We start from the raw sequence: 128649 nt of genomic DNA on the forward strand, positions 1-128649 counted from the left end.
GGGGAAGGGGAAGGGTTTAGACTAGACTTGGGGGGGAGATTGGGGTCAGATGTTTGGAAGAACTGTGAGGGTGGTGAGACCATGGGACGGGCTGCCAGAGGAGCTGGGGATGCCCTGGAATGTTCCAGGCCAGGCTGGACAGGCCCTGAGCTCCCTGGTCTGGCGGGGGCAGCAGAACCAGGTGATGGTTGAGGTGCCTCCAAGGCGCTCTGGAACTCCATGGGGGAGCCAAGCGGACACCCGTTACCTGGGCATGGAATGTTGCCCCCGGTTGCCAGGGGCACTCCTGCTCCCAGGGCTCTGTTGGCACGGAGTCTGTTGAGCCAGTTGGCGGATTCTGTGCTGCGCAGCAGACGCGGAGCATCCGTCTTCTCCATCCCGGGTGGGAACAGAGAGCCATTTGCTGAGACTTGCCAGCCAAACTCTGGACTGACTGTGCAGGTGGGTGCAGACTATGCTTGAAAAGGCTCCTGGTGGGCTGCAGGATGGGCTGCAGGTGGGCTCGAGTGCCAAAGGCATGGGCTTCCCCTCGAACTTTGGACAGGAACTGGAGGCCCGGGAATGGCAGTCTTAGGGCATGGGGGTGTTCAAGAAATCTGGCATTCCAAATAGATAATCTCCCCTCCACTTTTCTGATAGGTTTGGAAGAGCAGTTTTCTGTCACTCCGACAAATCTGCAGTGGGCTACCTGAAGGAACCAAAGGGATTGATCCCATCCCTGACATTCCTTTTTTGGTGTTTGTCCCACTTACTTTACCGGTGGTTTTTGATCACAAAACACCATGAGCTCAGTAAGTACTTTGCTACTCAATGCAAATCTGATTCTTGAAATATTTTCTAGCGTACTTCTAGAAAGGGTTTCAAGAGTTTGTAGCAAATGCATAGGAACAGAACCGTTTGAAATCTTCATGTAACTTGACATTCGGGAATACTGAAGGTTTTGAATTTCTGTGGGTGTTAGAAGTAGTCCAGAAATGCTTACAGCATGTGCAGTAACCTGATAGAATTGGGAACTGGTCTTCTCATTTTCAAGCCATTGGGACAGGCTCTTTTTTGGAGAGGCGGCTTGTCAGGGATCAGGGGTGCTGTCTTTACCCTGCAGTGATGTGCTCAGGTGGGAATGGCCCATAGCACCATTGGATGCATATTCCAGCCTTTGCAGAAGTGTTTCCTGTATCCTTGTGTGCTGTCGGTGGTGTTGCACAAATGAGGGTGGTGTTAATATTGGTGGCACAGGAAATGCTCAGGCTTTGTTCTCCCTCAGCGTCAGCGAAAGCGCCCTGGAGGGGCCGTTGATTCCAGACCAGCTCGGAAACGGAGCAGGCTGCTGCCCTCCAGTGCTGCTGGAACTTCGCAGACAGAGCCAATAGACCTTGAGCAAGGTGCTGCACCTGCTTTTGAGCCTGGTAAGAACAGAAACTGCTGCTGGAGGGTGATGACCTGCTGGCCACGTGCTTTTGCCAGTTGCTAGGCCCTTTACTGGGGAGGAAGGGAAACCTTGGGGTGGAGGGGGTTCCTGGTGTGGCATCCCCAACCAACAAGCCTTCTGACAACTCTTGTGGTTTGTTACTGAGCTCGATCCAATGGCCTCTGGTGGGAGATGAGCTATGTAGCAAAGGTCCTCCAGTGCTGCTCAAACACCTGAAAGGGTGTACTGATGAGCTGGCAGTCACTGCAGCTGCCACACTGGAGGTGGCAAGCTGAGTTTGGGATCTTCCAAGCTGGACAAAGATGAGGAAAAGCTTGTCATCAGCTGTGGCCTGTCCTTCAAGGAAGGGATCTAGAGCATGGTACTTTAAAATTAGTAGTTTTTGTGGTTTGGTTTTTTCTCCTATGTGCTAAACACTCCTCTATGTGAGATGATTTGTCTGTTGATGTGAACCTCCTGTAAACTGTTGTCATCCAATAGAACTTGTGAGGAGCTCAGCTGCTCTTCCTCCTGTGCTGCCCTTTTGAGGACAGGGCTAGCAATGCTCCCTGTGGACTGGTGAGGGCAAAGCTTGAGTGAAATGTTAGTCACATTGCTGAAAAAAAAGAGACCTAGGGCACAGTGGATCCAACACACTCTCTGTTCCACACTGACAGCCCATTTCATTCCTCTGCAATCTCTCACCTTGATTCTAATGTTTTCTTTTCCAACTGGTGAAGAAGTCATCGATCTCACAGGCGAATCTTCTGAGCCTGAAGTCATCATTATCAGTGATGATGAGTCTGCTGTGGTAAGCAGTGACTGGCACACTCCTCTCCAGCTTGCAGTCAGATTAGTTTTCTTGCCTGTCTTCTGAAATCTTCCTAAGTAGCCTGGCCTCAAAGGTTGAAAGATGGCTCTGATTTAGCACTTCAGACACAGTTCCCAGCCTGCCCCAAACACACTGATGAGCACATCAGCGTGCCTGAGAATCACTTGCAGTGAGTGGGTGAACAACCTAAATGAGGTTGTTGCTTCAGTGATTTAAAGGAGAGCACTGGAAGTCTTTGACTTCCCAAGGAAGAAGTGTTTTAGCTGCAGCATCAGTTTAAGGTAGCCCTGCCAGTGAGATGTAAAATGCAGCTGCAGCTGACCGGAGTAGACACGAATTCTGGTTCTTATTCCAAGAAGTCTTTAAAAGGGTCACATTTGTTGGTTTGTTTGTTTGTTTGTTTTTGATTTTCCCCTATTATTTTGAAAGAATATGGTTTCATGCAGCCCACAGTGCAGTGTATCTGCTCAAATTTGGGTTGCCACTGCTGCTGTGCAAAACAGAAACATGCAGCAAACATAGAATGGGAGTTATAACGTGACAGGGTTTTTCCTGAACCTTTGCAAAGAAAGTGCCTCAAATTTTACAACAGAAGTTGCATGACCCTGCTCCACTTGCACCAAACACAAGAGCAGGTTTGGATAGAGGGGGTTTTTTTCTCTTCAGTAGCTGTTCATATAATAAGTAGTGTTCAGGCCATCACAGGTGAACTTGCCAGTTTGAGGGAGAAAGAGGGAAAGAAATGGCTCAAAGCCCAAATCCAGCTGGGGAACTGAACCAGGGGAGCAGGAAGTAGAGTGTTCAGGTGGTTCCTAAGTGCCTCCATTTCTACCCTGTTTCAGGAGAGGGAGCAGAGCCAGCAGCAGCCACATCTTTTCAGAGGATCAGAGGATTCAGCCGAGCCACTGGCAAGGGACGATGAAGAGGAAGCAAGAGAAGATGATGGGTATGTGAGAGAGAAAGTGTCTGTCAAAACTCAAGTTTCAGAGATGTGGTGGAAGGAGGTTTTTGCCAAGCTTTTGGGTTCTGCTTAACTCTGTGCAAATGCTTCAGCCCTGGAATATAGTGGCCTGCCTGGTTTATTTATTAAAATAAACCTAGCAAAATCCAGCAGAAGCATTTCTTCTCTGTTTGTGAAGCCTTAGCGTCTTAGAAGTTGTCCATCTAACATTGAATGTTAGACTGTGGCTTGACTCACTGAAATGCTTGCAGTACCTGAAAATTCTTTCAATGATTGTGTTTCTGGGCTGGGATGTTGCTTAATCAGAATTGGATATGTTTGAAGAACCAACATTTTCTTTCTTGGTGACCCTTGGTGCCCATTGAAATTATTGGCTCCATATTCTTCGTGTTCTGTTCTCTCTAGAGATTCGATCCTATTTGAGTTCGATCTTCCATATTGGTCCGATGAGGACTCAGAGGTGAGGATCCACATGTTCTTATCCTTTCTGCTCTGTGGGAGGGGAGGGGACAGAGGGAGAGCTGCACCACTCAGTTGTCTCAGGTGGGATGGTATGGGCAGCTGGCTGGAAGCACAGCCCTTGCTGGGAAGCTCCAACTTGCACATCCCTCTAAGTCTCTCCTTAGTGGTGTCTGTAGAGGGAGAAGCCCTTGCCAGGATGGCCCTGGCAGATCTGTGTGTTCCTTGTAGTTCTCGCATGGAGTGACAGACTGCACATACTGCAAGTTCTGTTTGCCTGCTGCCAATAGAGCAGCAAACTGGAATTCTTTACTCCTAATGCCTGTTTTGGTTTCCTTTCTTCAGCTGTTCATCCAACATGAAGTGTTTTAGGGCTATGACTGCAGAAGTTGCTCTTTTTGGGGCTGACAAGGGAAAGAAAAGGTTCTAGCTCAAATCCAGTCAGGGAACTGAAATAGGGAAGTAGGACAGAGTTGTTTTGAGCGGTTCCTAATCTATCTCCATCTTTACCCCATTGCAGGAGAGGGAGCAGAACCAGCAGCAATCCCATCTTTCCAGATCAGCAGAGAATTCATCTGGGCCATTGTCAACTGCTGATGAAGAGGAACCAAGAGATAATGATGGGTAAGTGAGAGTAAAATGTCTCTCTAAATTCTAATTTCTGATACATGATAGGAACAGGTTTTTGCCAAGCTTCTGGGTTCTGCTGAAGTCTATGCTGAAACTTCATACTTAGAAAACAGTGGCCAGTCTGGCAGAGAAACAAGTAAAAGAATCCAAAAAACCACATAGCAAAATCGAGCTGAAACTTCTCTTCTCTTCTCTTCTTTCTCTTCTCTTCTCTTCTCTTCTCTTCTCTTCTCTTCTCTTCTCTTCTCTTCTCTTCTCTTCTCTTCTCTTCTCTTCTCTTCTCTTCTCTTCTCTTCTCTTCTCTTCCTCTTTTCATGAAGTCATGGTTGAATATTTCTTACAGAATGGCTTGATACATGCTGAAATGCTTGTTGTACAAAGCAGCTCAGGGAATAAGTGTGGTGTTGGACTGAGATGTGTCTTAAGCAGAACAGATGTTACGTGTTGGTAACTCTCTGTCCCCAGTGAAATTTTTTGCTCCACATTCATATGGCTGCATGTTCTCTCTGGTTCTGTTCCCTCTAGTGCATGGCCAGCAGGTCCTGCTAGTACTCCAGCTAGGGACAGTGAGGACTCAGAGGTGCAGGACAAGGAGCAGAGCCAGCAGTACCCATTTGGTTCCAGAGAGGAAGAGAATTCAGCTGAGCTTGGGGCGAGTGACAATGAAGAGGAACCAAGAGATAACGATGAGTATGTGGCAGATGAAGTCTCTCTCCAAAGTGTCATTTCTGATATGCTGTAGACACAGGTTTTTACCTGACTGTTGGATTCTGCCTGATTCTGTGTGATGGAATCTGATTTGAACTATAGTGGCCTGTCTGGAAGGGAACTAATGGGGAAAAAACTCTAAAACCCAGCAAAATCCAGGAGAAAGCTTTCTTCTCCATTCAGGAAATCATTATGGAATGTTTCTTACATCATGGATTGGGACACCCTGAAATGCTTGTAATACATAAAAGCTCTTGCACTTGATTGTGTTTCCGGGCTGGGATGTTTCTAAATTAGAATAAGGGGTTGTTTCAATTTTTACAATTTTATGATTTGGTAGTCCTCTGTGCACTGTGAAATTAATCTGCATGTTCTTTTAGTTCTGTTGACTCTAGTGAATGGCCAGACCGTTTTGAGAGTCCTCCGACGTGGCAGGATGACATTACAGATGTGAGGATCATGTTCTTATCACATGTTTTCATCCTTTCTGCTCTGTGGGAGGGGAGGGGACAAAGGGGAAGCTGCACAACTCAGTTGTCTCAGGTGGGATGGTATGGGCAGCTGGCTGGAAGCACAGCCCTTGCTGAGAAGCTCCAACTTGCACATTTCTCCAAGTCCTTTCTTGGTGGTGTCCGTAGAGGGACAAGCCTTTGCCAGGTTGGCTCTGGCAGATCTGTGTGTTCCTTGTAGTTCTAGCATTGAGTGACAGACTGCACATACTGCAAATTCTGTTTGCCTGCTGCCAATAGAGCAGCAGGTTTTTGTCCCATATTCCTGTGGTTGGGGTTCCTGTTTCTCAGCAGCTGTTCATCCAACATGAAGTGTTTTAGGGCTAGTGAGGGAAAGAAAAGGTTCTAGCCCAAATCCAGTTAGGGGACTGAAACAGGGAAGCAGGACAGGGTGGCTTTCAAGCAATTCCTAATCTGTCTCCATTTTTACCCCACTGCAGGACTGGGAAGGGAGCCAGCAGTACCCACTTGGTTCCAGATCAGCAGAGAATTCATTCCAACTACTGGAGAGCAACTTTCAACAGGAACCAAGAAATATTGAATTGTATGTGACAGATAAAGTGACTCTCCAAAGTGTAATTTATGATGTACAGTAGATACAGGGTTTTGGCAGTCTTTTTGTTCTACTTGATTCTGTTTGGAGAATTGTGACTTCAAACACAGTGGCCCGTCAGGGAAAGAAGTAACGGAAAAAACCTCTTAAAAACTAGTAAAATCCAGGAGTAACATTTCCTCTCTGTCAGGAAGTCATTATTGAATGTTTCTTACCTTTTGGATTGTGATACACTGAAATGCTTGCAGTACATAAAAGCTCTTGCACTTGATTGTGTTTCTGGGCTGGGATGTTGCTAAATCAGAACAAGAGGTTGTTTTAATTTCTGCAATTCTATGTTTTGGTAAGCCTCTGTGCTCTGTTAAATTGATAGCTTAATGTTCTTCTGGTTCTGCTTCCTCTAGTTATTGGGCAGGAGTTCTTAGTCCTCCAAACTGGGAGGATGACAACGCAGAGGTGAGGATCCACATGTTGTTGTCATTCCTGATTTGTGGGAGGGGAGGAGACAAAGGGGAAGCTGCACAACTCAGTTGTCTCAGGTGGGATGGTATGGGCAGCTGGCTGGAAGCACAGCCCTTGCTGGGAAGCTCCAACTTGCACATCCCTCCAAGTCCCTCCTTAGTGGTGTCTGTAGAGGGAGAAGTCCTTGCCAGGATGGCACTGGCAGATCTGTGTGTTCCCTGTAGTTCTAGCATTGACTGATAGAATTCTTTACTCCCAAATCTCTGTTGTGGTTTCCTTTCTTCAGCCACTGTTCATCTAATGTGAAGTGTTTAGGGTTATCACAGCAGAACTTGCCAGTTTGGGGGAGAAGGAGGCAAAGAAACAGCTGCAGGTCAAACCCAAATATGGAAGAGGAAGAGGGGAGGAGGGAGGTGGGCGTTCAGGTGCTTCCTAAGCTGCCTCTCTTTTTACCCTGTTGTAGCCATGACAGCAGAATCAGCAGCACCCCCATTTTTGTTTTCAGGGCAGCAGCTCTTTGTGCTACTGCTTTGAATGCTCTTACCCAAACTTAGAGGGTGATGAACCACACTTCCTCACCTCCCCTGCTTTAGCTGCTTTCTGAGCAGAGGTTTGCATGTGGGGCAGGGGGGCTCACCAAATCTAACTGTATCTTCTTTTCTCTCCCTTCCCATGTGCATCAATGGAAGTTTCTTCAAGGTAAGCAGATGTTGTACAGTTGGTAACCAACTTTTATCTAAAATGTATTAGTTATTCTTGGTATTTTTTTTCAAAAAACTCGAGCAGCAGGGATTGAAACTGCCTTTAGCAAAAGGCAAAGGACAAGGCCAAAGCCCCAGGCCAGAGTCTTAGAGAAAGGATCCAATGTGTGGGTGATGGCCTCTATCAGTCACAGTGGAAAATCCCTGCAATAAAAGTTGTAGCTGAATACTTATGCAGAAGGAACTTTAATTTGGTAACTCTTTCTGCAATTTTAATGGATTAGTGATTGATTATTGTCACGTGGATACCAGAGTTGCAGAGGTCATCGTTGCCTGTGGCTTCTGAGGGTTAAAAAGCAAACAGCATTTCTTGACCCTTTGGCTGTCACAGACCAGGCCATTAAAAATTGATCTCCCTGTGACTTGGTCAATATGTTGCCCACAAGAATTGGATTTGTTACTGGGGTACACCAGGTCAATATTTTTACACTTGAGAGAGACATTGATTGTTTATTTCCGTGTTGCACAAGTCTGGGTGTTCAGTGGTGTTTGACAAATCAGACACACCCACTACCAAAACTTTTATTATTTATAAATTTGAACAAAGAAAGAAAATGGTATTAATTGGTTGCAAGTGACATGATTATCTTATTAGGCAATATTTTGTCTTCTATTGGTTAATGATTGTTAATGATCTCACTTCTCACTGTAATTAGTCCACTCAGTCCATTGCTCAGTCTCCCTTTTTTTTTTTTGGCTGGTGAGTTTCTTGAGTTGCTGCTCCATGACTTGGTGGTTGCAATCTTCTCCTGCAGGAATAGGTTTTTGCCAGTCAGAGCTGATCTGATCAGGACAGATGGCTTTCTTATTTTCTTCCTTATCTTGGGATTTGTGCCAGATGTCCTTTTGGCTGTGTGTAGGATGAACAGAGCAAATAGTCTGTGTTGATGTGTAGCTGAGTAGTCACAATATCTGGAAGGGTTCAGCCTTCCTCTTTGGGAAAGTAGTTTGTTTAAGATTGTTTTTATCCCAGTTGAAGAGAGTCCATTTTAAATAGGAACCATTACTGACTATTTACATAACTAATTTCAAATATAGCTCTATGCAGGGGGAAAATAATAGATCTAACTTCTGAAAATTAAATTGCAGTGTATGGACAAGGAAGAAGAAATATCCCACTGAGCCGCCAGGAACAGGTGGATGGCTCTGGTAATGGATCAGGAGCTAATGATGCACCTGTGGCTGACTCAGCCCCTGCAGAAGAGGGACCAGAGCAGGAGGGTCCTCAGAGTTCAGAGTACGTATAGCTCGTGCCCCACCAGACACGGAATTTTCTGCCTTTTTTTCTTTTCTGTGTAGGAGGAAGTTATACAGCTGTGCCTGGATTAATTTTGAAGCCTTCCCATTATTCCCATATTTTCCTCCTTCTCCCATGTTGCATGATGATCAAATGATACCATTTGCATTTGGGAGTAAAAGGCAGCCCAAGGCAGGTGGACAGAACACAACTGTACAGAATTTTAGAGATGAGTGCGGGGGTGTGGCAAGAAAGGGGGATTGGTCACAGGACATAGCTCACTATTGCATTTGCTTTCTCTGACAAGCTCTACAACCAGTGTTAGATATGGAAATACTTCCATTGTTATCAATGAGGCTTGGCATCATGGGGCCAGCAGGCTGCAGCCAGGCAAATTCCAGGAGAAATTCCCTGCTGGAACGGTGCCAGCTGGCTGCTGTTCTCCTGGGGCTGGAGCCCTTCTTCCCCCGGGAGACTTGCACACAGGCACTTGTCGAGGTCATGCTTTTATGGCCAGTGCTGGATGGCACAAGCCCTGATTTCTTTGCTTCTGGGATGGACATCTTGCACTTCAACTTGGGGACCTGCACAGTGAAATCCCCATTCTGCAGAGAAACAGGAAAGTCCTGCTCTAGGACCACTCCATCACGATAAGAATGATGCAATGCATTAGACTGATTAAATTAAACCAGGTGTCTGTGTCACTAGGGAAGACAAAGAACATGAGAATTATGGTAGAAGGTTTTCTAAACTGGTTTTCTGGGGTGGGGGAGGAAAACACGGGTTTTAATAAAGCTGGTGTACTTTGAGACTTTTGGAAAGGCAATGAAGGAGAGAACTTGAGTATGGAACTTTGAGGTGTCAGGTCTTAAATATGACCCCTAAAGGGCTTCTGCTATTCTAAACCATAGTGTATTTTGCCAATGAATTTGTACATGTTTAAGTTTTGGTTGTTAAGTCTGTAGGTGAACAAATCCCACCACTAGGTTAATATAAAAAAGGAATAATTTGTTCCTTCAGTCTCAAGCTTCTCAGCTACTGAATGTAACTGCTCTGTTTAGGTCAGGCTGAAAGAGCTCAGTGCTGCAGCATTTAACATTGACCAAAGGCTCTTCCCTGGGCTGGATCTTGCCAGAGCCATGTTACTCTGTAGTTTAGAACTGGCTCCTGGAGTGAATATTCTGGGCTGAATAGTTCCCAGAGGACAGCTGGAAAGTCAAAGTTGCCCTACACAAACTGGCCAGTGCTAGAGACTGCTGTTACTTCAAATCCCAGACCAGGGTGACTGACTGCACCTTTCTCCTAGTGAAAACCAGGACACTCCATCCCTCAGGGCAGGGAGACCCCAAATCCTCATTAAATGCAGCAAACAGAGACTTAAAGGCAGCAGGGTTCTTCAAAGGAAATGTGTCATGGCTAGTCAGTGCAGTTGCATGACTATGTGAGATTATACGTGTCAATAAAGATTTTAGTGTGGTGATATTAACAGCTGCACATTCCTTCTGCTTCTGTTCCCTCTAGTGCACAGCAAGGAGTTGTTATTAGGTGTCCAATTTGCATGGATTTTTACTCAGAGGTAAGGATCCACCTGTTGTCATCCTTTCTGCTTTGTGGGAGGAGGAGCAAGCCAGAAGGGGAGCTGCCCAAGTCAGGTGGCTGATGTGGGATGCTGTGGGCAGCTGGCTGGAAGCACAGCCCTTGCTGTGAAGCTCCACAAGTCACTTCTGGGTGGGGAATGTAGAGGGAGAAGCCCTTGCCAAGATGGCACTGGCACATCTGTGGGTCCCTCATCATTCTGACTCCAGATGCTCTAAAGTGTTGTTTGCCTGGTGCCAATGGAGCAGCCAACTCAAATTCTTTCCTCCCACTACCTGTTGTGTTTTTCTGTCTTCCAGATTATGCAAGATGGACGACAGCTGGTGGCAACCATGTGTGGCCATGTCTTCTGCAGCGAGTGCCTCCCTATTGCCTTGGAGACTATTCCCCTATGCCCAACCTGCAGGGAGCAACTTGATCCAGATCTATACATTCCCCTTTATATATGAGTGCTTCTGCTTCTCAGGACAGATTTAGATGGATCTTGAACAATAGGCAATGTAGAGACTTGTTTCTTCCTGTATATAGTTCTTCCTGTATATAGTTCTTCCTGTATATAGTTTCACTTTTGCTGAGTTCAATTTTAAATAAAGTTTTGATTGTTTTAAATGCAGTCTGTCTGCTCTTCTGTGCTGGACTCTGCTGATAGACAGAGATGCTGTTCCACAGGTGGAAATAAGGCTCTTGGTTTGAGCAGTCAGAAGCTCATTCTTCCCATCACACTGTAATCATTGATTTGGGGGAAATGTGCTAAAGCCATAAGCTTTGTAGTTCTTGTGGCTGGTGTGTGTTGTACGGGGAAAAAGAAACAGGCCCTGCTTGGGGTGTGAGGGATTTGATTTCTCAGGCCAGACTCTGGTGGACCCTTTGGTGAAAAGGTCCTGATTCCATTGCTCAGAAGATGGAAAGAGTAGCAGGTTGTGTACACATCCAAAGAAAGCCATTTTCTTTGAGACGAACTGCTACATAAACAAACTGCTGCATTCAGTGTTGTAAGATTTCACTGGAATTAGAATCTGGAGGCTTTTGAAGGAACGTGCCTTTGAATGTGTGACGTTGGTTCCTGACTTTGAGCTGTTAGCAGTACAGCTGTGTTGTAGCTCCAGTTCCTTCAATTACAGCAGTGTAATCCTAAGTTGCATTGAAGAGAAATGCAATTGTTCAGAGATATAATAACTGGACATAAGAAAGAAAACTACTTCTGTTACATAAAAGTAATAAAAGTAATAAAAGGCAAAGGCAGATCTCTGGTTAACAGTAAATTCATTGTGCCATGAAATAGAAAATTCAGGTATCCGAACTGAACTGAGGTCCTCTGTGCTTTGAAAGTTGGTCATCTGTGTGTATATGTATCCTTAATTTGGGTTTTTCATTTTTGTCTTTTTTGTGTTATTTATCTGCTTCACAGTCATATTTCAAGATGTCTTAGTATTGCCATATTTAGGCACAAATAATAATAATAAACAATGTTCATTGTACCCCCTAATTTTTATGTGCTTGATCTTAAAAAAAAATATGAAAACATTAGTATTAGCCTGAAAAAGTGATCTTTTGATTTTCATTTTTATGAAAATTACTTGAGCTGTCAAAATCACTCAAAGATAATCCTTCAACAGACACATATAAAATGATTTACTTACAGGATGGCCATAAATTCAAGATTGATGTTTTCTGTCTCTCATTATTGCTAGACTTTTAGCTACTTTGTTAGACTTTTAGCAAATATGCTGTCTCTCTGGTCTGGGCTTCTAAAGCTCAAAAACACCCCAATTCTCCTATGCCGTCAGATCAGTGATAGAATGAGCTGTTTGGGGATTGTCCCCTTGGTGGGGTCTGTACCCTCTACTCCTTGGAAGAAGTTTCACAGAAGTCATTCCTATGCTAACTGTATTCTGGAAAACACAACTCTGCCCTTCTCCTCATGGTTTTGTTAAAAACTGCCCTTTTCAACCAAACAGGGCTAGCTCAGCTGTGGTGGTGCTTTGCGCACACACTCACTTTTCTACTTCCACACACAGGTCTTAAATTAAATCTGAAGTATAAGGAGGAATCCTGACACTGAAAACATCAGTGGGGTTCCTGCAATCCTGGGGCAAGATGTGAATTTATGTACCTGTGTATCCTCTGTGAGGATAAAACTAAAGCATGTCACCCTTTATCTTCCTGGATTGCACCAGGCGATCAGCTGGCAGAGGTGTGGGTCAGAATAGGAGAGAAAGTGCTTTGTTTTGCACCTGGAAACCAACTTGTCTGAAAAACTGGAGCTTTCCAAGCCTTGCTGTGGATTGCAGATATAACGTGACATCTAGATCCAGAAGTGTTTGATCAAAAATATTCCAGACTCTTTCCCCACCCATTAAATGAAGACACCTAACACACTGGTTAACTGTGCCAGTTTTGGAACACTCATTAGGATTCAGCTGCAGTGCAAAGACAATGCACTGATTTTAGCTGTTATTAAGCATACATTTCTATTTTCTATAGCTGTGTCTGACATAAAAAAGTAGTTATTTTGCCTCCGTGTGTTGGAAGCAGCAGGAATTAGTGTAGAGTATAGATAGCATACCTGGTAGAGCAAAATGAGGAAAAGGGCTAAAATTAGTACAGCAAGAATTTCAAGTATTCAAGGTTGGGAAGAAACACCACTATGATAATATAGAAATACAGAAAACTACTATGGATCAAATAATCTCACAGCTTTCAGAGGTCTCTTTCCAATGGAGGACATTAATACTTTCTAAGAGAAGAAAATGAGTGACATTTTTCCCACATTACCAAGGGGGAAAAACAAGAGTGAAAAAGCTTCATGTGGCCAAGGTTTGGAACATGTCTTTGCTGGGTACAGGGAGAGCAGCCATCCAAAGTTCACTCCTGTTTTGCTCTGCAGGTTTCAAGCCCAGGAAAACACCTTTCAGGCCTGAAGTCCTGTGAGTGAGACAGAAAACGGGGAAAATTGTAACAGTTGATCATCTTTTTAGAGGCTAATAGTGGGATAATGTTAATTTCTCCCCTATTATTTTAATTGACCTAAGCAATTTATTATAAAGCTACGCTGAGCACCCTTATCTACCTTGAAAATTCAAGTATTTTCTTAAATTCACTTTGAGAAGACTGCAGAGAAGGGTACGTCTTTACTCATGTAATTCCTGACTAAATAAAAGCTACAAGCAAAGAAAATTAAGTTGCTTTCAGTTTTACTCTTTGTACAGAATCTTAATATATTATTGACTTAGAAAACTGGATTTCTTTTAATGATAGTTATAGTAAGCTGAATCTTGCTAAGCACAAGCTACTGAACTGAAACCTTGATAGCCAGGTAGTTTAAGTGCAGGTCTGAGCATGGAAAGTTCAGAGGTTTTCTTCAAGTAACACTAGAGGATAAGTAAATGCATGATACCTAGGTTCCAATTTTGTTTCAAATATGGTAATAAAACCACAGGAACTTAGACTGAGATTGTACATGAGGAGTTTGCTATGACAGACAAATGGTCCAAGGCAAAAGCACTGAAAGTAGTACTTGATTACACTTAAAAGAAAATGTGCTTTTCCTTCTGCTGACAACTCTGCACCAAGACCAAAACCTGTGCTTCAACTCTTCAGTTACCTTTTGCTAATCAATGCTTTTCTGGACCAATACTTTCTAAAAATTATATATATATATATATATATATATATATATATATACACACATTAAAAGGGTTAATTACTAACCCTAAACCAAAATTTTAAAAGAAAATTGCCACAGCTGATGGTGTTGAGCTAAACTAACATCTCTTTAAACCTATTATAAATTCAGCAGAGTGAAGATCAAACTTACTTAACCATAAATGGTTTCTTTAAATGCTCTTTTCATTAGTCAGAATACCTGGCATTGCATGTCACCTAGGAATACAGCTATTTAAAAAGACATTTCTGCTTACTGTCATTGCATCCCCCAAGTAGCTAAAAGTCTAGCAATAAAGAGAGACAGAAAACATCAGTCAAAAATTTATGCCCACCCCATAAGTAAATCATACTAATTACTCTATAAGTAAATCATTTTATGGGTGTTTGTCTAATTATTATCTTTAATCAAGTACATTAGACCACTCACGTAGCTTTCATCAATACCTAAAAATCAAAAGAGGGCTTTATCAGAATAATAGTAACATTTTACCTTTTTTTACAATCAAGCCACATAAAAATTAGGGGGCACAATGAACCTACTAGAAATGTCCTTTGTTTATTACTACCCCTGCCTAAATACAGCAATATTAAGACCACTTGGAATACGGCTGAAGAAGGAGATAATTAACACAATAAAGATAAAAGTGAAAAACCAAAATTAAGGATACATGTCCACACAGAAGACCAATTTCTAACACACAGAGGACCTTTGGCTTGGTCATCTGTTTCCTGTTATAAGGTTACTTTTTCCAGCATTACAAGCTACAAGGAAATATAAAAGAAGATTGTCAAGATAATGGAAAATCATGACTATGCTAGGACAGCATTTAGTTCATCCTATAGCTGGTCTCAATGGGCCAGACAAATGAACAACACAAAAACTATTTAGATATGCACCTTGGACAGCAAGATAGCTCCTTGTTTAGCATGCTGCTAGAACAGTTGTTCACTCATCAGGACCACAGTGTTCAGTCATCTTGTTTAGGCAATTTTAGGCCCTATTAAATCCATACTATTTATATAGAAACCTAGGGCAAAGTAACATACCTAAAAAATACATTACCTAAAAAGTACATGCCACAGTTTAGCAATTTAATCCGTGGTGAATTAGGTAGTCTCTCTTGCTGCAAATCTTGATTTTATGTTTTTTTCATCTGCTTCTCTTCAGTTTTCAATAAGCATCAGTTCATCTGAAGTATAGTTCAGGCTTTACTATCCATAGTAACATAACTCCATCCTTGGACATGAGAAAGATTCTGTTCTCTTGAGAAGAAACCAGAGTCCATTAATGTCACTCGCAACAAGCTCACACCAGTATCACAATTCTCACTAATCCTGTTAGCCACAAAGATGATAAATATTGTGAAATGTCATTAAAATATTCTCAATTTTGGAAGGAAAAAATTTGTCATAAACTTACTTTATATAGTTTAGCTCATCCAAGAAAAAAATGGGATGTCATCATGCATATAAACACAGCACAACTTTTGCAGGTTCTCTCCCTTGCTTCTATAAACCCTTTTGTTCCTGTGAAGCCTATTTCTTGGTGGGGTTGCAGATACAAAATAATTTACTTAAGTCACAAGTAAGCAACACCTGTGGGAAACTGTCATTAACATGAAAACAGGTTCTTTAATCTAATGGAAAAAAAAATCCAACAAATGAAACAGATTGGTATTTGGATTCTTGTGTGACTTTACCTGTTTTTCTTGACCATCTGAAGAACCTAATAAACTCTTGGACATTTGTCCAAATAAGGTTCCTTTTCCACCTCTCTTTTTAAGAAATCCTGGTTTTGCCTGCTAAAAAACACATTTTTATCTTTTATTCCATTACACACATGTTCCCTGTTGCACATCCCAAATCTATTCCTTCTTTTCAGCTTGATCCAAAAAACTATTACAGACTATTGATACAGATATTGTAGAAAATGTGACGCATGTAAGAGCACAGAATTTTGCTTTACTGAAACTTCTGTATTATTGCATAGTATCAGACCATGCCAAATGTCCAACACCTCCATACTTAAAACATTAATATTTCTACCTACTGCATGGAGCAGAACAATGTGAAAACCCTTACTGTAAACAGCATCATAGTTTCCAACAGGTTCCTCACCTTGACGAGCTCTTCCTTCAGCACAAAAAAGGACATAAAGAGACATTTCTGGAGACATCACTCCAGAAAAGTAATGTAACATGACTAACGTTCAGATTGACACACCACTAATTTAGAAACCAAATTTCCATTGGGCAAGTATTGCAGAAAACTCTGGAGACAACTGGTATTGCCATGTATTTTGTATTTGCCATACATTTTTCAAAACTCCAGTTACTCCTGTAACCACAATCAGTTGCAGAAAAAGTATTCTATAATTATTTATGAACTCAGGCTAAAGGTAGGAATTCACTCCTACTTGCTCACTTTTGTGCTTTTTAAATAAGTGGATAGCGTTCATGTGTTCACATTAAAAAAAACCCCAAGTGTTTAGATCTTTAAGATATCTAAGTTTCATGAATAATAAAATATTTTGGCTCCTTTTTTTTGCTCCAATACCTACTGTTTGTAATTCAGTTTGCCATGTCCTGAAGCTACGTTCACAGTTTTCAAACTTCTGATTATTTAAATTGAAACATGGCGGAATTCACAGATGTGTAAAACTCTTAAACATGCAGTAAAAAATCTCATTAGGAGCTATCTTCCATTGTGTTTGTGTCAACAGGTGATTTAAAATTAGGGGAAAAATGGAGCACAGAAGAATGCTTATTTTCATTTTAGAGCAACCTAACTGCAATTATCTTTTGAAACGATTCCACACTGCAACTTTGGTCAAATTTTAAACTGAATATAAAATCCACAAAGATGATGTATGTCAACACATGAACCGTTTTAAAATATTTCTTCTGACAGCAAGTTTCTTACAAATGGGAATCAACACACTTCTATTACCAATGCAACAGTGAATTACCCATTCACTAACATCACGTCCAGCTCGCATTTTCTGGTCAATGGACAATGAGGAGTTTGGTTTCTTTAAATCCAATGTCAAATGCCTGGTTACAGAATCCTGGCATAGTATTTAACATAATTCTGGAGTCTTTATAAAATATGATTGTCAGGTTAGAAAACATTTTTAATAAGCAGATTGAGGCCCAAAGTATTCTGATGAACTTTTATTAAAAATTATCTTCCTACAGTAGTATGGAATTCTTTAGCGAAGCCAGGCCACCAGCACCTGTTGCACAGCATCTTCAGTAATACAATAAATTTGATCTTCTCTGTTCCGCTGGTGATCAGCACTGCTGGCTGATAACTGCTCTGCTTATGAACACAAATGCTGTTTTGACCATGAATGCAATTTCCAAGCAGCCAAGACACAGCTTTACTGAAAAGGAAATCACCTTTCCTTCACCAAAGCCAGTTTTTTTCTAAACTTTTACAGATGGATTTAATTCCATGTGCAGTCATTAGATCCAGAAACTTCTCAGTATGAGAACCAAAAGTTGCTTAATGACACATTACAAGTTGATTTGTGATGCTCTGCATGCAGTTTGCTTTTTAGGACTTTGGGGGCTGCTTCCCTTTCCCAAGGCAATGTGTTCAAGATGCGGGATGTCTGCTTCCCAGTGCTGCCTCTATCTGCTGGATGTCATTATGCACTGAAGATTTATGTTCAGCTTCAAATCTAATGCAAGCTTCACACTCTAAGTAGGGATGCCCACAAACATATTGTTCTTTGGAGAACAACTTTCTGGCTCCATAGATATAACTTGGACAGAGTAGTTATGTTCTTCTGCAGCCCATGCCCGATCCAGATCCACAAGTCCCATACACTGCTTTCCTAAAATGAGAGCAAAAGAGAGCACAGAAATTCGAAATGTGAAAACATTATCAGAAACATGCACGTAAATATTTAATGTTAGGAAAACACATCAGTAAGCCATCTAAAAAGTAAGTTCCAAATGTACTTTAGAAAACATCTTAATCTGGTTTACGTTCCAAATCACATCTCTGACTTGTAACCCTCATTTTAAGCAAAGACCCTGAGGAGATTATTAACTGTTTATATATGGAGAAAGGCACAACTATTTAAAAGTATTCTCAAGACTTACAGAAAAAAACATGCTTTAATGTAAATGGGAAGAAGAAAAATGCCTGGTTTATCCCTTAGCTCTCTGAATTGCCAAACTTCTACTCCCTTTATTACCAGAACTGTTTTTCTCCTGTACTTTCACCTAAAATCTGAAAATCTCTGGTTACTGAACATAAACAGTAGACTAAAATACCAAAAAGTGATCCAGTGTAGTAGATTTGAGATATATTACTGTAACTACTTATAAACAAACATACTATATTGGTAATGAAAAATAAGCTTCTGATTTATATGTAGAAAAAACTAGGAAGGATGGAGGGGTTTTTTTTCTGCTTTGAAGTTTTTTATTATGATGCAGCCATGACAAGATGATGGGATCATTTGTCTTATTTAATCATTGTAATTGATTATTATGTTCTGAAATACTGAATTGACCTGTCAGACTGTATTTTCAGCAGCTTGAAACTCTATTGCAAGAAAAATTTAATGCTACCTTGAAATGTTTTATCACTAAAAGTTACAGTCTCAAGTCAACAGGGCACAATTCTGCTTCACTCTCAAGCACAATGATCCTACCTCTTCCCCCATTCCTGATATTGATGATTTTGGAAAAAGAAAAACATTTCTATATCAAGAAGAGAAAGAACAGCAAGAGGTGAAATGTAATGAAACTTAAATTTTTCAACTGTTATCTGAATATATTTACTTAATGCCCCATTCGTAAATGTCCTCCTTCTTTCTTTATGTAGCAAGTTAAAACCATTACTGGGATGGTTTACACAACAGCTGCAGAAATTCATACCAATTAGCCTGCGTTCAGGTGGAAGCTGAACAGCTGTCTGATCTGCAAATCTGCAAAGGATCATGTGCTCCTATAAAAAAAGACCAAAAAAAAGAAGATTAATCAAGAAAAATCTGATTAAATGCTTAGAAGTATCAGAAATGCTACCACGTTGAAGACAATATTTCTAAAATAATCTGTGCGGAAATCTCAATTTTTATACTGCAAATATGCATATAAGTCAAGTGTTTATAATCATTGTCTCATTTCTCCTCATGAGTATTTGTTTCTTACTAAACTTTCTAATTCTTTGCAGCCATTGAACGGGATGCAGTGTATACAAGACAGCATTCTTCAAAGACATCCTGCAGACTAATTTTGCCTTCAATAACTGATGAGCAACACAGCCATCTTTTAGCATAGTCATAATAGGGCAGCCTCCCTGCATCAATAAGCAGCCAAGACAAAATTCTTTAACAGTTGATTTGAACATTTCTCCCAAGCAGTGATTTTGAATCCCAAGATAGACTGGTGGGTCAAATTTCCTCTGCCCTGCCAAATCCATTCAGATTCTGAACGCAAAACATAAGTGGCTGTGAATAGGAAAGTTTCCTCCATCAAAAGGAGCACAGTTTACTTTCAAACTACTCCTGTTCCATTAAAATTTTCTGCAGAGACTTCTACAGAAGAATTTCTCCCTGCCCAGTCAGCCAGGGGGATGGTGCAGGGGAGGGTGCACTTGGCTCCCAGCTTAGAGCAGGAGCAGAGCCCATCCTCCCTTGCCTTCAATGCCCACAGCCCCATTGTGCCAGCACAATGGCTCCTCAAAGACCAGCCAAGCCAAGGAAGGCAGGTTAGCCTGCTGGTGAGAGCATGAGCCTTGCTGATGTGGCAGTGGAATTACTGCTCTGATGACAGCCGTGCTTTGTGGGACAGCTGCAATGCTCACTACAGGGCAGAGTAAATCAGAACCATTTTAGAATCGCACAACATTCCCAAGTCTCCCACAATATCATGGTAAGAAAACAGAAATGGGCAACAACACAGAGTGCTCTCCTAAGCAAAGCTTCCAGAGCTATAGTTCTGAAACAAGGACATGTGTCTTTCACCAGAAAGAATTTTTTTATTCTTGCCTGATATAAAATTATGATTTTAAAGATTTAGTTCTTGTAACAGGTGGAGAGAGTAACTTCACTGAGGGATACTTCAGGTTCTTTCAATATTCTGAAGTAAGGATACTAACTCCAGCTTTTTTTAGAAGGCCATAAACATTCAAGTCTTTACTCCACAAAAAGCCTTCGTATTAAATCAAGATGGTAATTCCCTCAGTACACTCTATCCAATTCATGAATAGACACCTGACTGCAAAAAAAAAAAAAAATCCCATATATTATAAATTAAATATTATCACTGCTTGGTACTCAAATATTACTCATTTAAATATATTTATAATATCTTGATGCAAGGATATCTGCTCCCTAGTACAGCTCATTGACATGAAGGTTTCCAGTTCACAGCTTCATAAAAAATATGGAAGTAAATAAGAACATGTCATAACACATTTAGGCCTTAAACATGCTACACTCAGTCAGTTCAGTTCTAATGTGGCTATTCTTGTAGTACAAAAGAATTGAAAATATTGAACCCAGACATGACTACTGAAGAACAGAGAAGAAGGGGTGCCATGGACAATGTGGCCACTGTTAGAAGAGAAGCAGCAGTGACAGGCAGCTTGGAGAGAAAAAGAGAATTTAGAGGAGAGAGAGAAGATCCATGTTAGCACAGAACTCCTCACCAGCCTTCAGGCACCCAATACAACTTGGCTCTCTGCAACAGCAAGTTTCCAGCTCTTTGGACCAGACCAGAGCCAAGGTAAGTCTTGTCACTTAACCTGAAAATCTGGACTGACACCAATTCTTGGCTTCTTAGAGAGTGATCCAAAAAGATCAACTAGAGCCTGGTATGACTATATTGTTTCACCCTGACACAGTGATTGTCATATTCCCTCTTGGCTGAAATAAGAAAAGCCTTTCTAAAATAATGATTAAAAACTTCCCAAAGCATGCATAAACATTAGAACACCCACATGTTCAATTTCTATTAAATTTCCAAAGTTGTATTTGCAAATTTATACAGTCCTACTTTCCAATTCTCCTTGTGTCTTGACAAGAGTCTCAAAATGTATCATAGTAGAAATCTACAGCTATCATAACCTTATTCCTTGCAACTATAAACAAATGAATTACAACATCATGTTCTCATCAAAAAAGTTTTGGAAATGCCAGACTTCTGGATGTCTTTTTAGATCTCACTAAAATGCAAGATAAGAGAAATTAATTTAAAATGGGAACCGGAGTGGGTGACATAGACAATGTCTGGCTAACACATGGCAACTTTGGCTGCTAGCCAATAACCTGTAAGAATTTATTAATATGAAATATAAAAACACATACAGCTAGCTGCATAGCAGCAGTTATTTATAACTAGGATTATTTGAGGCACCAACCATCCTAGACCAATTGTACAGAATGTTACATTACTAAGAGCAGCAATATTTTCTAGCCTTATCTTTGACTCCTGTGCCCTTCTGCAACACAAATAATAAAATTCCAGAGCTTCTATAATATTGACAAAACCCCGTGATTTAAATCTCCATGGATTAACAGATTAGGAAAAAAAATCACTGAGTTGCGATGAGATTATACACACTATCCTAATCTAGGCATCCTTGACTTTATAATTGACACCATCTCTCCCTGTACTGTCACCAGGTTTAATAGTGATAGTTAATAATTTTTTTCCTGAACTTCAACCTGAATTCTTTGTGATTGTATCTTAAAGATGTTGAAAGGAACACTAAACTTGGAAAAAAAATAATAGCAGTTTCAAATCCATCATGTGGCTTTTGACATCTCAGTCAGTAGGCATTTACTACCAGATAACTGAACTTCCCTTTTAAGATGACTGGAGATTTTCTGAATTTTTAAAACCTCCTCTAATTTAGGCATTAGAAAGGATAATACCTATTTTCCTGCCACATACATTATCTTACCACTGCCTACTGTCCCCAAAAGCATTTGAATATTAGGAATATTCTCCTTCATTTCCATATTTCTGTTACGAAGAATTGTTCTGCACCTCCAAAAATCACTTCTATATTGTAAAAACCAAGAGTCCTGTCTAGGATTTGAGCTGTTAATTTAATAAATTTTAGTAAATTTAGTTTTTCTGTATAACCTTGCTTCTCTCAAAAGGAAACAAGTTGTTTCCATGCCACATTAAGTGCCTCTTTCGTTGCTCATTACTAACTAGTTTAAACTCACACGACAAAGCTTAACTTAAACCTAAACAAAAGCAGTTTTCGGCTATCCACCTTTCTGCTCTTGTCCTTTTCCACTCTCCCATTAGCCCTCACTCTGTCAGATCTGAATGCTTAAGTGATGATTTCTCCCACATTTCTCTCAGATTATCTCCACAGACCCCAGCTGCTCAGTCAAAACACACTTTAATATCTTAAAAATAATTTTGAACAACATCTTAAAAACTGTATAAAATATAAATACTGTACTAAATTCTTGCTGATTTGTTCAAGCTCTTCCTACTTACTATGTCCAATGTTTTTGATGTAAATTAGAGGGAGGAATCTAATGTTTATTACAACAGTTGTATGTAACACCTAAACAAATTGTTATCCTGTAATTTTTAACTGATACACATTGAAGTACCTTATGAATGGCTCACTTATATATTATGACAAAAAAGAGGGGTTTTTTGTGGAGAAACTATTAATTTTATTGAATAAAAAAAACCTTTAAAATGGATGGCGGAGAGAAAACACAATGATACCTGCATTAATAATGGACATTGCACTTAACACATGTCCCTCCTCACAATTAGAAGATAACCACCTATATTTCATTTGATAAGAAGATCTGGTGAAATGCAAGAAACTGCCCATAAATATCTTCCTTCTGTCCTTTTACATACCTTGTAGGACAAAATTTCTTTGAACTGATGACTGAAAAAAAATAAATAGATTAATAAATTAAATTAACATCTAAAAACAGCAAAGGCGGAAAATAGAAGCAATCATTAAATATTTGAACACATTTTAAAGACAACAGTAATATCTGTATTATATAGAAAGGCATTAAAAAATACCAAAACCAACCACAGTTCCAGTTCACTAGGAAAGTGTATTTAGCGGTGGGTTTTTTCCCTAGTATTAATAAAAATTCTCTCTTTAAATCATTATAAAGGCATATAACAAGTACATACTGTGATTTTCTCATTGTCATACACACACTTTACATATATTTAATAATACACAAATATATTTTGTTTGTATCCCAAAGCTAAAGGGTCTTTACAATGGCACTGAGCACAGATCACAGCCAGTATGGGGATATGACCAGGCTATCATGTTTTATGATCACATAACATAAGGAAGAAAAGAAAAAGCAAACTCTAAAATGTAGGTCAAGATCAGGTTGATAGTTTTTTCAAATACTTATGAGTTCAGATTCAAAATTTTAGCAAATACAAACATTCTTGCAGCATCTACAGCAACAAAAGTTTTCTAAGTGATCAGTTGCAGTCTTTGTGGTCTAAAAATGTAGCTGGTCAAAAGTTAAGCAATAATCAGCCAATTTCAAAACAAATCTACTGAGAAAAACTATATGCCTCCTAATTTTAGAAGGCTTGGAATTTTATTAGCTCTTCATTAGAAGATATATTTGTTTTATTGTGTCACAAGAGAAAACAAAAGGGACACACACAAAGAGATGGAAGTATCAAATTGACTAAGAAAGAACAGTTAAATGCAAAGGTTATCAAAATGACAAGTTATCAATAATTATTTTCTATGCACTTCTGTGCCAGAATACTTTGATATTATAGAAAAGTATGAAAAATATCTCATATGAATGCATAATATATTTTTAGATTTGTTGATTCCTTTTAAGACTGCATGTTTCAGATTCTTATTTTAGCAAATATATACTTAAGTCACTGATGTAATTCCTAGTAGAATTAAACCTAATTCATCTTGGACATCCAAAATGCAAAGCTCAGTTTTATGAACAAAGAAAAAAAAACCAGGAAACCAAAACACAACCCTTTTCCTCCACCTAGTTCTGACTCAGAAGGCTGTTTAACCTTCTGAGGTTAACCTTAAACTTCTGCCACTTTATGCTTATCTTTTACATTTTATTTATATCAAAGGCATTAAAATTCTTAAGCATAAGACATATTAGTATCTCCCACAAGGCAGATTTGAAGACAAAATATGTACACAATCCATTGAAAAAGTATTAAAAATATGAACTGAAACACAGGAGAGCTTATCTACTTGGGAATAAATCAAAGGCGTCCCACAAGCAGTAAACTGTGGTATAAAGCAGACCCATTTCTTTAAACTGACTGCTTACATCTTCCTCCAACATTAAAATGTCAATTCCCCTTCTTGGAGTAATTTTCATGAGTTTTCTATTAACTTTGTGATTTTAACATAGAAGGTCTGCATATTAGATACTGTATCTACTATGTTGATGGTACAAAGTCTTCTCAACCATGAACAGAAAAATCCAGAGAAAAATAATCCAGGAATTACCAATTTGTCTGTGAGGATGGGTTGACAAACAGGAGGAAACAGTTTCATCGTAAGTGGAAATCAGCTTAGCCTAGTCACTCACAATGACCCTCAAATGATTAATTCTATACTCTTTTAGGATTTTATTCCCTCACTTAAGTTGATATTTTAGGGCTTATCTTGCAAGCTTTAGTTTACCTTCGTGGATATTTGAACTTGACTGTATTTTGAATGAAGCCGTAGCAGCAGGGGGAGATGACAAAGGCTGCCCGTGCCCTGAGGCAGTGCTCAATCACCATGTCTGTGGCCACCCCGCAGGCGTGCAGGGCCACCTACAGCAGGGAAAACAACAACCAAGGAAACGAGAAAATTCATCATTGGAACATTCTAAATACAATCCAGCTTTTTTTTGGTTGATCGAATTAATTAAATGCACACGGAAGTTTTTTTGCAATTAAAGCTGTTACACCAACAGCCTGGTCCTTAATTCTCCAGTTTTTCATTCCTCTCCCTCATATACCTATGCTGAGGAAAATTTAGGGTTTATATCATTAACAATGAATCAACATTGAAGAAGGGTCACTCACTAAAAGCATTCAAAAGGCATGTGTGCTTCATTGTGATATCAAATAAATTAAAAACAAATCTCCAGAAAAATAGCAGTTGTGGAATACATAGTAACAGAAATACTAAGTGGTGATTTGTCAAAAGTTTTTGTCAAGCAAAAAGGATTTAGAAATACAAAGAACTATGTCAAAACTGGATTTTAACTAAGCAGTACGAGAAGAAACAGATATAGCCGAAGGTCACATTTAAAGGAAAAAAATATGCATAAATTTAGATAATTTGATTTTCAAGTCCTTAGTAAAACCTATAGGAGGAGGCATCAAATACAACTTGCTCTCCTTTATTTTCCCCCTCTTCCTTATTCTTTTATTTATTTTTCTTAGTGAGGGACTCTAACTAAAACTAAAGTAACATTTGATCACAACTACCTGCGAGCATTGACGTGTTTGGGCAACACACAGGTTGCACCCAAATTCTTCCTGCTCTCCTACAGAAAAGAAAGTTACTGCAGTACTCAATACACTGCAAGGGAACAGGCAGCTCTCTCCTATCTATACCTGGGACGCCAAATGCATCACTGAAGTGGGGCATTACCTTCTCTGCCTCCTCCCATGTGCTCAGTACCTCAAAGAGCAAGCCTTGTGCAGACTTAAATAAGGACGTCTTTGAGGCACATTTTTGATTTTATGCAGCAGTGTGGATTTTTAAAACTACATTGTTTGCTTTGCTTTTTGTTCACTGTACATTCAGAGAAGAGGTTTAAGACTGCACAGCTCAGATTTCAAGGTTCAAAGCTGTTTTTCAAGGTAGAGCAACTGGAAGATAAAATTTTGCTCTCAGATATAGATTAAAACAAAGTCTTTTTTGTTTCCAGTCTGCTTGCTGTAAGCTCAGCTGAGGAGACCATTAATCATCAACTGAACTGTAATTGCATACAGATGGAAACAAATATTCTTGTCTCAGGCAGAATATTAAAAAATTAACACGAAAATAATTTCACAATGAAATTTTCTGCTCATATGAATTTAACAACAACAACAACAACAAACTAGTTTAACATCACAGGTATCAGACTATCATGGAATGTAATTATAGTTACTTCCTCATCTATCCAAGTAGAAAACAAAGCTCTCTGCTTTGGTTGCAGAAAAAAGAGACCTTAAAAGAGTATCAGATAAACCAGTAGCTTTGCTGAGCCTGTATGACCTGTTACACCAACTGATTTCCTCTTTGGCTTTCTGAGAACCCATTTAGTTAAAAAAAATCCCAAATAAAATTAAAGACAAAGCTTTCTCAGGATACCCTATATATTGAACTCACTATCTGAAACAAAATAAAATGTGAAGACTAATGCAGATATTTGGAAATGAAAGCCCCCAGAAAAGAAGAATTTCCAAGTGAATTCTTCTGACATATACTTCAGTATCTCCCTTGTCACAAAACTTGAAGAGAGAATATAATACTTTTTTTATTAAATAATGACTCCACAGGGTTAGCATTATATTAATCTTTAAAATAGGCCCCCAGAAATTAAGACAGGAATTCCAATGACCACAAAATTGGACACTTATTTAATAAAACAACTATCAAACATTTTGTACACACAATTCAGTGTATTATTTATGAGATCCTGATATTTTGAAATAGGTCTCTAGTTCATGTGCTGAGATTTATATGACAATGTAGCACAGAAATTAAAACTAGAGAACTGGAAATTTACACTTGGAAGGACTGGGCTAAAACCATTTATTCTCTCCTCTTTCTCCTGTACTAAATTTCTTTTCCTTTCTTAAATAAACCAACCTAACAGTTAAACAGAACTGTTCATGTACCATAAGCTTTCAACATTACCCATCCTCAGCTACAGTCAAAACAGGCTTTTAGATGATTTAAAGAACAGTCAGCCTTGCATGGAAAGCTTGCACCTTGCCACAGAGGTTCATTAACAGCTCTTGTGCTATTAACAGCACAAAAAAAAAAACTAGATGACAGGAATATTTACAGAGCTACAAAATACTATTTATGCCTTATTCTTCACTAGGGCTGCAAAATTCTAGCCAGGACACTAATCTCATTTACTTTCACGGTCTGTAAGGACAGACATAATTTTATTCTTTCATGTATATCAGTTGTTTTAAGAATAATTAATCAGACACTGAAGTTTTGAAGTGGAAAAGTTATAATCACTTACCCCAATGTTAAAAGTCCCATTAAAATAGTCCAAATTTGCTTGTATGAACCAAATGTTGTTTAAACCTAGTTCATCACTTCTGTCTTTAGCACGGATCAGAGACAACTCCTTATTTTCTATGAGTATCACCTAGATTTCACACATAGGAGAAGGTAAGGCAAAATAACATTGAGAAAACAAAGTACAGCATTACCAAGCAGAAAACTTTGTTGAGAACACCTCTGAATCACTTGTGGCAGAGTCTGAGATCTACAAAACATTCCTGGAAGCCCAGGAACAATTGAAGGCATTTAATACTTGCCAATGTTAATCAACTTGAAAATATTTTATATTTTCCTACAACTTTTGTCTTCTCTGGAAAGCGCCACACACATTTGGGGATTATGCTAAAGAATTTGTATGTTTCAAAGCTAAGTCCTCTGTATGAGACAACTGTGACTCCTATGTGTCCTCTCCACATACACATATTTTTAAGATGATTACCAGAAATCTTTTTATTGAGACTTTACCTGACACGATGGCATCATATAAGCAAGAACAATTCCAACATGGCCCTGTGAAAACAAAAACAAACAACAGAAACTGAGTCACTTTTCAGTGTTCCCTGTTGTTCACTCATTACATGATGAGCATTCCTGTACCCATGAGAGAACTTTTGAAAGCAGCTAAAATTTCAACATTTGCACTTCTGATTTGCTTTGTGACAGCAACAACCTAGAACTGCAAAGATGAAAGAAACTGCACCACATAAATATACCTTACCCCTCCACTGCAAAAATCCACAATCAAATCTCCAGGTTTCGCAAGCTTTGTCACTGCTGCTACCAAATTATTCAGCTGCTGCTGCTTCCTGAGAGCCCGGTCTCTAGACATCTTTCCTGGGGATGACAGAGAAAATGATCAGCAGTTCTCAACACTGACAATTTTATATGGGTAACTGCAAAGCATTGCAAATGTAATTTATAGCTGAGATTAAAAATGACTAGAACACTTGGGCATCTTAATCCACTTCAAGATAAATTCATATTTAACATATTAAATATTTAGTATTTCTCCAAAATTAACTTTCTAGTTGTTGCTGTTAATGCATCCTTAAGAACAAACTCAATGTAAAGCAATCAAACTTATGTAAGCTCTGGCCTAATTCTCCTCCAATCCTGTGATTCATGCCCAGAGACACAGTTCAAACACATTCATAGTAAGGTTGTCAAAATAAATCCTCATTTACTCTATCTATATAACTATCCTTAAGCATTTTGGTTTTAAAACTTGTTCTCTTTCTACTGTAAATTTTTACTTTTCACACTAACCGGCCCTATTTATTTAAATGACTGCATGTGCAAGGAGTTACTTCTCAAAGTGACTATTTCTACATAGCAAAGACTGGCTTTCCATCACATCTGTAACAACCAGAACTGGAAAAACCATTAATTTCTTTCAAATGTGCTTGGTAAAGTCCAACACAGAGTTGCTTCAGACATAATGAATTTGTTGAGTCAGCACTTATATATCTGTAAGGCTGTGTTTTGTCTCAATGGGGCTGAGTGCTGACAGACCTATTAAAGGCTCCTTTTGCTTGTTCAGAAGGCAGAGTTTGACATAGATATTGACAGCTCATCTTCACAATCAGAAAAAAGTACTGAAACAACTCTTTAATATAAAGTACAACTGCTGAAAACACCATCAAACTTTCATACAGTGCAAAATTAGCAAATAGATTCTAGGGTCCCTAAAAATCTAAAAGTAAAATATTAACAGGTTTCATCAGCAAAAACAGATCCACTACTTAGTACTCAATTAGTCAACCTTATGAGTATTAAATGAATAAGAAAAAGAATTTTTAAAGACTTAGCCTACAGGCTTCAAAAACTCCAGCAATTAACCCTTCATGGTCACCAACCAACAAGGTTCACACTCCTTTACTGTGCAGGCAATAAGTAGTAAATACTCCCTTGAAAGATGGATAAAATCAAGCTTGAATCAACAGGTCTGTTGCCTGCTCTACCTCTGTATTTTGAGCTTGGTAGACAGAATTACAGAAATGTGGCCTGCAGAGAATGTTTCTTAGCATGGCTAACTAGTCCATCACAGCAAACAGGCAATAAATTCAACTAAAACTTCTGCATCTAAAAATACTACAGTTTACTTTGCATTTCACAAGCTCTGTAATAGTAAACAATGTAAATTGCTGTATTCAAGAAAAATAAGAAAAGTAGTTTGAAATTTAGCCCTACAAGGCAAAACCTTGAAGAACTTGACATTTTTATACAAAACGTTGAAAGGCCTCCATGAAATGATTTGCTCCTTTCATGAGAACCCAACTAACAGACTGCCATACAGTCCCAGAAAAATTAATTTTCAATAAACAATCACAACAAAAATATTTTATTTGGCTTCACAAATCCAACATTAGTGTTAATTCAGCCTGTGTCAAGCAGATCTTTCAAGTTTCTGTGGCATTCAGAGGTCTTGCACTTTGGCACAAATAAATATTAACTTTTCAGAAAGCAAAGCCCCCTTCTTTTCTGTATTACCTTGGTCAGCATTCAAGTTCATATAATCCTTTAGTCTTCAAATAATCCTTTCATATTTCTCAAGTTAAACTTGAAAAGTCACTAAAGTACCCTTAAAAAACCCAAACCCCATATATTACCTCTAAGAATTAAAACCTATTCAAGTTTCAAGTCCTATCACAGTACATCTGAACACGCAGCTACCGACACGTACGTAAAACACACAGTATGTGCATTCTCCTATTACATACAGTAGGATTGCATGCTTCTATTGTTTTAGCACAAGTATCTCTTTACATAAGTCTTGGCTAACTAATTTAAATGATGAGTCTACTTTTCATGGAAATTCAGGGGAAGCGTATTCATTGCTATACTCTTTAAGTACAGCAAAAAAGGCTCAGTGAGTACAAATCAACAGACACAGTTTTACTATTTTATACTAAGCTGAACAAGTTTTTCCAAAACCCATGCACTTTTTAAAATGGTAGTTCCTTATGATAATTCAGGATATTCTAATTATTTCCTTACACACACAGTATCTTCTGCTAAACTCTTTTAGCAGGTAGGGGGGTGTTATTTGCTTCTTTGTTGTGGGGGTTGCTGTACTTTTGTGTTACAGGCTGGTGCTTTGTGTTTACACCAAGTATTATTCACATTAATATAGTGGTACAGTGGTTCCCATGCAACCACTGGAAAAAGCAGAATTCAAAAAAATGAAAGGAATCCACCTCAGCTGATATTTATTTACAAAGAAATACTCTCAACAGTCAAAAATAATACCACCTTCTTCTGACAAACTCTGCTAAATCTTGCAATAAAGACAATTAGCTAAGCCAATAACCCTGCTGAGGTCCATTGGTCACCTTGGTTACTTGAACAATGTTCTTCAACTTTAGCTACTTTTATTAAATCTGTGTGGGCCAGCTGAAAGTTGAAGATCTGCCCTCCCCTTCTCCAGCCTGGGACCATCCTCCAGTTATTCCTTTTCATTGCACTGCCCTTTCTCCCTTCCTCTCCCTCCCAAGCAGCAACCTGTTAGCTTTCAGCAGCATCTGTTTCCTACTTGTTGCATGACCACACCAGAGGAGAGAGAGGATGTATCAGGAGATGGGCCAGACTGTCTCATCATCATCTCCAACTATGCCCTGGTGAAGACCCAGCGGAATCACAGTCTGAAATACACACTACATCACAAAAGGCAAAGAGGCATGCAGGAGGCAAATGCGTCTCAATTCTCCTTTATCTTTTATAATAGCAGAGGGAGGCAACTTTGATTGGGCAAAAAGATTATACTGTTTTTGAGCACTACTTAAATTCAATACAGCAAATAGTGTGTCTGTGGCTTATTTACTTGGGCATAACTCAAAGCAGGGGACCCAGCGAGCATGGCTGTTGAGAGAGAAGCCAGACCACATCCTGTATTGGGACTTGAATGCCTCCTCACTGATATAAATCTGTCCATTTAAAAGCTAAGAGTTACAATCTTATGGTTTCAGCTTTGGGAATAAAGCAGACTTTCACTCCAGAGTAGCTATAAAACTATTAACACCACAAAATGTCTCTAATCAATTCCATAATACAATCTAGATTGTAGAATGACACTGACCTTGGCTCTCCACTTGTCAGGCTCAGCATAAATTGTTTTCCTTATGTTCAACTCCCTTAAAGTTCTGAAATAACTCAGTCTGGCCATTTGAGTGATACTAGACTAAAAAGTATCTGTCAATGGCAGTCTGCCTCTGAGTTACGAAGAATATACTTCTTTACTATGTTTGTTAAGCCTTAAGGGTCAATCATTGAGCTCTGACCTGAATGCAGAATTCAAAGGCTGGCCTCTAATAGAGCAGGTTTTAAAAACCAGTCGAATTTGATCATTAAAGTATTTCTGATAATGTAGGATACCAAACCTGCTGGAATTTACAAAGAAAACATCAAATGATAAAAAAGTTTCACTGCTTTTACATTTTCCACACCATCGGAACCCTTTGAAACCTAATGCAACTGACTTAAAAACAGGTGAATTTTCAAAAATCACTCTCATTGAAAAATAGAACAGCTTCATGAAATTTTAAAGTAGGTATTTAAACAGCATTTTCATTATGTTGAGATATTTCAGTGTTATCCTACCTTCAGCAATGTAATAGTCTAATTCACATTTTGGAAGGCCAGGGAAAAGAATCATCAGAAAGGAAAAAAAAAACCCACTCTGAAGCATCATGAAGTATCAACTATCCTAGCAGCCTAAGCTCTATGCTGGACCTTTTTCTTATTTAGAGTAAACTACAGCAAACTTTAATTTTTTCCTTTTCATTCTCTTGATCTTGTTGCTCTACCAAGACTTTAGTCCCAAGGTATATCCAACAGGAACTTGTAGGTGGGAAAGTATATACTTTCTGGCTCTGCAGAGAAATCTCACAGTTACAATGTGCTATGAAGACAGAGGTGCCAGAGACCTCTGAATACCACCAGGAGAACTAAATCCTCATGCCTTTTCAAAAGGCACATCTACAAGGTGCAGCAGAAAGATGCAGTTAATACAGGATGATGTGGCAACTGTGCTTGCTTTCTGAGCAGTTTAAGCCCTGTTACTGCAGGGGTAAACAAAAATTCCTTTCTCTCCCATTCCCTTGTCTGTATTACTACTTCTAGGAATGCCCAGGTTCCCTGTGGGGTGCTACACCACTCCATATGGTGTGGGCCTCTCACTGCTTGTTGAGCTATGTCCCAGTGCTGCACTCCACATATACACAACATATGTACAGTTCAGCTTCCTCATTGGCCTTCTCCAGGCACTGTGACACTGGCCAAGAAAGTCAAAAAGCTTTTAGCACCAAACAGAATGGTTTTGTACTTACAAAGAGAGACTGCAATAATTCTTGTAGGTTTTTTAATGCACACGGTCATGAGTGAAGCATTCCTAAAGTTACTCCTGTGCACATATTGTAAAAACGGCCTTAGCATTCATTGGGCTGGGGCAAAACAAACAAACAAAACCTCTTAAACATTACAAATGAACTAGCCTATAAACCAGCCCTCTGGAGAACGTACAGCATGCACTTTGAGTCAACAGGTAAGGCCAGAAATGAAAATCCCAGAGGCAACATCATTTTTTATTACATAAAGTTTTTTATGATGAAATGTGATGATGTTTTAGCTACAGTCAAGGGAGTAGACGAGAATGCTAAGATGCATGATTTAAAATATGTTGGGCAATAATCAAAAGGACAGTAAAGACAACTGCACTCTATGAGAGCATTTTATGGGGTTTTTTTAGATAGGAGTCCCTCCTGATGTTACTAACCAATCTGCTCTTTATTAAGGCAAGCTGTGCAAAATAGTTTTATCACTTCAGGCACAAAAAACCCCTACATCTCACATACACTATCTTGGTGTGTCTAAAAAGGTCAGACAGCTATGGAAACTGACCCCTGACAGCCTAAGCAGGGACTTGGTCTCTTTCTTTTTTAAGGTATTTTAAGCAAGGAAAGAGTAAGGCACCTTTAAAAGCCATAAAGACATACAGATAGTAAAAAGAAATCAAAATTAATGCTGAGGTCCCCCTGAATGTCCTGTTGAACCTGTGGAGGTCCCCAGTGTTCTACTTTAAAAATATTTGTTGTTTGGTTTTTCCCAATTGCTTATCTTCAAAACTTCTAAATATTCAGCAAAAAGAAAACTAGAAAACAAACACTTAACATAATGTTAACACATTAATCTACTATTTATACTATTTTAAACTATTTTGTACTAGATTATGAAGCCTCTATATGTACTTAAATTAATGAGTACTATCCACACTAGTATGTATTTGCCAGCCATCCTCTTCCAGGTTTTTCACATTATAATATTGCCAACAGCAATCCTCACAAAAATCATGTGTCAGCACCTTTCCCAAAACATTAGATTAGTTCCAAAGCTCCTACACATTTAAGCTGACTGACAACATCTGTTTACCCTTCTTCTCATTCTGAAGCCTTTGAGATTCATACTTTCAAACTATTCTTCTAGAATCCCAAAGATTAGGGTATTATTTTGTTTCAAAATATCATGACAATTATGGGCAGAAGAAAAAGACTGCAATCACCCTTCTTTCACTTCTTTGCACATGTAATTCATACATTGCCTCTCTTCCACTCTTCTTTCTTCACCTTTCTGCCTTACCTTCCCTCTTTTAGGGTCAAGATTCCATCAAGTCAGATATTTTGCCTGTCTCTTATGCTCCTTAAGTGCCCTAAAGCACGTCTCACTTACAGTAACGTGTTTAAGATGTGAGGAAGAAAGCACAGCAATACAAAACTTAAAAAGTGAAAGATGATATAAAACATTTGGGGAAGAATAAAGGAAAGGGAAAAGCAACCTCTGCTGTACTAAATGTGGGAAAAGGTCTCTAACCCCAAAAGGAGTGCTGTTCTACCTTCACACAATATTATACCAAATGTCAACAACATCCAGGCTTGGGAGGCAGGGGTTGCTCACTTTCTGCAAAATATCTTTAAATGAAGATGTCACTGGCTGACAAGGAAACCAGAATCAAATGTTTTGTTTACTTCTCACAAGCCTAATATACTGATTAACAGCTACTGTTCTGCTGAGAAAGGGGAATTGAAGTCAGTTCTCACCGGAGACTAAGAGTGCTTGTCCTTGTGAAAACAGGAGAGCTCCTTCCCCAGCAGGAACCAGAGGCTGCTGCAGAGGTCAGAGCAAGGGCCAGAAGCCCCTGCCATTCACACTCACAGCTGGCCAGCAGCAGCTTGCCTGCAGGGGACCAGCTCTCAGCAGTTAAGAGGCAGCAGGAACAGAAATTTCCCTTTCTGAGCTCCTTATGCTGAATTGTTTATAACTGACTGTTAAGGAAAAAGTAAGGACTGAATTGCAAAGAATTAAAGGGAAGTCTGAAAGAACTCTTCTACTATATTATATATACACCAACTCATTAATTCCCATCACCACCTCTAATTTAAAAAAAAACAAACAACTTATTAGCCATATTAATAATTTGGATGATTCCTGTCTTTGATTTGCTTGTCAGTAAGAGTGAGAGCACCTGAAATAATAAACAAGAAACAAAAAAGCTGCTTGGAAGAAAGACATGTCTCATTTGGCTCTTATGTGTCAAGCAATTGGACAACTGGCTGCAGGACAAACAGGACTTTCAGCTTAACTTTACATATTATGCCTGTTTACTTTACAAAGATGAATGGCTGGAGGAATTCGTCCAGAACATCCTGATGAAAAGGAATTTCATCCTTGAAATTTCATCCTGAATTTCAGTCATTATAAAAATTAAATCCCACACTGCAAAGGTCTGATGACCTTCCAATATGCAAATAGCATAATTCCACAATGGCTGTATATAACTTCCAAACAAAGGCATCCAAGCTGCACGTGGAAAGGCCAAGGTTACACATTTCTCCATTCTCTGAATTCTGTCTGACCTACACACTGCAATTACCACAGCATTTTATAGCTTGATCCTGTATAAATCTGGAGTTTATGAAAACTTTAGGAAATTCAATCAAATTTGCTGTATGAAATGAGTGTCTTTGGTATTCATGTGGTTTATGTTAGCTAAAAAGGGCTGAAAAAACATTCAAGAGTTCAGAGGAAATATAAGAATTACAGAACTCCATCATAAGGTTTCAATTCAGTAGTAATAACTGCTTGACCACTCAACCTTTTTCCTCTCATTTCTTTTTCTTCTAATAATTTTTGAAGCAAAGTTGGGGCAGAGGGGAATCCAAATGAACTGCAGTTTAGACAGCAAGCACAACCTTTTCCTTTGAATACACAGCTAAGTAGGATATTTTCTATACAATTTAAGTGAGTCACCAGCTTTGGATAAGTGTTCTTTTAATCTCTGATGTCAAACATCAGTATCTGCCTGTGCCAGGTTACCAGTTTACCACTGTAAATGCTGATGATCAACATTAAAGTTTGTTTCACCTCCAGACTTGCACATTGTAATAAATAAACTCTTGCCATTAGTAGTTTGTATGACAGATTTTAGAAAAGCAAACAAACAAAACCACCACTAACAAAACATTTCAATCAGCACTTCTCTTTCTACAGTCTTCTCCCTCCAGTGTTTTCTCAGCCTCTGAAGGCACAATGAGTAAGCCACAAGTTGCTGAGATGGCAGTGCCTCATGTGCCTTCAGAGGCTGAGAAAGTCCCATAATTAAGTGCCTGTTACAGAATGCCTACCGTGCAACTTTGCAGGTAGCACGCCACAGCCAACTACAGTTACTAAATTGTCCTTTAGCGTGTCTATGGTGCTCTTAGTAACCAGTTTGGGTTGAAATCAACATGTATCTCAGCATTCTCAGCGTGGAGAAGTTCTGTAACTATGTAGAAAGAACCAGACCACTTGCTAATCAAGACTGGCATTTACTGCTAGGGAAAAAAACCCAGGCTTTGTAACAAATGTATTCCTAAAGAAAGCCAGTCTTGGTAACCCCACCAGCTTTAAAGTTGTAACAGATATTTATCCACACTAACAGAATCAGGGCATTTTGCTGAGCGCTTCTGCTCAAAGTGCTCCTTTTCATTGTCAGGAATCCACCCATTCAAAGCCTGCCAAGTTAGGTAAGCACAAACTGACTATAATCACCACAAACAAATTATGATGCAGTGGAAGACAAAACAATGAAATAAACAGAATAAATATCCACTCCTTTCCTTTTAATATATAAAAATAACGGTGTGGTCATCTGGATCATATTACATAGCAATAATCACCCATTTCCAACTAATGCTACTTTATTGCACACTTTATGTCAGAAAGATTGTGAAGTTAAACAGTTCTGACATTAATAAAAATTCTTCATGACAAGTCGAAAATACGCAACATGTAATATTTTACAAGTTTAGAAGAGGAAAACTAAATAAAATTTCAATGTGTTTTAATACATTTCTGAAGCACTACACTAAAAAAAGGGGGAAATGCTTCTCAAATAACACAGAACTGTCAGTTTATGCTACACAATATGTCACAAATACATTCCTAAAAGGTTTTCAGAGCATGTATAAAATACCAATTAAAAGACAAGTTGATTATATAAATTCAAAAGCTGACTAACGATGGAAATTTTTATTCTGGCTAATCCAATGCAAGATAACCTCAGAAACACTGATGAAAAGCTAGTAGTGCACATAGTTCTCCATTACCCACATACATGCTTGACAAAAGAGCAGAAGAAGGTGTTCTGTTATTATACGGAATAAAAGTACCCAAGAGAAAATATTGTCACAGGTTAACTCATTTTCCTGAAATCCAAAGCAGAGGCAAAAGTGAGTTTCCAAGACAACAAATACACAAAACTGGCACTTGTTGACTAGTGGTTCTAATAATAAAAGGTTCCTTTTTCTTGTGTCTTAAGCAGCTTTGTGCCAGGTGGCCTTTTGTGCTATTTTTACATAGTTTATGAAAGCAAAAAATCAAGAAAATCCATAAATCCCTTCAACCACCTTTGAAACAGAGACCTGGATTTAAATTGGAAAAAAAAAAAAAAAGTTAAATAAACTGTGGGCACCAGCCCAGTACTGCACTCCAGTTCCCCAGGCTCTACAAGTAGGAGCATTAGGACACAAAGTCATTACTTCATTTGGCCCTTCCACAGCAAGTGACTCGGAGCAGCTGGCTGTGGGCAAAGAGCAGCACTTTCTGCTTGACACATCACTTCTGTTTATTCTACAAACTACCAGCATACTTAAAGGCCACCTAACTAAACAGAACGGTCATCCATAAACTTATCTCCCACACAAAAACTCTGCACTAATTAGTTTAGAGAAGAAAATGTACAAGAGTATCCTCTTCCTTTTCATGTCCTCATTTTTGTTACTTTATAATACGTGAACAAAATTAGACCAACAGTTTTGAGGGGATAGAGGGAGACAGAAAAGCTGTGCAGCATGAACCAAAGTCAAACAGCTTGCTGTATTTCTGTAAATTGAAGCCAACAGAAATGAAAAATTATGAACTCTTTTCCAACAGAAATTAATCAGCTCCATCAACTAAACAAAGACTCAAACAAAAGAAATATCTGCCTTCAGAAACTTAAAAAGAAAATATATCTCCCACTAACTGCCAGAAGGCATGTTCATGAAACATCTGCCTTAATGAAAAAATACACGACTAAACATAGACTTATAAACCTAAGATATTCAAACAACAGACAATGATTTGTAGCGTGTTGTGTAGCAAATAGGCTTTGACACAAACTTTATGTGCCAGTATAATGTCAAAGGAGCCAAAAGCTGGAAAACAAACAAAAAGACCCAGCACAGAAAAGTCATCACAGCAATGTTTTCTTGGATAAGACCTCTGGAGGCTCTACTGCCCTTCTAGTGCAAAAACCATCTCAGAACTATTTTTCCTTCACTATCACCAAACGTGCATAAAGAGTTGTGGTACTGTAGGTCATACAGACACATTTACTCTGCCATCATCTATTAATGCTGATGCAGAAATTGATCTAATAGGTCGCCAAGTATCTGCAGCTACAGACCCTGCCATCACTTAATAAATTGCAAGAGGGGATGTCTAGCATTGAAACAAATTAATAGTTTGGAGACTTCATAGCAGTACCTGTTGAAGACATGCCACAGCAGTGCATCTGCTAGGCAGTGCCTCAGCTAGCAGTTCTTAAACATAAAATCTGTTCTAATATATATAAGCACACATTTCTGATAAATGACTATAGGAATGCTTTGCATCATTTATAAATGAGGACATTCTAAAATCACTACATAAGGAGGACAATAAAATCTCTGTATTGCAGGGATTGTTTGGTTTATTTAAACAAATTTGGCCTGCCATGTGTACACACACAAATTAGGCTTAAGCAAATATATATGAAGCTCAGACAGCAACAGAGTCACCTTCTTCAGGGTGAGGGTAATAGTTAGCATGTTCTGTTACCCTGCTCCCCTAAGCCTTGCTATTCACAAACCCCAACACAGAAGAATCTGCAAGATTCCTACTGCATCCCATTCGCTGTACAATTACACACAGACAGCCAGCATTCTTTCTCTGGACTAGAACAGTGCGGGGAATGGAGAAGAAGGAAATATCCCTGTAACACTGGTCTCAAGGAAATCAAAGCTCCCCAAGCAGGTGAAAGGAACTGAGAAACACAGGGATCATTTCACCTTTTCATGGACACCACTTTTGAGAGCAGGGCACATCCACACTCCTGTTGGGAGCTCTGAGACAGATGTTCAGCAGATGCTCGAGCTCCTATTTACCCAGAGAGCAAAGGAAGCATTTGGAGAAGAGTAAGCTAATGGGGTATGGATGTTGTGTGCAAATCTTCCTCAAGCCAAAGGCACAAATCTGTTCTGACAGTGACTAATACAGCACAGCAAAAAGCCTAACCCAGAGTGAGAAGGGTCATCAGTCAAATCAATAGCATTCTACAAATAAAATCCTTAAAACGAGTGTTTCTGCTTTAAGAGTGGGATTATTTTGAGGCAATTTGATGGGATTATTTTATTTAGATTAAACCACTTTTAGAGTAAACCAAGCTGAGAACCCAAAGCCAGAACAAGCATGTCTATACTAAAAATTATATTGGAATTACATGGAAAAGTGTTTATTACAATGGGAGAAAAAAAGACTATATGGGACTACAGAAGTATCCTTAACTGAGTTTTCAGTTCTTTTAAGAGGTATTTTTAATTCAAAAAGCCATGGAAACCAGATCTGCAAAATAGTAATCACAACCTTCATTATATACTTGCATAATGCAAATATTGGCAGAAAAATGTAAGATAGTCTACAGGCACTGAAATTTGAGGATGGAAGAGAATCAATGGTTTTCCATTCAATTCCCCCCTTAAGTACAAAGGAATTCAAGATCCTTTGATAAATCAAAGTCTGTAAAGCCCATTTCTTCTCTTACTGCAGCTTTATACAAAAATATTGTAACAAAGCATGCTTTTAATTTTACTCATGCAGCAGCCACTGGATGTCTTACAAATGGACAACAGACCACATTCTATCAGATTTGATTTCTCCGCCAAGTTGTTTTGAGTTAATAACTAAAATATTACAGTACTAGGGATTTTCTTTTAATTAATTAATTAATTGATACTGAAAATACTTCAGAAAAATTAATTGAGCACTACGCTTTGTCCCTCTGTCAAACAACAGAATAAATGAAATATAAATCCTTGCAGTAGGGAGCACTCACCTATGCATCATATTTGTGATACAAAACTGAAAGAAATAACTAGTCTTAATGCATATTTCTTCGGCATTGTGTATAGTGCATAGTAGCAAATAGGAGTCACCTTAATGAACAAAAAAAAATTAAAAAGTTGTGATTCTACTGAAGCTCTTGTTGCTCAGTTTTAACATGACCTCAGCAGGACTATTTGTACTCTGAAACAAAGTACACATATGGTTGCAGCGAGGAAGAGTACAAGCCACTGCAAAAATTAAATTTGCTAAATAAAAAAAAAGGTCAAAATGAAGTTTCCTTGTATGTGTTTAGCTAGCTTAAGAAACAGATGGGTTTTGAGCAACTATTTCCACATTTACTAAAATTATCAACAACTTTTTCTAAAAAAACTCTACATTCATAAAGAGTCTTGAACTAGATATTAAATACTATCTAATTATTCAAAAGTAATTTATCCTGCAGGACTTTCTGGAAAAAATGTACCATAAAATCTGCTCATTTTTCTGACAGCACAATCATGAACATTTTAGTGTGTCCACCTAAACCTGAATGTGACCCAAACTCGTGCAACGTGCAATCTACAAGCAACTACCATGTTTTGCAGAAGTTACTCCTGTGATTTTCAGCCCCACTGTTCGTCATTGCAACAACCTACCAACCTTATATTTATATTAAATTTCTGACCTTGTGGCTCAAATTGGAGTTCAACATTGATAATCTCTGCCATATGTCTCTACAAGTGAGAATCAGCTGTGACTATGATCTTGACGCCACAGTTAAAAACATACAGGGGTGCAAAATGCGTGAAAAAAAAAAGGGGGGGAACTGGGGGACACAAACATAGAAAAAACAAACTAACCTTTGTTTACAAAACAATTAAGATCCAAAATGTCAAGAAAGCTTGACTGAAGGTATGATTTGTTTTCTGCATTATGTCTTACCTAAAATCATCCAAGTAAGTTACAGAGAGCTTATAATGCCAATATACATCAAGAGATCTCAAGTGGGCCAAAGCATCCGGTAACAAGCACAAGCAGAGGAATGTCAAATACGTGCTGCAGATAAGATGGAAAGTAATCCATTTGGCAGATGTTTTTGAGTAGCATAAAATAGAGGATTAAGAAGCATTCTGTCTCAGTTTAGGTTGGGTGTTTTTGGGCTGGGTTGTTTTGTTTTTAGAGAAGCAGATTATTTTAATAAAGAAATCATTTCCAGTCTTTCAAAAATGATGACAGCATACTGAAGAAATAATGGCAGTGCTTCACAAAAACTGTACAGTAATAGACTGTGCTCAAAAAATACATTATAGAACACAAGGACACTAATGATTTTGAAAGATGGCTATATATCCATTTATGTTGGCTTTCATAATCATATTCCTCGATATTCAGCATTAGCACACATAGAAAAGCTATACTTCATGGGTAAAGACCCAAATTAGGTACAAGAATAAATTCAGAAGCTGTTCAAGAGCAAACATCTTTTCTTAATCTTTTATTCTAAAAGTTACATACAAAAAAAACAAAAAAAAAAAAAACCAAAAAACCTCCTGGTTTTTTCACACTACTTGCTTACAGTTTTGTATTTCCATTACAAGAAAAATGAAGCACATCCATAATTCTAATTATTTTAAAGGATGTCATAAATATCCTACAATATCATTTTATAATATACTTGTGTGCTACTACTACTGAAGCAAAAAAATGAAGGTTCTTCTTATGGCAAAGCATTGATTCAACATCACTCTGGGAACTCAAATAACACCTCTAATTTCACCTCCCTTGCCCCAACTTTCTTTCAAGAAACATTTAACTTGTTCTGAAACAACTTTTATTTAGGCACCATGGTCTCTATTGCACTGTTGTAAAGCCAAGCCAGGTTTCAGGTGTCCTTTCAGGACTAGCACAGCAGTACTCAGGCACAAGTTCCAAACTGTACTAGTTTGCCACAGTTACATCAGCATGCCAATGTCTAATTCAGATCAGATTTCTACTGCAAAGAGAGCTGACAAGAAGACCATTGCTTCTGTTGTGAAGCTGAGGTGCTACGGGAATATAAACAACAGGAAAGTCCCTGGCCTTTGAACTCTGCAGACCGATAGATGACTACTATGATAAAGAAGCTCAAACTTAGATTTGTAGCAGTAATATGATACTTGTTAAAAGTAAACCCAGTAATTCTACCTGTTACTGTTGAAAAGGTCTAAAGAATATAAGTTTAAAAAGTCCAAATCATCAAATTAAAATATTATAAATACTAGAAATTTATCCATATTAATGCTGAATTTGTCATTAAACTCCACAAAATTTACCTTGTACAGAAAGTCTGATAATCTAGTTCATTTTTTCAAGTTACTATTTTTAAACAAAGATTAAACTACATCCTTTTCCCTGTAGGAGAGGGAAGTTGAGCTACAAGCACCAAATCCCTAATTACATTATTGAAAGATGCATTTTGAGACTAGGCAACATATATACATGTAGCTTCTGTTGACAATACAGAAACATAAGATTTAGATAGATAGATACATAAAATTTCAAGCAAAACATATTAATTACTACCGTAAGACACAATAAAAATATGAAGCACGATTCAAGATATTATATCTATAAATTGACTTATTTCTTGCACAAAACTAGCAAATATTGTGCAAGTAAAAGCACTGTGTTGTTTGCTAAAGACACTGGTTAATTAAATTAAATTCTTCTGAACTTGTACTAAAACTCATGATCCCATCCAGGATGCAGCATGAAATGCTAGCTCATGGCAATCCATGATATGCACCAACATTTCTCCCTGTCTCAAGCTATGAAGGACAGGGAAAGAAAACCAGTTTCCATATGCAGCCTTGAATGTTACATATCCTGCCTATAAGCATTTACAACCTGAGGTGAGGTTCAGTGCAGCCTTAAAGGTATTGAGTACAAAATTTAGGACACCAAGGAGTGTTTGTATGAACCAGTGGAGTTTAAGAGTCCATTTTTACTTTTGTCCAGCATACTCTGGCTCCTAACAAAGAGAATTCTGCAGAAAATGTGCAATGCAACCACAAGCCAAGGTTAAAATTTTGTCCAGTTGAGCTTCATGGAAGCACTCAGAACAGTTTATAGGGCTAAGAAGTATCTTAGACTTCGAGTTAGGTGGATGTTCTTTTCTTACTTCTTGTCACTAAAAGCACAAGAACACATGGAAGATCTGCAAGGGGGATATTCAAGAACATTTAAGCAGATTTAAGAGCCCTTCACCAATCAGATAAATCAGAAAATTCCAGGGAAGGTGTGCTGAGGGAATGACTACAGGAATGATATCTCAGCTGGTCTACTCACACTACCACACGAGCCATTTAAACACCAACACAAAGACCAACAACGTCATGACAGACTTAAAAAACTTTTAAAGCACAAACTGAAATACAAGCACCAGATCTTTCTCCATTACCTCTGGATGCTTGGATCAATATTCTGCACTAGGAAGGGGCAAATTTTATTGCTTCACATTAGGTTTCACTCATCTTAATACTGAGATTATTCTCCAATTCTTCTACGCTTACAAAATGATTCTACAAACAGATGAACTTCCTACTTGCCTTTGCTCTTCAATACTTTAAAAGCTTCTAAAGGATGTGAACTCTTTTTGATATTGCTATGGTAAGATGCCAGAAATTTGACATGAGACATGAGCCAAAAAATTAACTTTTCAGAAGCATTTCCAAACCATCTGGAGAAGAGGCATTTAGAGTGCAAAATAATTAATACCACCTTCAATAAAACACCAAACATACAGTAGCCTGGACTTTCCTTTGTGTAATTAAAAGTTTTGAAAGCATCAAACTACTCAGAACAGATTATGAATCATTCAAATTAATTTTACCTCTCTTTTTTTAGCACTATTAAGTTTGGGATTTTTCTTTTAAACACAGCAGTACTGACTTCCTTGAAATTGCTGATTAGAACTTTCAATGAACAACTGTGCATACAAACTTGCCTTCAGGAAAAGCCAAAATCAAACCCGTGACCTTATCCAATGTAAAACTGTATCCAAATCAAGTAATGCATTCATGGTTCTTAACACGAATATCCAAAACCAATGAAAGTGCAGATGGAAACCATAAGTAACTCCAAGAGACAAAAAAATCCTCCTTAAATCACACTTTGTCACAGCTGATTTATGGTTTGGAAACAAATTCCATACCTCAACTCTGCAACACAGCAAGATTGGGAGAGGGAAAAAGAAAGTTTATGCAGCCCCTCTCACAGTGTTCACCTTTGAGCACAAACATTATATTCAAGGTATGTTTTATGTGCACAAGCCTATTGTGCTGCTGGGCTGAAATATCCTGTGATTCATCAACTCCTTATAAAATGTCAATGAAGAGCTCTCAGAAATTCACTAACACTGCACAAACCTTGACAATACCTCGGTAATGATTCTGATGTTACAATGAGGCAGTTCTATACTTGCAATGTACAAAATCTTGATGTTGGAAAATAAGTTGTTCAAAACATGTTTGCCTACGTTTCTGAAGGAAAATGTTTAGTTTAATAACCACAAAATAAACCTGCATTTTATTTATGATAATTTATGAATGCACATAAAATCTGGGCAACCAACTCTGGAAACTACCAGTAGCCTTAGAAATAACTACTTAACGACATTAAATACTAAGTAGGAGAGATTAATAGAGTCAATAATCAGGTAAATCAAAACTGCAAATTAAGAACACAGCTTAAATTATCTATTCACAAATAATCTACAAATAATCTAATGGGTTCCCCAAAGATCATTACCAAAAAAAAAATTAAATCATCTATGAAGTATTTCAACTTCCAGCAAGTCCTACTTTCCCCACAACAAAAGAAAGAACAAATAATGTTTTTAAAGGACTTAGCACCAGAACAAAATAAAATATGAGTGTCAAGAAGCTTGAGTGAGAACATCATATAAATTCTTTTGATGTGTTTGCACTATTTTGTTACTGAGGAAGAGAAGGAGACACATTTAGGCTCAGTTCCATTTGCTTTCTAGGTTGTAGTCTTTTTTTGTGCATAAGCACAGAGACTATACCTTCCTTCTCATACTTAGTCAATCTGATCTCCTCTGTGTAATTTCCCAGTGCCTTTATTTTTGAAAGCAAGTTTATATCAAGAAGAGAACTCATAAGATGTTCAATTAAGAGAAAGAATCTTTTTTGCCTTGTTTCTGGGGTTTATTTTCAATATTTTGTTCCTGTGCAATGTTTAGGCCAAACAGCTCTTCACATTCAGACTTTTCTTCCCTTCTGACTTTCACTTCCACTTTCCTACCATCCTAATAAGGATGGTCACATATTCTTATGTGCTCAGAGTCTTGCTACAAAATCAAAAATTAGTGAGTTACTGGTTAGTTCCTTTACATCCTTTCATTCGTCTATTTTTTCTTCTAACATATTCAATAAGTTATTTCCCTTATCTTTGAATTCCAGCCATAACCTACCCTACAATGCTACCATGTTTTTTAATTCCAAAACATTGGCCCTTGAAATTGCAGTATTTATTGATCAATTAAAAAAATAAATCTCTTGCCCAGATCTCTGTATGTTGTTACTTCTAACCAGAAAAAAAAATTCCAGAAACTTCCAATAAGCTCCTCATTTCCTTACAAATATCTTCCCAAAATTACTCCTTTTCCCCAAAGAATATAAAACTCCAGCAGAAGTTGAGCTGATCAACTTTCCCTCTCCTTCACTCCCTGCCCAGTTACCCCTTTTCTTAGACTTCAAAACATTCAAGGCAGAAGGACTTACTCTGCTATGCATTTATACAGCCTCAGCAATTATTGCTTTCAGTTGTACTCCAACAAAATGAACGTGTCAATGATTAAATTATCAACTCTAATTCAAAGAGGGGGGGAAAAATGTTTTAAATCAATTTTTAGGACAGGTGGTCCCAGATTTTGGGACTATAGATTACTGAACTGAAAACTGCCACATAAAAAGCTTCTTTCCCTAGGAGGACTCCTTAGTCCAGGGCACAGTTCCATCCACCCAGGCACAGCTCCATATCCAAAGAGACTGTGCTGCCCTCCTGTGGTCTGTGAAGGTTTTAAGCTCCAGAAGTCACACACAGAGCCAAGAAAAACTCTGATTCTACTCTTGAAAGATAGATTGTAGAGCTAAACATTACACTTTGAAGAAAAGTAAAAAAGCCAAAGTGCTGTTGCAGGGGTATCAAAGGTCTCCTGATGCCTCTGCCTGAAAAGACCCCTTAGGCCTTTTAGAGGAAACACAAAACAGTCATGTTAAAACTCAGCTGTCCCTCAGTTAAAATGTGTAGAGAACAGCAATGTAAGTGACCTACAAAAAATACTGCAAAGACAGGTAAATACCCTCTAAGTTTAAATCCTTGTGTTGACTATGTTACATAGGTAAGTGAATTATGATTCCCCACAGTCTGGGATATGGCAAATGGGTAACAGAAGAGCTAAAGGACACAAGCTGTACACTCTGTCATTGATGTAACTGGGATTTAAGTCTAATGACAAAACTTACAGAACAGTCTTCAAATAAGTGGCGAAGACATCTTACAGCAAGAAATACCAGAATACTGAAGCAGATCAAATATCCCTTTTAAAGTCAAGATTAGTGCTACCGAAAATCAATTTAAATTTTACAGTAACTAGAAATACTAAGATATTAGTATGTTATGGAAAAAGATTATGAAGAGTAATGTCAACAATTTAATATTTTATTCAATAGCATATCAAGACTATTTGGAGATAGAAAACTCTACTAAAATTATATCAGGAGTAAAAGAAAGAACAAATAGTTTAAAGGAAACAAAGGGCAGAGTTACTTAGCAAATTGCTTAATATTTATTAAAGATTTATGATTAAGATATGAAAAATTAATTTAACAATCTCATTAGAAAATATCTGCTAGGCAGCCATGAGTTAATGTTTTTGGGGTTTATGCCTTCCATGTGCCTAAGAATGTCAGAGACAAAAGAGAAAAAAAAAATCTCACAGTCTAACAAATAAAACTACCTTTTCTGTATAGGGCAGATCACACTCAAATTCTATGCAGGTAAAGTCAGTTTAGGCCACTGACTGCCAAGTGCAGACATTTTGTCAAAGCTCATTGTGGGTTAATCAAGAACATGTTTCAACCATCAGAAATAAGTCAACTGTGAATATACAAAAAACCCCATTATGAGTTGTCTTCAGTGCTCAAGCCATAAATCTGTAAAACATTTCAACTTGCAAACTGCAGTATTTAATTTTAATTCTTTAGTATGTTCAGTAAACAAGCACAAACCACAACAGGACTAAAAAAAGAGAACACTGAACTTTTATGTACAGTACTCTACAAAACAAATCTCTCCAAAGACTAATAAACCCCCAATTAGCAAGGACTTGTGAACTGTAACAATCACACCTCCACGAATTAGACCTCATCAAAACCTGAACTTTTGTGGTAGGGAATATTCAATATGAAGTATTAAGGCTTCAGAAATTCTCTGAGTGCTTACACTTTCTCCACAAAGCAAGGCACTGAAACAAAGGTAACAATTTCAGCCATATGAAAGTCCATCAATCACACTCATCACACGACAGGGTTTTACAGAGCACGCCAAACACCAAGGAGAATGTGTCCTCACTGAATCAAAATGCAGCTGTTACAACTTGGTATCATTCTTTCTAGTATGATTTTCAATAAGATACACCAGCAACTGTTGTTTTTCCTTTGCAGATTTTGAATATTTCAGAGGCTGTAGGCATGTCATTTAGATCAAAACACCACTTAAGAAAATGCAACAGACTTAAAGCAAACATAAAGATACTGAACCTGTATTCCTCATAATGCATATGCATTGATATCAGGAGGCATGGAAACCAGCAACGTTTTCAAAGAGTATTCATTTTAGTAAATTGTGCCTAAAAATCATTACTACATACTGACTGAACTTTAACATATAATAGCTTTGCCTCCTGTCTCCAAGTAGGCATTATAAAAACATTAAATAATTATTTCCCTTCCCTTGTTTTGCTTGGTAACCCATGACAATCACAAAAGAAAAAGGGAGGAAGAGCACAGTAACAGTAGGAATAATGTACATTGTCATACATGAGTTACCTGGTTTGGTGGCATGCTTAAGTTATTATTTCCAGTTAAACCTGAGGAAATTTTGGCTAAAAGTTAGTAATTGAATTCAAACTTCCATGTAAATTGTCCTCAGGCCAACTAGGCAACGTTATATCCCTGAACAGTCAAAAGATCCCAAGAGGCCACATATGAAATACAAAATTTTGCAAGAATACCCTTTTTAAGGCAAGACAGTAGAAGAAGATATACCAATATTGCCTCTATTACAAAAATGAGCACTTCTCCTTTCTCTTTGTTACTGAAAATTATTTATATCTCAAGTATGTATCAAGAATACGAGGCAACCTGGCTGTATTGCCATCACAGGTTTTCCAGATATTGAACTGCAAAATATAATGCACACAAAAATGTGGTTTAAACTTGTTTAAATGAGTGCAGCAAAACTGTAACTTTAAGGAGAACTTAATGAGAAGCAGCTTCAGTTGAGTTTCCCCTGGATTGTTACACCCATGTGGCTTGCAGGCAAAGAGGTCTCTGATATGGAAAAATCAGCTGAAGAAGAAGGATGAGTTCCTGCTTCAGGATGCCTGAGACACTGAAATAGGCTAAAATACTACTAAAAAAATCTTCAAAGTCTTTCAAAAAGTTCTGAGAGGCTTGAAAGGGAAATAGAGAACTTTAAAGTGTTTCTTTTAACTCTTTTTGTTTTACAGAATACATGACTGTCTGGATTTAATTTTAAAAACACAGTTGCTTTTAAAGTAAAATATGCAATTTGCATCTCTTGAGCAAAAGTTTTCATAAAATGTCAGATTCCCTAAAGTATCTTTGATTTTTAAGCATAATGTATTCTCAACTTAGAAAGCATCTTTCAAGTCAAAATATTCAAAAGGTCATACCAATATAAAAAGGAGAACAAAATAAGAGTGACCTAGCCTCACAAAAAATCCTAGAAACAACCTGGATATTGAATTAATTTTGACAATTTCTAATCTAATAACTCTGCATCTAATATATCATTTATTCCACAATTATAATATTATTCAGTTCTATGAGCAATTACAAACAACTTTAACAAGGACACAAAGTCACAAACTTTTATATTGCTTAGAAGATAATTACATCATTAAGTGCTGTTCCTTTCATTAAAACTAATTTGTTTATCATGTGGGTTAGAAATTTTTCAAAATTTTCTTCTTTCTCTATTGAGAGGCCACACTACATTAAAGTATCCTTTACTTAATAACAGTTCTGGAAGTTAAAGGTAACACCAATCCTTCAGGATTGTTGTTTGGTAGCCACCAAGACTATTTAATCAAAATATCAATTAATTCCACAGAACTGGAACATTATGCTCAGTGTTATTTTTCTAGCCTGTGTTATTCAAAGGTACTTAAATTTCAAAGATGTTTCTAAATTACAAATGTAAACATTGTTTTACTCTGTAAGTAAATACCATCTCATGCATACTGCAACTGAAATGATGGTTCATTTCAGATGAAATACCACAAATAAAGCTCTTCTTTTAAGTTCTTTAACTTCCTGCGTAACAAGTATTTCAACTCATGAGAAAAGTAGTAAGGGTTTCTAAGACTGTAGGTCAGTTAGCTCTCATTCTTGAATTTCAGTTGTATAAAAAAAGTCAAAAAATAAAAAGCTGGTTTAAAGAAAAAAATAATTCCTGTTCTAAAAAAACAAAAAAAACCCCAACTCTTTTTTTGTTTGTTTCACAGTGAACACAATGTTTGATGAAAAAATGTGACAGTACCAAAGGCTTCTATCTCCATATATCCTCAGAGTAACAAAGCAGCAACTAGGGTTATCACTGTCCAACCCCACATTCAGGCACTTTCCCCCTCCCTTTAATGCGCTTTGGATGAGCCTAAAGGAAGCATCTCTAATCATATCCAGCCAAACTGATCTTAATATCCACAAAGCCTTTGCAGCAAATAGGAAATGAACCTGAAGACCATGAATCCATTCACACGCACAGGACCAGGAACACAAGCAAAGACTGACTGAAGTTTCAAAAAGGAATAGAATCCCCTCTCCAATGCTGCCAAATAAAACCCTGAGAAGACTTTGCATTTCTTTGCTGGTCACAAATTAAATAAACTCTCCTCTTTCCTAAACCTCACATATAATCAGTAGTAGCACAGTATTTCCATTTCAACAAGCTCCTCTTCCCAAAATTTTCAGCCTCTGCCTCCCTAGGGAAAAAATGAAAACATTTCTTATGATGACTTACATCAGTACAGGGAAATATTCACATGACGTATCACATTTTCCTTCTGTCTCACATTGTGACCACCTACACTTTTATATTCTGACCTGCCACCCTCTTTTTACCGTCTGTACATACCAACAACTATAGTAACTTTATTCCTGTGGAAGGTATTTATGGGTGCCTTTACCTCTATGGAAAACAAGCACGGAGCTTGGTTAGGATTTTTGGGTTGTGTCAATTGCTGACTGAAATCAAGGTAAATCTTTTGTTCCCAGTTTGCTCATCAGCTGCTGATGACTCAAGGGAAGTTACGTCACCATGTGTCACAAATAGACTGAATTTTAATGCAGATTTGAAATTGTTTACCTGTCTTAGTTCTGAAACATACTGAAAAGTGGCCTATTTTCTTATGAAACAGTTAAGTCGCTTCACCAGAAGAAGACCCTGTTAAATACACACACAGACATACAAACCCTCACCTTCCCCAGGACTGACTGCAGAGGGAAGACTAGTCCAGTCTAGGGTCCAGCTGGGGCATGGATGAGGAGAAAACTTTGCTTCAATTCCATTTTCCTGCATGAAAGGAGGAAAAAATAAATTAAGACCCTTTACAAGATGTTATCAAAATTCTCACTAAATTTAATGGCATCAGATCAAACTGCAACACTGTCAGTCTAAGTGAAACTGAACAGGCAGATGACTCTACATTATACAACATTCAAATTATGTATTTCTCTGATTCTCACAAAAAAGCCCTGCTATTATTTTAGGAAATGCTGTCAGCTTCCGTGCAAAAATATTGAATTATGGAACATGATGGACAGCTTTCTTTAACAAAACTCATTAGGGTTCCCAGATGTTCAAAGCTTTAATCAAACAGCAAAAAAAAAAACCCAAGAAACACAACCAATTGAAAAGGTTGGCTAATGAAGCAATGAAGCCAAACATAAAAGCAACAGTTTTTTGTCATTCTTTATATAAATATCTTTAAAAGAGAAATACAATATTGCTGTTCAAACAAAAAGTTACTTTGATTATTCAAAATTATTGATAGGGCTCCAGCAGTCCTATCTTTGCCCAATTCCTGAATCAATCAACTATCAGAAGAGAAGAAAAAAGCAGAATCATTTCTAAGCCAATGTGTATCAGATTTAAGAAAAACAAAGGGTATTAAACTGTTCAAGGCTGTCAAAATTAGCTTGTACAATTCTAATAAATTCTACCTACTCCAAATCAAGCAAATATGGCTGTAAAAATAACTCATTACAAAGCTTAAATTACCATTAACTTAGTCATGGTTGGCCTTGGACCACCTATAAAGTGACTGTCTTCATTATCCTCCTCCAACTCATCAGGACCTGAAGCGGAGTCCTGTAGCCTTTCCTTGGGAGCAGACATCAACTCTGGAAGCTGGAGAAGCTCCATGTTGCATTTGCCAGCAGCTTTCTTTACTCCAGGTACTTCTTGAACTCTTCGATACCAACTGGATATCAGTGGCAAGTCTACCAGACTTTTGCCTTGTTTCTTGCTGGAAACCTAGGATAATAAAAGGAGAAGGTTAGTGGCTACTCTAAGTTTCTTGCCACAAGCCACCAAAAGGCAGGAACTACAGGAGTGAGCTCAGGTCCATGCTGAGCACATGCACTCACAGCATGATGGCAATACAAAAATCAGCTGGTTCAGAGCTCCAGGTGGAATTGCCAGTTGGCCATTTAGACTTTATCTGCAATTCCCATTTGCTTAATAGGATGAAAAGGTTTACATGACCAATTTTAATCATAATTTCAGTCAGTAACATGAAAACTCCATATAAATAATACTCTTAATTCTGTGCTATTTCCTAACATAGGAATGATTTGTTTTGGTTCCTCATTAGACAAAAAAACCCAATGCAGTAATTTGCAATGAATACTGAACTCTAAGCATGCCATTAGGGTACCTGAATGGTCTTTCCCACAAGTATCCCTTAAAAGCACATCCACCAACAGCTGTTTTGCTGGGAACTACAAGCCTGAAATACCTTTGACTACATGGTAACAGACATACATTACCCCATGCCTTTACTCAAGTCTTTGCACTAAATCTCTGGGGTTTTTTTTAAATCAGTACTGAACTTTTTTTTTTATCATGTATTACTTTTTAGAATCTTAAGTTCATCTTTTTATACAATATCAGTAAATAGTATATTTCTTTTCTGAATTAAATATATGTGATTATGAGTTAATGTGGCCTCCAATAGAAACTAGCATTTTAAGTGTAAAAAATGAAATAAAAACATTTCTTAAGTAAGACTATGTTGCACATATTAAAAAGATATATACCCAAACCACTTTTTAAGATGAAGTCCAGCTATTTTTAAAAAGTATGCATTTGATGAAATTAAATAACCTTTGTTTAGATTCCCAAATGTTCTGGAACAATGGAGATCATCCTCTTACAGGAGAGATTGTGAAGTCTCTTTAGAGACACTCAAAATCTGACTGGACATGATCCTGAGCAACTGGCTTTAGCTAACCCTGCTCTGAGCAGTGTGGTTAGACAAGATGAGCTCCAGATGTGACTTCCAACCTCAATTATTCAAACTTCAACTATTCTGTGATGCTGTGCCTGCTTTAAACAGAAAATTAAAAACCACGATTACAGGAACAGGCAGAAAAAGCCATGCAAAACCAACATTCTTCCCTGGATCTGCCTGCAGTGTGGAAATAGAAATTGGTAAAGAACACTTGAAATGACACGTAATTGCCAACAGCTCTCCCGCATGCTGTGTTTGTAATATGCTTAGGGTAATCACAAGTAATTAGCAATAGCTAAAGGAGCAAAAGAAGGATGAACTGTGTAACTTTAGTATCTAATTTAATATCCTAACAGTAACACAGGCAAACCCACATAAATTCAGTTAAGGAAGAAGTCTTTTGGAAAACAATTCTAAGAGGCACTGTTACACTTGTTATCAAGTGTTCTAATTTGTATTTTAAAAAAGTGAATAGTGTTTTTTCCCAGATGAGGAACTGAGCTCTTGTTATACTTCTATTAATTTTCAACAGTTACAACTAATAGAAAGTATAACAAAGGTAACCTCAGAATGATAATAGCAATGAAATGAGGTAATGAAAAACAACCCTTCAGCTTCATTATCTTACTTTTGGTAATTATAATTCAAATCAGCTAGTCAGGTCTCCTCACATTTATAGGATGATGTTTTCCAGACACACAATCACTTAAGACTTCATTATTACTGACACCCTTAATTCAAAGTAGAACTGCAACTACAGTGATTTTTTTTAAACACATTCCAGGAAGTCCAGTTATACAAATAACAACACTTTAAAACAGAATTAAACTCTGGGACTTCCATCAACAAGAGCAGTTTCAACTCACTGCCTGCAAGAAGCTGTCAGGTGCAAATTTTTCAATTTTGAGGACAATTGTAGGCATCAAGGTATAATTGCTTAGAAAATGATTGTTCACCTGAGAACAGAAATAAACAAATATTATCCCAGAGCTCTTGTCAATTGGGTGATAATGAAAATGAAAGTTCGGTTTTCAGAGCAATTCTTGGTGTGAGTTAACACAAGCTACTGTAAAATACCTAGTTCATGAGCTGCAGAACACCAGGGCTCAAAGGTAACATATAAAAAAATCAATAAATACGAATTTTTCAGCTGCTCACAGTACATCCACAGAATGATTCCAACGAGATTGTTGAAAACAATTAGGTATCTGATGCAAAAATCTTCTCATGACTAGCACCAGTAAATCAAATATTACTCTAAAAAGTTGCGCTCTTATTTAAAAAGGTTTTGGAAAAACAAAGGTTGAAATACATTAAAGTTTTTTAAATAGTAAGAAAGCATTTTTCTTAATACATTTGGTTAGTATCATACATACAGAAGTTGCTGTTCACCTCCAATGACGTGATTTGCAAAACAAACAAAGCAGATGTGAATTAAGATGCATTTCTGTAAAATAACTCATCATCTCAATTCAAAGGCAACATATTACATCCATATAGAAATCCACTGAGTAACATGATATTGGCTAAAGAAGTTATAATATTAATATTTGATAGTCATTATCTCAATTTTCAACATTGTTATCCTCAATCTGACTAACAGCATCTTCTCCAGGAATTCCATTTGTTTTCAAACACCATAAGGGAAATTTGGCAAACCAACTTGCAAAATGCAAATGTTCCTGGAACAGACATCAGCTTAGCAATAAATATCATAGAATAACTGCAGGAATACTGGAAAGAGGCAAACTCATAGTATAATTTTACTGTGATGGGAAATAAGGACACAGTTGTAATTCCTTAAATCTCTCCTTTGCATCTATCCTCATAAAACTAAGTACACAAATTGTGCTGAGCAAGACTCTTGCATAGTCTTGCCACAGAAGATTTTCCCACTGTAGAACTACTTTTTAAGTTGAGTTCAACCCACTTGTACTAGTATTTTTCATTTATTATTTTCTGGGTAAATTGGTGCCAAAATATTTCACTGTAATATTTTAACAGTTAACAGTGTTTACTAATAATTGGTATACTCTGTATCTAGAAGTAACTTTAGTGACCTCACCAATCCCTGTTTTTGGTGTTTGTACAAAAACAAGACAAATATTTGACTTCAGATTAAGGTCACATTGTAAACACCACAATATGTCTAAAATTAATGTATTTTACAATCTTCAGGCTCTTAAAAAACACACACGTACACTAGTCGGTATTTACAGAATTTGTCAGCTTACCAAGAACTGATGGATGCATGGCAAAAGCACTAGATCTGCCACAGTAAAATAAAGCCCTTCTGCAAAAACATGGTCCAAGAGCGGAAGGTCAGAGGTTTTTGTTCTCCTGATGTGAGGGGCCTCCCTGTTGACTGCATCTGGCGTTTCCTGGGCAAGTAGCTTAGAGAAAGCTACACTCAGTTCCAAACTTGAGGGTGGATGTTCATGGACGTCCCCTGGTTTTAATTCCACTGTTGCTTCTTCACCAAGCACAGGCACTGCAGCCTTGGCACCTGCCTTCTGTTGTTGAAGTTTCTGCCTTCGAATTTTGTCATCATTATGTACTCGGACAGGTTCTCCAAGCTTCCTTTCAAACAGTAAAATGTCAGGAGGAATAGCCTGGCAGTGCTCAGGAGAGGCTGTCAAAAATCTTTCAACAGCCAGAGGTATGCTGATCTCACAGAGCCTGGTCCACTGGCTAACCTGCCAAATAAATTTACATAATTAATGTCTCTACAGAAAGATAAATGAAACCCACAGTAAGTTTTGGCTACTTTGGTTACTCAAGGACTTCAAGCAAAGGAATTCCAGTTTTAAATACATTCTTTGTTAATCTTAGAAACTCAGATATTTCTGTATTGCTTTTACAGCAGCAGAATTAGGAAGATAAATCTTATATATAACAGAATGGTAATCCAATACAGCATGCTTTTATTTCCTTATTATTGACATAAAATTAGGGTGGCTGGGTAAGTCATAAGAAACAAAGCTGTGAACTGAGTTGAAGGCACAGTAATCAGTGGCAACCATGGAAATAGCAATCATGGCAGGGTGGAGTTCAGCTTCCTGAGAGGCAGAAGGAAGGCAAGTCTAGATGGATGAGCTGCCAGGTGAGTAAACTGCTCCATGATAAACGGGCTGACATCTCAACTCAAAGGGTAGTGTTGGTTAATAGTTCACACTCTACCTGAAGGCCAGTTAGGAGTGGAAATCTTTAAGGGTCTATGCTTAGGCCTATGGCATTTCATCATCTTTACCTAGAGGGGGGAGATGGAATACAGTCCCATCAAGGATGACAGGGAATTGAGAAGAGCAGACAACAAATTCCCAACAAACTCCAAGGTAGAGCTGCTATTCACATGAGCCTGCACAGACTACAGAATGAGCTGAGAGAACAGATGTGAAATTCAGAATATTCCACACCTAGGATGGACTTATCCTCTGGAATGGTACAGGCTGACCACTTGGCCACTCTGCTGAAAAGACACTGGACAACCTGATGAGGATAAGCTAAACAAAAGCCCCCTTGACAGTGAAGGCCAACAATATACAGCACTCTTGAAATCAAAATTAGCAAGAAATCAGGTGTTTCTTAGATTACTTCAAACTTTATAACTCATTTATACTGCTAGATGTGAAACATAGATCTGACCGACTTTTAACATTAAGGTTCTTTTTGTGCTGCTAAAAAGTAGTATCTTCAAAAATAATTATTTTTCATCTTTGTGCCAAAATACAAGTTACTTTTCCACAAAAGAAATTGCATTTTCTAAGTAAATTATGTTTTTTACTAAAATAACTTATTTGACATCAATATCAAGAGTCTGCTTCAGAGCATTTAATGCTTATTAAAAAACCAATGTATCTAAGAGAGAGACACTCACTTCAGCACAGGCTTTTAAGCAGGTCTTCTTAAAGCCCAAGAGTTCTAAAACATCCTTTTTAGATGGATCTGCCTCAAATGTTTTCTGTATTATATGTCTTAAGACCACAGAGAGCCCAGCTCGGCAGAATTTGTCATCTTTCACAAAAACAGCAGGTAAACTGCAGCTCTGCACAACCACTGGAAGCTGACACCTGGAGATTAAATGGACCTCAAGATCACCAGCGAGGTTTTTTGTCACACATTGATCACCCACATCTTCGCCAGTCGGCACTAAAAAAACTTTAAATAATTTGCAGTCACAGTAGGATAGCAGAAACAGTGAGATAGATGTGTGAAGAGGAAAGATACTATCTCTGTACTGATGAGAAAAGGCCAAATATAAATGTTCTTCAGCAACATTATCTTTCATCTTCTTCCTGAGATGAAGCTCCTGAAATAGAAATCAGAGTACAACATTCATAAAAGAATACAGGATTAAAAAAAAAAAAAAAACAAACCACTGATTCTTCCACTATCTGCTACAACCAATTTTAAAATAAGACACTACCAAAGACATCCTGCCTGAATAATTGGCAGGCCCCTTTTTGAGAGAAAAGAATGATGTCACATCTACACTGTCTCTTCACATACAAGATCATGAATAGGAAAATGATCTCTGCGATTTTTTTTTTTTTTTTACATTTTAGCATATCTCTGACATCAAACAAAACCTAAAGAAAGTGTTTCATTTTCAATTTTTAAGTGCATAAACATTTTAGAGCCAAGCTTTTTTTTAACATTAAAATCTCCCACAATATTAACCATGCATTATTAAAGAAAAAAAAAAAAGTTCCTGACCACATATCTACAACAGTCAGTTCCCTAATACAAACATCTGTCTTTTTGTAACTGCTAAAAGGTGTTTATAGCAGGTATTTAGGCAGTGGGAAATAATATTGGTTTCTGTATTAAAAATTAATCTAGAGTTGGGTGATAATATAATAACTGAAGGACTCATAAGCAAATAAACATTCATTTCATGATACTACATGAACACCTCAAACACACAACTACTTTAAAGCATTCAAATTCAACAGCAGCAGAGCTGAAATTAATATCTCCTCAGTATATTAAAAACTCAAATTAATTTTCCTTACAGTGGGTTAAAAGCTACATTTTTCCTACTACAATGTTCCACAGGAGTTTAACATAAGGCACTGATGCAGTAATTTTTCTGCTCCATCACTCAGCAGAATTGCCCATTACCTTAGAGATGACAGGTGGCATTGAAAAGCCTTAGACACTAGATGGCCCTCTTACAACGAGTGTCACAGACCACAGCTCGAGCGCAGTGAGGAAAGGAAATTTAAATGTTGCTAAGAAAGGCCAGAATAGGGTTTTATATACATATATATAAAGCATGAGTGACACTGGAACAGCATCAGTCTTTCATGTAACTGTCTAGATTAATAAGATCTTTGCAAAATTACACGAAAATGATGCAAGTATTTTTTAAAAAAAGTTTTCATTTGATATATCTTGATTATTCAATCTATTTTTTTCCATGTAGACACATACATCATACTTATTACTTTATATTAACTACCACAGGGCCAAATCAATTGCCCAGAAAGAGGAAGAATAGAATCAAGTCCACTTGACATTGAGAACATACTAATGTCTGTTACAGTGAAACATTTTTAAACCACTAAATGACAAGAACAATGGTTCTACTATGAGTACTGTTGCTTTTCTTTAATTAATACACTGAGGAACAGGGCAGTACACAATACAGTATTTACTTTACCACAAGGTATTTTATTTGGGTAAATCTCGACAGCGTGGAAGTTGAGAGAGACTCTATATCCCAAGTACAACTCTGTGGTAGAAATCATAAAGGCACTGCCAGAAAGGTAAATCAAGAAGTTATCATAGTCACACCCATAGCTTCTAGCATTTAAACTCCTACTCTCAACTACAGTAACTCTTTCAATATTAAGTACTCTTATATGCATTTAGGTTATTATTTTTGTTTTCCATGGGAACACAAAGAGCTCACAAGTCCATTTTTTGCTGGGCATGCAAACCACTCAGACATACACATTCACCTCATCACTCATTTTTTTCTTCTAGTTAAAGCTCCTGGACTCAGTTACTTCCATGCTATGCAAAACTGCTAAATATTTTGGTAAACTCTGACAAGTTTTCTATTTCCAAAGTACATTATTCTATAGTTTCCATCTATTAATCACCCATTCTTACAATTTATTTTTTAAAACTTTGTACAAGTAATTTTAACAAAATGAGCTTCTGTAATGACTGCAACTTGTTACATGGGTCATTAGAGTATCAAAGCATTGTCTGCATTTATTTGAATTGTTAGTTATTGCAAAAATTGCTATATACCTCCACCACACCAGTAACTGAACATCTCACAGAATTCTCTCTCAAAGAGCCTTGCAAAGTGGAAGTTTCCTGTGCTCCTGTTACACATGTGAAAAAGGAAAAGAACAAAGAGAATTTTTAGTTCAGTGTCACAGTGGAAGTCTGTCCTAGGACAAGCCAAAAATTTGGACGTTTTTCCTTAAGGGCTTTGTTCAGTTGGTTGTGGGATTTGGGGGTTTTTTAAGGTCAGTCTGTGACAATGAAAACTACAGCCAGGCTAATTCTATTCTCTAATCTCTCACAGAAGAGAAACTAAAATAATCTGTCCAGGAGTTCTGTCTATAAGTGACTTTACCTCTGTTTCCTTATTGATTCCTGTGAGAAGAAAGGCCCTCTTGAACCATCCCTTCAACTGAGCTGTACACCCTTACACTGCCACACCCCACCCCTCTCCCATATTTTACTTTTGAGAACTCCTCCTAACACTTTGTCTCTAAACACTGACATTATAAAGTCACTTCCTATATTTTTTGTTTCCAATACAGGTGTTTTTTCCACACTGTTTTGGCTCTGCAGAGTCTCTATTCCTTGTGGATTTATGCACAGATTTTCAATTCAAAGACAACAGCCTACCTGGCTGTCCATTCTCACTTAAGTATTTTCACATAACTACTACCCATCCATTAAATGTGTTTATTAATCCCTTGGCAGCTTCCTGAGACAAAAGCCAACGCAGACATACACAATAAAATCAAATGAGCAATACAGAACTAACCAAACCTAATAAGACATTGCACTGTTTGCTCACAGTATTTTTACCAGCACTTTTTTCTCTAATTAGACCATAAATTCTGTGGGAAGAGATGGATTTTTATTCTACTGGTCGTATTTACAGTAGCCACTGTTTGAAAGAGAGAAAATGAAAAGCAATGATCAATACAGGATTTGCACCGTAACTTAAAAGAAAAATAATGTTGTCTATCTTTGGTATAAAAGACACCTACTTAAAAATTATAAATATTATGTAAGTGTAACTTTCACTAGCTGTGCTGTTTTTTACCATTTTGTCTTCCCTTTCAACATGCACTAAACAATAGTTAAATCAGCTTCACTCAGCTGCCCCGTTAACAACATAATACAGAAAATCACTGCTTTAAAAAACAATTGTTTCCCCATAAAAATTAAAGACAAATAAATAAGCACATAAACATCCTCTTCCTTTTAGTCCTTTTAGAAGAAGATTCCATTCATTTGTAGATTACTACACGGTAAAACGGAACTTTTGTTCTGAGAAACATTTAATATAATGACATTTAAAAACGTGGCAAATATTTAACTTAGTGCAAAGTGTTATTAAGGCACACAGCTTGGAGCCTGGAGTTGTATTCCTATCCAAGAAGATCCATTTAGTGGATGCGTTCAGGGCCAGCCCTGCACCCTCAGGGAGCCCCGAGGGGAGCACAGAAGGGCTCCAGGCCTGAGATTTGGGCGGGTCTAGGAATAAAGTGAAAGTTGTGGAGGGTTCTGGAGAGCCGGGGGGGGCGGGCCCCGGGACAGAGCCGGGCACAGGGCGGCAGCTGCAGGGAGCGACACCCCCGCACCACAACTCCCTCACAGACCCGTTCCCTAAAGCCTCTGCTCCCAGCTGTTCCAGAGGGAGCTGCCAAACCAGCCCCGGGACACTGCCGCCGCCACCTTCCCTTTATCCCGCCCTTTCTCCCGCTCCTTTTCCTTACCCCGGCCCGGTCGCTTCCGCCCCGGTCCCTCCCCTTCCTGCACCGCCCGGAACTGCGGCCGCGGCCCGCGCTGCCCGGGGGGACGGAGGTGCCGGCGGACCCGCCTGGGCGCCTTCCTCCTCCTCCTCCTCCTCCTCCTCCTCCTCCTCCTCCTCCTCCTCGGTCTCGTCTCCGGTGAGACACCGGCGGGTGGTTCTGTGGGGCCTGGAACAGGGGGCTTGGGAGGAGGAAGAGAGGGTCGGGAAGAGGAAATTTGGGGTAGGAAGAGGGCGATTGGGAGCAGGCAGAGAGCGATAGGGAGGATCAAGGAAGAGGGGAGCTGAGAGAGGGAGGAGGGGGTTTGGCAACAGGAAGAGAGGATTTGGGGGTTGGGAGGAAAAGAGAGGTTTGGGAGGAGGGAAAGGGGTTTGGGCGAGAGGGAAAGAGGGGTTTGGGAGGAGGAGGGGGGGAAGAGGGATTTAGGAGGAGGCAAAGGGGGTTTGGGAGGCGGGGAGGGAGATTGGGAGAGGGCAAAGGGGTCTGGGAGAGAGAAAAAGAATTTGAGGGGGGAAAAGGGGGGTTCGGGAGCGGGAAGAGGCGTTTGGGACGAGAAAAGGGGATTGGGAGAGGACAGTAAGGGTAGGTTCGGTGGGAGAAATAGGGTGTTGGGCAGGAGGGAGGAGGAGGGGACCCCTCAGGCAGGCTTGGCCGCTCTTACCCTCGGGCCGGGAGGGCTTTGGGTCTCCTGGGCACACGGAGCAAACCATCAGTGCGGGGCTGTAATGCTCGTAGGAGAGTGGTGTTCTGTTCTTTTGAGCCTTCTGAAGTGTTGCTTTCAGATGAGAGGCCTCTCTTTCGTTCGTAAAAAGGAATCCCAGGGATAAATTTGCAGCAAGGAGGTGGCAGAGGGTCACACAGAGGGCTTTGGCGGAGCTGTTTCAGAAATCTGTTTTTAACTAAAGTTTGCTTCTCTCTCTCTCTGAGGAATTTCCAGGAGGATGTACAGGGATTTGTACAGGTGATAAGTTTTAGTGTAGACATAGAATAAGGCAAGGGTGAGAACAGTAGTGGAGGTGTACTCAATTTACCAGTGACTTAAGCCAATGAGCAACATCTTCAGGTCCATTTTCTGCAGAATGTTGAAGCTCAGTGGTAGCAGGGCTCAGCAAACCTCAGTTGTGCAGGTACAATTATCACAAAAAATCCTGAGTTGAAAGGCACTCACAAGGATTGTGCCATTTGTCAGGAAAAGGATTTACAAGGAAAATGTGTCACCACTGCTGCATGGAACAAGTGTGTTAGTGAGAGCAGACACAGATAAGGGTCAAATAGTCCATGTCTGCTTTGCCACAGACTTGACCTGTAAGGTCTCCCAAGGCCTTTTGCCACAAGGCAGAGCTTAAGAGGAGGAACTACAAGTTGTGGAAGAGGATTGAAGCAGGATTGTTTCCCTGAAAGCTCCATGGGCCCTTGCATTCAAGGATGCCAACAGCTGACAGGGTCTTCACAAAGCTGCTTTCTGTCATCTTTTAAAGGCCATGAGACTGGGGGAGATGCCAAACACTGGAGAAAAGCAAATCTTATGCTCATCTTCATAAAGGGCAAGAAGGACAAGCAAGAGAAGTACAGATTGGTCAGCCTCATTCCTTCCTCCTGTGGAAGGTCTGTGGAGGAAGCCATTTATTGCATAAGAAGGAGCAGGTAGAAACTGGGAAGAGCCTGATCTACCAAGGATAAATTATGTCTCATTGATTGGCTTGTCCTCTGTGACTAAATAGCTAGATCTGAAGATGGAGGGAGTGTTGGATACTATCTGCTGTGGGCTTAGGGGGATATAAGGGAAGCTTTAATTTACCTGAGGATATTATTGGAAAGATAGAGACTTCATACTCAGATGCACAGTGGGAGAATGAGAGACAGCACAAGTTAAAACCTCCAATTCAAAGCAAGGAAATGAGGACAATGAGCCATCGGGACAGGTTGTCCAGAAGGAATTTTGCATTCCTGTGTTTGGAGATTTTCAGGATCCAGCTGGAAAAGTCCTGAGCAAGCTGGTCTGAATTCAGCGTTGACTTTGCATTGAACAGGAGGTGGCCCAGGGTGACCATGTGGGATCCCTTCCACAGGGAATGATACTGTGATTCTGAAATAATTCACTGTTTCTAAGGAGAAAACAGCAAATATGGGGAATTAGTGTAGTTTATAAAACGTTGGATAAACTGGTTACAGTGATATTGATTGGAATACCAATTTAAAAGTACATTATAAAATGTTGTAGAATAGAATGTAAAATTAAGGATGCCAGTACTAGTAACTCCACAGCAGGAGATCTTAGACGTGTCTTAAAAGATTCTTTGAAGAAGATGACAAGGAAATTAGAACTGATTAATACAATTGTTCTCATTGATACAGTTATCCAGACTGCTGAAGTGTGTGAGTTTTGAAATGTCCCTTGTGGAAAGTAACTGAGAAATTATGCTGTCATAAATCAAGTGCTGATTAAGATACTATAGCAAAACCTGAAAGTAGAAGTTCATTTTTTTCTGCTTTTAAGATTTTGTTTGATCTACTTTTTTAAGACTTTCATCAGGTCTGAAAGTGACCTGGAAGAAGCATTATTGGTAAATAAGCAAAATCTGCCACTCTCATTGTTAATAGATGTAGTCAGGAAGAGAATAAATTCTGAGGAACAAAGGGATCCAAAGGGACAGCGAAAAGTGAATTGATTTTACGGTGGTAAGTTAAAAACAGTGCAGTGAGTGTGTTGGAAGGAATTAAAAGATGTTGATTCATGTGACTGTGTTTTAAGGTAACTACTACAGGTAGCTGAAAAGAATATGTGAGTGAAAGGCCTTTTAATCATCAGTGGCAGTAAAAAATAAAGATATTGATGAGTCTATAAAAGGATGGCATAATAGCAGAAGTCTATAATAGCATTGCAATATAAATAGAAGATGTGTACTTTCTTGGAAAAACATCTTTAGTAGGACAACTGCCTCAGAAAATAATAACAATAGAAGCTCAGAAACAGATGGTTGAAAATATGACCATATCTGAAAATGTAATGGAAGTAGATCCATTTAGCTACAAGTTTTGAGGAATATGGTAATACGTGGGCAGGCATGCAAAATAGTAGATGGCGAATGAAAAAGAGAAGAGGGTTCCTACACCCTATAAATCTAATAAGTCTTAAATTGGAAGACCAGGTATTCTGTAGAGTGCACAGTTGAGGTTGATTGTATTTGACAGAAGACAATAGTATACTCAAGAAATGAAAGAATCCAAAACTTCTTGGATGTTTTAAGAATAACAACTTACTGATTAGCATCTGTGTTTCCCCATGGATTTAAACCACTTAGAATAGTCCACCTTGGGAGGCAGCAGAGACCTAAGTTGAGAAAGGTGCTGGTAGGGTTAGGCTGATGGGTGAATGCTGGATTGCAAGAGGGTGTGCTTGCTTCGTGCAAAACCTGTTCTGCTCAGGATTCAAGGGTTTTAGCACAGCCCTCTGATCTCACATCTGCATTATCAGTCTAATACAGAAAAGATAGTGTCAAACAGCATTTGAATTATTTCATATGCAAAGATTCCACTTCAAGAAAGTCAAGGAGGTCTGTCTTGCAGAGTAGCCTATGGCATCATCATTGAAACACTCTGCTGTCCTTGTCTCAAGGCTATCACATTGTTGTATGCTGACCTGTCTGCCAGAGGAGCAGTCTGTGCAGAAAAACATGAATGAATGAATGTGGATCTTAGGTTTATACACTTATAAATTATATTTGCCACATCAAACCACTGTTTGATACTTAAAAACGTATCAAATGTATTTGAGCTGCAAATATCTGGAAAGGGCCACTACCAAAAGCAATAATTTGCCTTTTGGACCAGGACAGACTTTGTTAGTAGCCTGTTTGACAGCAGTGTTATTATGGTCCTAAAAGGAGAGCATAATTATCAATTTGCTTCTTTTAGATGATGCTACTTTTAAGACAATTATTGATGTGTTCATCTTTCCATTGAATGTACTTCCCTTCTCTAACTCACTAATAGATTTTTTAAAATTTGAAAATACAGGCCTAAACTTGAACTGTTCACTAAGCCCAGTTTCCTATATTCTCATGAGAAATTTCTTGTGATATAACTGTAGTAGCCTGGGACATTTTAATTGTCCTCAAGAACAGAGAAAGACTTGCTGCAATTACATAGCAAACAAAAGAATAAATATGGAGAACCCTTTTGAAATTTGGTGTTTTAACAGTTCCTCTCAAAATATGTCTTTATAAAGCTAGAGCTAGAAACAAATCTGGGAAGTGTTACCTTCAGAGAGAGGAAAATTGAATTCTGATTGTATTTATTCTCTAAATATTAGAGAATGGCTGTGAATGACTGCTGAGGCTGCCTGTACACAAGTATATATTCCTAGTAGAACTCCTCTCTCTCTGAGAGAAGTCAAAGGATTTTTTTTTTAGCAGGGAGTTCGACCAAATTTCTGAAATGAATGTTTCGATTCTGCTGTTCCCATTGAACAGAGGGTTTAGCAGAGTCCTGGTTAAGGAGTATGTGGTACTGACACTTGGAAGGCATGTTCACAGAACAAAGAAATGCAGGATGTAATCTGCCCACAGATCTCAAGAGCAGCCTGAACATTTATCAGAGGTAGATGCATAAAGAAAAGAGGGTACGTGCTTTCTGTGCTCCCTGAATTCACTTTCTGTAATCATCAGAGACCGAATTGCCAGGACGGGGCCTGAGCTGCAGTCTGTGCTTGATCAGTGATACAGCTGAGTAGCTGGTGTGTAGCACTTCCTGGCAGAAGTTCTGTGGCCACCAGAAAATGATTTGTCAAGTACCAAAGATTAAGGAAGAGAGAAGAGGCTCTTGAAGAGGTTTCTTAACTCTCTGCTGGGTCCATTGATAAAATCCCTATGAAGTTCTGTACGTTGAACTCCTTGATGATTTCAGTCAAGCCATTCTCTGGTGTCTTGTGAAAGCTCAGCATGAGATAAAGGTTCCTGGAGACTTGTAGGCAAGTGTTGAGGGAGCAGCCTGCCAGTGCTGGTGTTTTGGCCAGAGACGTAAAAGTTCACTGCCATGAATATCAAAAGGAATTCATCAGACAAAACCTTGGAAGCTTCAGCTGAAAAAGCTGTCCAGACAGTGCTTTTAATGAAAGAACTGATGACAGGCTTTTCAAGAATGTCTTCTAGATTATTGTAGGTGAAATCCCAAACCCACAAACATCCTGTTGTATTTTAAATGAGATTTAAAGGGGTTATTAACAATAACACTTCTTATAGAAAAGATAGGGAACTTCCCGTGTTATTTCTTAAATTATTGTCATTTACTGATTTAAGTTAGATATCTATCTTTGTAGGAACAATTTCTGGTGTAAATGCTGTTCCTTAGAATTTTTTAAGGAAATTAACAGAGTACTCCAGAGTGCAGCAACGTATTGGTATGAGGCAAACAGTTTTTCAAACTCATTGTAACCTTTTCCACAGTTTATTCCATTTCCATGGACACTGTGGCATCTCACAGCTCTGGATAGTCATTATCTGACATTACACTTGGACTGTCACATGAATATGTGGCTAAGTCACAATCTGAGCTATAAATTTTTTCACTGTTTCAGCTAAATTTAAAAATACATTTTTCAGCTGTTTTAAATGTATATAAAATAATACACAAGCTGTTTATATCTTATATGTTACAATAAGCTGTTCTTTTCAGAAGTTTCAGACGCTAATTTTTCTATAAGTAAGATTTTTCCTACTTGCTCTTAAATGATCAATGAGTTACAAATCACTGTATGTGCAAAAAGTGTTAAGGAGAAGGGTGGTAATGGCTTTTCTTGAAGTTAATATTTATTTTGCATACTTTTCAATATTTTTATGTATGAAATATCAAGAATATGAAATATTTTTTTCATTTCCGTAAGTATGATGAGTTTCATTTCTGAATATCATATATGCCAAAGAATGAATTTGACATTTCAGATGTCCAGCTGCAGTTCTGCAGCACTAAAGTTCACAGTCACCTTCTAATGATAGTTAATTCACATATCATCCTTGCTGTGGTTTAATATAATTTCATTTTAAAAAGAAAAGAAATCTTCTATTTGCCACATACTGTTTGAGTTATGCTCCATGTGAATAAAGTTGTCATTGTTTTTCTTTTCTTTTAACTCCTGTTGAAGGCATAACTATGGCTGCTACAGTGAACTTGGAGCTGGATCCCATTTTTCTGAAGGCGCTGGGCTTTTTGCACTCCAAGAGTAAGGACTCTGCTGAAAAGTTGAAAGCACTTCTTGATGAGTCGTTGGCCAGAGGAACTGACTCGAGCTATCGTCCCTCTCAGAAGGTACTGGTGTTGGGGAGCATGGCTCCTTTTTGTGTGCCTTAATAAAGCTCCTGCTAGTCCTGGTTCCTCTTTTACACCTGAAAAGGTAGAAGAGAGTCAGAAGTTGAGGAAGAAGGAAAAGTAATTATGGAGTGTTCATATTAATCATTCCCCTTTCCGTACAATTAATGGAATTTAATGGGAAAAAAAATCTCTTCACTTTGTTGATGCACCAAGACTTAGAAGAGATATTCAGCATTATGTCAGACGTGCTGTGTAAGGTGCACCCAGACTAACATATTTCTGCAGTTACATTTCAGAGCTAAAAGGCCTTTAAAATATAGATTAGCTTTGCCACAGATAAATAAGAAGCAAAATAAGCTATTTACCAGTAAAGCTGTATGTCTTTCCTTGAAATTCTGTTGATGAAGTCATACGAGAAAAACACCAAATGGTTCAAAGCAGAAATGATTTTCAGGCTGAAACCATTGCTGTCCAATGGACAAACATTACTTTTCATCTACTGAAAATCACTGAACACCTGCTAGAGAGAATATTTGACTCTGAGATGAGCGTATGGAAATAGCCAAGCGAGGACATCCTTGTGCTGCTGTGTATTGCCATATGGATAATGAGGTCTTGTTCTCCCCTAGGATGCCTGCAAGTCAGCCTGCTGTGTTCTAATGATGGTCTGTATGCTGATACATTTTCAATATTTCATTTCTACGTGGTTCCAAATAACTAAAAGGCATTAGTACTGCTCAGCATACATCATACTTTACTGTGTGGTCTAACTCCTTTCTGTTCATCTTGTTGACTCCCTGAAACCTAACACAGGTCTCAAAACTCTCAGGTGTCCTTTATGTCAGAGCTCAAGAAGTGATGTGTGGTTTAAAGAGGAAGCAGGGAGCAGAGTAACAGTGCAAAGAGGTTTGGGAAGCCAATTCTAATAACAGCTTGGCTGGCAGTCGCCTGCCCTCAGCTGAAACTGAGGCTGAGGCCAGAGGAAGAAATCTTTCATTCTCCTCTTTTCAGTGTATCTCCAATATCAGCAGGACTGCAAAGGTCAGAAATGAAAGAAAGTACAAGAATTCCTTTCCTTGCATTCGCAGGCTGCAGAGTTAATTTGTGGTTGACCGTGAAATCCAAGAAGAGAGTAGGGAGCACAGGATTACCACAGCCAAGTCAAGAAACTTTGGAGGGCTGAAGCTCAGGCCTTATGACCTGTCCCAGTACACAGCAGAGAATTGCTCCCATCTTACCAGCTGGGAGGGGGTACCTTGCTGGTGCCCATCAGCGTGACTGGTCACTTATTTACAGGCTCTTCTGGTTATTATTCATTTGCTGACACTGATGTGTCATTAATGAGAACCATTGATTTCTGTTGAGATCTAAATGTATTAATCTGATAGATGAATATGGACTGAGATTAAGAGGAGGTCAATATTTCTCTCCATGAAGGAATGAAGTATTGATGTCTGGTTACATCGGTTGTCAGCTTATGTTTTTAGCTTATATTGAATTTTGTCCTCAGAACTCTCTGAAAATTTGTGTTCATTACCTCTTCTAATTTTAAAAGCAGAAATGTTTCCCTTTTAATTAATGTTCCAAAGAGGATCTGTCTTTGGAAAAGGAGCACCTTTTCCTCAGGAAGGTGAGTGGTAAGGGAAAATTTTACTAATTTGCTGCAATTTAAACACTATTTTGTTGATGTGATATGAAAATATTTTAAGAAATGTTTTTCTAAAAAGGGTATATGTAGATGATCAGTGTTGTATGGCATATTGTTTGCCTGTCCTGTTCTCACTAATTGCAGATTAGGTAGGAGCTCAATTGAAGAATTTGCTTTCAATTTTTCTTTCTGTTTCCAGGAAGTAGAACAACCAAAAGTATCTGTCACCAAACCCATTAAGCAAGAATCTAAAGCTTCATCCAGTTTGCCTTCTGGCAACAACAATGGCAAGCCCACTGCATCAGAAAAGGTGAAAAAAGAGACAGAAAAGAGGTCTGCAGATAAAGTAAGTTGTTTTTGTTTTCTAATTAAATAACTTGGTTGATAAACTTAAAGACGTTTTAGACAAAAGCTCCCCTTTTCAACTCATTTTATGGTGCCTAGCCTATGAGGTGCATTAGCCAGTCATGTTGCCATTCAGGCAATCTAATAATTGTCATCTTGTAAATATTCTGTGATTGTTTTCCATGCTCATTGTATGGAGGCTGGACTTAAGGGGTGCCTTCCAAACCATTTTGTGTTTTATATACTAAGAAATTATCTCGTAAGAGATTACTAAAATGTAACAAGTTGAAATGTGATATTCCCAAAGCTTTTTCCAAGGATTTCGAGGTGAAGTACAAAAAGGGAAGTTGAGCTTCTAGTTCATAAATATTTTGAAGAAAATATGTAATTAAAGAAAATACTTTGTGTATATGCTGTATAAAGTACACCTTCTTGTATTGCTAATCTAGCTGTTCATTTTAACTATTTTTAATAATCTGTTATCTTGTTGCATTTTCACATTCTGTCTGTCTGTTTAATAGACAAAAGGGGATCCTGCTGAAGGAGCTGATGCACCAAAGAAGCCCAGAGTAGAGAAGCAAGAGGCTCGTTCCTCTCCTATTACAGTTCAGACAAGCAAGGATTTATCCATGCCAGATTTATCTAGCTTTGAGGAAACCAGTGCTGATGACTTTGCCATGGAAATGGGATTAGCCTGTGTTGTTTGCAGGTAAGTCAACGTTGCTTTATTCCAGCTAGGTTTAGTTACTTTTTTTTTTTTAATTGTGTACCATTGAGTTAATGCTTCTTCTAGTTTTCATTCCAGAAATCACTTAATCACTTAATATCGAAAATTAATAGTACATTTAAAGCTCCTTCATGAATAAGAATAGTTTCTTGAAAATGAAACCTTTAGAGAGTGAACCAGCTTTTCTTCTGCAGGAAAGGACAAGTGAAAAATAAAAATAGATATGATGTAAAACCTATCATGTCAACTACAGTTTTCAATTATTGGAAAATAAAATATTAATGCCTACTGATAAGCATTTTTTAAAAAATCAGTTCTCATCTGAAAGCATTTTTAGGTAGTGTTAGTATGAGATCTGTATGAGTTGGTCTTCTTTTCCTAATCATTTGACATTAGTCTACACATAGCCATGTTTTGTCAGCAAATATATCTTGCAGTGAAGACAGGTTGTTTTAACATTCCAGTAAGGGCTCTAAAACTGGACTTTATTGACATGGTAATAGCAGTACATTTAGTGTTAACAGGTGTATAAAATATATTTGAATGACTACCCTAGGATCAAATCACTCACATCAGGATTTTGTTTCACAGATAATTTATATCTCTGTTGGGCTCCCACTGCTGCCAAAAGGAACAGTTTGGCTCTCCCAGTTGTACCTCCTTCCCTGGACTGGTTAGGGGGGTGTATTGCCAGTACAATTTGTGATTAGCTGAATCAGCCCCTGGATCAGCTCTCCACATGGGTTTTTCAGTAGGTTTGGGTTTCAGTCAGCTTAGTAAGAGTAAATGCTTATGCTGGCACATGTGTGGATGCAGGAATGTAGAGCCAGGACAGAGAAGAGGGACAAGCCTTTTGGCAGCAGTATATATTTTAGCTCAGCTTGAGTCACTTGGGAAACGGTGCCTTATAATTTTATTTCTTCATCATTTCCATGGTCTTTCCTGTGGTGGAGATGGGGAAGTGTCTGTCAGTGCGCAGAGGATAAATTTCTGTAGTTACAGCTGATTATACTGGTGACCAGTTGGGGACTGAGGGGATTTCATGTTATTCCTATGTGTTAGCTCAAATATTTAGTTTCTTATTATAGACATTGAAAAAGGAAGAACTATATAAAGACCTGAAGTATAAAAATTTACTTTTGTTCCTGCAAATTCTGTTTTTTGCTGTCTCCTAAAAGAGGCAAAGCCCCATTCAGTGATATGTTAAAATGCTACTAAAAATAGTAAGGTATTAGTTTATTTGGCAGGAGGGGATAATGAAGTTTTGTTTAGACAGTCTTGACCTGCTGTGGATGATTAATTCTATGTCTTACCTGGCAAAGAAAAACATAATGAGAAGTGCCTGCAAAGTAAAGAAACTGAAGAAAGAAAATGCAACTCCTGTGGCTAGTGTAGCCAAGACTTTGAAAAGCAGATCCATTAACTGTTCCACAGTCCATGTTTAACCTGGCTGCTGAAGGCTTTACTTCTACCAGTTCATGGTCACCAACTCCAGTGTTCTTGCAAAAGATATACCTCCCCTGGGTAACTAAAATACCTCTGGTGCCAGACAGAGAGAGAAGCACTGCCAGGGAAGGAGCAATTCATTAGAGAGGCAAGAGTTATCCCAACATTCTGTGTTGTTTTCATTTTACATGGAACCTGCTGAAACTGATGTCACATGGTTGTCTGTATCCAGCTCATGCTGGACTGGATGTTTTTCTGAGGACTTGTGCTTTAAAGTTCTGAATCCAGCACATTGGTCAGACAGTATTCCTCTACTTATTGCTTGCTTTCAAAAGGTACACCCTTTGGTGTACAGTATCTTGAGCCAAAAAATAACATTCCTGTATGTTCTAATAACATCTTCTAATAACTCAATTATTCAAACAGTTGTGACTGAAAGCATGTCAAATTGCAGAGTAGGCAGAGTTCATAGCAAAAGAGTTTATATTAATATTGCTTAAGAAGACAAGCTACCAAAAACCCAGCTCTGGGTTCACAAATGCAAAAAAGTGCTTTTGAATATTAACTATATCCTTTTTACAGATGTAAAAAACTAAAGCAGAGGCATGAAATGTTTCTTCAAGATTTGCCAAGTGTCAAATGTATTTTCGTATTGATTTAGAGTAATTAATGTTGATGCCTATGGTGGTTTTCTTCTTGTTCTTTTGTATCAACTTAGTTCTTCTTTTTTACTAAGTTAGGGAAAAAGAGGGAGGGAGTATTAAAATAACTTCATCCTCTCCAATACCTGTAGGCCTTAGAAAAAACAGGACAACTCACCAGTTATGGAGGCTCCTCACTCGCTCCTCAGTTGTACAAAAAGGAAATACTACATGCAGTTTGTAGATGACAGTGAAGTTTTCCTCCCAAAAAAATATTTTTAAAAGACTGGTTTGGAAATAACAACCTAAGTTTCTATGAATACTTGGTTGGTTTTGGAAGGTAAAAAAAATCATTCAGTTTGTTTCTTAGTTATCTTATAATTTAAAAGTAAGTGGTTTAACTTGTTTCTGAGCATGAAGAGTTCATGGGTTTCTAATGAGTCAGGGATTGTTTTTTGTCATTTTAAAATAGTGTGAGTCACCCTCCTTGAGACTATTTGTTCTGATCCAGTTTATTCAGGAATAAAAACTAAAGAAAATATCTTTTAAATATCCTGAATGTAAAATAATGGACCCTAGAATTTCAGAAAGGTTTCCCCTTTTGTTTTTAAGTAGGCTGTTCGAAAAAGAAATTTTTCTTAGAAAATATTCCAGTACTTATATGGACAATACCTTCAGACTTTGTTTTTCTGTTATATAAAGAAATAAGGGATTACCTTTCCCCACGTATCTACAAATAGAGTTTCCATGGTTACCTGGGTACCTGCTCCTCGGGGATATGAGCAAAAGCAGCTTAGCAATTAAATAGCTTGATTTGTCATCTAAAAGAAGGGATCGTTAGGAAAATGGTATTTGGGTAATTCACAGGCAGACTCCCAGCCACGTATATATCACTAATGTGTCATTTATACAGCGTGATTACTTTCAGCAAGGCCCACGCAAAATGAAGCCCTCATCACCAGCTTGCATGTTTGCTTCAAGGCAGGACTGCACAATTAATCCTTTCTATTCCATCTCTCCGTGATTCTGGTATTATCTCAAATTCCACGTGTCTGTTTATGTGGCAGGGACCAAAGGGATGGCTAATAAAACATCTTCAAAGCAGCCTAGAGCTTGGGTGATGATGCTTTTAAATCCTGCAGCAGAAAGCACTCCTACATGCTTGTCATTGAGAAATTATTTGTTCTTGAACTGTATTGCTCTGCACCTGACAGCAAAATTACCCAAATGGAGACCAGGCCCTCAAATGCTATTATAATGAGAAAGTCATAATTGGCATACTGTGATGTATCCATAAAATGCCCAGGTGAACCAAACCAGGCAGGAATTACATTTCTGATCTAAAAATCAAACAGAGAAATCAAGACTGTCATATACACACATATAATAGAATGGAATTCTTCAAATTTCTTGAAATAAATTATCTTTTAAAAATACCAAATTTCTAAAATATTAGTTAGGAAAAACTGATACAGGGGAAAAAAGGAATACATTTGATTTGCCACAGGTAGAAAATATATGTGAAAGGAAAAATATTTTTATTTTTTATCTTAAGCCTTGCAAAATTTTCAACAATTGGATAATCCTCTAAGTGCTTTCTCCCATAATCTGTTCTTAACTATTTGCTCTACAGGCAAATGACAGTTACTTTTGTGAATCAGCTAGTGGAGTGTCAGGAGTGCCATAATCTCTACCACCAGGATTGCCATAAACCTCAGGTGACAGACAAAGAAGTGAATGATCCTCGACTTGTCTGGTATTGTGCCCGCTGTACCAGGCAGATGAAGAGAATGGTAGGAGTCAGTTTTTTGTCTTGTGTGAGCACTATTTGAATACAGCAGGCTATTTCTACTGTGTGAGAATATTCCCTGGGTTAGACAAGTCTTAGGAAGCATGTTGGAGAACCATTTTTCTCAGCAGTGCTTCCCTTGCTGCAGCTGTGGTTTTCAATGTAGCATCTCAAAGAGTATTCTGTAATGCACTTCTTAAACAAAGCTTTTTAAAAATCAGAGGGTGAGTGAAGAAGAGTGAAATAGGATTGTTCCCTGCTTGGCAAGCAGAAGTTAAAACTTTTTTTAAAATTTCAGGTGATACTCATCTTTTAGTAATAGCCCTGCAGTTTAAGTTTTCTTTTCAGCTTTGGATATGAACGGTTCTTTTCCTGTAGGACAAGACTAAAAATGTCAATCTGATGTGTTGAGTATTCTCAGGGTCAAAAATAAGCTGAGGGTAGCACATTCCAAAAAGGATTAAAAAAAAAAAAGCCTTTATTTTGATTTTTCTGCATGACCAAACAGTATCCTACCAGAATCTCACTCATCTCATTATGAGAAAGAAATGTAAGACAGCACTTTTGGGTTCATGCAACATTAGTGACTTTAGTTCTGATGGTTTTAAGATCATACCCAGAATACAGGAAAATACAGCAGAAAATGTGTTTTAAAACTGTTCTGCGATAACTTAGCAAGTGTTATCTGTTGAAATGGCTCCACAAAGAAAAAAGGAAAGAAGGCAAAGTAAGATCCCGGCCTAGGATGTACCAGCATAGGCTGAAATACATGATTATTCTGATGCTCATCAGGCCTTTAAACTCAGAGGAGTGTTTGCTCGAGGTCAGTTCCTGCACAGAGTAGCCAATTTAGCCATTGTCTTCAATGTGATCTTTCCTTTTTTTGTTTTGGCATTAATTGTGCCATTTTGTCTGCCACTTCTTAGCAGGCTCTTGCAGGCTACATCCCATTACTGCTGGACTATGTCCTTGTCTTCCACAGGTTCACCTGTCCTTGCCTTTTTCCTGTGAAGGCCCGGTGCTTTCCTGCTCACCAAGTGTCAACACTCTTTCCACTCTGAAACAGCAAGTTCTATTCAGGATGCTTTTTGGCTGGACCCTGCCCCCAGTACCATACCCAGCACATCTCCACAGCCCCTATTGCCTCATTTCTCAGGGACCATTAAACCTGAAATTATAAAGGCTAGATTGCAGTCTTAAAATGCTCCTGCTTTTTGTTAACAGTCAAAACAATCCATGTTACGTAGCCTGGGACTAATTCAGGGGTTTTTTTTCCTACCAATTGTACAGGCTCAGAAGACACAAAAACCACCTCAAAAACCAGCTCCTGCAGTGGTTTCAGTTGCACCAGCTTTGAAGGATCCATTGGTCAAGAAACCAGAAATCAAGTTAAAACCTGAGACCCCACCAGCTTTTCTGGCATTCAAGAGAACAGAAGTCAAGGTAATGTAATGTGAATTTACCAGAGAAAGAGTTTGTTTCACTGCACAGGGGTTTTTTTCAATCAGACCAATTTTTTCACATAAGAAACATAATTGAAAATAGTCTCCTACACCATGTGGACTGAGTAATACCACAGCATAGTGGGTTTGCATGAACACTGAAAGAATGGGGAAAAAACCTCACTTCACATGTGGCTGCCCCATCCCTGGATGTGTTCACAGCCAGGATGGATGGGGCTTTGAACAACCTGGTCTAGTGGAAGGCATCCCCGCCTATGGCATGGAGTTGGAACTAGGTGATCTTAAAGTCCTTTCCACAACCTGAGCCATTCTATGAATCATAGAAAATGCATTATTTGCTCTCTCTAGTCAAGTAACTTATGTGTATTTTGACACTTAAAAGGCTTTTTCTCATGGCAGCAGTGGCCTTGGATTTAATGATCTTGAAGATCTTTTCTAGCCTAGATGGTTCTGTGATTTCATTGTAGGGGAAGTGTTGCTGGCTCTGTGAGATTTAATTTAGGAGCTTCTTAAATATAATCTGATCTAGGAGGGGGCATCCCTGCCCATGCTAGGAGGGTTGGAACAAGATGATCTTTAAGGTCCCTTCCTGCCCAAGCCATTCTGTGATTCTCTTCAGTGATTCTGTGTTGCCTCATGTTTCTGTTTTTCCAAGTTAAGGTATTGTCAAAAGGTCAAATTGGTCAAAGGTGGTAAACCAGAAGCAGTGTAATAAATAACAGAGTAGTCTAATAAACCATGACCCTTTCTTAGGAAAACACAGCTTTAACTGAAAATCAGAGCAATTATTCATGTGCTCAAAGTTATGTTTGCCATTGCTCTGCCTGCACACCAACCATCATGGATACTAGGATGGGTATTGCACTGGCACTTATACTTGCAAATTACTTTTTTCACCTCACCAGAGTTATTTATGTGCCTAAACAGGCTGTAAGACCTGGGGCCTGATTTTTTCCATCAAGTTTACTGTTTAGAAGCTGTCTGGGTATACTATAAAAGGAGTATTACTTGAATAGAGAGGTTTAGTTTTTGTTTTGACTCTGCCATTTGATGTAACTCTTATTTAAATCAACATATAGCCTGGGGGTTATAGGGTTTAAGGTGTGGGAACTCAGTTAGTATGGATAGCATAGTGCTTTGCAGCCAAAAAGAACCTATGTTTGCAGAAAGTTTGTCTTTTGCAGTACCTGAATGGGAAGAGACTATAGGATAGTGCTCTTTTTTTAAAAAATTCTATCCATGGTACAAGCTGCTAAGAACCAAGAAGAAAGGAAACAGTTTAGATACTTCTGCTTTGACAATAAGACTGTAATAAATGCAATACTTAATTGCTCAGTGTCTGATTTTTGTCTGAGCATCTGTCAGCTTGTTAAAAAGTGACACCTGGGAACAACAGTAAGCAAATAAAAAGAAGGCAAGCCACCACCTTTTATATACTTCACAAATTTGGGGTTTTATTGTTTATGGAGGGATCACAGTGCTGTGTGGTAGTCTGCTAAGTGTACAGAAGAAAGGAGAGAAAAGATATTTGTTCTGTGTGCCTAGGAGATTAAAAGTAGGCTGCACCTGGCATCCTTTCCTGTTCTCGTTAGTACTTTTCAACTGTGGTGACCAATGATGAAATATTGTCCACTGGGTGTTCCTGGGAAAAGAACTGAAACAGAGGCTCAGCGTGTTCCTGCTGTGATGTGTTACACAAATAGATGCTGCTATAATAAGAATGCTTATTTATTTTAGACCTCAGCAGCAGTTTCGGGGAACTCTGCCAGTACAAGCGTTTCCTCTTCAGCAACGAGTGGCCTTACAGGATGGGCTGCTTTTGCAGCCAAAACCTCCTCTGCCAACCCGTCAACTGCCAAACTGGGATCGACAGCACAGAGTGCCAGCGGGAAACCTGCAGCTTCTCCAAATAACCAGAAACCCGTGGGTTTGTCAGGCCTGGCGACTTCAAAAACAGGACTGGGGGCCAAAATAGCTTCTGCCAACAACAGCACAAACCCCGTTCAGCTGAAGCCTCCCCCGCCGCTGACCCTGGGGAAGACGACGCTGAGCCGCTCGGTCAGCAGCGACAACGTGAGCAAGGCCGGGCTGCCCAGCCCCAGCAGCGCCAGCCCCGGCACCGGCGGCCCGGCCGGCAGCGGTAATGGCAGCGGCTCCGCAGGGAGCGGCGCGGGCGGCTCCAGCAAAGCCGCGGCTGACACCGGCAACCAGCCGGCATCCCTCAAGGGCCCCACCTCGCAGGAGTCCCAGCTCAACGCCATGAAAAGGCTACAAATGGTCAAGAAGAAGGCTGCTCAAAAGAAGCTCAAGAAGTAGTCTGGCGGTTTACTGATGGTGTCGATTGCATTCTGTGAGAACAGTGGTGTCGGTGTTTTTCTTAAAGAAAATCCCCCGGGTACTGGACTGAAACAGGTTAAATCAGGGAAGCCCAAACCCTACATTATACAGAAGGTCAAACTTTAATAATTCTGGTGTTCCTTCTGCCTTTGCAAATCTGTGAATTGAATGTGTTAGAGGAATTCATTATTACAGGCTCCTGGTTTTGTAGCTCAAAGCACTGAAACTTGAAATTGCAAAAGTTGGGTATTTTTTAATATTAAACCCTGCACATTTCTGTAGATACTTAATAAATTGAAACTGTCATTCTTAAATGTTAATAATAAAAAGATTATTAATCTGGGAAGTCATTGCCACTTTTCTTTCACCCTGTATTCCAATACTTAAAATGCTTCAGATGTTCAAAGCTGTCTATACTGTGGAGATTTTATTACCTCAAATTACAAAGCTTGTTAGGGGAAAAAATACATTTTTTTTTATTTCAAAATTTAACTATTCAACAACAGTGTATTTAAATTGAGATTTTTGATTTACCAGTTCATAAATTGGCCTGTTTTGGATTCATACAATGAGAGCTTCAACTGAAAAGAGCAGGAGAGTCAAAACTCTCTTCAAGTTTTCTTAAAATGTAGAGGACTTCTCTGTATTTGAGAAGTATCAGGTACTCCATCTCTCCACTCACCCCTGAGCTGTTCTTCACAGTTTGTGCTCCCTGTCTTCATCCCAGCTGCTCCAGGTTGTGTTCAGCTGAGAACTGGCTCAAGGTGGGCACTGGAAAATGACTCTCTGTGACCAGCACATGGCAATTTCTCTCCATTCCTTCTGTGATGAGGGGAGCATCTCTAAACATGAAAACATCTTGGACTGTATTGGGTTTGCATGGCCAGTTTTATTTTCTCCTTATCATACTCTGATTTGATGGGTAATAAGTCACCTAAATCTTCCCAAAGCTGAGTCTTGTCCATGATGGTGATTGGTGAGTGATCTCTCACTCCCCTTATCTTGACCTATGACCCTTCTGTCTTATTTTCTATCCCCCCCATCCAGCTGAGGAGGGGAGTGAGTGACAGAGTAGCTGGGGTGGGCACCTGACATCTGTTCGTGGTCAACCCACGACACAGACTGGCATAGGTAGGTGAAAGCTACTGTTTTTCTTTGCCATCCTGTATTTTAAGTGTATGTAAAGCTTGTTATGTGGCAGCTATTTCCCATACCTCATTTCCTTTCTCCACAATTAAGATTTAGGCTAAAGTTCCTTAAACAGCCAAAGAAATAGTTTCATTTACTCAAGATTACCTCAGCTGCCTGGAAAATTTGCATATTTTTTCAGCTATTATTTCCCGTGGAGGGGAAAAAAAAGAAAAGTTTTATCTTTGTAGTGCCTGCAGCTTCCAGGCCTGTGTAAAAATAACAGCATGAGGAGGAGGAATCCAGAACTTTTACTGCTTTTTGATCAGCCCATCCTTCTTCCTTTCCAGCACAGAGGGTTTTTAATGGTGGTATAGTAGGAAAAGACGCTGGCACAGTTTCCGTTAGCAAACAGAAGGCATCTTTTCTTCCAAAGTGTTAATCAGAAGACTGTTGCCTACACTAAGAAGTAGTGTGAAGACAGATTCTTTAAATGGCCGAGTGCTCTTATGTGAAGTGTTCATTCCAGTGGTAAAACCTGCTCCCAGAGGAGTGTTCAAGGTGCTCACTGCCTCTGTCTTGCCTGTGAACATACTTGTGAGAGTGCAAGAGCTTACATCTCAACTGTGCTGATTACTTTAGGTACCACCAATGGGGTGAACGCTGGCAGAAAAAGAATTATCCTTGTTTTTAAATTGTAGCTAGTGCCATTTAGAATACTCCTGAGTCCTGATTCAAGTGTGCCCTGATGTCTTTGCATCTCTAACTCTGGCATGGACTGACTGTAGGGTCCCTCCATTCAGAATGAAATAAGTGATGCTGTGCTTTTTGTGCATGCCCCTCTTTTTCCTCTAATAAGGCCAAGTCTGGCTGCACTCTTTGATAGCACTGCATTAGCAAAATCTGCAGTACAGGTACAGTTTGCATCAGCAAAAGACTTTCTTCCACTCTAACTTTCCCAGCCTCCTAAATGAAATACAAAGTCTTCTGTTGGTATAAAAATGTCAGTTAGGATTGTGGTTCTTTGATGTATTATATCATAAAGGATTTATAGCACAGACCAGGTCTTTTAAATCAAGTGTTTAGCTTGAATATGTTAGATAGGCACTGCTGAAGAATGGAGAAGATTGAAGGGAACAGTTGCTTTCTGCTTTGATGTTATAGTTAGGATGGAATTAACAACTGTATTTTCAAGAAAGGAGTCTGTTCTACAGGCTTGTTTGACTGAAGTCATGTGTCAGGTTGAGGAATGTAGTGTAGGGCAGGAAGAAGGAATGCCCGACTGACGTGTGAGAAGCATGTCTCCTATTTAGTAAAAATAACAAAAAAAGTCCAGTGATTTTTCTATCACCAAACCAAATTGCTCTGTGATTTACTATAAAAATAGCTACCTGACTTTTCTTAAATGTTTTAGAAATTGGTGTGGTAGTATTTTACTTCCACTTAACTATGATGGTTTTTTTATAGATGCCCAACTTCTGGTATCCTCAGTAAGGTGAAATGATAGGTTACTCTGGTTCCATGAGTGCTCCCTCTGGCTGGACATGGGGATGCTGGTGATACCTGCATCTAAAAAGAAAGGTCTAACACAAGGCTCTGTGATTTACAAACTTTTATCTACTACAGTGCACAGTGGTCACAATCTCAGGAGTAGAACAGAGCTATGGTAACATCTGGAACCTTGAAGTGTATTTTTAAACTTGCTTAGAACTTTTGATAGAACTTTTCAAGCACTAATGTATTGATCAATAAGATAGGATGCATCCTAGAAATGCAGCATTTTATCTGAGGCAACTATTTCCTCTGCTAACTTTGCAGGCAGATCTTAGATCGCATATAAAGCTCTTTGCTTCTGGAAAACATCATGTTTTAAAAAAATAAATAAGAAGAAACATCTTTACAAAAATAGATTTTTATTATTACAATAATTTAAAGATTTATTTTTTTCACTATTTCTCAACAAACAATATTGTAATAGGAATTATCAGTAACAGATCTGTGGGAAAAAGGATTATCATGGCTATGTTTCCTAGTGCAGGTGCTAGATTCACTTCATCTATCTTCATTTTTAAAAGCTATCTTAAAATGACAGCAAAAGTATACTTTAGTGTTTGAAGGAGGTAATTACTCAGTGAAGCTTCCAAAGATGAAAAGTCAGAAGGAATAATTCTTAAATCTGTGTTTGCATTGAAAAGCTGAACCCCTGCTCAAAGATAACAAGCACCATCCAGCCAAAGGGAAGATGGTGAAGCACAGAGGTGCCAGAGGTCAGAGCCTAGGACTCTGCTGTGTACTGGCTTGGACATTTTCTGAGTTCCAAGTTATCAATGGCAACACATTAAAATATTCCCTAAATGGAGAAACACTTCAGTTTGAGTGGACCCAATCTTGGAAGTACTTGTATATGTTTATTGTCACAACAGCTCAAGTAAAACACACATTTGAACAAATGCAAGATCAATCCAATAAACTGCAGCCTGTCCTTGCTTCAATCAAAATAAATTAGTTTTGTCATTAATGAGAATAAAGATCTTAGGATGCTGTAACCTTTCCCACATTAAAAATTCCAGTGGCAAATCATTGCATATTCTTACAAATTTCTGGAGCCCTAACAGAGTTCAGTTTCTAGTATGTAAAGCACTGTCTTAACAAAAATGTGACTGAGCAAGTCTAATATGAATTGTTGTAAATCTCCTTAATTTGGAAGACTTTAGATTCAAGGAGCAGCTCTTAATTTTCTGCAATTGCTGTTGCATTAATTTGTTTTAAACAAAAATGAAAGTTTGTGATATATTCGTAATATCAAATGATAATGGTTAACAATTTGAATTTCTGAAATGGAGTAAGCCAATCCACCTGGGTTCCTAATTACATACTTTCACTGGATTCCAAGTTATGAGGCTATAATAAAGTCATATAAATTATATATAAATTATCCCACAATATAAAAATTATTATGGGTCTTAATCCTACACTTTGATTTCATTTGGCCTACTAGGAGTTCCCAGGTCGCCCAGAAATTCAATGAAATGTAGGTGGTCAGCTCCAGTATATTCATCCTTCATTCCTTGTTACTTCAGGATCAGGATACCTAGCGAATATTTTGGAGAGCAGCATTTGAGTACACTTTGAGACACCTTCACAGAGTCTGATTTTTCACGGGGAATGTACCTAACACTCAAAATCGGAGCTCTCCCTGTGACTCAAGCTGAGTTCTCAGTGCTAAAACTTCAGAAATCTTTTTTTCCTGACTCTTTCCCTTGATTAATTTTGCTGTCTGAAATACAAAACTTCATCATGGTGCTTATGTGACTGCACTAAGCCTTTTAAGTACAATTCAGTAATTTCTAAAACTGTCAACTATTGCAAAGTATAGATCATCTCCAAATAAAATATTCTAAATTATAAGACAGAGCTGAAAACCTTCTTGTGTGTATCTTCCTCATAATCTCAAAATATAAAAACAAAAGCAGTAAAAGGGTGAGTCTTTCAGTCCATTCTTCCAAGTTGATACTCCCTCTGCACTTTATTTTCTTCATTTAACTAAAGGTGAAGCTTTCCATAAAAGCAGCTAAATCCAGTCATAAAATGGTTGAGAACCCTTTTTGCTTGCTGTGGGGACAGCAAGATTTAAGTGCCTGAGGTCATGTACAATAAGGCAGAATAATGCTCACGGGATAGCAGTAGTTCACAGAGATTCCCACACCAGATTCTGGATATCTATCTCTGAGAACTCTAAAAGTTTCTCTATCATATGATTTAATCCAGCACAAATTTCAGGTTTAATCTCTGTGATCCCCTACATTTAGTCTCTGAGCAAGACTGACAACTTTTTCTACCCTTTTCTGAAAATAATCTGAAAATTGAAGACATTAAAGAAAACAAAACCAGGTTCATTAGCATAGCAGAAACCATTGTGCGTAGCAACTGCCCTAACTTTTCTTATCCTTTCTTTGCTGACAGGCTATTTTCTATTACATTTCGCTAAGCATTTTGAATTATTTCATCTTCAAACCCTGCTCTTCAAAGTATGGGAAGTAGAAATTCAGACAAAAGCTTTAGAACAATTTCTGCATACCCTCGATCAGCAACACTACGTGCCCCTCACCCTTGATTTTAACAGTGTTGTCATTTTAGTCATCAGAACAAGCAGTTATGCAATACAGAAAATACCTGACAGGATTTTACTTACACTATTTGCAGCAGGCATAATCACTTTTTTGTTTCCTTTTTGCACCAGGTCTTTGCAAATCACTTGGCATTGATGTGGTGAAATACCTTGTGACGAGCACTTGGATATCAATGAGAATCACAAGGAGGTGTTTTCTGTTTGCTGTCACCATTCAGTCTATCTTAAGTGCAAGGCACCAGCCTGACCTAGGAATCACTGCAGTCAGTGAACCTAAAGACACTTATTCACTAGATATTATGATCTCTACATCTGACTTAAGGAATCAGAGAGGCACTAAATATTCATTGAGAGGCACCACTTGACTTTTCTTTTTTTCCTTTTTTTTTAGCAGTACATTTCCCAAGACAAGACTAATAATACAGGTTTCATTTCACTACACAGATCTTGCACTAAAACAGTTCGTGTGAAGACATATGTGGATTTCAAACCTGGGGCACTTCCATATTGCTACAAACTGTTTCTACCATATGAAGCAGTTATGTAATTAATTGAAAATTATAAGTTCTCTATGTCACAATCCCTGTTTCTAGTGTCCCCTCTTTTCCTTCCTCCATTTCCATATTTATCTAAACATACCTTCACCCCTGAGACTAGTCACTGGTATTAACCACACCTGGTATGTTTTAAGTTGAAATGTTTCCTTAAAAATTAAGCCATTTTTCTTTTCCCAATCCAATAATCTCCACTGAGAAAAAAGTTCTTCACAAAAGCAGCTGAGGATAAAAACAGACAATCAAAAAAGCTCAGGTTTTAAGATGTGTCTGTGTTCACTGAGATAACAGTTCAGAAACAACTCAGCCTACAGTATCCCTGATGACTAAATTTGTCCTTTTTCAAGGCTAATTCTCTTCATCTTGAATATTATTTGCTAAATATCATGGAAGAAAAATGTAATTTCATCTGTGATTTGTACTTGTAGGTTGAGTCTTGATGTACGACGCTTTGACAAAAGAGAAAATTATGGGGTAATAGAAAAGCAAGCTCTTCAGCATGTTAATCAGAATCATTCTTCCTGTTAAATGTTTCCTCCCTCAGGTCTTGACAAGGTGATGGCTTTTGGAGAATGGAGTTTCTCAGTATCATCTGTGTGCTGGATACCATGGCTTCTGTCAATCACTTGTGAGCTTGCTTTTCTTGCAGCAAACCTAACAGATGATTATTCTGTCTGCTTCAGAGAGTCTGCTCAACAGGCCCTTCCCCTCCTAAGCATATGTCATCTTCCCTAGATAATTGGATGGTACATATCCCTTCTGACCTTTTGCTTCAGCTAGCCACCATTCCTTATTGCCACTCAGATCAGAAAAGCGAAGTATCCTCACCCTCTGGTACTCCTGAAGGCTGAGTTCTTCATCACTTCTAGCTTGAAATGCATAAACAGCATAGAAGATCTGAAAAAGGAAAGCCACATAAACAAAAATCAGAATTGAAAAGTGTAGCCACACATTACTATGTATCTGTGTATCAGCAGGAGTTCTGTATACAGAAAACATGTAATAACATGTACAAACCAACATGGCCTGCAATTTATAGACAGGGACAAAATAAAAAGTAAAACTGAAGCATCTGGGGAGTTCTGCATGACAAACAAATCAAGCTCCAAGACCTCATCACCTTACAACTCTGGTAAGGTTTTCAGCTCACACCAAGTGGCCATGGATTGGATGAAGAATTTTTCAGCAAGGTTTCCTCGTGGAGAATTACCTTTCCTAAAGCTCCTGTACTCAAATGTGGCACATGGGTCACTTCTGTGCCTTGCTGATCAGCATTCTTGTAACAGCTTTCTATCAACAGTATGCTGAAAAATCCCCCCAACTGAGCTATTTTGCAAGTTCCTGCTCCATATGAGAATCTTGAGCCATACACAGGGTGGGATAATGCAAGTGTGTTTTCTGTGACACAGGACTGTAATTCACAGTTGAACTGATTCTCTTTTCCTACCTCACAGCTATTTAAGAGCAGAGAATAACAAATTCCTATGTCACAACGACAGGTTGGTGCAACTCTTTTCTGGTGTGAAAGGAAACCATTTAAATTACTAACAGTATAATTTTAGATTTTAAATAGGAACAACAAGACAGGCACAGTGTGTATCATACTTACATGCTGATCATCCATACCCTGAAGAGTACCAGTCCCTGAACCATTAATTGCAGGATTTTCACAGAAGTGAAAAGGTGAGCTGCTGTCACTCTTCTTGTACCCTGGACTTGTGCTGCTGTCAGCAGGGGGCCGTGAAGAGACAAAGAGGCTGATGTCATCAAAATCATCATCACCAAAGCCATTTTCTGCTACATCCTTCTGCACTTTGGCTGGATTGTAAGGCCTCAGGAAGGAGGAATACACGTACCCTGTGAGGACTAGAAACCAGAATAAAAAGACAGAAAATAAATAAACAGCAAAACACTGCTAAAATAATTTCAAAACCAACCATTTTACGCAGCTGTCAGTATGACAGAGGCAAACAGATGGGGCCAGAATGAAAAGAAATCACTATCCCAATGGGAAGCTGTTATTGGGATATTTGTGCAGAGAACATACTTCCTGTGTCAACAAGCCATCTGCTTGTGCTTCCAAAGGGGTCCTTTTGCTCCACAACAGCCACCAGCTCTCCTTCATGCAAGTCAATATCGAATTCCTGCGCGGCGTTGCACTTGCGCTTAGCCTGGTACAGCGACTCAGTGCTGTAGGTGGACAACAGCTTGGACCTGTGTTCCTCTGTTTGGCGTGGGGACTCCAGCTGAAAACAAACAAATTATCATCCTCAGTAGGGCTGGGGCCATTTCCAGATAAAAATCTCTGTATGCTGCATGTGGCAACTTACACAGTGTTTTAACACACAGACCAAGGAGTTTCTTACATGGGGACCAAACCTCTTCTGCGTGTGCAGGAAAAACCTGTCCCACTGCTATATTAACAGGTGAGCAATAAAGGGCAGATTTTAAAGAAATGTAAGAATTTCACTAATTAAAGACCTCTTAGTCTGTCCTCTGCTCTCAAAGAGGTGGTGTTCTGCATGTGAACTGTCTCCTGCTTAATTGCTTTTCTGTAGCCATGACCTTTGTATTCCTATGTAATATCACAAAAAAGCATAATCCAAAAATGGGCTGAGGTGTGCTATGACCACATAACAACTTGTATGATAAGGCATTAGGCAAAAAAACTGGCTGCTTTTTGTGTGAAATTACCTCTCTAAATGAAGGCAAGATACCACTAACTGCTGGAAGCATATTCATTTCAGGGTTTGGTTAGAGGGCAGGGAGGGGGGTGCTGCACATCAATGGGATCTTAAAACACCACAGAAGCAAGAGCACCTGTGCCTTCACTGATGCTGAAAGGAATTCTACAACTGCCCCTGCTTCTCCTGTAAACCTGCACCCAGGTCCTTATTTTACTGTAAACTAAACTCCTAAAACCTCCAGAAATATCTGATGAGATTGGGAACACAGATTTTTCTGGTGGATTTTCTGAATCTTCTGCCATGAGTGTGTATGTTTGTGCATATATGTGTAAACACCAGTGCACATAACCACAGCTGAGCACAAGAAAAAAATCTCCTGAATTAGAAGACTAAGATGCACTTGGTGTAAATAAGAGTATTTAATAAAAGAAGTTACCAAAGTTTACATACACCTTAGCCTTATCATATGCTTAAAATCCTAAGGGCAATCAGAGGTAATTTCAAGTGGATTTTCAAAATATTAACATGAAAATTCTTCAGAAGTTACTGGTCAATGAAAATTTTACTCCAACAACCTGATTCAGAGTCACAGTGATGAGACAAAGCCCAAACCTTTAGGTAGCATAAAGATGGATTTGTTTCAAAAGTGATTGGAGGAGGATGCTTCATACACAATCTGGATGTATGGTACTCACCGGAGAAGGAACAGGTTTCTTTCTTTCCAAGCTCAATTTTCTCTCAATAAAGGTTACGCTGCTGTTTTCTTTTACAAAATTCAGCTTGTGAACCTCCTCTATCAATTGATTCTGCACTTCACAGATGCTTGAGGAGGACAGCTGCAAACACAAATGTGGGTTAGATCTCATGTACAAAATGGTTGGGAGATTGGAGAGAGCAGATTTAATTTAATTGGCTGAATGCTAGGAGTCAGGAAATCTGACAAGTTATGCCTATTTTCTGCAGAGCCCGTAAGCAGTGCACTCTCTACGTATGAGATGTAAAGAGAAGAAAGGTCTTTGCTTAAAGAAAGTTTCTAATATATGCCATTACATTTAAAAGACATAGCAATTGAAGCTAAATCATTAAAAATATTCTAAATGGTGATAAAAATGAAGAGCCTTGCATTTATGCTACTGAGCCACCTGCTTTCAGATGCAAATGGGCATCTCAGCAGCTATCAGAGTGGCCAATGTGCTGCAAGGCTTGGAGTAGTTTACCCCACAGCTGTGTGTTTGTGCAACTGAGAGCTGCCAACAGGTTAAAAATTGTTGGGTAACTGAGTCTCTCTCTGTGCCACTGGATAAGTGCTTTTCATCTATGCCTAATACCAAATGCATTTGCTGATGTAAACAGGAAAAAAAGGAAAATAAGGTCATTTTGTAGCCAGACCCTCACAGAAAACATTGCCCAGTACAACAGCTTTCAAGACTTATGAAAATATCAAATTACAGGGATAAAATTTCTTCATGTGGAAAAAGCCTTCATTTTCCCATTAAACACCATAGCTCTATGTTTTGATCCTGACCTTGTTTGCTTAATTTTTCAGCTGCCCCTTACTATAATGTGCTCTGTTCCAGCCTTGATGGAAAGGAATACTCCAGAATTGCCTTACTAAAGTGTGTTTCCCAAGCAGCCTTGCTTCTGTTCAGGTGAGTGGATTTGTATGTGTGGAAGGCATTGTTGCAGCTGTCTTTCTCAGGGGGTTCAAGTCCTCCAGGCAAGGCTATTTATTACTTCCGAGAGATATCTGCAGGAGTTTCTGCATCATATTTGGGCTTTAAAGCAATTTGATTTTCATAAAAGTTATTTCATCGGATCTCCTAATTTGTTTCTCTTTTGCCGTCGTCTGTGAATCTGCAGGTCTAGCAGCAAAGGAGGTGTTCATGTACTTTATTATAATTTCCTGTGTCTTCTGAGCTACTCAGGATACATGCTAAGAAATGCTAGCAGTTGCCTTCTTTTTGCTTTCCCGTAATATTTTTGCCACTACTATCACTGCAACAGCGGGAACAGTTCCATTAGGATCATTCTCCATGAAAAGCCCAGGTCTGACGAAAGTTCAGAACTTAATTTTCTCAAAATCCACTCCTGAGTGACCTTACTGTGGCTTTCAGTATGTAAAGGGGGCCTACAGGAAAGCTGGAGAGGGACAGTTTACAAGGGCATGTAGTGACAGTTTACAAGGGCATCAGGACAAAGGGGAATGGCTTTAAACTGAACAACAGCAGGTTTACATTAGTTTACTGTGACCCTGGTGAGGCACTGGAATAGCTTCTGCAAGGAAACTGTGGGTTCCTTATCCTTGGAAGCTTTAAGGTTGGGTTGGATGGGGCTTTAAGCAACCTCATCTAGTGGAAGGTATCCCTGTTAATGGCAGGGGAAGTGGAACTAGATGGTCTTTAAGGTCCCTTCCAACCAAACTATTTTGATTCTATGAACTTAACCTTTACTGAGCTTGCAAAGGAAAAAAAAAAATAAATCTGACTGTGCTCAGCAGAACAAACACAATCACAAAATCACTACCTCAGTTAGCTTTGTAGATATGTGTCCTACATAATTTTGGCCAAAACATATAGAATAAAAAAGACAAATTAAAGCACAGCTACACCTGTTTCTAATGTACTTACTGGAACAGGCACCACAACAGCAGAGTTTGATTGAAGTGCTGCAAACATAATATTCCTGAGGAGGGTGATGAAGCAATGTAGACAGTTCGACACAATCATTTTGGCTGCACTGTTGAATAACTGAAGTTCTTCCACTAGCTGTGCATTTAGAGCTTCATATTCTTTCTTTGAAAGGTCCAGCTCTTCTCCAGCTGACCTCTGAAGGCAGCTGTTGTAGTCCAACAACTTGTCATAGCGCTTCTGGATGAGCTTCTGAGGGCCTGGAAACAGGGCTTGCAGTGCTGAGAGAGGAGTCAAGACAAGCTTGTCCAGCTGAGCCATCTGGAAAGTATAAACCAGACCTACTCATTACTTTATTCATACAGTCCTTCAGATGACATAAGGGGTTGAGCCTGATGACAGCCCATCAAGCAATCTGTTAATTACTCTTCACAAAGCATTGCTGCCAGAGGCAGTTTGAAGCAGGGTCCAGCACGACTTAGAATCTCCTTCATAACGGGAGAAGTATCAGTTTTTCAGCTTACAGTGTCTGCTAATGGCAGTGGTCCCTTGGAGCATGCAGCTTCTGCCCCTAGGGAGCTGCCACAGGGGAAAACAGCAAGGATTGGTCAAGTGGTCAAATAAAACTGGGATTTCCTTAGCTGGAAGGCCCACACCAATATACAGTCTAAAGCCAATGAGGTCTATTAAGTTATGAGGTTATTAAGTGGCAGTCTTGAATCCTCTCAAAGCTGCCTTTTTTTTTTTTTTTTTTTTTTTTTTTTCCTCTCTCCTGGAAACAGCTGTAACTCAATTCCTGTTTAAGCAAACACAAACAATCACTTGATTTGATTAAATTAGGTTATGCTTGTTGGTTTTATATCTAGCAATCAACAAAATTAGACACCTGGTAAAAAAGCAGTCTTCCTCAGACTTTTCCATTAGTCTCTAATTGTCTCAAGGGATTAATATTGCATGAAATAAAATTTATTTTTGTAAGTCATTTGTTCAAATACAGCACAGGCTTGTAGTGAGTGAAATTCATCATCATATTAAAGCTCTCGGACATTCTGTGTGAATTAAATTGTGGAATTGGATGTGAGAATAAAAAAGCAGCTGCCTCTGCATTCTCAAAAACATACCAGAGTTGAGGAGAGATCCATTTTAGCCCCAGAGTTGCTCTACAAGGCCAAGATGATGTACACTGGCTAAATTGCTCCTATTCTATTTCCACCTGAAGAACTGGGCTGTGTTTAGTGAACCGATTTTTGATGCATTAAGAAAACAATTCTTCCAAACTGTTGGACTTGATTTCTGAAAAAGAGGCTACTGGGAATTTCTGCCTGAAAATTTTCCAAAAAATCTAATGAGAGAGGAAGGTATACATTATTGACAAATGCACAAAGGGAAAAAACCCTAAACTATTAACCTGAGCCCATTGCTGAGATTTCCCTTGATAATAACCTTCCAGGAAAATATGTAAGGAACACTATGGGTTGTTCAGTGAGAACATCCACTCAGTGTGCAATGTCAAGCCCAGGGTCTTTTAAAAAAACTGTATGCCTAGGATAGGGAATCCTTGTAATCTTGTACATCCAAGTCACAGAAATAAACAGATATTAATTATAAATTAGCAATTGTTAGTAAAAATGTCCACAGTTAAAATAAATAAAATTGTTGGTTTTGTTAGTTGTTGTTTTTTTTAAATTACATAGACCTTCAGAGCACCTAGGTCATGAAACAATAGCTGTTAAATTTTTTTTCCTAAAAAGTTTTCTGTTTCATCTATTGTGGAATTACTTCTACTTTTCTTTTATGTTTCTGAATATGGGGACAGCTTCCATATTGGACACACTCACCACTGCAATGATAGAGAGGTGTTATTTTGTACTTTATGCAATCATTCATTTTAAAGACATTGAAAATACAGTTTTGATTACTGAGATTAATTTTTGAGGTACTTTTCACATGTGAGAATTTCAAAGGAAAGGAAATACATCATCTTACTTCCCTGTCATTATCCTGGACATTGTGGTCTGTCAAAGAGCCTTCTGTTTCTTGGCAGACTCTGTTTTCAGTGTTTTGGAAAGGACTGAATGACTATATTTGAGTCAGCATTAAACTAGGAAAGTGTACGAAAACCTCCACCTCTGTACTTTTCCAGCTTGAGCAGCTGTTTGAAGAAGCAGCCTGTCCCATTTTGAAGAGACATTTAAGTATCTTATTAGAGCCAGGCATAAGAGTTAATTTTAATTCTCAAAGCAGAAGACTAGTTGAAAAACTATTACTATTTTTTAAATTCCTGTTTTAATTACTATGGACTATATTTGGATTTTTCATGGTTTCCCTATATGAAGGATTTGACAACACTATGTTAATATCTGGACTTGATCCAAGAGACCTTTTTCCAGTTAATAAATCTGAGATTTTTACAGATCTGTGATTCCAGGAGCTAACAGTACATAAGCACAGTATCAATCACAAAAGTCACTCAAACTGCAAGTGCTGATAACGAAACTAGCAAGGCAACAATCTGGTGCTCTTTTCTGAAGTTTAGGTGAAACAAAATACAGGATTGTTCAGGTGATACAAATTTAACACAAAGATTTTAATAACAACCCAGGAATTTAACTTGACAGGTTTTCTTTAGCTCTTCTAAGGAAAACACAATGCATTTATATTGTATTTTATCTTACAGAAATTCTTACAGAATTTTCAGTTCTTACAAAAAATCAACCAAAACCCCAACTTATCTTTCCTAAGAGAGATTCCTAAGATGTTGGTTTTTTTCCTCTCTCTTTTCTATCCTAGTCTTCCTCACATACAGCTGTTTTCTCAGACGTACAGATAACTGTGTGACATTGGACATTGCATTAACTTACAAAATCTTCACATGGATTCTCAGTGTCGGTCCGTTCTTCTGAAGAGTCATTGACTTTGTCATCTTCATCTTGCAGGATTTCCTGAAGCCCAATTATATTCTGAGCAGCCAGATGTATAGAATCCTAAATGAAAAGATTGTAGGAAGATTAAGCCATTACAATCTGTTTTAATATGCTACATTCATTCATGCAGCTACTGCAATAATACTGGTGGAATCAGAAATGTTTTCCATGTCTGACACCTGTGCAGCTGCTGTGCAGTTTCCAGTCATTGTGAGGTTGTTTACTGTGATAATGTTTTCCTGTGCTTTGTCTATTTTCAATGTAAACTACTTAAGAATCAAGTTGTTAATGTTCAACTGAAAGAACTATGCCCTAAACTAATGAAGATCTCACTGGAACTCAGATACTCCTCAGCAAAAAGACAGCTTACCATACATCCTCAAAAGTCTCTTTTAGGGGACTAAACAGGGCTACAGTGGTGTATTTCAGTTACTCAGAATTTAAATCTTAATGAAGTGTGTATCTGTTTGGATAAGGAGCTGTCAGCATCATTCCAGGCAACAGCCCTCCTTGGCTGAGCTCCCTGGCCTTTCCCTGTTTGCAGAACCAAAACAAGGTGTGTTTGTGATAAGCTTCGGCCAGCTGATCTTGCCTATCTCTCAAACAATGTCCCTGCCTGGTTAGGGCACACTTACACTTTTCCAGGCCTCATGCCATCTACAAAGCTGGCAAGTAGTTCATGGGAGGGGCAGGCTGATAAATCACAAGCCACCGTTCATCTGTGGAGAGGAGGAATGAAGCAAAGATATTTTAGGGAATTTGAGCACCCTGTCCATGTAATGCTAGCCCTCAACACAACCTAAACATGGGAAAAGGGAAGGAGTCCTTCCATCCAGAATATATATTTCAGGATGTTTTAATTCATGTGGCTGCAGCTCAGTTCTTCAATCTTTAATGAGAAGCAGCTGGGGGTGACAGCTTCACACAGAGACTGAAAGTGCCACTGCCACCAGACAGCATCCTCTTCTCTGTACCTGTGGGTTTCCATGGAACCTGCTTCTGTCAGGGGAAAAATGCAAAAGTGTGGGCTTCAAAACTTCTTTGTCATGGAATCTGTAATGCAGTGGTAGCACAGCTTATTTCTTTAACATTCTGATGTAGACAGCCCTGCTTATAAATAATTTGGTATTGCTCAACCAGTGGCAGAAATGTGTGTCAAACTGGTTGTGGACAGGGTTTGTGACCACAGATTGCAAAAAGGCCTGTACCCACCTGGAGATGTTGCGAGCAGAGCGAAATGTTCTTCACACACAATTTCACAGTCTTCTCTAGACTTTGAAACAACTTCTCTTCCTTATTAAAAGTTTGATCTTTCACCTAAAGTGGACATTTGCACCGTCATTTTGGCAGCCCAAAAGAGCCTGGCTAATGAAAGAAACAACCAGAGCGCTGCTAGAAAAATCCCTGAACTCCTCCCTTTGAAAACAGATCAACCCCTAATTCTCCCAAGCTCCAGCTGTAAAAAGCCAAAAACTACTGGGCAACGCGGCAGAGAATTTCATTTTTAATCCTTGTGGAAGCAGGGAGTTGCTTTAGTGTGCTGACAAAATGCTTCACTTCCCTGCCTGCTGTTGTCCTGCTTGAGGGAAGGACTGGGGAAAAAGCAGGATATTTTCGGGGGCTCTCCCGCAGACCGGCTGTAGATGGAGCTGTTAATCCAGAGCCGTGCCTGCCTTCCCTCTGGAAACGCTGCTAGCCGGGAATGGCCTCGGGAAACTTCTTTATGCCGGCTGGGAACACCCTGAAAACGCGGTAATTTCTGCCCCCCCCCCCGTCTTTTCCTGCAGAGGTTTCAGAAATCTCGAGTAACGTCTTAGTGGTTTTGCCGTGAGAGTCTCAGCGTGTTTCAAGAGGTGAGTGGGGAACTTTCTCAGTCTAATTAAGCAGGAGAGATGGCTGAATCTCTAACAGATGCATTCTGATACTAAAATGATTCTCAGATGTTTTAAGCTTAATTAGAAACAAACCCAAGAAAACATAAACCAGAAGTTTTTAAAGAAAAAAAAAGGAAAAGAAAAATCACATATCCTCCTTATCAAATTTAATTCCCTTTTTCTCTGATTTTATAGCCTTGCTGGTGTCTTACATTCTGAATACAAAAATTTCCACTGTATAAATAAATTAACAGAAAAAAATATATGTGTGTGGTTTGAATCAGAGAACGAGGGGAAACACTGATAAAAAACAAACCAAGAAAAAATGGCATGCATCTTGTAAAGTCACATCTAGAAAGATAAGTGACCTTGTATAATCAGCCATCTCACACAGTGAGATGCACTGGATATAATTTTCAAGGTCATTTTTAATTTATTTTCTTTGAGATTTCGATTTAGGCTTTCCTGAAAATGTTTATCCTGCTAGGTTTTGAATTACAACTTTGAAATTATGAAGGAGCATTTTACTTTTGGTGGCCCAACACCCATCAGACTCATCACACAGCTCTTTGTAGTTTTGATGGTTCCAGGTCTTTGCACATGTAGAGGCAAACCCTGTGGCCATTCCTAATTAGAGGTATCACTTATCTTCCTTGGTGGATTCCAAACCTTAATGCTACAACATGAGCAAGATGGACTGAATGCGTTCTCAGCCCCAAACAGTAATTATTGCCAGGGTATCTGCAAAATGCTGACTTCAGGCTGAGGTTCACAAAACCACCGTTCACTTCCTCTCTGCTGAAGACCAGAAGTTTGAGAAACTTGTGTAAAAAAGGAAAAGGTGGAGAACACATTACATTATTTTCTATTTCAATCACAAAGATCTTTCCTGTCTTCTGTGACAGTCAGAAAATGACTTTATAAATTAGACAGGAAAAAAAAGCAGCACCACAAACTCCATTTCCAACACGTTTTGAAAAACATCCCATGCAAAAGCAGAACTGAAGCTGTCAATGCAAATCTGCAGTTGGATGAGTAAGTACCTGAGGTTCTCCCCTCGTCAGTATTTTCAGATGGCTGGTGACCCTCTTGGATTTCTTGCTAATGGAGTGAATATTCAGTCGGGAAAACTTTTCTTTAAGGGTTCCATCATCATCATTCTTCCTATACTTCAGCACTGCAGACAGAGAATTTCATTATATCAGTAGTCTATATTCACAGGACTTTTCACGGGGACAGGCACACATATATGAAACCATTTGAGAGCAGATACTTTGATGTAATTTGCTGTAATCTTGTGTGAAAATGCTCAAGAGGATGAAAACCCCATTATCAACTCTAACCTTGGCAAGAGTGAAGTTAGGGCTTCGACCTGGCAAGTCTAAAAAAATATTGCTACTACTGCATCTTAATTATTATCAGTGTTTGCAACTGCATTACAGACACTATAAAATGAATTCTTTCCTTGTTTTCATACTGGAGTTAACCAGTCAGGTAAGATAGTTGGCTGAGGACAAGGGATATTAAGGCATTGTTACCCTCTTGAAACTCAATGTGTTACACAACTTGGGTAGCACCAGCCAAAATTGATGTAGTGAAATTTCTGGAGCTAAAACATGTCTTGTAATGGCCAGCCCAAATCTACAAAGAAAGCACTTACTGTGCTCTTTTCTTACCTAAGTCTTTCCTCCTTTTAAGTTCATTGATGTTCATACTAATGTTTTTCATAGCAAGAAGGGCATCTTGTAGTGCCTCATGGTCAGGGTGAGAAGCAGGAGTTGAGTTCAAGAGCTCATGGAGTAACAAGGGATATTTCATCAGCCGTTGCACTGGTTTGATCAACAGGGATCCCAGGTCCATTAGATTTGGCTTTCCTCTGTAATTTACACCAAAATAATTGTCACAAAATTAGAAATTCCTTGAATTGCAATTACCACTCAAGTCAAAAAATAAGGTATATCTTTGAGGCAACAGGGGTGTTGTAAACAAAACCCTCTTGTTGCCCCCTCAATGAGAAATACACCCCAGGTCTCTGAATTTTCTGTTCTCAGAACTTAGCTTAGACATTAGCTCTGAAACTGTCCCACCGAGTTTAAAGGTGCATGTGGTATAACTCACACATCACAACACCCAGGAAGGGACATGTAGGTGGAAGAACAAATAACAGGAAGTTTGAGAAATGCATGTGAGCAGGGCTGTTACATCCTGCTCTGGGCCCTCAGGCTTGAAATTGCAACATCTCCATGCTGTGAGTAATTGGATGCTTGATCACAGTGCACCCCTTCTCACAACATGCCTGACTTGGCACAGTGACCCTTAAGCTTTACTGCCTTTCACCTGTGGTTTTTCTCTGCTGGCTGCCAGTCAGTCAATTCTAATGATGCCTCAACTTCCAAAGGGCCCTAAATCTGGCCTGGGGAAATGCTGAGCATACAGGATATTTATACAGGCTTGATCCAACCTGCGGGAAGACTCCTTTGCATACAGGCAAAGCAGGCAACTGGCCAGGGTGGTAGAAGGACAAGAGTACGACAGTCTCAGCTTCCAGCATGGGCACAGGCATGCTCTGTGGCTCTGGGCTCAATCCCCACTGGCTGGGCAGGGGGAGCAGAGCAGCATCCCCAGGCATTCAAGTGGCTCAGGCCATGAAGGCCCTCTGATCTCTTGGGCCCCAGCCAGCTGAACTCAGCTCCAGCCCTGCTCCAGACAAAAGCCTTTGCTTACACTCTCCAGGCTGGAATGAGAGGGGCTGTGCAGTTTGTGGGCTGTCACAACAGCTTCGAAGGAAATAGGAAAGGACTGAACCACATGTGCCTTCATCACCTTCCCTGTGGCTGGTAGAAACATGGTGTCTTCCCAGAATGGGTAACACCAGGTGGCCAAGACCAGGGCCAGCCACTGCTGAGGTTTCAGCAGCAGAGCAGACATGTCCACAGCCTCCCCTCATGACAGCATCCTCCTCAGCAAACCAGGCACAGCTCCAGCACCAGCTACCTGCCACCTCCCCAGTGAAACTAAACACGAGCTGCTGCTAACAGTGTGGAAGGCAGTAAAGCAGAGCAAGCTTTCCATTTGCATGCCCAAAAAGGCTCTTTTGGAGCAGAAAAGGTTTTCTGACATTAACTATGCAAGAGTTAAGGGTAGACAAAGAAGGATTTCTGCATATGGAAAGATGAAATAACACAATGTAGAAGGAAAGTACAAAAAATAGGGAACAGCCACATGGTTTTGCAGGCTGACATCTATTGTTTTGTGCAAAGGAAAGCGTAAAAGAAAAAAAAATCACCTTCATTCCTACTTTTATATGTGTAAAAAGTACAAGAGCCAATCCTTACTTGCTGACTAATTAACTAACAATTTGAATGCCTTTGAGAAGAGACATCTGCATATTTAAAATGTCTCTTTCAAACAGGCATTATCTGTAAAAAAAGTTCTGCATGAAAAAAAATTAGCAGTAGATGCCTTTTAAGGCGTCTTCATGTCCTGAAACCTTCTCATCATTTCAATCCCCCTCATTTCCCCTGTATCTTACATTAAATAGAGAGCTGTTTTTCCTTCTTTCAGCTTCTGGCAGCAATGAAAAAAAAATCTTAAATTGTTATTGTTTTCTCTGAAAAGCCCTATGAACGCAAATCTATAAAAGCTTCCTCATGAATGGAAAAATCTTCAAGTGTCTTCTCTTTATGTAGTTGCACTTTGGGCAGCTGCCCAAGTGATAAACAGCCCTCTGTTTGGTATCTGCATGACACAGTCTTGCAATATGGTGTGAGAGATAGCAGGTTTGTTATAAGATAATGACTCCCTGGGGCAGTAAATGCCACAAAGTTCGACTCATCTAATTCTCCCCAGCAAGATTAGCTGAGATAGCCACTCTCCCTAGACCAGTCCCATTTGCAATGCACCCTGTTAGGACCCAGGGTTGCCGGGCAGGACATGGGGTCTTGCCACAGACTCAAGCAGGAGAGTAATGCCTTGTGACATCTATTGTGCAGAAAATTAAGTTGATAATTCATTTGTGATGCTACTTCAGCTTTCTCCCCATGTTATTTTGAATTTAGCAAGTATTCTAAGTCACATGTAACTCTACTAATCTCACAGCAAATTATTACCGTAGCACTGCAGTAAATGCAGCTGGCAAACTGCAGTGAGCTTCACAGCACAGCCTTCCTCCTGCCTCCCCACAAAACAAAGTCACTGATACAGACACATTGCCACTTGTTTAAAAAGCCCGTGGTGGTGAGCTACACAAGGGCAGGTGAGGCAGGATTTAGCTTCATTTGCTCTCACTACAAAGCAGCTTTGTCCAGGGGCACACATGACAGCCAGTATGGTACAGCCGGGCTGAGGCTGAGGCACTGCAGCTACCAGTTCTGAAATGGTGTGCAGGAATCAGGCTGCAGCAGGACTCAGAATCTTGGGCTTCATGGTCTACTATGCATGGCTTTATTTTAGTACGAGACATGCAGGGCAAATAATTCACTGTGCCATAAGCCTCTCAAGCAAACCCAAGGAATTCACTGAGGCTGCACAGTTGTTAAGCCAAGCAGAATTTAACCTATTGAGCTGCTAGCAAAGGGCAGCACTGTCTGGTATTTATGTAATTGTTTTCTTGATCATGCTTGAATGAAAAGCAGTCTGGGAGCAGCAACATCACAGACCATTTGGGGGGAGTTATGCTGTATTTTCCAGTTCAACAGTAATCAGATTTTTGGGTGCAGTCCTGCCCAAGAGCTGTTACAACTCTGCAACCTCTGATTTGCAGGTGATGGGACTTTTTGAATGCCCTGCTAGTGAGGTAGCCAAGCTTAGGGAGGGTCCCACAGCTAAACCTGCTCATTGCACTCTACACAGCTTTGTAAGAGTCCTTTTAAACTCAAAGTGAGTTGTGGGAACTGGGAACTGTTTGAAGGAGAAAACCAGACATTCATATCTATAAGGATTCACAAGGCAGAACAGCCAATCTTGTGTGTTTCTTTACGTGTTGCTGTCTCACATGATCATATTGTAACCCTCTGGATTTTTTTTATCTCTTAGAGTCCTACTCCTTGTGGGACAGGAGTCCACAGGAATATCGCTTATCAAAACAAAATGCAGAAAAACTATATCCTATCAAAGACAAAAGCTTGAAATCCCCAAAAATAGAGTTTCAACATGCAAGTTTTTCAAAGTGTATTTTATGCAGATCATAGTTATAACATGTAATTGATTGACTGATTAACAAATTCTCTGACTTTACAGGTCTGTTCCTGTCCTGTCAGTATAGACCACACTTGCTCCTCCTTTCTCCTAACATTTTGTCTGGGGTTGTAATCTTTCTCTTCAGTTCAGACCACCCCTCCTCTGACCTCTCACTGCAGGTAACTACAGGCAGTGCTGCATTTCAATGAGCCCAACCTGCTGGATGTCCAGAAACTGCAGCTGTGATAAATTCTCCTTTACAGCTTTTCAAAGATGTCACATTTGGCAGAGAAGTCCCTTAACCACAACTCATCAGTGGCTGGGCGAGTTTTCTGGCTAAGTTGCAATGAGCTTGTTCTTTTCTAATATTCTTTCAGCCACTGGTGGGGGAAGATCCTAAGGTGGGCTTCTCATATAGGGCTACTGAAAGGGTTGTCAGCTTAGAAATAGCTTTACCTGAAGGCCTGCCTGAATTGTAGCAGGAAAATGGATTTCAAAGACTGATACTGTTGACAAACACTCTTGCAAACCTCAGAGCATTCTGCATATGTCCTGGAAAATTCTCCAGGTTATACTGACACAAAAGGCTCGTGTTCGTAAAATTTCCACCTGTACAGCTTTAAACATACTAAAGATAAATTAAGTATATTATAAAGATTATTTTACATGTAAAAAAGGAATAGTACTTACTCTTCTTCATATCTCTTTCTGCAAAAGAGAGAAAAACAAAACAGGCATTAGATTCCTCCTAAAAGGATTTATACCGATCAGAAGATTCTCAGATACACTTTGGTGACACAGAGTAGCCATGACTGGCAGTTAACTTAGGTTTATGGCTGCTATGTGTCAGCAGAACTGCACAAAACAGCCAGAGGGTGATGGTGAATCTGACCCTATAACTTTCTGAATGGACAGCCCCAAATGAGGAAGGATTGTTAGAAACCTGGCTTTGGCTGCGAGACCCAGCCTTGTTTTCGCACTGTTAGAGAAGGAAGTTTGGATCACCCTGCTAACAGTTGTAAGTAACATCAAGCCAGTAATACAAAAAGTAAAATTAAACATCATTCTTACACTTCACATACATTTCTCTTTAAACAGGAGTGTATTTTTAAAAGAAAAAGAATATATTTCAGCCTTTTAGGGTGTAGAGTCAATGAAGTTGTGAAGCTTCTTGTAGACTACACACCAACTGAAAACTCTCTGGAGCAGGATGGTGTTGATACATATACTGAAAGCATAAGGGACTTAAAATTGTAGTTTGCAAACATGTGCAGAGAATGTTTTGTTATGGTATGAATACATTCAAATGCAAGAGAACCAAATGTCTCCATCTCTGCATCAGGCTTTCCTAACATCACATCCTCAGCCACAGTTTTTTGACTGCCTGCACTCCTACCTCCTGGCCCTCCAGTGCCTAGTTGAGCATCTGGAAGCTGCTGCTTTCATTGCTTCTGCACTGTCAGCATTTTGTGTGCTTAGGACGTCCCTCTGCCGCTGTAATAGTTGACCGAGCTACTTCAGGCTGAAAGCTGAGCAGGTAGTTGCCAGCATCCTTTCATTTTTACCAGCTGCATTTCTTTGGCTAGGCTAGCAAACAACATCCCCAGTTTGCATAATCGCTGCTGAAACACAGGACTCTACAGAAATTGGGTTTGCAAATGTCTCCAATGCAGACACCTACATTTTGGGATGGATTTTTTCCTCTTCAGTCAAAAGGAATAGGAATCTCAACATAGCTAATTAAATCTGATTTGTCTATACAGATGTGCAGAGTGCCACTCTCAAATTGCTCCTGATATAGAACTTGCTTTTCACGTCAGATACTACTCAGCAGCAGAACAGAAGCCCCTACTAATGTCAGCTCATTTAAGATTTTTTTTTAAGTGGAACAATATTCTTTCCAAGGGAAAAAAATAATATTTAACAAGTAGACATTTTTCCAAGATAGTCGTCACCAGCCCCCACATTTGTTATGTCTCATAATGGAAAACAGCCTAGAATTTATTTGGTAACAATCCTGCATAGTTTTCTTCCTAGGGCAAATATTCTCCAATAGGTAGTAACTGTTTTAGATGACCACAGTTCTGAATCTCAGCATGCACTTTCAGGTCTTAACAGTTGAATTGACTGCAATCTTTAGGCACTGGGAAAAATCACAACATAATATACACACACCAGTGCTTTTATTGTTGGTTCCTGTTTAAAGGCTAATCAGGAAAGTATAAGACAAAACAAGGCTTCATTGTAAGGAAGTCCTTGTCACTTCCTGCTAGCAAAGGCTACACTGGCTTAGCACAAAATATCCTTTCTCTTCACAAAACCCAGCTGTGATTTTGGAACAGGAGCACTTCTTGCTGGCTCTGGAATTCAAGTGGCAACATCCACCCTAGGATGTACATGGATGTAATTTTTTATCTTTATTTCCTTCCACGTCCTCTTACCTCAGCAGCACAGATAAATGAATGACAGTAGTGGCTTCTCTTGATTAGTCAGGAAAGATTATTGTAGGCATCAGCACTAAAATACCCACTTAGGGGAAATACCTGGCCATCCATAAGCCTGAAGGCCTGAGTTTATATGAAACTTTCTTTCAACTTCCAGGATAGCTAAAACTTGAGAATCCTGCACATATACTTTGTTATATATTTAATATCCAGACATGTTGCACAAGATAAGCTTCATTTTCAACATAACTTGTCTTCAAAGCAAACATTTCTCTTTTAATGTTAATATTTTCCTTCACCACTCTTTCCAGATTTCACCTGGACATAATACCCATCTCCTAAGTATTAACAGATTTCTGCAGACCAATCACAAATCAGGGTGTCATTGAAATATCTGTTGCTGATGTAGACTCCTTTATCTGTGACAACTTTACATCTCTCCTACAAGTGTGCAGCATGGCCTTTCCTGGAGTTGGAGCCAGACCTCTGGTCTGAATCTGTGGCATGTTCCCTCCTGACAGCTTTGTGTGATGCTTTTGGTAAAGTGAGGGGCAAGGGTACTCATGGGTGGGAAGAGAAGCGCTCTCCATGGAGCAGAAGGGATGGTCCCTGCCACTAGCTGCAGAAGGAAGCTGCGTTGGAAGACAGATGGATCTATTATTTGGCAACATCCCCAGTTCTCTATGCATTTTCCTAAGGGGCTGGCTCTGGAACCAATGGCACAAAGCACCTCCCTCTGGTGGGAACTGGCAGCTTGCTCCACCACAGTTTCCCCTCAAATACCCCTATCATGAGCAGTTGGGAATTACACAGCAGCTCTGGGTCCTGGGGCCTTGTAGCAGCAGCCCAGAACTGCCAGTGCACTTGAGTAGCTCCATAACAGGCTATTCCAATTCAAGGAGCAGACTTGCTGAAGACAGGGGGCAGTAAGTTTCCTGAGCTGGGAGCTGGAAAGGGTGTTCCCAATAGCCCATGATATGATGCAGCTTTTTTTTTTTTTTTTTTTTTTTTTTTTTTTTTTTTTTTTTTTTTTCTGCGCCAGTATGGGGCACTGAAACTAAGGAAAGAGCAACCTTTCTTGTGCTATTTTTGGCCATCTTAGAGAGAAAGAAATCTAATCATGGCCCCTGGCTTGTCATCTTTTCATGAAAGCAGCATAAGCCAGAGCTCCCAGCAAGCCATATAAAACTCCAGATTTACAGGGGACCTTTCATCTACATCCATTTAAAATGTTCCCTGCCAGGCAACTGACTATGGACGGAAATCATCATTTGAAAAGATCTTACTTTAAGGACTGTACACAGTCTCTTAAATGCTGCTTCAGTTCTTCATCTTTTTCATAGTATTCCAGCATGGTGTGTGCATCATCATGGTGATAGCAATAGATTTTATATGTGTCTTCTAGTGGGTCTTTAATCTGCAAGAACACTTCCCCTGTTAAGGAGAAAAACAAAGCATGTCAAGTCAGACAACAGCATCTCGGAAGGAGTTTTATTATTCCACCACATTAGCCGTGAGCTAAAAAGGCTGGCTTCCACTTTACTTCCCTTAGAAATGATCTTGCATGTTTATGTGCATTATTTATTACATGTATTTCTCAGCTGCTCATCTTTGTCATAGCCAGGCACCATTATATCAGCGTTAATGCACGAAAATTCCCTCGGGGAAAAGCATGAAATCTCTATACCTCACACCCCTTCAAACACCACCTCCCAGATTCACTGCCCCAGATTAATGCCCCTTCATTGGAAAACTCACAGGAGAGCTTAACTAATAAAGGGAGACTATTTTTGTGTCATGGGCTGGCAGGAGGGATGAATGTAAGCTTGTTAATTTTCCTTTTGACTTTTTTTTCATGAATATGAACTTAAATGGGTAATAACAGGAATAATGACTCTATCTTCTATTAGACATTTCAATTTTATCTGTTTTGCAAAACCCTGAAATGGCAATTGTTATGACTGAGAATAGAGAATTTTCTCCACACGACAGAAGAAAAACCTCCATCCCTCCCCTAATTAAATAAAACCACCACTGATTACAACCATTTTTATACAATATCTAGGTTTATATACAACTAAAGAGGGAGAACTTCCGTTTCCACTCTTCCACACCACCATTTTCCCATAAAGAACAGCTGGGGATTTTAGAGGCACTAAAGTAGTGCTACACTCATTTCCCATTTACTCTGAGCCTAATTCTCTCAGCCTAAAACTCTTGTGTCTGTTTCTGTGTATGTAAGAAATCTGAGCAGGGAAGGCATGCTTCATCTCTGCTGCTGAGATATTAGTTCAGTTCCTACACCCTTATGCAGCAGCCCCCTGATCAGCATCCTTGGAAATGCATATAATAAACAACAGCAATGCTGAAAACTCCTGTCGGGCATTTACTGAAAATTATATCTATGTAGCAACCAGTCCAAATAGATGCTTATAAACATTCCTGTTGAGTTATAGCAATGATTATTAAAGTTAAAAACTGAACACTGCTTTAATTGGGAGCTCTCCATTCGCAGAGCAAGTGCTGAGCTGTCAGGCATCCTGCATGTTTCATCCTGACCAGAGTGTGCTGTTCCATAATACATTGCATTGAACTGCTCCATCTTAAAGTGAAAAATGATTCAGTTACCACAGTAACACAGCCCTGGGTTTTCTCCCCTAGCAGAGAAGGTTAACTGGGCTGTCTAATGCATGTTGGTTTCAGGGTGAGAATAAGGGAAAAAACAATGAGGAACTAAGACCACCACAATACATTTTAGTTACTGTAAGGGAGCAGTCAGAAAAGCACCGTCATCCTAGAGTTAAATGCTCTTTAGCTGTCTTCTCTGCCTTGTGCTTACTGCTAATGCTGATGGCTAACAATGCACATTACATCCTAGCTTTCCCATGAACTATATACAGGTCTTTATTAGCCAACAACGTAAAGGGAAACCTTAACAAGCCTTAACCTTGATCCCGTATGCTTGGTGCCCGATTCTAGAGATCATGAGCTCTCACAATTTTCACTAACCTTCATGATCATGAGCTCTCATAATTTTCCTTAACTAACTAACAAGAGCTCCAAGTGCTTAGCATGATCTGTACCATGTTAAGCTCTCAAGTGAGGTCATGTTTTCAGGAGGAAAAATGCAATGTAGCCTTACAGCTAAATTCAGTGTATTCTACGGGCTGAAAATTAGCTTTTCCAGGAGGAAAGAGTTGGATAAGTTTTGTTTACTGAAGTATTGTGCTACAGTGACAGATACTTCATTGATGCTCAATGATGAGAAAAAATATGTGCTGATTTCATGAAGATGGCCTTTTAACAGCAGATGGATTTCTAAAATCTAAAGCCCTTCTTGGTTCTGAGCTGTAGGGACCAAATCAGATGAGTTTTGGGCATATCATTGTGGGAGCTTACTTTATGGATCAAAACCATATTGCATTTGGCACAGCTTCAAAAATACACTGAGAGATACAAATCTCCCTGATACTTCTTCTGGAGTATGGTGGTCATCAATCTCAAAGAGAAATTCCTAGGAGGAAGGCTTGAGTAATAAAATAATTTCTCCCTGTTGCTCTCAGTGGTGCTTCCAGTGTGGACAGCAGTAAGAGAGGGAGGAAGGAGTCTAACATCTACATCTAAGTCTTCATATTCCTCCAGATACAGAGGAATATGAAGAATATGTATCCAGAACAGAGAGGAGGAAAAAAATCAGGAAAGAGCTACAAAAGGTATTTAACCTGTTTTAGCTTAGATTAGGAGATGGGTTCTGAAACCAATCACTCATTAGTCCTCATCTTCCATGCCTTGGCTGTGTGGTGGAGCAGTGACACAGTGACACAAAACTGGATCCTTCTGAGGATGATAATTACCAGAAGACACACTCCAAGGGCACATTTTATGCAGTTCAACCGTAAGGGGCATCTCAATCCACAGGCACAGGCTACAGCCAGGCTGAAGTAAGACCTCTTAAAATATGTAGTATGGATACCATCTCCTTAGCAGAAACTCTCACTCTGCAAGTCTGCTCCTATTGGACATTACCACTTGTCAATGTGGACATAGCATGAAGTGTGGAGAACATAGACTAAAATAAGACAAATATGAGCAACCATATTATTTTGCTTTAAAAGCAGTGAATTGTCATTACTTTTGAACCTCACCATGACTAGGTTGCCTTCCAAAGTAAGATACTTCAATGCAAGATTTTTAAATAAACTAAACATGACAGAATATGAAGAGTGTACTTTTTTTATAGACTGGCTTGAACAACTTTTACACCGAAGATCCTGAAAACAAAATTTTTACTTGGATGTACTTTCAGAGGACAATAAACCTACTAACTTACAGGTTACAGTGATGCAATTATTCTCCCTTTTTTTGTCTCAGCCTTTGGAAGAATGTCTCACATCTCACTTGACAACCTTTTTCCTGTCATAAGTTAGCCAACACGGTGATCAATGATCCCATGCATTTTCATGGTTCTTTGTCTGATTCTGGAGTAATACACCTTAATAGATGGATGAAATTGTTTGTCTTTACTTCTGAATGTGGCAGGGAACTAATAGAATGATTCTCTTGGCTGTGAGAAAAGCACTTCCTGCTAGAATAGAACATTGCTTATTAAGAGTATGACTCATCATGATGCACTTTTACTGAAATACTGCCAAACAACACAGACGTATCAAACTACGTTAAGCTGTTGCCTTGGCAAACCAGATTGAGATGTGCTAGGATTAATACTTTTCCCAAGCTTCTTATGCTTTAATATCCTGTTTCTTAGTAAAGTGGCAACCAGTATTTTTTACCTGATTATTTGAGATAAGAGGGGGACTTTTTATAAGGTGTTACCTATGGTATGTGGTCAGGTTAGGAGAGAAAGAACCTCTCTTGAGCTCTGAATCATAGTTGGAAGTTTTTTAAACTGAACTGTTTAAGTTTTTTAAACTAAACTCTCTGACTTTGCGCTGAAGCAAATTCAGAATTCTCACCTGACCCCTTAAGGTGGCTCACCCTAAGGTGCCTTGGCACTGACAAAGCAGTCATGGGAGAGCTGATGTGTGCTGGTAGTTTCTTAAATCTCTCCAGCTGTGCCAGAATGTCACATGAATCAGAGCTTTAATGTTCATGACCTGACCTGCAGAACTTGTGATTGTTGTGACATATCCAGGGCCAACCTGTTTGCTGAAAATACCCATGATCCCTACAGATATTCCCACACAGAATCCCACAAACTTCAGATTCATTACATCTTCCTCTACTGTCCATGTCCCTGTCAAGCACATTTAACCACCTCTTACATGAACTGGATCACCAGTAGATACATGTTTAGAGTGTTTGGGGTGGGTGGGGGATTTTACATGCTTGTTATTCCAAACATCTTTCCTGCTTTTCCTGAATGGCACAACTCTGAGTATGCAAAGTAAAAGTTAGAGTCAGCATAAGTGGATTCAGACACGCAACACCAAACTAGATGAAACAGATCTTAACAGTAAGTTGTATAACTCAGTGCAACAGCTTTTACTCATTCTAAACCAAATTTCTCCTTCCTTCCTCCCCCTCAGCATCCAGATGGATGGAAAAAAAGCATCATAATCATACAAGTACAGTACAGCAACTGGACAGGTTTCACATGTCATTTTTCCTGTGTCATTTTGGACAGCTTCTAGCATGCCAGCCTCTGAGAGGGGTACTAGTCAAGTCTGATGAGAGTAGAGGACAGGAGAGTGTTATGTTTATTCCTTCACTTAGAGCTTTGTAGAACTCAAGAGGACAGTAAACATACCGATTATTTGCATGGGTGGTTCCACATCTGTTGTGGCTTCTTCCAACAATGACAGCAGTTTGGCTGATAGTTGATGGACCAATTCAATGTTGCTAAACAAGCCATCCACGTCAAAGCGAGCAATCTAATGGAATACAAATATTAAGCAGCTACTGACAGAGGATAAAGAAGGACGTTGTGTATTACACAGCTTCTCTTGTTATACCCTGAGTGTTAACACTCCAGGAAGCATCACTTCTGCAAAACCTCATATAAACATCCTCCTTGTGACTTCAAGGACACGTACACCATTATCACATTAGAATAATATCGCTGATGCAGTTGACAAAGTGTATGTTATCAAGTGTTTTTAACCTTATTTTGAACTAACCCTAATCTGAAACTGTTTGCCTAGGAAGGAAATAAATATTATCATCTGAATAAAGAAAAGATCCTTAGCTGGCTTTGAAATGTTTGTTTACTTTCCCACTGGGGAAAACAATAGTTGACAGTGGGTTTGATTCCCTGATTACTACTCATTATCAGAGGCCACTACATAAACTGAGAGCTTGGCACTGTGGTGCCAGCTACCAGGTACAAAGATGCCTAGATATTTGGTGCCATTTTAAGTTAGTTGTCCTATAAATCCAAAGTCAAGATCATATAACTTCCACTAAAACAAACACAATTACAATTCCAGATATTAATACAACCTAAAGAACTTCTTACAGAGCCCGGGCACACTACATGGACTTGAGTGAATTGTATCAATTTCTACCAACAGAAAATTTGGTTCTGTTGTCCATGAATTTGGTTCTGTTCTGTGACCCTACTCATTTCAGAGGAAGTGAAAGATTTCCAGGACACATACTTTTCATTGCACAGCAGGGCAATAGTTACTATTCGGGGACCATTGGAGATAACCAGTGGTAATGTGCTCATACTGAGAACAAAGACAAGACCAACTCCATTACCCATATCAACACTCTCTGAACCTACCTCTCCATTTGGAAGAGAATTGCTGATTTACATAGCAGCTTACCAGATGCCAGGAGGATCAAATTGCATGCTATTGTAACAAAATCAGAAATATGCTTTCAGTACTGATGCAGTTAATTTCTTTATAAGCATTATAGGGGCTAAAACATATTTTATCCACTTGGAAATATGAAACAGATTCATTGCTAGACCAATTTTCTAAACACATTACAAACTTTCAATATGGTAGTTTATTGGAGAGCTAGCATTAGAAACATATAACATTCCTAAAAGCCTTTCAAAAATGCAGAGGTTATTAAATTAAGACAGTTATAATCTCTAAATTACTTTTCCTGTATGCATCTAGCACAGGACTTCTGACCTCCTCCCCAGCATGTCTACATAGTATTTGGAAATACGTTGTGCATGGGCACTTCCACCATCAACACAGTGACAAAGGACAGAATCAAAAAGAATGTTTTCAGTTGGGTGAAAAAGAGTGATGGAATATGGCACATTTGTCAAAAAATCCCAATGAGTTCAGCCAGGGAGTACTCTTGCTCAGTGCTGGCCAGGCTGGGGAGGAAGTCAAGTGGAGTCTACTTCTAAGTGGATGAATGAGTGAGGGAGGAAGAAGTCAAGAACTCAAAGTTATGTCAGCAGATGTCAGCTTTTCTGAAAATGGATTGGAACAAATTCTGACAGAGTTTTAGGAAAGCAAAAAGGTCCCACAGGAGTTTTAACAGGACAGGTTGAGGGCCACTGCCAATGTCACCTAAAGACACTTCAGCCTCTGCACCTGTATTTTGTCACCAGTTAAATACAAAACTCTACATAAAGAATATGTGGGGTTAAGGTCTGTTTAAAATTATTTTTATTCTATTTTTGCAGCAGATGTCATTTGTGCAGCCTCTGTGAATGCTATGTTTCAGGCCTCACAAACACAAATCTTTCTCTGGACAATCTCCTCTATTCCCAGAACCATTTTTCTACAAATTGAAATACTCTTGAGGAAAAGGTGCTCTTTGAAGTCTCAGCTGAAAAAGAAAATAGGCATCATCAGCCTAATAAGATCTTTCCCATGAAAGGTAGTTCATGAGCTTTCTTTCTTAAATGTACCTCTTTTGTGTGGAATACAAATTTCCCAAGCCCTCACTAGCCTGTCAAGCATGGTATTTATCCACCACAGCTGTCTGAAAGGATGGATAAACTTATCTTAACAATTGAATTTAACCATGATGCAGAGGTTCATGCCATTCCAGTCTCTATTGTGGAAAAAATTTTGTTTTGGAGGTACCAGTAAACATCTGCCATGGCACGTAACAAGGGGTATAACTACAGAGCAGAAAGGAGAGCTGGAAGCTGCTACAGCAGCCCACAGGCAGGGATGTAATATCCTAACTGACCTCTGGACAAGTACCTCAATGCAGGCTTTACCCAAGTGCAGCACAAGTGGTCAGGAGCATATCTGACCTTCCACTCTCCTCCCCAGAGCCCTGACACAACAAGTTCCAGAGCACTGGCTCCAGACCCACTCCCAGCACCACATCACTCTTGTGCTGACACTTGTGCTTGCATGGAGATTGTCCGCAAGCAGAACATGGCTGAGTTGACACCTTGGCATCACCACCTCCTCCTCCGCACCCAGCACTCACCTGTTTGTTTCTCAGGGGCTGAATCACTTCCTTGATGCAGAGATCCAGGTCGCTGATATAGTCCTTCTCTGTCTGCAAGAGTTCTGCAATGACTTTCACCCTCCTGGCCATCATGCGCCTGCTGACTTCATCATCCTCCTTCAGCGGGGTGTCAGGAGTTGAGGACACCAGCTGTGGAGCCATTTTTTCTGTTTAAAAGAGGGAGACATTTGTGAGGAGTGTCATAATTCCACATGCTTGCCCAGCTTGCCCTGCATGACTGGGGGTGGTGGACAAATGGCCATGGCAAGCAGAAAAAGAAGCATAAGAAATGGCAAACCCAAATCAGGCTGAGTGTCATTCCATCTCCTCCTTCTAAAAGTGAACATGGGTATGCCAAAGCAACTCATCCATTTGGCATTAAGGGGATAACCCATCATTGGCTCCCCTGGCTTAGATGTTATGTATCAGGCAAAAATTTGCTATGGAGCATGAGAGAGTCTGATTCTTGTCACACTGAAATTCAAGGATAGCTGATGCCCTTCTACTCTTTTGAGAACACAGTCGTGGTCTAACATCTATTATGATTTGGAGGATGGAAAAAATGTGCTCCTGTGAAAGAAAAAGGCTGTTTACCATAAAAAACCTTCACAATAATAACCTTTGTTCTGTACAATGTAACGTTGAGTCAATTCATGGGAAATTGAGGACTGCAAGTACTGGATGACAAACTTTCAAGTGAAGACAATGTTACTAACAATGACGATGAATCCTTCAACTCTGTTGAAAAATAATTTTTTGAAAGAGACAAAGGAATTCAAGGAGAATATGGGAAAACCTTTAGTGATCAATAACAACGGTTTCTTGGGACATTGGGAGATCACTGGGATTAGAACATTCCTCTCTGTTTTTCAGTACTTAACACCTAGGATATCTGATTTGTTTCAAATACATGAAAATGCAAGTGACCCTTCTACAGATGGGTAATTTATGTACATTACAGGACCTGCACACAACCTACTTATCTGTAATGATGGTCTTTCCACTTGCTGGTCTGTAAGCCAGCCTGCAGAGATCCACGTCAGCTGTAAAAAGGCCACTGAATTTTATCTGTGCACACTGGAAGTTTATATTTTTCATTAAGAAACACACACACACACAAAACCCAAAAACAAAACAACAAAAAAATAGTCAAAGATTTCAGAGGCTATTCTGGTGTTTTTCTGCTAGCCACAAGATGGTGCAGGGTACCAACAAAGATGGACATATCATTAGCGTGCCCAAGTCTGCATCACTTAGGCTGAGCTTTGATAGCACCGGCTTTTATTGCTCAGCAGCTAAGGATGGGAATCTCTGCTGAAAATCAGACTGCTATACCTTCATGTCAGCTTCTTGTAGGGACTGTACTGAATGAGGTAATAACAAGCAGTATCAGGTGCTTTGCTCACTGATTATATTGCAGTTATTTGAATTGATTGTTAAGGGTAAGGTCATGAGCACTCCAGTGAGCATTGAACAGTGCAGCTCATCCATACAATACCAGCCAAGACTGTAGAGGATAACCCACAACTGGACTTGTGGGAGCCAAGCAGCATTCAGAACAAAGAGCTTTGAGCCATCTTCTGACAAGAGGTGTAAAATACAATAAATCCAATGTATCATCTTTGCCCACCCCTTCTACAATTATGCTGACCACTGATATTCAGAAAGGACAGGTTTGTTATTAATGATTCTCCCACCAGGTTCTCAAGTGAGACTGATGTGACCACAGATAGTTTTAAGTAGCTGCCTTTGGGACTGCAGCTCTGTCTCTATACCATTAGTTTTAAACAGTGAGGACAAAGAACTTAAACAGACCTGGGTGGGGGGATGGAAGGCAGAGGAGTAGAGGAGCTGTTTTCTCAAACTTCTTTGTATTTAGATACACTTTTCAGCTTGGAGGTTTTAGCCTTGACATCTGTGTATAACACAGGCATGAACATTTTGTCCTCAAGTTTGTACAGAGACATTAAAACAGAAACATGAAGAAGATGTCTCCCCTCTGCAAGGCCTTGGCTATCAAAAGAATTTTAGGCTTAACCTTGCCCTGGTGAGTTTGTGTTGGTGTGAGTGCATGAACTGCACAAGAGTTTGCACTGCTGCAGAGCTCATCCACCAAAGGTGCTGTGTGCTGGATATTACAGATCCTGCCCTTTAGTGAGGAGGTCAAAACTGGTACCAGTATCACTTCAGAGCTCCCTTGGAGAAATTTCCTGCTAGGGTTGCAGAATGGGACCACCTTGCCTCTGCTGACATGCTAAACCAGCAGGTACTTCTTCCTCTAAAAACTTACAGTATGTAATCACATTTATAAATTCACAAGGAACCACATGAACAATCCATTTCTATTCTAGTTTTGCACCAAAATCAGAATTTTTCTTGAGATTGGGTGTGAAAATGTTTGCATGCATGCAACTCTGTGCAAAGAGATCAGGGCAACTTCTGAAAAAGCACAGAGAGAAAGATCTCAGAAGTGTAGTTTTGTCTCAGATGCAGATGATATGATATCAGAAGGAATTTTAAGGTAAACACAAGATGCTGTACAAAAGAACTTTCTAATCTTTTATACTGGTGGCAGGGGAGGCCATTATATGAGCAAAATAAAGCCACTGTATTTCACTTCAGGCTGGAAGTCACAATCCCTCGAGAGGCTGTTCTTTCAGTTTGTGTCATTAGAAAGCCCTGATCAAATTTGATTCTTGAATTATGTCAGGGCTCATCTATTATCATTATTGCATGATAGATAATAATGCCAGGAAAGAAAAACTATTCTCAACAGGAAGAAATAATCACAAGAAATACCAGTTAGATGATGTTTCCTTACAGAAAACATTTTTTTAATAAACGTTTCCTTTTGTTAAGTGTAATATAATTTTCCATTTTCACTCAGTATGTTCACTTTTTCATTTCAGGCATATCTGTCTCTATAGAATGCTACAGCAAGATCTTGAAGTGATGATTACAGCCAAAATGTATGATTTCATGTTCAGCTGATTGCTTTTGACCAGTTTGAGAACATTAGTAGTTTACTGAAATCCTTGTGGAGTAAGTGCAAGCTTAATGAATGCACAAACAGTGAGTGCATATCTGGAATACAATCAGACTCATTTCTACCTGGTAATGTGCACCAGCCCTGGAACAGTTGAAGAGAGGATTAGCAGGGAAAGACATCCCTGAGGATTAACTGCTGCAGTAAGAATCTGACTCATTTGTCCTCAGAGATACCAGGTATAGAAAAATGAAAAAATAGTCTGAATAGTTTTTCAAACCATTGCATCTTAAGCCCAGTTTACAAAAAACTAACTGGTACTTTTACTAGACATAAGAATAAAAGGTAGAAGGCAACATTTGTAATTAATACTTTTGCGATGACAGCTATCTGCAGGAGTTGCCTTTCTGGAGGTCATTCCTTTGGAGATGGCTTGGGTTTTTCAACTGTGTACTGAAGTACATGGCTCTAGTTGCAAGAAACAAGAAGTTCATTATGTGATGACAAGGAAAAAGCCACATGTCTTACAAAAACAGTTTTTTGCAAGCGTGAAGTCTAAAGATGTCCCCCAGATGGAGACATTCCACAATGTGGTGAGAGCATGGAGGAACAGAGCTTGCAATGTGCAAATGCAGCAGCTCTCTGCTAGGCCCAGGGGAGGTACTGGGGGACTGTTTCAATCTGCTTAAAGGGAGGAGAGGCATTTTTACCTCAATACACAGTTGCAGAAAGGAACCAGGTTCTAGACATACCTGAAAGCAAGATTAAAACACAAACGAGGTTAAATGTTGGGATCCAACGCGATAATGCGATTTTATTTTTCATAAAAGAGGAAAGAAAGAGAGAAAAACCAGAAAAGTAGGAAAATGCCAGAATAATTACAAGAAGCACAGGAAAGGGGTTACCACCACCATGAGTCCAGCGCTGGCTTATAGAGTGCGATGGGGAAGATCCATGGGGGTGCAAGGGGTCTTTCTCCGGTGAAAGCTCTCCGAGAGGAGTCCAGTGACCCAGCGAGGGAGCAGGGCCACAGCAGCAGGACCAGAGTGGGACAGGAAGCATGGGCAGCCTCATTGGAGCAGCCAGGACAGCGAAGGACAGCACAGACAGCAAAAATTCCAGCACTGTCTAGATTTTCGCAGCGACAGCTTAGGCATTTGCTTTTAGAGAGTTTTGAGAGTGGGAAAACGTCAGATCCACTTCCTAAAGCTCATTGGCTGGCTCCTTGGTGTATCAAAAAGTTTGCCGCTTGCTCGCTTAATGTATCAAAAGTTTGCTGCTTCCTCCTCTGGTGTATCAAAAGTCTGCTGCTGCTTAATGTATCAACTACATGCGCTATTAATAACTTTCAACAGGATGGCTCATTTTCTAAAATAAAGCAGTTTCTAAAGTTTTTGTTAAAGGTAACTTCATACTTCAATTTTCAAACCTTAAACATTCCTCTTATTTTACTCGTTCATAAATCTCCCTGGTTTTCATGCCTAGAGAGTGAGCAGCTCCAAGAGGTCTGTTCTACCCGTCCTTTCTCCCAGGTATGATGCTCTGGATGTTACGTTTGCTCTTGGTGTGGGGACCCATCCGGTGCTTCCCATGTGGAACCAATGGTACTAGCACAGAATATACTAGCACAAATACAGTGATACTGGTCCATGGAATGAGTTACAGATCTTTTTGTTACCTAGGCAGCCTTTGAAAGGTGCCAAAGGAACGTGAGTTCTGCACTCGCACTATGCAGATACGAGGATTTTGCCTGGCACAAGGGACTGGTGAAGGCATAAGTTATCAAGGTATAACAAACAAGGTACAGAATTACTGTGTTTTCACACGTGAAACATGAGTCTCATATCACCCTGGATAAATTATTCCTCTGTGAAAGCAAGTCCTCAGATAGCCTGTACCCTCAGATAACCCAGCTATTACACACGGGAATGTACACCGGCTTTTATCCGCTGGATTTGGGAATGAAACGCAGGCAGCCAAGCCCAGAGACTGCTGCTGTGGCAGCTCTCCTCTCCTCTCCCTCCTCATGCTGTCGCTCTGGCTCTGTTCTCTACACCCCTGCATCCACCGCAAGTGCTGGGAAGGCTGCATGGCCCTGAGACTGGGATCCATGGAAGTGAGGGAGCCTGAAACAGGACAAGCAGTGGGGAAGGATGGAGTGTGATAACACACAAGAGTTTTATTCCAGATGCCACTCCTCTTGTGAGGGACGACATGGGGTGTCCTTACAGTTGCCACTGGAGTTCTTACAGTGCAACAATATGGTGCAAACATGGTGTGAATTAGACCACTGAAGACCAAGTTGGACATGGAAATAGAAAAGTGTTGGGAGGGGCTTGAGGAAAACCTTTTCTCTTTCTTTTGCTGAGAGGCTCATAACAGCAGCATTGTTCAGGAGCGGGTTTGCCGTGCACAAGCTGTGAGCAACATATGCAAAAAGCCCCTTTGCTGAACATAGGAGGAAAACACTGCAGGACCAGAATGACCTTGCACCCATATTCCTGGGCAACAGGTTTGCTTATAAAATCTGTATCAGAGACTTCCGTGCAATTAGGTCATTGGATCTTTGATCATTTTTCTGTTCCATAAGGTACAGAGAATATTTACATTCAACACACAGGTTCTTTCTTGACAGCAGACCGCTCTAATTATGTGTGTGCTGACAGGACTACAGAGAGCTCCCATGTGACCGCGGTGGAAGGGAAGAAAGCTTATCATCAGGTGACAGAAGAATGCCCTTATTGTTAGCACCAATACTTACAAATAAACCTTTCCAGTGTGTCACATACCGGTATAAATGCACCACTCCCGTGGCACTGAGCTAATATGTTAATAAAGCAGGAACTGGGGAAGGGCTGTACCTGAACCGCTTCCTTCAGGGCACAAGCATCTCAAGATTTGGCATGGATTACCTGTATGAACTGTGGGCTGCGTGGCCCACAATGCAAAGTATCCCAATTAATAAAATGTTTGCTAATATGCTCAGAGGAGGATTGGTAACCCCCCTTGTGCCCCAGTCTTCCCTTCGGCTGCGGTTTCCACTTCTGCTGTGCTAGCTCCTCAAAGTCCTCAGCCCCACAGCAGGGCTTGGTTGTGCTAAGTGCTGTGCTAAGTGCTGTGCAAACACTGCAGCACGAAATGGATTCTGCTCTGAAAAGACGAGCTCACTTCCCAGCCTGACAGACACTGCAGTAAGTTCAAGGAATAACTCCAGCTTTATTGCAGCACAGGTTAGCAGAATTAGATCCCCTGAGCCTAAATTTGCATGGGAGAAAATAGAAGTATTTGTTAGATCGTGACTTCTCATCACAGGGCACAGGGGGGGAAATTTTCATCAAGCCATCTTCTGCACTTCAGGAAATAATCTGAAATTTTACTCCTTACTGTACTTAGGCAAACCAGTCACTCCACGGATCAATACATTCTGCAGTGAAATATGATATTATCTGCATTGTAGTCCATAGAAAGTTAGTCAGTACAGCACAAAACAAATAAGGAACTGGGGAGTGGCACACTGGATCTTTACACCTGGTGGGAGGTGCAAGAAGCTGAGAGCATGAGCAGTCTATGCATGACGGAGTGGTGCGCTCTGCAAGTAGGGATGATGATGGGATGGAGAAAGGTGCCCAGCTAGAGATGGAGGGGGATGAGTTGCCTCTGACTGGGCTGTTGTATACCAATGGATAGTAGATTTCCAAGAATTTGTACAATTTTGTTGGTTTCTGCATCATAACTACATTAGACAGAGAAAACACATGGCATTCAGGGTCCAGACATGAGCTCTGAGGCAGTGTATTGTGGTAGCTGTGTGATTTAAATCACTGTCTAATACAGGTATGTCCTTGATGTATTTTCAGTTGAAGTGTGTGCAAATCATTTACTGGGGCAGTTGACCCATTCACAGCCAAAGTTGTAAGGGATTTAATATGGAATAATTTGTAAGATAAGGTGCTTTTTTTTGAGGCATGAATTGTCTCGCTGAGCACTGCAAATGTGATCTCTGATTTCTTCAGAAAACCCACCACTTTCTATATCTCATTTTTCACAGCAAGCACACGTTTGGCATACAATTATTAACAAAAAACAGCAATCTGCCCAAAATCTATCAGAGAGTGAACTGTGCTTTAACTGTCTTTTCATGGTGTGCCCTTTTTAGTTAATAGCAACTATCTCCATGACATACTGTATGTTAATCTGCCCTGATCTTGCAAACATTTATGTGCCAAGAACTGCATCAAGCAAACCCCTTTTATCCAAATACACAGGTACTCACAGACTGGAAGCTTTGGGTTAGTTCAAAGACTGATCCCAACATTCATACAATACATAAATATTAATATAGTTACTTTTAAAGCTGCTACTGATGGATTTTGACTGTAGAAAAGATAACTCCGACCAGCTAAACAGCTATAGATAATACATTTGAAAATAGAGATGCTAAATATCACTTTTTGTTTTGCAACTTCTTCATTCCTCTTGAAAGAGCATCCTTGCAGAATTTTCTAGTGAATGTAGAGTAGAGCAATGCATAGAAATGTCACAGGAGCTCTTCCTAGCACTTATAATGATCCTTGATATTATCTCCACCACAGATGCTAGTGAATATATCTTCCTCAACCCCACTCTTCCCTCTTCAGAAAAGTGATGTCCAGTTGATGGAAGAAATATATATATATATATATTCCTGATCCAGGTATTCCTGGACTCTTCCAAGTATGGAAGTATAATCTGAGTTCTAAATGACTGCATGGTTTTATCATGAACCTGGCATCACCTTATTTTCCCCTATCTAAAACGGGGCTGGCAGGCATTCGGTTATCTCACAGGATGAGCTGAAGTACAGGCACGAATCTTTGCCAAGCTCCTTGAGAATATAATAGTTACTTTGCATCTTATTTCCTTTAAAAAGAGTAAAGTCAGGAAGTGTTGCACGGCCATTCACACCAGATAAGCTACTGAATAGATGCATCTACTATAGTCATTAACCATGAAAACGCTTTCTTGTGTCTTAAGAATCCTTAATTTTAAAGTGAAAAACACTTCCAGAAGTTTTCACCTTTGGCAATGCTATTGTGCGTTGCTGTTTGTAGACTGACAGAACAAACCACCTCGATTACCCTGGAGATCTAGAGTGAGAAAGAGCCTTTCTCACTCTTCATAGAAAACATTGGTTTACTGTATAAAACAAAACTTAAAAGAAATCCAAGGGCAGAAATCGAATTCTTAGGAGTTTTTATGCCTGACTGCTTGCTCTCTTGGGCTTTTTGTTCTGTTTTCTTTACTGGCTTTTATTTGGGTGCCTCTATTTCCATCACGCTGAGCTGCATTTTGAGCATATACTTCAGAGCTGCTGGAAATGGCTGTGGAGGGCAACAGTCCGGTTCCTACTCAGGGAAACGTTTCGAGTTTGCAGGGGGCTGGAGGGACCCTGAGAGGTGCCTCGCTCATGCTTCACCTTGCACAAACGCACTGCAATGCTGATGTAGGCGATGAGGTGCGTAAAGACACCTTGGTCCCTGTGCTCTGCCTAGACCGCCTGCCACTAGCACAGATCAGGGTCCTGCAGCCCGACTTTTAGCTGTGGAAACCTGCTCCACTCAGATTTCCTTCTGCACGGCTTGCTGCTGTTGCATCTCTCCTACACATCCTTGTCTGTGCTAATACCTACCCCAGTTCTGCAGATTATTTGTTAGAGAACATATTAACAGGAGACTATAGAAGAAAGGCAACTAAACACAGAGCTTTTCCCATAATTCCTATTGGAAGCAAGTGTAAATTACCATTTGTATCTTTTTACAAAGCATTTACCACTCTAGAGTGATCAGAAAGTCCCGACCAGGTGACACACAACAAACTATCTGTCACCAACAGAGCTGCTGGGTTTTCTAACAAGAATGGAAAACTCAAAAGCTTCCATTTGAGCAAAACCACTTCCCTCATCTTGCAGAAAGCTGCTTTGCATCCAAGTGCTACGAGAAAAAAAAAAAATGCAGAACATAAAGGTGTACAACCACAGCACATTGTCAGTGTTGGCAGGTAGCCAACATTAGGTCCGGGATCCGTGATCTTTATCAGATTGAGGCACATCTACCTCAGAAAAATCTGGTACAGGTCAGGCCTTGGCACACAACTGCATTTCTATGGTGACTGCAAATATGCTTTATAGGAATTTCTACCGCCTTTGTATTTTTCACACTGAGAACAAGCAACTTCTAATCCATTGCAAAGCCTGCAGGTACCTTGTTAACCCATCACTGTTTTTCTCAAACAAATGCAAGCAAACAGAGTGAACTGATATCAGACCGTGCTTTGCAATATGTGGCCCTGGCAGTCCCAGCAGGTGGCAGGGGCTGTAAAGCTGGATTTACTGTCTCCTTGGACTGCTGCCATAAACATAACCTCACATTCTGCCATGACTTCCTGGGCTTCCCCACCACCTCTGCTTCAGATTTTAAACAGGAGACATTCACGGTTTGAATATGGCTGACACAGGACAGAAAGATTTCACAAGTTTTTGCTGGATACTTCTCTGATAACCTTGACCTCACCGGGCCAACCCCATTCACGAATTAAAATCTGCTGTTTTGATGGGACATGTGCCAGGAGCTTGCCACAGCGATCCATGCTTGTGCCCTGAAACACCCCTGCCAGATTTCTGAATCGTGGGCCTGACTTAACTGAGTATTTTTCACCTTCCCATTGATTAGCTATCATGAGGAAGGAATAGCACAATTGATGAAGCTCTCTGTTCTCAGCATATGCAGTCTCCATAGAAAACCTATTATTTTCAGGCTTATTATTTTATTTTCTGCTTTTATTGTCTCTCTGAAGCAATGCTACTTCCTAATTAAGTGCATCAAAACCACAATACAGCAATCCAAAGTATTTTTCTATTTTATTTCCTCATAAAGGATTATGGTTGCAAGAATGACTGTCACTAAGCAGTTATAGCACTATTAGTAATACACACTTGGAGTATGATAATACTCAAACCCTGTTGTTCAAGACCCTGGAAACCCACAGAAATTCATCAGTTGGCATTCCAGAGCACTTCCAGAAATTGCCGTTCACATTCTTCATGCTTTTCCTCAATTTGTGGCATCACATTTAACTTTTGATTGACAAGCCCAGTACTGACATACTTGACTACAATTTGTGGTCCATATGCAATTCGATTATTTGAAAAGCAACTCTCTCCATAATCACAGAATGGTATAATTTGCATGAGTATATCCATCCAAGCATGTATTTGGACATACTTTAGTTCAGGATTGTAAAATCTATGCAACAGTTTATAGACCACAATATTTTTAATTGAAGAAAAAAAAAGTCCTTGATGTTTCTAATGACTTGGCACATACCCTGCTTAATAGGACAGATAAAAACAGATAGGACGGAGCCATCCTATTTTCACATTACTGTTTGTGTTGCAAATGCATTCTGGTGAAAGAGAAAGATTTTGGTTGCATACAAGTTTTGCAGGAACTCACCAAAACCTTCAATTATATTTAGTGTCCCGTCTACAAAACACTATTTAGGAAAATTATGGGAAACATCTCATAGTCTGGAAGCGGGGGCAAGGGTGAGAGGGGCCATTGCTCATTTCAGCTGTGGGTGTTGGGGGGGAGAGCCTGCCATTCCCTTCTTTATCTGAAGGCTGCAGCATGGAGAGCATGGAGGGCACGGAGACACGAGCCCAGCTCAGAGCATCCCTGGCAGCACCGAACAAGCTTCCCCAGTACCTTGCAATTTCTGGCTGTACTCCGTCCTGTCGGACTGACTCCTCCTCAAGTTGCCGTGGTCTCCGGCGGTGGTGGTGCTCTCCACCACGGGCTCCGTCCTCCTCCTCTGCCCCATGTACAGCTTGTTCCTCAGCAGGGTCAAATTCCTCTTCCTTCCCCCGGTGCCTTCCCTCCCCGGACAGTCCATGCTCGCCACGGACAGCCTCGCTTGGTGGTAGTGACGGGGGCAATAGCCTGATTTTCAGGGAGGTGACCCCCGTGCCCAGGTGAAGACTGCCTGCTTTGGGCTTGGGTTTGCAGCAGGGCTCGCCAGGCTCCGCAGAGCCCCGGGCTCAGCCCAGCCACCTGTGCCGGAGCAGCCCCACCCCCGGGAAGCTGCCGCCCCGGGCAGCGTTTGCATTCACATTCACCTGCCCTCCCTGTGTGTAAGCGCGCCTGGCGGGGCCGCCTTCAGAGCCAGTCCCAAACCGCAGCCATTCCTGGCCCTCTCCCGCTGCAGGGCATGCTCCTTACCCCGCCGCAGGGCCGGGGATGTGGGCACACAGGAGCGAGAGCTGCCTCCCCCCGGCTGTCGGGCAGGGAGATGCTCAGGTGTGCCCCCACCAGAGCCCTTCCCGCTCTGCACTGCTGGGCAGTGGGAGGCACAGGGCAAGGCACATGGGAGGGCCAGGCCAGTCACCCACTCGACCCTCGCTCCGGCAGCCTGGTCAGGACTCCAGCTCCTTGCATATCAAGTTGCATCTGCCAGTCTTCTGGCCCCATTGAGAGGTGTAGATTTCGGGCTGGAAACTCCGGATCTACAGGTTTGAAGGGTGACCAACCCCCCAGAACAATGAAGAAAAGGGTTGAGAAGGACATGAAAGCCCCTTCGGGAGGTAGGAAGCAGCACAGAGCTGATGCTTGTCTCAAACCAGGCTCTGTCCCACTTCACACACAGAGAGGCCAAAGCCAAGGCGAAAGCCTGCCAAGGACCTGTGAAGGGATACCACAGCCAAACCACCATGCTGTGATAGCTAGGGGAGTGGACACCAAAACGCCTGCTCATAATGCCTCTGGATTAGCCCCTGGAAGAGATCTTATTATCCTGTCTGCTAGCAATAGCCTCTGGCACACATGTACTGTCTAGTGATCCTCTGTAGTGCCGGTCTAATCAACCTCATGTCAAAACAGCAGGAGTTGCTGGCATCTAAGCTTGGACCAGACTTACCCTGGGAAGAGCCCCAACAGCCATCAGCAGCAATCACTGCCACTGCTATGATACCCAACCCTTTGGGCCTCGCTGCTGTAGGAAATGCCTGGTGGGAGCCCTGTGGTACAGCCTAATCGGTGTCAGTCTCACGCATAGTCATTGCCACAGCATCTGCCAGGGGACACAACTCATGTCCCTCTGACAGATGCTGGCAGAGGGTTTGGCTTTGGCACTGCCACACTGTGTCCCCGAAGGACTGTGTAGTAAAAAAACAAGCTAGGATGATATGTAGTAGTGTAACCTCATTTCCAAGCTTTGTTTTTCTTTACAAAACTGGTCCTGTAATGCAATCTCCTCATCAAAGCCCTTCATTTCTACCCAGTAGTGAAAAGAAGAGGTTATGAAATTGTTAAGCAATAAACTACGTCAAATTGCAGCACCATGCCAGTGCTGCACAAAGTGTCCAGCCCAAACACAATCTGGCAGAGGAATAAAGTGAGGGGAATACTGGGAAGACTTTGTGCTTACACAGAGAAGTCACATATTACATAGGCAATTCATGTGTTACGTCCTGCCTCCTCTTTGATATTTCCCAAGAAACTCTATTCTGCAAGTCAGACCACAAAAGTTCTTTGAAAGGCAGAGCAGTGGTGACAGCAGGGAGAGGCGTAGGCAGGGACAGACTGGTGACACACTTGTGACAAGCATCAAAGCTCCAGCAACAAATAGTACACAGACTAAAGTGGGAGCTAAGGGAAATCAATTAAACCATGTCCTTACACTGGGGACTTTGGGAGGAGCTTTTTTTTTAAGCAATAGCTTGGTATTCATCGAGGGTGGTAAAATTGGTTTAAAGAGTCACCATGCTGACTGTCCCCTTTCCCCAGATGAATTTGTTCCCATTATTGCTGCAGGGTTTAAACACACACATTTGAGATGAGATGGAGAAACTGATCTGGCAGAAAACTGCTTCCCTCGCCCCTTTTCCCTGGGCTATTTTCCATCTGGATCTGTGCTCCTGATTTGTTCCTCAACCAGCTACGGAAGCAGTTGTGGCAGCATGAAGCAGGGGATGACGCAGGGCACATATGAGCAGCTGTGGGTAGGGCTGATGGTTGCTTAAGCCAGAAATAACCAGAGGTCTCTCTCCCCACCAGGATTTTAGTGTCATGCTTCTCAGAAAACAGAGGTGCCATCATTTTATATGAGATTTCATTATATTTATTTAAATTAAAATTATTTGAAGGAGAACTGGGGAATGTATTTTGGCCGGGTGAAGGTAGAAGAACAAACTTAAAAGAATTCTTGGCATTGTAAGTTCTGACACGTGCAGAGTTGCAGCCAAGATAGGATATAGTTAAGTTTGCTCAGGTGTTTATTATGACAGCAGTCTACCCACATGCAAAAGTTGTCTTCCTCTTCAACTCTATCACAAGGGGTGAAAAGGTATGTGTTCATTCAGCAACAAAATTGTTATGGGGAAAGCCAGCTGTAGTTGCTTTACTACAGCTGCTTTACTGTAGTTTACCTGGCTTTAGCCAGCAGCATTATTTTGGAGGCAGCCTGGAGCCTAAAGCAGTCCTACACCACAGTTCAGAATGTACATGAGAACTTCCTGCAACCTTAAAATATCTCCTCTGTGCCACCCAACATAGGAAAGGCTGAAAATACCATATCTTCCGTGATAGTCCAAATGAATGGGACATGTTCAGGACTGGTGGCTTCCCTATCCCCTTTGGAGGGAGGGAGATTTGAGACACAACCAGGTTTATCCATCATCACATTAAATCCCACCATGGATTTACACCAGTGGGCTATGCCTGTGCAATCAGCAGGGGATTACATAAAAACAATCAGATGTGCATTTGAGCAAGACCCCTATAAACTCTTATTACTGTTCGCTGACCTTTACCAACTATAACAAAATACTGGGTCAGAGCTGTGTTTGAAGTACTCACTGCCACTCACAATAGTAGGAAGAACCCTTTCTCGATTTCAAATTATTCCTGCTCTCTTCTGGCCCCATTAGCAACTGATTGGAAAGCAGTACCAAAGTCACTAATCCGTAAGACAAGAGGAATATTTGGTATCTACGTGGACAAAATGATCTTTTTACACTGAATGTGGAAATCTCTTTTATGACTCTGTTATGCTCAATTCTACAGAGCAAACTGGAATCCAGCTGATGCGAACCCTCACAGGAGTTATTTGCATGGAAGCCACCCTGCTTAAGAAACAGAACAGGTGCTGGTGTCAACATAGAAAATATTGGCATTGTGTTCCCCAGCAACTGTATTGGCCACATACAAGAGCTGATTGTTGTATGGTCAATGCCAACCTTTATCTCAGTCCTGAGCCATAAATGAACCAGAAGCGCCATAAAGACTGATGGCCATTAAGTAAGTAAACAGTTATTTGTTTTCTTGTCATACCTCACAGCTGTTACAGAAGATGTTTTTGTAACTTAGGATCTCAGAAGTTCTACGAAAAATACCAGTGTGGGTTGACTAGCATACCTGGTCCCTTTGAGTGGATGCACAGACCACTGCTGGAGTCCTGTGGCAATGGCATGGAATAGGCATTTCCAAGTTTGCTCACTGCAGTGGCCAGCACAGACACCAAGGAAAGTCTCAGTCCACAGCTGCAGAGTGACTTTGCCAGTTTCATCTGTGTAAAGAGATCACATATGATAGGCAGTGGAGAAGTGGAAAGGTACCATGGTACTGCTGCAGAAAGCTGTCCTACCTTCCCCACAGGTGGAGCCTGACAGCAAAGAGTGCAGATGTCTCTGCAGCTCTCCATCTCCATACAGAAAAGCCTCAGTGCATATAAAAGCAAGCCTGTACCTTGTCACTCAGCCTGTATGCAGGAGTCATAGCAAAGATGTCTTCTGAGGGACAAAACATGGAGGCTTTGATAAGAACAATCCTGGGTAAGGCCCATTGAGGACTTTGAGCACAGGAAAGTCACTGGTACATTACACTCTACCTGTTTGCAACAGTACTGGTAAGATAAGAACAGTGTGACAGGTGAGGAAAAAAGCAATAAAAAGATAAGGCTTACGGACAGGTAAAACGGGAGTCTACATGCTGATTTTTCACAATGAATGAATCAAAATTACTTTGAAATATACATAGAAAAAAAAAAACTTCAAACACCTTTCAATAGTACAAAAAGAGAAAAAAGCCTGTCTTGTAGGTGAAAAGTTACTTAGTGTGGCAGTCTCACCTTCACTCGTACTGTTGATCTTGCCAGACTGGTGATTCCTGTAGAGAAACAGGTCTTTAGAAGTAAGAGCACAGTGATAATTTCTTTAAGCCCTGTCTACAGTGTTTCTTGTCTAAATATTTGTAGGAAAAATTCATAAAGTACATGCCTGCTGGGGCTCAGGCTAGGCTGTGGATATTTCTAAGACGGGATGGCTCAACCTTTCAAGCTATGCAATCCATCTCCTCTGACTGCTGTGATGCTTTCTTACTCCAAACAAAGCCTTTGCTCCAGTTTACACACACAAAAGGCTGACGTGTTTTCTGCCTACAGAGGGGGACCCATCTCTCAAATTGAAACACCTGCCAGAGAGGAGAAGGGATGCTGAGAAAAGGGTTGTCAGGGCTTGAATTGTTCTTGCAGCACTGTGGATCTGTCACTATCCAGCCGGGGCTTTGTGTAGTAGGTCTGATAGGCTTGGAGCTGGGCCAGCTCCAAAGGGGGACATCTAAGGGCAGTGCTGCTTTGAAAGGGCTGGGAGGTGAGAAGGAGAGAGAACTTGCCAGGAAACGGAGCAGCCCTTTGATTTCTCCAGTGTTACAGCTGTGTAATTTTCTAAGGAAAATAACCTGACTCTGTTGATCAAGTAGATGGCACTGTGATATCAAAGCTAATGAGGAAAGACAAGCAAGAGAGCGAGGCATAAGTAAAAGAACAGGAAGATGATTCTTCATTATTTGTGTATTTCAATCTAAAGTAAGAGGGCATAGAAATTACCAAGATGAAATATTTTCTGTGGAATTCTTTGAGAACCTTATGTCTGGCAATTCACAAATCAAGAGATGAATGGAACCTAAAAATGGACTATCATGAGCAACTGGAAAGATTTTCCTTCTAGGTCTCTATTTTGAATCATTACAGATATGTGGCTTCACACTAAAATGTCATATTTCCAGACAAATTTTTAATAGCTGAACTGGAAACTTTTTTTTTTTTTTTTTTTTTTTTTTTTTTTTTTTTTCCCTCTATGTTGCTGTTTGTGCACATTTGTGAAAGAATGAATGAATGAAAGAATGAACCAGAGAGAATACCATTTGGTGATTTTTGTTTTGTGAGGGAGGAGTTACCTTGGAGTAACAAAGATAAGAATCTTAAAAAAACCACAAACTTTAGTTTATACTCACAATTTTAAAGGGAGTTAGATTAGGCTGAAAATCATTGGTCCACAGAGCTTAAGGTTAATGCAGTACAGATGCATAGGAGGGAAGAAATAGACAAACCAGACAAAACTAGATTCAGTCATGGTGTCCTGGCCTTTTGATAGGCAAATCACTTTCTAGGCAAAGGTCCAGAGAAGTTAAGTCTGGCAAGCAAATCCTAACATACCTTATGGGGCAGTCTAACAAAAAGTATGTTTCAAATAGAAAAAAAATAGCTTAGACAAAACAGGTCAGATAAATAATTTATTCAGGGTAAAAAAAGGTATGAACTTGAAATCTTCCTAACAGTAATGAGCATTATGACTAAAGCCAAAATTTGCATAAATACAGAGGATCAGTCTCTTTAAAGCAATTGGGTTACTGAAGTGAGTTCACTGCTACAAAACAAGGGTTCAAGTCTGACCTAAGGTACTTAAGCATCTTTGGGATAGGAGCCTCTGTTCTTATTCATAGAGATGGAAAGTAATATAACCTGATAAACCTAATTCTAGTTACTGAAATACACAGTGATTCCTTTCAGTTAGATTCCTTTCAGTAGTCTTTCGTTGCCACCAGGCATCCATCAGCAAGCAATATACAAATCCATATGTGAGTTGGCTGCTTGTAGACATCCTCTCTAGACATCCTCTGCCAAATCCAGCTGTGCCAATGAAAGAGGTCACTGACTGCAATGATTTGTCATCCTTCTCCTGCTGAGGACTGTCAGTGCACAGATCTGCAGGAGTTGTTCATTTACTTGCTTTGGCTAAAAACCAGCCTGGATAACTTAGCCCAAAGTCCCTAAACTGCCTCAGCTAGCCTTGCCTGGCTTGATCTGCTCTAGGGAGCACAGCTTCCAGCTGATCCATTGGCAGGTGGGGGAGATGGTGGTGGCTGAAGGAGTGAGCACTGGCCAGCAGGCCCAAGGAATGATCTGTTCCACAGAGGTGGCTGGGCAGGGAGGAAGCCTGGCTGTGACTTTTGCACACAGGTAGCAGCAAAACAGAAGGCTGGCAGGAATTGATTCCTTCAGATTAACGGTCTTATCAGCCATGGAGATAGAACTTCTATTACAGCAAAATTTAATGATAATGATGTGATCACCAGTCAAGAGCAAATGCACTGAAATAGCACACAGTTGTACTAATGAAATTCTTCAAAGCTTTATTAGGTGAAAAGATGAAAATTATTTTCATTCAGGAGGATGAGCTTCCTTAAATTATAATAAAGATAATATTTTCTGCATTTAATTTGCACAGCATTTTAATGGCAAAACATTAATTTTTGAGTGTTTATGTGTATATATAAAATTTATCTAAAATCAATGTTGTACACTGCAGAGTACAAACTTTTAAAATAAGGACGTCCTTCAGGCTTAGATGGTTATATTGCTGCTGAGTTTTTGCTATACTCCAGTGGCATTTTGCTGGAATGAGATTCACCCCTGTGCAGAGGGCAAGCATAAAACCTAAGCACCATGTAAGTTCTACTTAAGTCTTAAGGACCTGGCTCTAATTCCATTGAAATAAATAGCAATATTTTCACTGTTTTTCAATGGGAGCTGTTACAAGGTCAATGAATGGGATCAGTCCTATAAATGCCTTTTGCTGGCCCAATTGGAATGATATGCAAGGAGCTAGATGCAAAATGCTTGGGAATGAATGTCAAGAACTCCCTTGGCAGTAAACGACTTGGAAATTCTGGAGAATTTGCTCAAGGTAAGTACTGGAACCAAAACATTCATTTATTTCAAAGACTCAAGGATGTAGGTGAATTTATTTTAACCTGGGAGCTGATCTTACCCAAATATGACTTGAGGAGTACTGGGCGTACTTCAGCCGTATTCTGTGTAATATAATGCACAATACTGAAAAATACAATCAAGCCTATTTAAAGCATTAATATTTCTGCAGTACTGGGATAATTTTGGATACCTTTGAGTACTAAAACATCATGTGCTCTGCTCTGGTAGCATTAGCAGAGTTTCAGTGTGGTTTTTTGGTGTATCATCTACCATTGCTAGGTAACATGATGGCATTTATTTATGCATCTAAACAGCACCTGCACAGAAACTCGTTTATATTTGTAAATTCTAAGTGCTTCACAGCTGATTTCCCATTACAGGTTGAGAAAGTTTTAGGTAAGACCATATTCACAACACAAAGCAATGGAGAATTCTGAGCTCAAACTTTGTGCATCTTACTGCGACCCCTGGCCACTGCAGTGTATTTCACTTTCCAGCTTGTACAGGGAAATAAATATGAATTGAATTCCTACTAGAATTACCTTACACCCATCTATCAGCTTTGCAAGTGTAAAAATCCTAAGTGTACTCTCAGTAAGTGATTTTCAAAGGCTCTGACCTCCCATAAATGAAATCCAGATTCCTCAGAACTAAGCAGAGGTGGAATGCTAGGCCTATAGCACGTATTTCCTTTTGACCTTGCCCATTTCAGCAGCAGACCAACTCAAAGAAAGTACATAACAGATTTTATTATAATAGCAAAAAAAGTTATATAGGTTTTTTCTTTTTTTAATTACTCCACATGAAAAACAGATTATTTGCCTTCTAGACAAACTTAAAAAAATTAGAACTAGAGACTTGCTGGTTGGTATCTGAGGGGAGCCTAGAAGAAAGATGGAGAGGGACTTCTTACAAAGTATGTAGTGATGGGACAAGGGAGAATGGCTTCTGACTGAAAGAGAGGATATCTAGGGTTAGATATAACAAAGAAATTCTTTACTGTGGGGGTGATGAGACACTGGAACAGGTTGCCCAGAGAGGTTGTGGATGCTCTATCCCTGGAAGTGTTCACAGGTTGGATGGAGCTCTGAGCAACCTGGTCTGGTAAAAGGTGTCCCTGTCCATGGCAGGGGGAAAACTACATGATCTTTAGAGACCCTTCCCCTCAGGCCTATGAGTCCATGAAGAATTTCACCCCTACATGTTCAGTTAAGGGGATTACCCCCGAAAACCTTGCTTTTGGTGAACTCAGATGCCAACTCCTCTGGTCAAATATGAAGCTACTATTTTGTAGCTTCTGCAGAAGTGAGCAATGGCCCTGCAAAATTGCCTCTCTGTGTCCTGAAGAGAGAGATCTATTGTCACAAATACAGCAAGCAGTGGTACAAATCAGAGGAG

At 39.6% G+C, this 128649-nt stretch overlaps 3 protein-coding genes across 5 annotated transcripts; 1 reads left to right on the top strand and 2 right to left on the bottom strand.

The window, feature by feature from the left end:
• Positions 1–15448: 15448 nt before the first annotated feature.
• On the bottom strand, positions 15449–60531 carry GSTCD (glutathione S-transferase C-terminal domain containing). 3 transcript variants are annotated; one of them, XM_083862004.1, is made up of 13 exons: positions 59121–59930; positions 58787–58863; positions 56400–56831; positions 54757–55218; positions 51289–51543; positions 50487–50580; positions 27767–27882; positions 27514–27558; positions 27005–27133; positions 24445–24578; positions 22644–22674; positions 18678–18747; positions 15449–17623 (listed from the first exon to the last, which is right to left on the bottom strand). In XM_083862004.1, exons 3-13 carry the CDS (start codon positions 56808–56810, stop codon positions 17487–17489), a joined length of 1884 nt encoding a protein of 627 aa, XP_083718130.1. In that variant the 5' UTR covers positions 56811–56831; positions 58787–58863; positions 59121–59930; the 3' UTR covers positions 15449–17486. The 3 variants fall into 3 exon arrangements, with proteins under 3 accessions (XP_083718130.1, XP_083718132.1, XP_083718131.1); XM_083862006.1 differs by lacking the exons at positions 58787–58863; positions 59121–59930 and adding an exon at positions 60502–60531; XM_083862005.1 differs by lacking the exon at positions 58787–58863.
• A 111-nt stretch (positions 60532–60642) lies between these two features.
• INTS12 (integrator complex subunit 12) lies at positions 60643–77233 on the top strand. Its single transcript, XM_083862007.1, has 7 exons — positions 60643–60675; positions 66677–66840; positions 68691–68837; positions 69358–69545; positions 73284–73443; positions 74730–74882; positions 76640–77233. Exons 2-7 carry the CDS (start codon positions 66685–66687, stop codon positions 77216–77218), a joined length of 1383 nt encoding a protein of 460 aa, XP_083718133.1. The 5' UTR covers positions 60643–60675; positions 66677–66684; the 3' UTR covers positions 77219–77233.
• Positions 77234–80328: 3095 nt separating this feature from the next.
• Positions 80329–120237, bottom strand: ARHGEF38 (Rho guanine nucleotide exchange factor 38). The gene is made up of 14 exons (XM_083860775.1): positions 119913–120237; positions 109164–109351; positions 106552–106675; positions 102071–102218; positions 99031–99048; positions 94839–95038; positions 94206–94339; positions 92501–92605; positions 91226–91348; positions 88365–88685; positions 86433–86573; positions 85098–85296; positions 84660–84916; positions 80329–83947 (listed from the first exon to the last, which is right to left on the bottom strand). Exons 1-14 carry the CDS (start codon positions 120097–120099, stop codon positions 83762–83764), a joined length of 2331 nt encoding a protein of 776 aa, XP_083716901.1. The 5' UTR covers positions 120100–120237; the 3' UTR covers positions 80329–83761.
• Between the last annotated feature and the right edge of the window lie 8412 nt (positions 120238–128649).

Source organism: Zosterops lateralis (genome assembly GCF_965231275.1).
Source record: "Zosterops lateralis genome assembly, chromosome: 5".
Classification (NCBI taxonomy): domain Eukaryota; kingdom Metazoa; phylum Chordata; class Aves; order Passeriformes; family Zosteropidae; genus Zosterops; species Zosterops lateralis.

What these genes read in the sequence shown, in the direction of transcription:
- INTS12 (XM_083862007.1), top strand. Translation starts at nt 66,685, where the DNA reads ATGGCTGCTACAGTGAACTTGGAGCTGGATCCCATTTTTCTGAAGGCG. An exon ending in GCTATCGTCCCTCTCAGAAG is followed by an intron (nt 66,841 to 68,690) that starts GTACTGGTGTTG and finishes TTCTGTTTCCAG; the next exon opens with GAAGTAGAACAACCAAAAGT. An exon ending in AAAAGAGGTCTGCAGATAAA is followed by an intron (nt 68,838 to 69,357) that starts GTAAGTTGTTTT and finishes TCTGTTTAATAG; the next exon opens with ACAAAAGGGGATCCTGCTGA.
- ARHGEF38 (XM_083860775.1), bottom strand. Translation starts at nt 120,099, where the DNA reads ATGGACTGTCCGGGGAGGGAAGGCACCGGGGGAAGGAAGAGGAATTTG. An exon ending in AGCCCCTGAGAAACAAACAG is followed by an intron (nt 106,676 to 109,163) that starts GTGAGTGCTGGG and finishes GTATTCCATTAG; the next exon opens with ATTGCTCGCTTTGACGTGGA. An exon ending in TGACGAGGGGAGAACCTCAG is followed by an intron (nt 92,606 to 94,205) that starts GTACTTACTCAT and finishes TGTCCACTTTAG; the next exon opens with GTGAAAGATCAAACTTTTAA.
- GSTCD (XM_083862006.1), bottom strand. Translation starts at nt 56,810, where the DNA reads ATGAAAGATAATGTTGCTGAAGAACATTTATATTTGGCCTTTTCTCAT. An exon ending in CATGCATCCATCAGTTCTTG is followed by an intron (nt 51,544 to 54,756) that starts GTAAGCTGACAA and finishes TTATTATCCTAG; the next exon opens with GTTTCCAGCAAGAAACAAGG. An exon ending in ACCTGAACGCAGGCTAATTG is followed by an intron (nt 17,624 to 18,677) that starts GTATGAATTTCT and finishes CTCTCATTTTAG; the next exon opens with GAAAGCAGTGTATGGGACTT.